The sequence below is a fragment of the Amphiura filiformis genome, chromosome 16, assembly GCF_039555335.1.
Source record: "Amphiura filiformis chromosome 16, Afil_fr2py, whole genome shotgun sequence".
Taxonomy (NCBI): domain Eukaryota; kingdom Metazoa; phylum Echinodermata; class Ophiuroidea; order Amphilepidida; family Amphiuridae; genus Amphiura; species Amphiura filiformis.
Window position 1 is genome coordinate 45,668,266 of NC_092643.1, and position 119,040 is coordinate 45,787,305.

A 119,040-nucleotide genomic window follows, 5' to 3' on the forward strand; every position below is an offset into this window, starting at 1 on the left:
GAGCAAACTGACCTTTCTACGTTGGGCCAACGTTGCTTTTTGGCCAGACGACCAACCCCTATAACGTTGGGCCAATGTTAATAGGCCTAGTAAAAAGAAAATAATTATAAACATGACCATTTCCATGACTTGAACAACAGTTTATACCAACGTTAGTCCAATGTAGGGATTCTAACCGTTTGTGCCATTGGCCCAACCTCCGCGTAACAACCGTCATTTTACGACTGGGTGGCTACTTTGGTGCAACGATAGCATACCGACTATCATTTTAAGGTTGGCACAACAACGTTGGCCCATCCTCGGCGTACCGGCCGTCATTTTGAGGTTGCATGTGGCTTGCTATGTTGGCTCGACTTTGGCATATCGACCATCATTTAAGGTATGCCGACCGTCATTTTAAGGTTGGCTGGCTACGTTGGCTCGACGTTGGCATACCGACCACCATTTAAGGTTGATACAACAACGTTAGCCGAACGTTGTCATGCCGACCTTCATTTTAAAGTTGGCTATGTTGGCTTGACGTTGGCATACCGACCATAATATAAGGTTGGCATAACAACGTTGACCCAACGTTGGCCTGCCGTTCCCATACCAACCATGACTTAAGGTTGACATGTTAATGTTGGTCCAAGGTTGGCTTGGCGTCGGATTAGCGACCGCGACCATGCCGACCATTCTGCTATCTGGGTTATACATACGTGAATGTCTTGCAGGGAAACAACAACACAACAAAAACAAAAGAAAATGAAAAAGAAGAAGAAAGAGGAGGAGGAAGAAGAAGTGGAAGAGAAAAAAGAAGAGGAAGAACAAGGGGATGAAGAAAAAAGCAGAAGATTGAATGGGGCGAATGATGAGGAGAAGAAGAAGTTGAAGAAGAAGAAGAAAAAGAAAACGAACGAAGAGAAGCAGATGGAGGAGGATATTCGACTGAATTATAGCAATGATGTTTAGTGCATGTTTTACATTGTTATAATTACATCTCTTTTAGCGCAGCCATTAACGAGGATTTTTGACACTCGCACTCTCATCGTATCATGCGGTATCCTGTCAAGTGTTGGGTTGCTCGTTACGTCTCTTGCCACAAATATACCCATCTTAATATTCGGCATGGCATTAACAGGTATGATAACTCTCTTTTTCAAAACCTTTCACTTTAAAATAATTTGTATGACTTAAATATCTTCATTTGTTTGCCTCTAGCCTGCGCTTGTTTACCACGTGTATAGTGAATATTTAAAGGCCGACTGTTTTCAGCAGACAGGACTAAACCTGGGCACGATTTAAATTAATACTAAAAAAATGTAGCACCTAGCATTTTGCTAACAACTTGCTTGAAGTAACGCAAATCAACATTCCCTAAACAGACCTGCTTTTGACACTGTCTCGATTAGTAGTATAGGACGTAGGTTTACGTTGGGGCTGGGAGGAAACTATCGGGAGCAGGATGAAAGTATGGCGAAAGTATGACATCACGATCTTACGGTAGTGACGCTAATGAGAGGAAATCGCACCTTTTTGGTCAAAATCCTGCTCTCTGATTGGTTCTGGTCAAACAAGGTGTGAATAAACGGAAGCAGAAGAGTAAGTTAAATGCTTTACCATGTTGACAGCAGTAAAAAAGCTAATCATTTATTAGTTTGTTTGTTTTTGTTTTATTTAATGCTCTTTGGAAAAATTAATCGCCCGAATTACAAATTGCAACAAACGTAATTTATGAATCACCAAAGACTGGTGATCGCTAGTAGGGCAAAATCAAGAATCCTCCCAGAAATGTTGCCCGATTCATTAAAACGTTTTTGTTTTACAAGAATGATGGAAACCATGAAAAGTCGAAGTTGTGAACATCTAGTCCGTCAAGCAAGGACCAATGGGTGCGTTCGCACGTCAAGCCACGTCGTTAGTGTGCGATTGGCGTGGATTGTCGTCCTAATGCACTGGACCCTTCGTGATGGACTAGTGATATCAGGTCCTAAGACGAGAAATGAAACGGTACTACACTGGTAAATTAATAAGCTCAAAATGGCAATTGCATCATTCAGAATATATTTTAACATTATAATAGTCTTATATTTCCTCCCAGGTTTTACATGCGTAGGTGAAACTATTGCAATAGGCTTAATTTCTTCTTATTTCACCGAGTATCATGTTGCAACCAGTGTCATCACCACCGGACTACCACTTGCAATCATGTCTTTTGCACCGATGACGCAGATGTTCATCGATACCTATGGATGGCGAGGTGCAATGTTATTGCTTGGCGGATTAAATCTACACTTTGTAGCTGCTGCAGCACTTCTCAAACCTATAGAACAAATTCGCACTTACTCTAACGGCACGACTTATGAAAGTCTTGAGAAATCAAATAAGAGTGAGGAAAGTATTACATCGTGCTTCAAGGACATTATCAATGTCTCATTGCTTAAGAACCGCTCATTCATTATTGTTCTTATAGTATCAGGGATCTCGAACTACGCTTTCAATGGTTGGGTAGTATACTTAGTGTCTTTTGCTCAAAGTAAGGGATTATCAACCAATGATGCCGCCATTGTAGCTACAACAAGTGGTGTAGGAGCTTTGATGATCAGGCTCCTGATGGCAATTTTACCAGGACAATATAGACAACTTCTCTATGTTGGGTCGGCACTGGTTGCACTCTCCTATGCCGGCTTTTATTTTGCAACATCGTTTCCAACAGTGTGCGCCGTCTCTTTTATTCTTGGTGTTGGTTTGGGTATTCTTGGGACACAGATGTATGTTGCTGCTAATGCTATTATTCGGGAAGATGAAGCAGTTAGTGCAGTAGCGTGGATGCATGTGTTTCTTGGAATTGGCTATATTATTAGTGGATACGTCACAGGTACGTCAAAGACCTAAACTTCCTAGTTTCACCGGCATTTATTAACAAGTCTTCTGAACTGCCAGATGTTGATGGCCTATTTTATCCACAGTATCAATTTGCCTCATATTTCAAACATTGCAGCCTTATGTTTACTTTCTGCTATTTGTCGTTATAAATACCGACTTCCATCCTCAAAATATCAACCATGTTGTCTTTTTTTTGCCGAAGCGGCGGACCGCTGCGCCAATTGAGTTCCAATTCTGAAGTATTAAGTTTTAAATCTGCAAAAGAAGTCAGGTCAGATAGACACCTTTGTTTCAAAGTCCTTTTTATACGCAGTAAAATTTTGCTGTCCCGAATTAGGGACAATTCGTTTTTGATTGTTTATCGACTGCTCAATTCCAGAAGTGGGTAAGTGCAATACCTGGCAAATTTTCATTTTTTTTTCAATCAGACGAATGATTCTCAATCTTTTAGCGATTATAATTAGGGGCAAATCTTTTTCGACTTTCATTGTTTTCAATCTTTTGTCATCCTGAATTAGGGGACAAATCCTTTCCAGTTGAAAAAACTGAAAATATTAACTATAAAAAAGTTTAAAATCTCATTCCAAACATATGTAACACATGCTACGTTGCAATATATTAGAAGCAACACAAATACATAATTGGATAGTGAAATCAGTCTACAGAAAGAATCAGAATCAAACCAAAAAAATCATTTCAATTTATTTTTCAATCTTTTAAATTGATTCCGGTCATCAATCGTTAAAAGATTAAAACATTTTAATCGACCAATTCAAGAGATAGCATGGTGGTCAAAGGGATGGATGTGAAATCTATATTCTTCTTATTCCAGGGGCGTAGCTAGCTTTTTTGGTAGGGGGGGGCAAAATAAAATTTCGTGGGCACAGACGAAAAAATATTACAGTTGCATCATAAAATACATAGAGACTGTTTGTCTTCGAGCTTCCAAAAAAGACTTTACTGGTATGATGTGCGGAAAAATTTGTTATTTTACACTGTTTTCGTCCATTATCAGGATGGAAAGAGCTTTACCTTTATAGTGTATTTTACACTATTTTGCCCCATGATCGGGCTGAATTTTGGTAGAAAAGGGCTCCTTGCCCCTTTTCTTTTCCTTTACCCTCCGGATTTTCTCTTTTATTTTTAGTCAGAGGGGCACTTTTTTCTTTCATTTTTTGTCAGGGGCACTCTGCCCCCTGCTCCCCCCCCCCCCGATGGCTACGCTACTGTCTTTTTCTCTTCGTGAAGTATCCTACAAAATAATTTTGAGTCCAAAATAAATTTCAACTAAGATTTCAGTTATTACTTTTGTGTCAAAGTAACTATCCGCTTAAATTGCCCGATTGAATGATTAGTCATACAGCTTCAAACAGATTCCAGAAGAATGGCACCAACAAGTTCCATTGTAATATCGATAGACAGTATTGTTTTGAACACAAAATGATGGATGATCGATGATATTTGTAATATTTTGTGCAGTCTTACACAAAGGTACCTCTTGTACCTGTCCTGTTTATACTGTTTTGTGTTTATATTGTATTATATTACCAATATGGGTCATAGGGAAAAGGTTCAAAAAGGGCAAAGAATCTATATTCTAAAACCAAGTTGAACTTTTTAGTTTTAATTTGAATGGTGCATTGAAAAGTAGTCCCCTGGAACCTATTTGGATTTGACAACAAATAACAAAGAGAGGTCACTTCTTTTAATTAAATCAGAACAGAATTTATAGTTGTGGCAAAACTTGCTAGCCCAATCCTAAGCCTCTAGTTTTATCTGACTGTAAATAAAAGTTAAATTCCATATTCAATTTTTTAGTAAAAGGTACCTTATGTAAAAGCCCTTATTTTGGAGGTACAATAAATTCCAAAACTTGGGCCAATGTGAATTAAAAAAAAAATGGCTAAAATATCTCACCTAATTTCAGTATTTTCAATAATTGGTTATAATAAAATGAAATTACAATGGAAAAATAATATGCATAGACTGATACGCCAGGGAGAATAAACTCCCAACATACCTGCTTCAATCCCAGCAAACACAAAAATGTTCTTTATACGTTTATTCAAAATGTTTTCACAACATTTAAATGTCGGATTATACAAAGATCATGAATATGTAAAAATTCAGTGTAAAATATTTTGGTCAAACGTTTTGCAAAATATTCTGTTAGAACGTTTTGCATGATTTTTATGTTTTATGAATGTTATTGAAACGTTTTTACAACCTTTATATAACCCGACATTTAAACCTTTTCTGTAAAACGTTGTGTGTTTACTGGGGTGCAAAGACTTGAACCCCAGACCTTCGGATAGTGCCTCCGATGTTCTAACCATTGAGCTACACACTCAGACTGTCCCTGATAAACAGGTGGATAGGTAAACAACCTACAACAAATCAGCGTACAAGATCAATTCATGATACGTATTACTCGACAGCCTATTTTTTAAACGGTATGAACGTGATTCCATTTTTGGTTTTCTTCTCCCCGAGAAATTTGGGTTTTTGAAAATCAAAGATATACTTATGACTACATGCACAACATCATAATTGAAAAAAGAAACCAAAAAGCATAATTTGTGCTTGTGAATAAGAATCCAAAGTCTATTTTGATGAGTTAAAACAAAGTCTTACTGTGATGTACCATAAAAAATCAGTCACCGCATGCAAATCAGAGGCACTTTAAACATTGAAAAGGCCAAACGTTAACAGAGGGTAGCAACGTTATGTATTTAAGTGGTTCTTTTAAACTTCGATCTCTAATGAGTCGAATTAACCATTGAAACCAATGAGGCATTTGTAAAAAAGCATCAAACAAACACTTTAAAATGGTTGTTTATATTTATCCTAACGATCGAATTTCATGAACGTCAAATAGCTCAAAGCATCCAGTAGAATTTTGTACTTTGAATATCAAGCAAAAGCTAACAAACACAAAACAAATATTAACACAAACAACCACACGTTGTAAAACTTTTGCGAATGGGTGAGTGCAATAACATCCGCATTGGAGATATTACCGTTTGCGCCTGTTTAAGAAGTGATGGCTCTGAAAAGAATCTAAATTATAAATACTAGACGTACAGTGCAACAGAGCATCAATGCCCAAAATTTAAAAGCTATATAATTTATGAACAATATACACTACACATAAATACTACTACTCTACTACATGGGATTTTCAACATATAAGAATCATAACAAATAAGTACCAACATGCACAGTTTAGTCCTTATTATATCACTTGGGTATTTAACAAAAATGTTATCAAATCTCTACTATGATTAGCAGCTGCATAATGCACATATTTGATAGCTAATGCCCAGCCATTCGGCACGGTCATCTGCTACAAAACCATCACACTCTAGGACCTGGTCCTCCATAATGCTACAGGGAATATAGTACTTTTACAATAGAATGAAAGACTCATTATTGATTTGGCGTGGATTTTAAAAGTATAAAAGTACAGCTCCTGTGCGTTTATAGCAAAAAAATGGAATAGAATGTTTGGAATTTTGTAACTAAAATACTAAATGAATTGTGCAAATTTATAACAAATTTCATTAGCTTTAATTTGACATGTTGCTTGACATGTTTGGAATTATGGTAAATCATAAAAAAATATTTATTATCGCAAATTAATTAATCAATATCATGTCCATTAATTTTTAAAATTAAAAATTAATACAAATATGCAGATTTTCTCTGACAGAATTGTTGGATTTGACAAGGGTTAATCTTTCTTGTAAGTTTGATTCTTATAACGTATATACTTTTGACGAAAAAAATAAATTCAATTTTTTCATACATTTCTTTTTATTATGCTAATTATATGAAAATGAACGAAAACGTGTCAAATTTTGCAACCTTATTAAAGATCAGAGTTTGGTCAAAACATGTTGTAAGTGACATCTTTCATTTTAATCTAGATTTTTAATTATGCGTCAATCTGTCCAAAATTCAGTTTTGGGCATTTATGCTCTGTTGCACTGTATAATCGTATAAGCCTATCGAGCAACAAACTATGCTACAGTGTGTTTCTTTTTCAATAATTGAAATATTGATAATTATTATCTGCATTCTACTGCATTTATTCTTTGCAGGTTGGCTTTATGATCTCAGTGACAATTTTAACCTATCGTGGATTGAACTCAGCGCGGCATCGTCTCTAATGATCGTGGCTTTAGGAGCAGAAGATTTGTGGAAATTATATAGACGTTGAAGGTGTAAAACAAAACGGACTCAATGCCAACTTGAACTTGAACAACACAGTATCTGTTGCTGATTTGCGAGTCTGAAGTGTTATAAAGTGTACAATATGAGTACGACCCGCTTTAAAAATTGATGAGCGTCACATTTCAAAGCTATGAGGATTTTGGCTTGTTTCAAGCACTGAAATAAATCTACATAACTGTGTGACTCTCCGTTGGTTACTCTGTCATTAGAAGGTATAAGGCGATTAAAATCGGGTTTTCATTACTTGCAAACATGTAAACTGTACAAATGGAACTGATTTGGATACGGAATTGATAACATTGTGAGCTTTATTGGGTTATTCCAGTTCCATACACCCCCTATGAACGGCATGACCTTAATCTCCCACTACTGGGGGGGGGGTGTAGATCTCACGCGAGTCACCCATTTCAGGTAACCCCATTTGAAATTCACACATTCTCTCATGTCTTCCATACGAGGAAGGAATAAATGCTAACCTCATCGTGACATCATCCAAGCAGCAAAGTTCATTTCCCATTGAAAAAGCGTTATCCGACGGATCTGCAGCCGACTACAGTCATAGTGTGTGAATTTCAACCGGAATAGCCCGACTATTTTTAAGATACTATTAAGGATTTTAAGGAACTTTTAAAACTTTTATACAGTTTTAAAGTATTGTTTCAAACCACCATCATCATCATCCTTCGGCTCGGCTGCGGAGCAAAGAGCACAAAATTTCTTCATGTGCAGCGATCTTTGGCAAGTGCGACTATAATAATGTTCTGCTTGAATGCTTACATTAGAGGTACGTGGACGTCCCGGTCATGAAATTTTGCCATGAATTGGTATGAAGAGAACATATCTTCTAGCAGGCTCCTGGAAGACGAAGAATGTGCCCCAGGAATCTCAGTGCTGGCATATGCTGGCATTTGAGATATGATCTCTCCGTTTAATATTTAGCATAATAGATGCCATGTTTTGTTCCAAACTACAATATACGTCATTTCCATGACCATAATAAAGGCTGCACGGAATTTCGACAAAGTGAAAGTATTATTATACATTTAAATTAAATTAGTGAAAATATCAAAACTGTACATATTTATGCTAATGTCTCATGGTAAAGAAATTACTATCAAATTGGATTTCATTTATAATATACCGGCGTGTGCTAATGCATTCCTAAGTGATTTAGATAATGTTAATCGTCATTTTCACGGTTTCGTGGTGGTTCACCCCGACCAGCTGGGCAATGCTGTGCATCAGCCTGTGAAGTTGTGTGGCTAAAATTTGGATTGGGGTACATAAATGCCCGGGCATAAATGGTGGTGTTCTTGGAGCTGACAATGAAAAGGTTTGACGCAATAGATAAAATAACCCAAAATATACTCATTTACGGTTATTTCTATTCAAAATGTCGCCCAATTCTGGAAAATATCCGCAAAAAATCCGCACTCCAATCCGCACAGGATTGAAATCAGGTCCATCTTTCACATATTTACCGGTCCGGGGAACATGTGGTCGCCGGTCTGGTCTGTGGAACATACTCTTGGAAGAAGCCAGAAAATTTATAGTTGATATCCTAGGTTTATGCAAATCATACCGCCTTCTTCTTGCGTGTAAGGTTCATCAAGTAAAAAATAAAATAAATAAATAAGTAAATCGTAGTCCGACGAAAATGTTACCAACCACACTCATGCAGACTCTGATCGCTCAAGAAAGATTGGTGCGGTAACTACACTTTAGCGATTCGTCTTTCTTGCGCCATATGAGATAGTCTGGTAAATCGTAGCTAGACAGGTAGGACCTTTACAGCCAGCTGATGGTGTCTTTGTCAAGCTCTTGAAGTTCGGACTTGTAGATGTGACAGACATTGGCGTACCATAAGTCATCCTATTGAGATGGGGCGCACCGGGTCTGATTGGGGGTGGGCATTTTTCGATAGTTTTCGTATTAAACTTTACTTGTGGAACTTTAAACAGTTGAAGTGAAGATGAAGTTTCCTATATATCAACGGATTCAGATCGTATGGTTCTTTGCATAAATTCCTATCAACTGGATCTGTTCATGATCCACCTCGGGCAGGACGTGGAAGAACATGAAGATCGGCTATACAAACATCGATGTCATACGAAAAGCGGTGGCGAAAAGCCCAAGACGAAAAGTCTTCAAAAGTGGTCATATACGTGATTTAGGAAATAAGTGCCTTCCTCTCTATTCATGGTCTTTGTCCCCCTCTTTCTGATCTCCATCGCTTCTCGTACTTCTCTAGACTTTCTGACATGCTCCTTGCCAAGTATCTTGGAGTCTTCCCAATTCAGTGACAATATGATTTGCCCTTGCGACATGATCAGATATGGCTGACTTTGTTTGTTTTTGCTCGTATGCCCTACGTTTGACCGAGTAAACTTTTCTCTCGTTGGCTTTCTTAACTTCCGCTTGGGGTTCCGCAAGCCTAATCCCGAACAAACGAGAGGTCCCCGGGCGAGAGGTCTCACCAACATAACTGAGATTGCAGTTTTGGCAGCCCGTCGGATCTCATAAATACAATTGCCTGTTTTTAGCTTGCCTCTTTGGGGTGGGACCAGTATTTTTGAGAGAAGAAGAAGAAGAAGAAGAAGAAGAAGAAGAAGAAGAAGAAGAAGAAGAAGAAGAAGAAGAAGAAGAAGAAGAAGAAGAAGAAGAAGAAGAAGAAGAAGAAGAAGAAGAAGAAGAAGAAGAAGAAGAAGAAGAAGAAGAAGAAGAAGAAGAAGAAGAAGAAGAAGAAGAAGAAGAAGAAGAAGAAGAAGAAGAAGAAGAAGAAGAAGAAAAGAAGAAGAAGAAAAGAAGAAGAAGAAAAGAAGAAGAAGAAAAGAAGAAGAAGAAAAGAAGAAGAAGAAAAGAAGAAGAAGAAGAAGAAGAAGAAGAAGAAGAAGAAGAAGAAGAAGAAGAAGAAGAAGAAGAAGAAGAAGAAGAAGAAGAAGAAGAAGAAGAAGAAGAAGAAGAAGAAGAAGAAGAAGAAGAAGAAGATTGCACGGGGAGAAGAGGGAGTAGAAGAAGTTGCAGACGAAGTAAAAGAAAAAGTAAAACGAACGAGAAGAAGGAGGAGGATGAGATTTGAATGAATTATAGCAATGATGTTTAGTGCATGTTTTACATTGTTATAATTACAGCTCTTTTAGCGCAGCCATTAACGAGGATTTTTGACACTCGCACTCTCATCGTTAAGCGGTATCCTGTCAAGTGCTGGGTTGCTCGTTACGTCTCTAGCCACAAATATACCCATCTTAATATTCGGCATGTCATTAACAGGTACGAAATGTATACCACGTATAGTGAATATTTCAAGGCAGACATTGAAATCGATGCACTTCCTTCAGAACCGATCTGGGCACGATTCATATTTTTGGTCAAAATCTTACTCTCTGATTGGTTCTGGTCAAACGAGTTGTGAATAAACAGAAGCAGAAGTGTAAATCAAAATAATGCTTTACCATTTTACAGCAGTACAAAAGCTAATCATTTGTCTTTTTTCAATGCTCTTTTCAAAAAAACAATTAATCGCCCCATTTATAACCGCCACAAACATTAAAATTCACTTTTCCCCAATGCCCCCCCCCCCGAAAAAAGTTCCTGGTGCCGCCACTGGAAATGGCAGCCCAACGCGTCGCGCTTGCGCAACGCAGGGGATGTCAGAGGGGGGATAGCCCCTAAGAATTGGGCAAATGTTTTAAAATGAAGGCCCAATTGAATCCATTTGGTGTGCCTTTTTACACTATAAGTGTGTAAATTTTTGAAAATTGACCATTTTTACTAATATTACTTAAAAAAAAAAAAAAAGAAGGTGTCCACCAGTCAATTATTTTGCCCAGCCAGTTTATTCAAAATGCACACCCTGTAAATTATTTGCTTAAAAAATGGAGCACCATAATATTACCATAAAAATTGATCTTACAGTTCCGTTACAACTTCGAGCAGTAATAAATTTCAAAGAGCATGAAGTTTAGGAAGCTATACATATTTTTGAGCAATTTCCACACAAACCTGAACTTGTGAAAGTTCCCTTGTCTAAACAATGATAGCGGCCCTAACAAAAGGTACTCACCAGGGTTGTTTATCACAATGTGAACCAAAATAGTATTGATATTGTTCGAAAGTTAGGAGATGTTACCTGTTCAGACTTCCTGTGCAGTAGTGGTTTATTAATGTTCAAAGCAGAAATAATTTACAAACTGGAAAGTAGTTTTGTGTAACCTAGAATAAGTGTGAATTGTGGTGACGCCATTTCTTTGATACAATTTCGGTAACTTTTCCTTCAAAAATGGCATTGTTTTGTTATCAGTGGACTTCGTCAAAAGATGAAAACTAATAATTACTAGTATTTCTTTTGGTCTATATTTTTATACTTATTTACAAATAAACAAATAAATTGCTACATGAGTGCTTATCGTACATAAAATGTGCAGAGTGTAAGTTTTTCTTAGCAGATGGCAATAAGAAATAATGTAGAGGCAGCAAAAAGTCCTAATTTGTGGGTAAAATAACAACATTTCCATTTTCTTTAGTGGATATCAAATAAACATATCAAAGGTCCATTCTATGGGAAGAAAAGACCACTTTGAAGGATCTATAAAAGATCTACGTTTCGGATAATCTATTCTAGCTAGCTACGGGTCTGGATACCTTGAAAAATGCAGCTGCTCACCCAGTGAATTATTTTTCGTAATATTTGGACAAGAAAAATGGAAATTGTTGATCCAGTAAATTATTCTACTTTACCTCCCTCATTTATCCCTGGTGCGCGAGTGTCCAAAACTAAAGCAAAAACGGCCTTAGCCATGTTAGGGGGAAGTTTAGAAATGAAGCCCCAGTTGAAGCCATGTTTCTCTAATAGTCTTATATTTGCTCTCAGGTTTTACATGCGTAGGTGAAACTATTGCAATAGGCTTAATTTCTTCTTATTTCACTGATTATCATGTTGCAACAAGCGTCATCACCACAGGACTACCACTTGCAATCATGTCTTTTGCACCGATTACGCAGATGTTCATCGATACCTATGGATGGCGAGGTGCAATGTTATTGATTGGCGCATTAAATCTACACTTTGTAGCTGCTGTCGCACTACTCAATCCTACAGACCAAATTCGAAGTCGAACTTACTCTTACGAAAGTCTTGACAAATCGAATAAGCGTGAGAAAGACAATACTAATAGAATAACATCATGCTTCAAAGACATCATTAATATATCATTGCTTAAGAATAGCTCATTCATCATTGTTCTTATAGTATCAGGAATCTCGAACTACTCCTACAATGGTTGGATAGTATACTTAGTTTCCTTTGCTCAAAGTAAGGGATTATCACCCAATGATGCCGCCATTGTAGCTACAACAAGTGGTGTAGGAGCTTTAATGATCAGGCTACTGATGGCAATCTTACCAGGACAGACATCTCATAGACAACTCCTCTATGTTGGGTCGGCACTGGTTGCACTCTCCTATGCCGGCTTTTATTTTGCAACATCGTTTCCAACAGTGTGCGCCGTCTCTTTTATTCTTGGAGTTGGTTTGGGAATTCTTGGGACACAGCTGTATGTTGCTGCTAATGCTATCATTCTGGAAGATGACGCAGTTAGTGCAGTAGCGTGGATGCATGTGTTTCTTGGAATTGGCTACATTATCAGTGGATACGTCACAGGTACGTCAAAATATTTTAGATTCATAGTTTCACCGGCATTGACAAGTCTTCAGTACTATCTATATTTAGGCTATTTTGATATGTATGGAATCAGTTGAACTGCAGGATATTTTATTCAAATTTAAAAAAATTCAAGTTTCGAAAACACATTCAAGAGCTCACATTTGTGGAAGTGTCAACGTTTCCAAACCCAGTCCCTGTTTGGGTTCTTAATCATGTTATTAATACAGCTCGGACATGTTATCACTTTTATACTATACTGCTTTGGGGCAATTTGGGGAGCTTTGTAACAGTCCAGCTATAAATAGCTCTGACATTATCTCGACCCATTGCTTTATATTAGAAATGGTGGCTCTGAAAAGAGCATTCTAATTCCTTACTATTCAATTTTTTTAAATAAAACCCCTACTCATACATTTTTGATCCCGAAACTATTTTTAGAGAAATATACTATTCATTTCGATTAGGATTATCACTTTGAACCGACAATGCTATCAAAATGTATAGTATCCCTTCTTCATATTGACAAGATTTCCAACTCATTATTTGACAAAATTATCCATTTTATTTTAACAAGATTCTGAATAAGTGCCCCTCTGAGAAGACAAATTACCTAAAACTTGATTCATTTTTGTCAAGAATCTATTCATTCTATTTATATAAAAGAGAGTATCCGTGTACCCAAACTAGACTAACTACAATACTCATACCGGTAGTGTAACATATTCACACCCTCCATTATGTTACAGCATGTCCCCATCTGTATTGTTTTCTCTGTCAAATTTGACAAATTTGATCAAAAAATTAGTAGATCGTTTTGGGAGTGAGTCAAGATTATGTCGTATAACATGTATAAGCCTATCGAGCAACAAGCTATTTCTTTTTTTAATTATCTGTGTTCTGCTGCATTTCTTCTTTGCAGGTTGGCTTTATGATCTCAGTGACAATTTCGACTTATCATTTATTGAACTCAGCGCGGTATCGTCTCTAACGATCGTGGCTTTAGGAGCAGAAGATTTGTGGAATTTATGTAGACGTTGAGGTGTGCTGTATCTGTAGTTTTTCTCGTTTTTACCATTATCCATGTCGGGTTGGGCCTTAGCCTATATAATAAGAAAGCCGTCCATCATTTGAAAATTTTGACCTATCGTATTGAAGATATACAGTTTCCCCAAAAAGTCCTGACATTTTTATGAGGACTGTTAAATGTCAAAAATATAAATTATTAATAACTTTTTCCCATAAAATTAGTATCATATCGCAAATTTTTTTTAAAAAATCAAAATTATTTGATATCAGAAAGACATTCCTCGTATTCAGAATGCAATTTGATGTATCTGATGTGCTCTCATATCCCGCAAAAAGTACTGACGTTGCTATCCGATCCCTTAAACACACTTATTTGACGTGTTTCAGATTCATTATCTGTATAATCTTAATGCTTTATTATGGTGATACATAGAAGATAATATTATATTAACATGTTTATAATCTTGATTTTGGTTAACTTGTCTCAAATAATGAATTTCTTACTGTATATCTTTATGGTGATACAAAGGAGAAAATAAAACTCGGTTTTAAGACTACAGTTATGAAATATTCTATTTGATCACAAATTGTCATAAATGTAAAGACTACAATATAGGGGAAAATACTTGGAACACTTTCATGTAAAGAGCGGAAAACTGCCACCCCTCTTCTTCCCTGTTCAATGTTGAGAAATGCCAATATCTTCAGCAGTTTTCCCAATGTGTTCCAACATTGACTGATGAGGAAAGTGGAAGGTAAATCATTGTCCTGATTGTTGTAGATGCCATGTTCATGATGTTTGTTCCAAACGAAAATACGTCATATCCATGACAAATTCTGCATGGAATTTCGACAAAGTGTGCCACGTGTTCCAGGTACTTTTTTCTAAGATTGTAGGACTGAATTATATGTGTGTGACCAAGCTAAATACGGACATTGTAATTCAAATAGTAAAAATATCAAAAATTTAAGGGATGACATTCCTTGCGCTTTTACTAATTTCTCATGGGAAATATTATTAGGAAGTTGAGTCAAATTGGATTCCATTTATTATGTGTGTGCTAATGCATTCCTGATTTCAAGTGATTTATATAATGATACTATTCATATTAATTAAGTCATTGTTTTCGTGGTGGTTCACCCCGACCAGCTGGGCAATGCCTGGCAAGTTTTGGATTGTGCATTAATGGTAGTGTTCATGTTAGTGAAAATGTTTGACGCAATGGACTACCAAATAATTGTGATTCAAAATATACTAATTTTCGAGTACTTCTTTTTTTTTTCTTTCTTTTTTTGTGTTAATATATACTGGGCAAAAAAAGTATCCTAACACTTGGAAAAATAATCACAATTTCAAAACTGAACCATATTGATATCCCATTGAATCCAATGTGACTTCAAGAAGCAAAGTTACAAGCATTTGATTAGACGAAGGTCCAGTTTTAAAAGTGACAAACTGGCCCATTCAAACCTCCATGGACTAGACATTTCGTTTGAGAGTGGTGAATTGCTAATTAGTGCATGCCTTTAATTCAAAACAAAAGGGGAAAAAATGAAGAAGAAGAAGAAGAAAACTGAAACAAAGGAGCTGACAAATAAAATGAAAGTTATGAAAAGTACAGAGAAGTAAAAACTGAAATAAAAACTACTTTGAATAAAGCTTCATTGAAGAAACTGTGTTGTCTCTTTGTACCCAGCAAACACAAAAACGTTTTAAAAACGTTTTAAAAGTTATATTTTGGCTTTTGGTTTAGGTAAAAACGTTTTAATAACATTAAAATGTCGGGTTATATAAAGGTCATGAAAACGTTTTATACTCTTAATATACCCTTTATTAACCCGACATTTAAACGTTTTCTGACAACCTTTTATAACCTTTTGCGAATGATGTCGAAAACGTTTTGTGTTTGCTGGGTAGCGCTTGTTGGAATCTTTTTGTATAGGCCAGTTTGTCACTTTTTAAAAAAGACCCTCATCTATCCAATTGCTTGTAACTTTACTTCTTGAGGTTATATTGGTTTCAATGTGGTGTCATAATGTGTAGGATTAGATCTATTAAAAACAAATTTACCCCAATATGGTTCAGTTTTTAAATTGTGATTATTTTTCCAAGTGTAAGGATACTTTTTTGGCGCGGAGGACACACAATGCGGAGGACATGCATTGTGTGTCCTCCGTGCGGAGGACACATAATGTCGGCAAAGTTACCGCCCAATTTTGCAAAATGTCCGCAAATTTGAAAACAGCTATGACATTTTATCTCATCTCTAACCCAGTTTTATGACTTTTGCACCCAAAAATATACCAAATAGTCTGTAAATACACCCAAAGCCGTCGCACATCTCTGAAGCAATGGCGTGCACAGGGCGTGGCTTTGGGAGCTGCAGACCCCGGGTTTTCTGAATCATGCATAATTTTCTTTAAAAAACTACAAAATCAGTCTATTTTGATGGTAAGCGATTAATTGAAATATAGGCCTAGTCGTTTCAACAGCTATTATGATCTATTTCGTTTATTATAGTTATCATATTGAATAGCAGTATCGTAGCCAGGATTTTGGTGTGAGGGGGAAAGCCAAATGTTCCCCATTTGTCAATATTTTGTTTGTCCCAGTATTAGTCATTTTAAGGACATGCACTTTACTCTTTGCTGTCCCCATTTTATCTCTGAAAATTTTCTGGGAGACACTCTGTCCCCCTCCCGGACCCCCCCGGCTACGCCACTGTTGATAGTTCTCTGCGGGCTACCCCGAAATCCCAAGTTTCCCGGAATGGATCAGATTGAAACACCTTCAGACGTGTTCTAATGGGCTATTCCATTTAAAATCCACACAACCCCTGTGGAAGATTTAGCTAAAGTCTTTCACAGAGGGAGTGTAAGTTTTGAATAGAATAGACAATTGGGTAACTTCCATTTGAAATACTAACTCCAGTTGTGGAAGATATAGGTAAAGCCATAATACAGGGGGAGTAACCCTGACCGATTACATTTGAAAAACATAAAATATTTCCAAAATCTTCCACAGGGGTAGTGTGGATTTACTGGAATATCCCAATTTCTTTGCTCTTGTGCGTAATCCATGCACACCAGCTGTATAATACCGCTTTTATCAGATGCGTTTTTTCTAAATTAACAATGATTAAGATCATATTAAAAGCGGCAATAGGATTTCGATATCACTTAAATTTTAACATGTTTTGGTTCCAATTCCAATTCAATGAATGCATTTCAATACGAAGCTTAACATAATGGTACAAAACAGTAGCGTAGCCAGCATTTGGTGTTTCTTTGGGTATATTTGAATTCGTGTTAATGGGGTTTTTTTGTGTGTTTTTTTTGGCTATCTACTAAAGATAGCATTAAGCGTCTCATTCCGATCCCTCATCTATATCTCTTTTTGCTACACAAATTTTCATTTCATCACGTAGCGGCTAATTTGTTCTTTCTAGTACGTAAATCCCGTTCAGAAATGTTATCGCTATATTATGTCCTCATTACGATCTCCTACATGTTTCTCCATTTTTTTAATAGCTCAGTATTTAGGCCGAATGCCTTTTTTTAACCCGCGCAGAACGTTAAGAAAGTCTTTGGGTATATTTTGATTTTTTTTCTTGTTTTTTCGGCTATCTACTGAAGATAGCATTAAACATCTTATTCCGATACATCATCTCTTTCTACTGCATCAGCTATGTTTTACAAATTTTTCAGTGTATTTTTATTTCATCACCTAGCGGCTAATTTGTTCTTTCTAGTACATAAAGGCCCATTCAGTGATTTTCCCATCCGGATGATGATCGTAAAAATCTTAAAAATATATATTTTGGTACCTTTGTCATGTTTGTCATTGTCATAGATGTGCTAACGTATGCTAGTGGTTCAGCCAAAACCTACGAATTTAAGACATAATAGGGCATTTTACATGAATCTGTAATTTACTGACAGTATATAATGTATTAGATACGTGTATTTGAATGGGACTTTAACTTCGCTGGGATCACTGAATGGGGACTTTAGCGGCTAATTTGTTCCTTCTAGTAGTATACATAAGTCCCGTTCAGAAATTTGATCTCTATCCTCATCACGTTCTGGACCTACATGTTTCTCTATTTTAGACTTTTTAATAGCTCAGCATTTAGGCCGAATGCCTTGTTTTTAACGCGAGCAAAACGCGTGTCATGAAAGTCTTTGGGTATAATTGGATTTTTGTAAATTTGCTCGGCTATCTACTGAAGATAGCATTTAGCATCTCATCCCAATATATCATCTCTTTCTACTGCATCATCTATGTTTTACAAATTTTTCAGTATATTTTTATTTCATCACGTAGCGGCTAATTTGTTCTTTCTAGTACATTCAGAAATTTGATCTCTATATTATTATTCTCATCATGTTATTTCCTAACTTTCCTAACAATGCGTTCTGCGCGGTTTTTTTTAAAGGCATTCGGCCTAATTCTAAGCTTTAAAAAATTTTTTAGCATTTGGCCTAATGCTGAGCTTGCTATTTAAAAATAAATCTAAAATAGAGAAACATGTAGGTCCAGAACGTGATGAGGATATATTATAGAGATAAAATTTCTGACCGGGACTTATGTACTAGAAGGAACAAATTAACAGCTATACGTGAAAATAAAATATAGGCCTAGTAAAAACTAAGTAAAACATGGCTTATGCAGTAGAAAGTGACGATGAATCGGAATAAGATGCTTAATGCTATCTTCAGTAGATAGTCGAAAACACATGCAAAGTATCAAAATATACCCAAGACTTTCATAACACGCGTTTTATGCGCGGCCTTTTTTGTATTTACAAAAAGTCTAAAATGGAGAAACATGTAATTCTAGAACGTGATGAGGATATAATACAATGTAATATAGAGATAAAATTTTTGAACGGGACTTTATACTAGAAAGAACAAATTAGCCGCTACACGATGAAAGAGATTATGAATCAGGATGAGATGCTTAATGCTATCTTCTGTTGATAGCCGAAAAAAATGAAAAATATACCCAAAGACTTTCCTAACATGCGTTCTGCGGTGGTTAAAAAAAGGCATTCGGCCTGATGCTGAGCTATTAAAAAAGTTTAAAATAAAGAGAGAAGTATGTTCAGAACGTGATGAGAAAATAATATAGAGATAAAATTTCTCGACGGGACTTATGTAATGGAAAGAATGAATTAGCCGCTACATGATGAAAACTAAGTAAAAAATGTAAGCCGGGTATTTTTTTTACAAAGATAATGTCGAAGTTCAATATGGTAAAGAGACTTTTGTGGGGCACCCTGTATCAACCTTTATGCGCGTTGCTTAGTGCACCACGTGTGCGTATGCGTAATTGTAACGCGACATTGCTGTACGCGTGTTTAGGCTCGGGTCATGACAACTCGCGCGCAGCTACATCCATAGTGACACCACAACAAACGCTACACATGCGATTCATATTTGACATTGTCAAAAAGTCGATTGCGAATAAATCAAGTTTTTTCTGCATTTTAGCAGTTTAGATAAAGTTTTATAGTCAGTTGTTAAGTACAACGATGCCTTCTATCTTATCGAAACAAAGGTAAGTTCCAATTGCTAGAAAATCAGTTGAGTTAAACATAATATAGCAACTTCGAAATTTGGATGGACAGTGCCGCCTTGTTAGATACGCTCTTATCATGCCAAAAAGATAATCACGGCGATCCTGACTTTTAGACCACCCGCGCTATATAGGGCTCAAATATTACTATTTCATCAAGGTTTAAAATTCTAACAAGCTTAAACTAAAAGTTTCATCTAAGGAGTCAAGCTTTAAACTATTAAGCAAAAATATCCAACAAGCTAAAAACGATTTGTCGCCAGGAAAGTGAATTAAATGCACAAATTTTGCACAAAATTACCGCATAATGTAGACATTTCGGTATTTTTTTTTACTGGGCAGGCCTTGCCGTTTAGATTTTAAAGGCGAGTGGTTTTAATCACTCGCTAGCATGATTCTAGGCGAGTGGTCGAATTTTCACAAATATCACATATTTAGGAAACAATCAAGTAGAGCTTCTGTCTTTTAAAACAGAAGCTCTACTTGATTGTTTAATAATGGTATTTAAATGTTATTAAAAATGGTATCATTTAAAAATGGTATTTATGTATTTATGTTGAAATATTTCACTTTGCGCTTGGAGCGGGTTACAGAAGCGATTAAATACTGAAATGGTTGATTCAATGGCTGATTTTGGGAGCTTCGCAGCGAGTGATATTTAGTGTCTATGGCGAGTGGAAAATCGCTCACTAAAAATCGAGTTTGGGCGAGCGGTGGCGAGCGAGAGCGATCGCTCGCCTCAAACGGCAAGGCCTGACTGGGGAGGGGGAACTGTGTGTGTTGGGGGGAGGCGGGGGAGGGTGAATTTGAAGAGCTCTAACTGTGGGAGTTTCCTCCTGGCGCCGCTATATAATCCATGTAGGACCAATATACCTACTCGATGATCTAGGATGCGTGTTAATGTTCCGAATCATTTGACGTATTTTGGCGATAAAACAGGTGTCCTATACCACTTTTATTACACAATCTTAGAAGGCAATTGACAACATAAAATGCATTTGCACAGGCTTACACCTAAAGGGTTCATTCAGATCAAATATTTTTAATCTGGTTCATCAAATTTGGGTATATGATTCCGGATAATAGGCCTGTAACCTAAAATTGGATGAGACCAAATTTGATCTGATCCGGATCATTCGGCCCAATCCGGAGGTTCTTCAGCGGGAGCGAGGGGAATTTTTGTGGCTTTTTGCGATTGACACTCATTTTAAAGTTTTTCTTTGTTTAAAAAGGTATTATTACGTTATATGCTGAATGCTGATCACAATATTGTTTTACCGATTTATTTTCTCTAGTTCTAAGCCTCGATCATCTCGATGGCATTGGTTGACATCATGCTTTGGCATGAAATCCAAGAAAAACAAGTCCCGTGCCGAGGCCTACATCGTGGTAGATGTAAGTACAATAATAATACTCCTCCTTTTTAATGTTAACGATATTTTAGTTTGCAATGGGGCAAGAGCAGCCTTCACTGTTTTACGAAGCCGTTTATTTACCAAAGTTGGTTTGGTTTGATTGGAATCACAATGGATTGGAATATTCAGAAAGTTGATTTCTATATTATAATTGCTGCAAATAAAGTCCATGATTAACAAACCAAAGAGTAATGATTAAAGTTAGATGTCGTAAGTGTATTTTAGTTATATCTTTTATTATCCTTGAGTGCAAGACCGTCATTCAAGTACATTTACGATGGTCTTGCACTCAACCAAAATGAGAACAACAATTAATTGCGAGTTTTCAAAATATCTTCAAAATGCACCAACTTTCAAAATTCACCAAAAATGTCACTTACGATGGCCTTGCACTCTGCCTACGATGTGTAAATTTACTATGCAGGCATTTGGTTTCGTTGGCTATGATTGAGGTGGGAAATTTAATCAAATTAACAAGCGAAATAAGAGTGTTCCATAATAATAAAATTGTAACCTGTTTTTATTCTCTACAGGAGACATCTGCTCATCCCCACACGGCCATAGAAACCCAGTCTCAGACATCAGAGACATCACTTCATCCTCAGGAAGTGTCTAAAGCAGCTCACTCAAGTCGTGATATCACCACGGCTAATGCTCATCAGTCAGTGCAAGAGTCTGTTGTTTCCAAGACACCAGAGGAGTCCACAGAGGAAGTTGATATTCCTCAAACGTCAGAGGATCCTGTTCAGCAGACAACAGAGAACACTGATATTCCTCAGATTCCACATGCTCCTGTTCAAGAGACCACAGAGGACTCTGATATTCCTCAGACTTCGGAGGTCCCATTTCAGCAGACAACAGATGACATTGTTGCCGATACTCTCCAGATTTCAGAAGGCCCTGTTCTGGAGACATCAGACAATGCTGATATTCCTCAAACTCCTGAGGTCCCTGTCCCTATCCAGCAAACAATGGACTCTGATATTCCTCAAGCTCCTGTTCAGAAGACAGTAGAGGACACTGGTAACCCAAAGATTCCAGAGGTCCCTGTTCAGCAGACAACTGAGAACTCTGATATTCTTCAGACGCCAGACATCCCTGCTCAGCAAACAAAGGACTCCGGCATTCCTGAGACTCCTGCTCAGCAAACAACAGATGACACTGTTGGTATACACACCTCAGAAGTGCATGCTCAGCAGATAACAAAGGACACTGTTCATTCCCAAACACCAGAAACCACTACTAAGTCTCAGAAAACAGAAGATTCATCGCATCTTCTACTGGCTCAATCCACCATCCCTGTACTTCGTTTGGGGATACATGTGATTCCTGATCTTCAATCAAATGTTGGCAGTGGCGCACAAGGCAGCGTATATATGGCTTCACTTGGTCCATCCGGTGGACTTTGCGTACTAAAACAGTTCAAGAAGCACGCTGACAAGCACTGGCTTAAAGAAGCCGAAATATTGTACAAAATGGAAGGAAGCAAGTACTTTCCAAAGTTGTATGGGATTACAAAGAACGGTTGCATTGCAATGGAATTCCTGGGTCATGACACTTTAATTGATGCGCTGGAAGCAAATAGTTTGCAAGCTGTCGACTGGATTGATGTTGCCATGAGTCTTACCAAAGGACTTCAAGATCTGCACAAGGCAGGATTCATTCATGGTGATCTCAAAGAACAAAACATTATGATAAATCAAAAGAAGGGCAAGTGGCAGGCGACTATCATAGACTTAGGGTTAGCAGAACCAATGAACCCACCTCCTACACCATTTCAAATGACTCCTGCGCAGATAAGCTACTATCAAAAGGTGTGTACTCATATTGCACCAGAAATCTTGGACGGTACCAGTGGTGTAAACGTTAAAGGTGATGTCTTTTCACTTGGTGTTTCCTTGTACATGATTGGAGAAGTCACAGGTATTACACCTCTCATCAACTGGGCTACATATTGCATAGATCCAGATCCAGCTTGCAGACCTGATATGAAGTGGATCATATCAATGCTAACTAAACTAAAAGATAAATGGAGGGCAAAGTAAGGCCTCCTGGAGGGAGGAGGGAGGGTCTTGACAATGAGGGCCTCTGGGAGGGAGGAGGGGGGTATAGCATTAAGGGCCAATTAAGGCCTCCGGGTAGGGGTTGGGGTAAATTGGCATTGAGGGGAAGTAGGGCCTCCAGGAGGGGGAGGGGTCTAATTGGCATTAAGTGAAAGTAGGGCTTCTGGGAGGAGGGAGGGTATTGGCATTGAGCTCTGGTTTCCATGTTCGTACAAAAATGTGAGACAAGCTGCAAACGGGGGACTATCAAAGAGGGTATCAAGAAGGGTGTCCATTAGCTGCAAAACCATTTAAAAAAATACCAATAAAAAGGTATCAAAATTACCTTTTGCACATGAAAAGGTATCAAAATCAAAATGTATAATTGTTGTTTAAAGGGCATTTGTAATTAGGTTTGCCTTTGTCCATCTTTAGGTCCTTTTAATTGACACTTCACTTCCCCTATAATTAAATCATGTTATAGTCTCATAAAAGGTTCAATTTCTGAACCCTTTTGCAGGTGGATGGGAGCCAGCATTACAATGCCAAGAGCTTAGCCAGTGGTGGGTGGGGAAGGGAGAGGCCACTCAAGGAATACATACACTGTACACATGTGTGAAAATGTGTAATAATATTAAGTCCAAAAAGGGTTTATTTTTTGACCAAAACCTTGTTAGGGGACGGGCAAAATTTCTTGCTTGGGGAATATTTTAGGGGACAATTTTGAAAAATCCATGCATGTGTACACAGCATACTTGAGTGCCCCAAAGGGAAAGGGATACACCTGTGGGATAACTTGAAAGGCAATATTGGTACTAGGCCCCTATACTACTATATTGCTATACATGTGGAAGAGCTTCATTATGTTGCTTTTTATCATGTCATTCTTTGTTGGAGTATCATCTCATCTCTGTCCATAAATGCAGCAAGCACAAGATAATTCACTTGTATAACTTGAAACTGCTAAATTTCAAACCTTTTACAGGAATATTGAATATTGAAACAAAAGTATTTCATAGTTTCTCTACTCTGGACTTCATGAACTATGTGCCATATCTGTTTCATGAAAAATATAATGTTGGTGATAATCATCATCATTTGCTTGATTGACCTGCAGTATTCAGGCTTTGCAGGTCACTGCAGATCACTTCAAACCAAGTAGAGTATAGAATTTTGTTGATGGACATGAATGATACTGCTTCAAATGGCAAACGAAGAGTAACTCATAAAATCCACGGTTTCCAAAATCATAGTTGAGATGTGATATACATTGTATACAATGTAGGTATTTTTTTTATGGAAAAGAGGCTCAATTTTTCAGCATGGAAACTGACCTCTACAGTAAGATGATTATAGAAATCATGAGGTAAAAATTTTAAAAGTGCAATATTTAAAAGGTTTCAACTATGGTTAACAACTTATGTGATTGCAAGAAATGTGCAACCTATAATAGCTGTCCCTTTTTTGTAGAATTAAAATAATTATAAGCTATTTTTAACAATTCCTAATTAACGCAAAATATGTTCTAAATTTTCATTTTCCTGTTTTCAGTTTTTTTCTTGGGTGATTCAGTCACCCACGAGAAACCAAATTCCAAATTCCAAAAATTCACATTCTGTTTCTAAAACACTTCCAGAGCAAAAGGCAGCTACTTAGATATGCATCTTCCTTACACTTACATAAATTTGGAAAATGATTCAGGATCTATAAGGCAACAACAAAAAAACACCCTGTTTTATGGGCGAACAGGCTTTTTAAGTATGGTCGGTGGGAATTTTTTTATTTATTTTGTTTATTTTTTTACTCTAAAATATCACCAAACTTGACAAATCTGGAATATATTGAAAACATATTTTGAAAAAAGTGTTCCGAATTTTTTCAAAATCGATCAATATTGGCCAAAAAACAGCTGATTTTACATGATTTTAGCAAAACTAACAAAAAATAATTTTCCCAAAATGGAGAATCTAGGTTGATCAGACCCATAAAACAGGGTATTTTTTTGTTGTTGCCTGAGCAATTTACTGATGACTCATGTATTAAATGTATAATTTGTTGGACTCATTATGTACACTCTTCAATGAATTTAATGTATAAAACAAAACTATTTTTATATAATACATAATACATGTATAACGAAAGATAATAAAATTTGACATATCAAAATGTCAAAAAAATCAAGTCTGTTATACTATAGTATACTTGTTGTGTTTTATGTAATAAACAAGTGTGTCCTCAAAAGTAGGCTACAGCAGACCTTCTCAAATCAACATACTTTGCTTACTAAGTAAGATAAGTATATAAGGCGAAGAAAAAAACCCTGCTTTACGGGCAGACGGCCCTTTCAAGTATGGTTTGCCAAGCGTTTTTTTTTTCTTCTAGTTTTTCCTGGAGGCTAAAATTACCCCAAAATATCACCCAAATCTGAAAAAAATCTTGAAGATTTTTTGCCAATATATTTTCTATGTTCAGCCAAAATTAATCAATTTTGGCCAAAAAAAATGCAGATTTTACATGATTTTAGCAAAAGGCAAATTCTGGGTCAGTCGGGCCCAGTAGAACAGGGGATTTTTTATTTGTCGCCTAATGGAAACTCATTTTCAAAATACAAAATACATAATCCATTTTCAGTACCAAGCATACCTTTATACATTGATTGACTTGATACACAAAATACGTGTTATTACACAAACTAAAATTCAAGGCCCGGACAATTTTGTGTTAACGGAGTTCCACTGTATACGGACTCCTTGGTAATGATTAAGTGGTGATGATAATGTAAACGTTTCAAAATTGCCTCCTTTGGCCTGATTTGATCAGATCTTGTCACAGATATTATACTTATAATGTTACATGTTTATGCAACTGATTGTTGGTATGCCATCATGGTAAACTTTGGTTCACTTTAAGTTTGTATTTTATTGGTCCCAGTATGAAATTGCACACCAAAAGTTTGTTGCGCAGAGGGATAAACGCATTCAATGGCAGTTTGTTACCACGCTTGCAGCCCATGCATCAGTATCAAGACATGCCCAGTTAACAAGTACTGTATGGGCTATTCCAGTTGAAATCCATATATACCCAGGCGCGTAGCAAGCGGGGGGACAGGGTGGACGAAGTCCATGGGCCCCCGAGGGTTCAGGGGCCCCGAGCACAAAAGCGAAAATTAAATAAGGGCTGATAATGGAGAGCAGGGCCGGATTTTTATACCAGGCAGCGTTCGAAATTTTGGTTGTCCGGACGCCCGTGACACCTAAAAAAGTCGCCGGACAACCAAAAATACTGATTCGGTTGTCCGCCGGACAACCATAAATCTAGCCAAAAGTCACATTTGTAGGCCTACGGACAACCAAAAACTTAGACGGACAACCAGAAATTGTAATCTGATTGTCCGTGGGACAACCATTTATTTTTCCTAAATTCGAACTGATACCAGGGCAATTTTGGGGACCCCCAAATTGCCCTATGCATCTTTCTCTTAACCCCAATAACAGCATGTTTTTTGGTTAAAATAGGGCAAAATTGTGAACTTTTGCGCGCGAGGCGCGCATTCAAATACCAAAATTTATGCTGATCTGGGGCCAAAATAGTCTGAAATTGAATTGAACAAAATATGTTAGTCCCCCATTAGTTAAACCAAAACTTGGCCACTGACTTGAGTGCACATACCTTCCTCGGCACGTGAGTTCGGGGCCTCCCAATTTTGGCCTGGCCCAGGGCCCCAATAAGGTAGGCTAAATCCCGCCATGGTTAAAAGGGCCCGTACTGCTCCTTGTCCATGGGCCCTGATGCTCTTGCTACGCCCCTGTATATACCCCCTATGAAAGACATGTCCTTAATCTTCCACACAGGGAGTGTGAATTTCAAATGGGGTTACCTGATACATGTACATGTGTAAAGTGACTTCATTTAAAATCTATACTGTACCCCTTGTGTGGGAGATTTAGGACATATCTTCCATAACGGGTGTACGGATTTCAACTGGAATACACTTGGGTTAAGATAAACTACAGCCATTGTAGTCTTTCCATGCTGAAGCCACCCCAGAAACACAAAATGTTTGACAGAACACATAATTTGGTTATATATAACAGGTTATATAAAACATTTCAATAACATTCAAAAACATTTTGAAAACATGCTGCAAAACATTCTAACATGTTTTTAAAAGAGTTGACAAAACATTTTATTTTGCAAAAATATTTGCCACAGAATAGTTTACACTAACAATTTGACATCTTTAAAATATTGTAGTGAATTCTTATGGGCTAAATGTTTTAAAAACATTTTCATGACCAACATACAAATGTAACCCAACATTTAAATGTGAATTATTAAACATTTTGACTAAAACCAAAACATATTTGTAACATACATTTGTATAGTGAATAAAAATGGAAACACAAAAAAAACACACCATACATTTGTATTTATAAAAACATTTTTACCCATTAATGGCCATCTTGAATGTGCAAGAATGGAAATATTGCCATTAATTTCAAAACAAATTAAAAATATATATTGCATCAATGAATTCATGCCTAATTCACATGCCCAGGCCTGGAAAAATGAGCAATTTGGCAATCTCCTTGCTGGGAAATTTGGTCATTTGGAGGGAAATGTTGCTTTTCTGGATAAAGAAATACATAAGAAATAGTGGGAAATCCTGCAAAGTTAGACGGAAATTTATCTCTCTTGCCGGGAAATAAACATTTTTTCCAGGCCTGCACATGCCTCGAATGATACTCAAAATGAGGGCACATATACCCATTGAGAATCTTCAAGATGGAATTATGCACTTTTATATTATAAACGCCCGATTTACTACAAGCCAAAAAAAATCATCGCTGGCACTATCATTAGGTTTATCTACACAGTTTTAATGATGTGTACTTACTTTATATCTGCAGTTGGTAGCAAATTATCTGCTATACAACTTACTATCTACAGTAGATAGCAAATACAACTTGCTTTCTGCAGAAGATAGCAAATTATATACAACTTACTATCTACAGTAGATAGCAAATACAACTTGCTTTCTGCAGAAGATAGCAAATTATATACAACTTACTATCTACAGTAGATAGCAAATACAACTTGCTTTCTGCAGAAGATAGCAAATTATACAACTTACTATCTACAGTAGATAGCAAATACAACTTGCTTTCTGCAGAAGATAGCAAATTATATACAACTTACTATCTACAGTAGATAGCAAATACAACTTGCTTTCTGCAGAAGATACCTAATTATATACAACTTACTATCTACAGTAGATAGCAAATACAACTTGCTTTCTGCAGAAGATAGCAAATTATATACAACTTACTATCTACAGTAGATAGCAAATACAACTTGCTTTCTGCAGAAGATAGCAAATTATATACAACTTGCTATCTGCAGTTGATAGCAAATACAACTTGCTTTCTGCAGAAGATAGCAAATTATATACAACTTACTATCTACAGTAGATAGCAAATACAACTTGCTTTCTGCAGAAGATAGCAAATTATATACAACTTACTATCTACAGTAGATAGCAAATACAACTTGCTTTCTGCAGAAGATAGCAAATTATATACAACTTACTATCTACAGTAGATAGCAAATACAACTTGCTTTCTGCAGAAGATAGCAAATTATATACAACTTACTATCTACAGTAGATAGCAAATACAACTTGCTTTCTGCAGAATATAGCAAATTATATACAACTTGCTATCTGCAGTTGATAGCAAATACAACTTGCTAACAGCAGTAGATAGCAAATTATATGTACAACTTACCGGTAAGATAAGTAGATAGCAAATTACATATACAACTTACTATCTGCAGTAGATAGCAAATTACATATACAACTTGCTATCTGCAGTAGATAGCAAATACAACTTGCTATCTGCAGTTTTACCAAATTACATACAACTTACTATCTGCAGTAGATAGAAAATTACATATACAACTTGCTATCTACAGTAGATAGCAAATTATACATGTACATATACAACTTGCTAACAGCAGTAGATAGCAAATTACATATACAACTTACTGTAAGTAGATAGCAAATTACATATACAACTTACTATCTGCAGTAGATAGCAAATTACATACACATGTACAACTTGCTATCTGCAGTAGATAGCAAATACAACTTGCTATCCGCAGTAGATAGCAAATTACCTATACAACTTACCATCTGCAGTAGATAGCAAATTACATATACAACTTGCTATCCGCAGTAGATAGCAAATTTTATATCACTCATACATAAATTCTAGACAGTTCATTGGTTGTTTACCATTTATCATTTTTACCATTACCCTCTCCGTGTGATAGTCTTATCATAGTGCTCTGCCATAGTGCGCCTGCGCCAAGCCGTGCGCTGACTATTGGACTCGCCGATTTAATTATGGGGTGGACCCCAAAATGTGAAGTATATCACGGCAAAACATGGTCTTATGTTGATGAAAAAATGTATTTCCTACCTTAAATAGTATTTTAGTAATAGAATTTATGCATGAGTGATATAAAACAAATATCAACTGTCTTAAATTTGTGCAATGGTCTAAATATAATCACTCGGTGAAAAGATGTATTGTTCCATTCCACTCGCCGTTCCGGCTCGTGGAATGGAACAATCCATCTTTCACCTTGTGATTATATTTCGACCATCACACTCATAGACAGTTAATATTTGTATAATATACATGTACAACTTATTATCTGCAGTAGATTCTTGCTACATGTATGTATCTAGAGTAGATAGCAAATTACATATACAACTTACTATCTGCCGTAGATAGCAAATTCTTGCTATCTGCAGTAGATAGCAAATTTGGCATAAATCCATATTTTGTGACTTCATGGTGCAAGGTATTCATAAACTACAGACATTTGTACCCTAGGAATGACATAATACAGTATTTTTATGGTTATTTTTACCCCTATATACTTTTTTGACTTTTGGCAGTGAAAACAGGGTCAGATCTCAAACCCTGTCATATACAACTTGCTATCTACAGTAGATAGCAAATTTGGCATAAATCCATATTTTGTGACTTCATGGTGCAAGGTATTCATAAACTACAGACATTTGTACCCTAGGAATGACATAATACAGTATTTTTATGGTTATTTTACCCCTATATACTTTTTTGACTTTTGGCAGTGAAAACAGGGTCAGATCTCAAACCCTGTCATATACAACTTGCTATCTACAGTAGATAGCAAATATGCAACTTGCTATCTGCAGTAGATAGCAAATTACATACAACTTACTGTCTACAGTAGGTAGTAAATAATAGAACTTGCTATTTGCAGTAGATAGCAAATTACACATAATGCTATTTGCAGTAGATAGCAAATAATACATACAACTTACTATCTGCAGTAGATAGCAAATATACAACTCTATAGATGAGTTGACTTCTGACGTCAATGCCTGTCAGTATGTGCACGCATCATCACAATTTCCATTGTTTTTTGCCTGGCAGTATGCGCGCACATCATATTTTGTTCAGGGCTTGTGTTTTTAAAACTCTCGCCACATCACAATAAGACTATTTAACAGTGTAGTGGTTGCATGGGGTTCATAGCCGTAGTGCAACAATAGTCAAATTGATAATTAAGTAATCTTCGTTAGAAGATCTGCTCTAAACTTAACTTTATTTCGGATATTATAATGTCAAAATATATTTTCTTACAGCCCAGCACTTGTTAAAAAAATCGATTTATTTTAGCTTTTGGGTTCACTCAAGCATAAAGATATACCAGTTCCTTGCTTTTGTTGATAAACATTGAGGTCAACTCATCTATACTATTTGCAGTAGATAGTAAATTATGTGTATATATATACAACTTAATATCTGCAGTAGTAAATTACACAATTTGCTATCAGTAGTAGATACTAAATTATATACAACTTGCTATCTACAGTAGATAGCAAATTACAACTTGACTATCTGCAGTAGATAGCAAATTAAATACAACTTGCTATCTGTAGTAGATAGCAAATTACTTAATTTGATATCTGCAGCAGACAGCAAATTACATAAGAAAAATTGCTATCTGCAGTAGATAGCAAATTATTATATAACACAACTTGCTTTCTATAGAACTAGAATTACAATACATGAATATTTGTATCTTTAGTAGATGGCATGTCACACCAAGAATAGGCCCCCTATTAACATGTTAAATTGTTGTTTTAAATGTTGAAATTTTGTTGCAAGAATTTAATCGCAACTTTGCTTTCTGATTCAGCAGTCACATTTTCTTCCATCGTGTTTGATGAAGTTTAAACAGAACTTGACGACAATTGAAACCTCTCTTTGAGATGAGCACTTGTACCGCCACCACCGCTATCAACACCATGGTACTTCGCCTCATGTGCAACCAACGGAGTCCGATATGCAAAAGCCATATCACAGAGTTTACATTGGTATGGTTTTTCTCCAGTGTGTCTTCTTTTATGTTTGGACAAATAATCCGCCCGAATGCACTGATACTCGCATTGATCACATTTGTATGGTTTCTCTCCAGTATGGTAAAGCATATGTGCATTCAAATCGCTGGTTTCTGCAAATGCTCTTCCACATTTCTCGCAAATATGCGGTCTCAATTTAAGATGTACCCTTTTCATGTGTACAACTCTTTCATATTTTTTGCCGAAAGCTTTTCCACACTCGGAACAAATGTGTGGTTTAATATTTAAATGTACAATATTCTGATGTTCCTTTAAGAAGTTCTTGTCTGATGTACGTAATCCACACCAGCTGCACATGTATCGCTTTTCTCTGTGTCTTACGCTATGACAATACAGAGTAGCTTTGCTTTTGAACATCTTGCCACAACCTGGATGTTCGCATTTGTACGGACGAGTCACAGCATGGGTGAACAGATGCGATTTAACAAGTCTGTTATTTTTGAAGCACTGGTTGCACTCAGTGCATTTAAAAGCGGTCTTCATTATATGATCTATATCGGGATAAAGATCAGCGTGGGCATTTTTGTAGTGCTTTAGAAATACATATGGAGTTCTAAATTCTACTGTTGGACAGTGTTTACATCGGAATGGCGATTTGATATCCCTAGTTTTACCCATCATTTCAATGACTTTACCACTCAGATATTCTGTTGCCTTGGTTACAGCTACATTACCACTAAGATCCGGTTCCTCATCATTTGGCAGTTGTTGTTGTGGTTCTATAAATAGTCTACACTTATTCAACTGAACATGTTTGTGGAAGGCAACTTCGTATTTGAATGTACGCTTGCATCTCTCACATTCTAGATGTTTGTCCAATGTCCGATGTCTAAATGTTTGATGCCGTATGAATTCAGCCTTCCTTCCAGATGTATACGAGCACTTATCGCATTTGAATTTGTCGTTGATGTGGCATACAAGTATATGCTGAGTCAAATACGCATCTCGACTGAATGCTTTCTCACAATGCGGGCAAGAATACTTTTGATCACTTGAGTGTATCAACTTGTGTACTGAGAAAGATTTACTAGTTTTACATCCTACACCACATATTTTACATAGAAACTTTCTCCTGCCCTTGTGTACCTCGATGTGACTTATCAGTGCATCTCTTCTAACAAAAATATAGTTACAATTCTCGCGTGTACATCTGTATCTGACAAACCCATTTTTATGTCGATATTTATGTTGCCAGAGATATTGAAATTTGTTGAATTTGTTGCCACATTCCATACATATGAATGGTTTGTCAATCTTTGCTACTCGACATGGTCACTTGAAACATGCTCCTGAAACGTTCTGGCAAGATAAGCAGTTTGGAAGTCAGTATCACATAATGTACATTTAAATGGTTTATTTGGGTCCTCACCAGGTACGATGAGCTTCTGCAATGCTGGATCCAAAATTTCAATCCCATACTTGCTTGAATTATCACCATCTTTGTCTGTTGGCGTACTTTCAGTGCTGGATACCACAGTTTTATCATTTTTACCGATAATATATTTTGAGATGTCAATGTCATCATCAGCACCATCGCTGTCATCAAAATTGTTATCTGATGCATGCTCCTCCTCCTCCATATCCTCTTCATCCTCCTCCTCCTCTTCTTCATCATCATCCATCTTGTCTCCAGTGAATAAAGACTGATAATTGGCAGCCTTAATGACACCTGCGCTTAATCTTGTATGTCGTTTATTTTGGAGTGAATGTGTTCCTGCATCTTTTGATCTCTTTGATGCTGCAACTTTTGATCTAGTTTTTGCTGCAACTCTTGGCCTTTTAGTTGCACTAACCTTTGACTTAGTAGCTTTTACAACTTTAGATTTAGTAGTTGTTGCCACTTTTGACTTGGCAGTTGTTACAACAGCAGACTTTGCAGCTGTGTTGGTAGCAACCTCGGAAGCACATGTAGTTGTTGCTGAAGTGTTTTTCTCTGGACTAACTTTCTGATTCAGTTCAACAGCACCGTCTTCCTTGCTAGAATTGGCCACATTATTGATACCAGTATCTTTGACCTTGTTGTGATGATCATGGTCAGGATCAGAATCATCATCATCAAAACCACCACCACCATCATCACCATCGTCATCATCATATGAAACCTCTAATTGTAACTGGCAATCTGCTTCTTCTTTAAATTGTTCATCTTTAAAAACTTTGCTCACTTCACCAAAATTACTTTTATCATCCGGAACCTTATATTGCTTACTAGTCTGGCTCCCCTGCAATGAAGAGTCATCTCGGAGTTGAGCGTTTTTTGGCTGCCGCTTTCTACATATCTGTTGCATATACCACACAAATCTGGCTTCATGGACCTCTTGGTGAACAACTCTTGAAGTTGATTTGTAACATCTCGTAGTCGTAGACACCCACAATCATTGCAAAATGTCAGCACGGCTTTGGATTGATGAGTCATGATGCAGATCTGTTTAAAAACAATTATTGTAAACACAAAATCAATGAAGGTACACCCACAGACATGTACTGTTAAAGTAAAGTAGGCCTTATCCTAGGACTGCTAGGGATATACAAATGTGTTATATTTGAGACATAAATCACATATTTTAAGGCGTCATTTATGTGTAATGTGTTGTTTTGACATTTGGGGAAAAATCTAATAAGAAATATTATATATATTTTTTTGTGATTTTACATTTTTTTTTGCGTATATGGAGAGTCTCTTGAGAGTCTTCTAGCCCAAAATCGCTTGCCTCCCCCCTCCTCGGTCCGGCAAAAATTGCTTGCCCGCCCCCCTCTTAGACTGCCAAAACATCTTTGCCCCCCTCCCCATTTGCACATGTATGCCAAATTTTTGGGATCCCAATTTGCAAACCTTGAATGGTCTAGATACATGTTGGGCGCAGCAAGCAGGAAAATTTGCATATTTAAGTGTTTCCGTACTGTTTACCTAAAGCATTTTTAAAGCCTTTTCAAGGCGTCATAATATGAATGTGTGCCAAAAATTGCTACCCCCCCCCCACACACCGACATCGTCTGGCTAATAATTATTTGATGCAGCAGAGATATTCAAATAAACACACGGGATCGATACACATGAATTGCTATGCACGATTTTGATATCAGACGAAAATCTTCGGATACCGGGTTGGAAAATGATGAATATCTCCCGTAAATGATTTTTTCTCAAGAAACCAGATGTGGTCTCTGTGATGTACCCTGTATAATTGTATTTCATGAAATAGGGGAAGTTACCTTTATAATCATGCAATAGTTTATTATTACATCTAGGGGAAACCCCAGATGAATGCAATAACAACATCATTTATGAAGACTATTTATGTCAAGGGGAAATCCCTGAGACTGTAAAGAAAGATGATGACATCATGGGAAAAACCCACAGGAAGTGATGTAAGGTGAAATGTTAATGTCTATGATTAGAACATTGGGAAAATCCCAGACGGGGGATAAAACACAATGTTAATAATAATTCTTGGCAGACCTGTATCGATATGATTGTAATGTGAATGGATGTAGCTACAGCTCTCAAAAAGAGAGTATTTAATGTTAACCAGTTAAAATCAGGATACTCAAGAAGTATTACTGAATGTGGCCATGGAGATCATGAGTTTCCTACAGTGCTATTTAAAACAGCCTCTGAGCGATGGAGATGGATGGTTATTTTCACTACAAGCTGGAAATATGGTTATTTCAAAGCTACGAAAATGGACCAAAGTAAGACATAGGGTCTACTGCGGATTGTGAAGGACTTTATGAAAAATGTTACGATTATTATCATCTGGATACAGATTTGACAGGCGGTCATAGCCTTTATTATGACTGAAAATGTATGACAGAATGCCATGGGAGATTGAGAAACTCCACATGTGTGTGATGGTCTTCGTGCTTCAAAAAAGAAGTACATTTTAACCAGTTTACATAGCCAATAATTGAGCTACAGCAACGAGGGAGATAGCGAGCAAACAATTGTGCTCTTGCTCATCAAAGGCTTAAAGTTCTTCTGTCAAATTGCTGGAGTTCGCTGGGTTTGTGAAGGCCACGCATCTGTCAAAAAACAGCGGAGCTGTGTTTAAGAAACCTGTTCCCTGGGAAAAGAGTGATTGGTGAAAGAAACACCATTTTTGGAGAAAGCAGCGCAAGGAGATATATTTGTGGAGAAAGCAGCGCAAGGAGATATATTTGTGGAGATAGCAGCGCAAAGGAGATTGGAGGAAGCATCATCATTTTCGCATGAGGATTTTATGTGCAAGGATTTATTGTGTACGATGGACTTCGCTGATTTTCGCAGAACAAGTGAATAAGGATATATTACATCAGTCGTCCAGAACATTGCAAGAACTCTAGAATCACCAACAAGAAGACCGCTGGTTAAGTACCGATATAATAAAACTGATTGTGTGATTTTATTGTAATTGTTGTTATATGTACCAAGCATACTCTATTTTCAATTAAAGACTTAGATTTGTTAGCTTAAAATCAAACAGTGTATTTGTGTTGTGCATTCGTGTGAGTTCGGGTAAAAGGTGATTTTGGCCTTGAGTCAAGTACGACTCGTAACATCTCATACACTTGAAAATATGTGTTGAACAGATATGATCGTCGTTAGTTTGCGCTTTGAGAGAGTAGCTTGCGTCTTGAGCTGAAAAAGTGACCAAAATTCAAGATTTTAAATAGCGCAGCGCATACAACCTCGTGGAGGTAGTCTCAGGCCAGACTATATGTGGCTATCACGAACATACAGGATCGACGAGTGTCAGACCGACTGACACAAACTGGCTGTGTAGGAGACTATCGTAGAGACAGTCTATAAGCATATGACAATGGCGAATGTATGCTCGCTGACCGTACAGAGGTCAGTCACAGGCTAATGTCATTAGCCTTATTTCAATTAGTCGGATGTCCTTCAGCCTACTATAAGATGCATTTAAAAACTATTAAACAGGTGGGAATACAATGGCCATCCGTGGCTGTGGATTCAACCTACCATGGCATTTTCTGCCATGAAGATATCGGGCCGATGACACTGTGCCCCCCCTCTCGGTTTGCCAAAATTGCCCCCCTTTCACAGAATCCTTGGCTGTGTACGTACTCTCAGAATGTAAAGCTGTTCTTCTTTGGCAGAAACTTAACTGTTGATGTGTCCAAACTATGCTCAAACTGAAAAGAAAATGGATTTTGAGTATTTTTAATAAATGCCCACACCACAGTAATGACTAGACTGCGGAACTCAGTCCTCAATGATAGTCAGTCATTTATCTTTTGGTCGTTATATGACTATCATTTGAGGGACTGAGTTGTTATAATATATCTTCCGAGGTGCAATTTCAGACAATAGCTGGGGATTAGTGGGGCAGAGGTTATCTATTGAATCCTTTCATGACCACTGAAGCATACTAGTCAAGTCTGCCAAGGACACTCGGCACAAATTGAAAGACCATGTGAACTCTCGACAAAAGAATGCATGCATGTCAGGTCACCGACACCAATTTGGTGTTTGTTATGACACCAATTTGGTGTTTGTTATGCACCTCGAAATATGTACCTTAAAGTCTGTGTCTAAAGTAATGACAGTATTGTGTATTATGTGTATTGTATAGGTAACCCAGGTAAACCTTAGTTAACACATTTGCTAGTCAGTCAAATTCGCCGACAATGTCAATGCATTTTTACATAGAAATTTAAAACAAGTGCCCGAAGAAAGAAACCTACATAAATATGTTTTCTATACTTCACTTGACCCAAATATATGATTTTTATGGTGATAAGTCACCCGCACATGGAATTTTAGAGGGATTTGGATAGCATTTCCATTAAAAAAAGCTGCTATCATAATGAGACTAAGATCTAGAAACCCCCCCGAAATGCCGTTTTGGGGAATTTTGCTAGCTGAAACTTTTTGATGAAAGTCAATCTTTGACAAGATGTAACTTTGCTACGGAAAGTGCTATGAAAAAATGGTTTTCAGTTTTGGCTTTGTTTACTCAAGGGCTTTAATTTGATATATAAAATGATGCAGTTTCATGGCAAATTTAAATTCACCTAGCATACCTATATAATTGTAGGGTCTCAAGACTGGTATGGCGAAAGATCATTCCAATCTTTGTTCATTTGGAAATATTGTACTTACAGAAAATTGCACACACTGCACAACACAGGCGCCAAAATAGTTGCGTAGATGCTAAAATAAGAGGATTTCTGAGAGGAAATGTGTACCAAATTCAGAAATTTGTCACCAATGTGATTCTGCCAGAAAATCGATATATTGAAAATAAATTGGGCGCTCTATCATGTCTATTGGGTGTAACAGCGTGGTATTCACAGTACGTCGTCTTAAAGCAAGATAGCACACCACTCAATCCTTCCGCATTTGGTGTAACTTTGGTAGTTTCAGTAAAAAAAGGTCGATAGTGCAAACAAGTTGGGTGTCCCTTGGGAGCAACATAATAAGTAAGTTGTAATTTGTCAGCGGTTTGCATGTCATTATTCTGAGCTCGTCACCAAATGATTTAGGGGTGCACACCACTAGTTATTATTCTGCAATTCGGGAGGGCCGAGGAGGGAGGTGCGAGGTGCAAGCAATATTTGGCACATTGAAAGGAATGGGTATGGGTGCAACTGAGCAAATTTTCGGGAATGGGGCACCCGGTGGGGGGGGGGGGCTTTTAAATAAAATGTTCAAAAACTAAAAAGGCTTTTACAGCAAAACAGTAAATATGATACATTTTCCTGCTCGCTGCATAAAGCTCATAGGCCTATATTAGGCCTAGCCCCGGGGTCTAGCCCGAGAACAGCTAATCCAATGAGGCATAACTCCGAAAAGGATCAAAGTTTAGGGCATTTTAGGTTAGAATTAGGGTTTAGGAACTTGGGAATAGCTAGGCTAAGTATTCTAGGTTAGTATCCCGGCCCGGCATCCCGGGTTGACATTTGAAATGTTCAAGTAGCATGGTTTTAATACTTCTCGCTAGACATATAGGAGCTTATAGGATTGCTTCAGAATTCAAATTTTGTTTAGGGTTAGGATTTAGGTTATAGGGTATCAGTTCGGGTAAAGTTTAGGATAACGATCACCCGGGGTTATAGGCTATAAAAAACAATCATGTTTCACATCCCCTCCCGCTTCCTTTTTTACGGTTTCTTCAATTTTATTTTCATGATTTCAAGCCTCAGTTACTTGAGTTGCTTTCTATACAACCTTGTTTACAAGAAACAATTTTGGAATGTTTTGAGATCATTATAGGGGCTTACCGTAGGGGGAAGTGGGGCAAATTGGTCCACCTAATGTCCCATTTTGCCCCACCAGATTTTACTCGGCTATAATACTAATACCCGGCAACTTGCGACAAGTGACCACTACAAAACAAAATGTACATCGCCAAGAGTCTAGTAGCCTTACGTTTCACAAAAATTGGTGCCGGTCGGCTTCCGGCTTCATTATTTTATTAAGGTGTCTTTAAGGCGTCCCATTTTACCCCACTGCAAGATTTTTCTGTAACAGAGGCTGGGGTAAAATGGGACAGCTGGGGTAAAATGGGACGCCATTGATTTACTATGGGACTTTTTTGTTGGGGCAAAATGGGACAGTTTGAGTTAGCACACAGTAAATCAATGGCGTCGCATTTTACCCTAATTTGGCATATTTCTAAAAGAAAGCTTTTCTTATAATTTTCGAAGAAAAAAGTTACAATTTTTGTCTTATTTAATTGAAAGGGTAGCTTAGAAGTTATTTTTTAATTTGAGAAACACTAATCCGGACCATTGATTCAGATATTGAGCCACAAGTCGTGACCTCTGCTTAGACATGACAAAAAAATGGAATACTTATTTTGATGTGTTAAGCTTACGGCCCTCAGAAGTTCCTGTTTAATGAAGAATGGTACTTTTAAACGGTTTGAAATATAAATAGACATTATATCAAAGTTATTTTGTAAAAAAATGGGCAAAATGTGACTATTTTAAGGTATAAAAGTATTTCCGAAAGGCACTGTCCCAAATTACCCTGTGTCCCAATTTGCCCCAAGTTACCCTACCTCTCAGAAAAACAAAATAAAAAAGGGCCGCTTCCTTTTTTTTTGGACTGAATGAACCAGTGTTATAGGTCTCGGTCTCGAGACCATCTCAAGACCTGGTTTGGCAGGTCTCGGGTCTCGGATGTCAAGGTCTCGGTCTCGGACCTTAAAAGTCTCGGTCTCGGACCTCAAAAGTCTCGGTCTCGAACGTTTTTTAGTTCGAGACCTGTCGAGACCTGAAGAAAAAGATATGATTTTCTGTTGTTGTTCATTACTTATTCCTTACCCTAAATTTCAATGAATTTTGAAGAATTTGTTAAGAATAAAGATACAGAAATCATTTGTTATGATACTGACATGTATGAGTTTAGGGATTTAACAATAAATGGAGTTATAAATGACTCATAAGTGAGATGTTCGGATGTGAGCTTCCAATTTCAGTTCATGATTAAACATATATAGGCCTATATATAGGTGGGCAGGTGGCGGAAACAGGGGACACATTCCCACTAAACAGGGGAACGTCCTCCAAAAAAAGCATAATAGAAGAACAAATAAAGCGATAGTTGCCCTGTGCAGTGTGCATCTTCTTTTCAGCACGAAAAACGCTATGTTTTGGGCCCAAATATGGTAAAATTGCTCAATTTTGCGCGTTGTGCGAACTGGCCCATTGTGTAAAATATACACTTTCATTTGGGTTCAAAAAAGTCCAAAATTGCTTCGTGTGCGCAAAAAACATCCCAGTAAAACCGGAACAAAATATCCTGTCTTCTGTGAAATTGTTCGCAGATGACTGCGTGGTTTTTAGGAAAATAACCGGATCTGAAGATGCCGACATGTTACAAAATGATTTGAATGCGCTATCTGCATGGCAGTCAAAATGGCAAATGAGATTTAATGCCAAAAAGTGCTTCGTCCTCAAAATTACTCATGCTAGAAAACAATTAGATTATAAATACACCTTAAATAACACCCCATTAGAGGAAGTTAGTGAGTACCCATATCTGGGGGTAACACTGAACTCAAAACTAACTTGGAACTCGCACATTAATAATAAACATGATTTTTTTCTCAAAGCGGACCAGAAAAAGTTCATTTTTTAAGTTAAAAGTTTAAAAAAAAAAAAAAAAGAAAATAGGAATCAGTGCACACATGCTATATGCATGGGTGCTGTATAATATGATACCATGGAACAGTGCACTGCATCTAAGTATATGCTGTATTGCGTATAATATTATACCATGGATGCTGTATAATATTATACCAGCATCAGTGCACACATGCTATGCATGGGTGCTGTATAATATTTGTGTTGGGGTTCGGACATAGAGTTAGAGTTTATCGACGACGACAACGTCGTCGTGTACCGACGCGCGCACGGCGGCGCTGAAGCGGAACGATGGGAGTTATACGCGTTTCGTGATTTTTGCTGGACGCGTCTCGGTCGTCTCGCTTTCGACGCTATTCTAGACGTACGCGGTTGTCATTTCGCGACGTCGGGCGTCGACTTCAAAATTAGGTTAGGGTTTAGAATTAGGGACGGCTATACGTTAGAAGTACATGTATATAGGGTTTAGGGTTATTGCGATGGTTAGATTAGGGGTATGATTGTGGGTGTAATTTTAGGCACCCCCCATTATAAAACATTCTTCCATTTAGACAACATGGGATATTTTTAGCATGCAATAACAAGATCCATTGTGCAAAATCACAGGTCCATTGCAATGCAAACAGACAATGTAAACAGCTAGCCCTCATTTTATATTCATAACCTTGGATTAAGGTTTCAACTACTTTCAACTCTGCTGCGAGGAAATGGCGTCCTCGACATTGATATAATTATGACAGTTTAAGACATGATGACAATAATGTTTGATTTGGATTTTAGCAACATACACTTCATTATGATATTTTGATAGAGTCAGTCTTTGAATGATATCATTCAGATGACAAAAATATGCAAATTGCACAATAATTTGAAGTTTAAATGATAATGTCTCAAGCAAATAATTTCATTTGAAGTGTTTTTCAAAAGTCAGTTTACTATTGTTGCTCTGCTGCTCGCTGATAATATATCTTCCATCTTCGATAACAGTTGTATAACGTAGTGGCGATGAGTTCCTGCTCTTTGCTGATATAGAAGAGATGACATAATTTATCAAGCAAATGTCCGTATTGTTCCATGTTAGTATGTTGATGATTGCAAAAGATCTTAGTTGCGTTGGTGCTTGTTGCATTGGCAATTTCAGAGTCCGAATAAAGGATGGCAGAATCATCAGAATATAAACTGCGATGTGAGGGGTGCGTGTTAATAACCTCATACCCAGATGGGCGAAAACAATGATACTTCCTAAGTACAGTCACAAAAGGAGGTATGATATCAGCAAGATGTCCATGGTGGTCAATGTCCAGAAGGTGTTGACATAAACATAATAATACTTCCAAGATATCTTGGGATGGAACACGACGGGAAATATCTTCCAGTTGACACAATATGAGGAAATCAAATTTTCTATCAAGTAATTCATCGCAGCAATCATCAGTTTGTAAATTACTCAATTTCTCCCAAGCTTGAGACATACAATGTTTTTCATGTTCGCTAACCAGGTGATTATCAAGAGTTTGTGCATGGTTGATAGCTGTTGGTGTGGATATCAGCTCGGAGTCACTAGCAGAATCGGATTCAGATGGTTCAGAGGATGGATCTTCAGGAGGAATGTCAACTTGGGGAGCAATGTCATCAGGGATAGAGTGTTCAGATGTTTGATCACTAGTGTCACACGGGAAGTCATCAGAATTGTATTCAAACATATCATCATGACTAACAACAAGATCAGGTTCAGAGTCAGAGTTACTATCTTCACATTCAGGCTCAATTGCATGACTTTCATCAGTTGGATCAGTTTGCATAATACATGTAGATTGATGCTGGGCACTATGGTTGAAGCAGGGTCTGTCCATGGCATAGCTACTTCCAATAACGCATGTGCCTCCAGGGCCGGTGACATGAATGGCTTCAGGAGTGCGTCCTGGAATAAGCACGGTGTCAAACACAACCGCTTCACCGTCGCCTACACTTGATTGGACTTTTGCTGGATTGTTCCTGGTGATTCCTCGCCAATGCACAAACACATCTTCTCTGGTGTCATCGCGGGTGATGAACCCATACCCATTCTTCACGTTGAACCATTTAACATGTCCGGATATTTGATGTGCAAGATATGATGGAGATGAATGCTGTCTAAGGTGATGGAGATGACGAAGATGATTCACTTCAGCTTCCAGGGCTTCCAGCCGCGAGATAATATCAGTTATCATGATGTATATAGTCCAAGGGTCGTGGGTGCCCTGATCCAATTTGTTGAAGAAAAGTTATCGCCAATTTTTAGCCCCACGTTGAAGACGCCAATGTAACGGGGGAGATTTTTAGGGTGATTTTCTTTTTGTTCAACTTTGGATCCAGGGGCTTACTCGGGCGATAATAAATGTCAATACCGTTACACAAAATAAATAGACACACGATGGAAGACTTGCAAATATACACTGTTGTTAAGCTCCGGCTTTAATATATGATGATAGAACCAATGAAGATGGATGCAATATAAATATATTTAATGAATATGATGACCACTGATGTTGACAAGTTGGAGGCCTGGATGGAAGATTTAATGTTTATCAGTTGAACGCTTGGATGGAAGTGAGGTAAAATTATCTAAGACAAGTCCAGATGGGGAAAACACTTGAAAACCAACTTAAGGACCATCTCTACAACAGCATAAATAATAACCTTAACTAAGCATTTACTTAATGATAGATCTTAACAATACACAACCCGTTAAAGAGATAAAACTTTCTCATGAATAATTCATAAGTAGGTCACCTACGCTCAATCTCAAGCTAAAAGATAAGTGGCAATAATTTACACCACACTTAAGTTTTTAGGATAACAATACACACTCAATCAATTGCTAAGTGCTCTTAAAACTTCTATGAATGGAAGACAATAAACAATGAAGACATAAACATTTGAAGAACTCATAAACTTGAGAATCAAAGGATGCAGCGTGTTCATGATCAATGCATGAGGTGAATGACCTTTTCAAATTAAAGATAAACCATGATCTATTAAAAACAGTTTTAAAGACAATAATGATTATGATGGAAAATAACTTAACTTGATGATGATTATGATTGATTCATTACACAACAGATAGAAATATAATTTGATATGAAACCAAAAACCTATATTAATTAAGAATGACACAATCAAAATAAACAAAATAATAAACATGGTAAATAATGATATTACCTTAATTCCTAACATTTCAAAACACACCCTTATTATTAAGACCAACCATTCTGATGCCGGTTACATTATAATAAGAAAATATACTTCTCGGAGTTTAGTTATTATAAGCATGCATATTATTTTTATATAATAAGAAAATATTAGTTATTATACGCATGCATATTGCATTTTATTAATAAAATAAGAAAATAATTCACTTCCGAGCGCAGTTACTCCGACAGTGGATGTTCTGCGCCCCCCCCCCCACCCCCCGAGCGCAGAAATGATCCACCAGTATTAATTATGTAAATTATGTAATATTGATCGTGAGGATGTAAAACACTTCCTTTTCACATGTCACTCACTTAACACAATCAGGGCTGATGAATACAGTAAACTCGAGAAAGAGCTAATTCATTTAAATGGTATAGATATTTGGGAATTATTCATCTCTGGTAACTTAGACGTAAAATATAATATGACCCTTGGAAGTGTAAAATTGTTTGATAATTTAAGTAAGGCAGAAGATTTCTATCACACATTTGATAAATTCTGCAAATCCTTCGTGAAAAGAGCATGGAAGGCAAGATCCGAATTGAGTTTGAACGCTACTGATATTTAATGTATTTATTTATATGTGATGAATTCTGCGTTGCTAGCTAAACTGTATAATTGAATATTTTTATATTTTGTTTTATTTTCATGCTTACAACCCATTTCAAGTCAACTTGGGTTGAGACAGGCAATTTCTTTCTTTTGTTATTATATATCTTATAATTTTGCATGTATATTCAGTTGTGTTTAAAATTCGTTTTTATATGTATATTGTTTCTGAACGCACCGCTGGTTAGGCGTGTGCCACTGATATAAAAGTGTATGTTCCAATAAATAAATAAATAAATAAATATAATAAGAAAATGTATTATTTTACTTCCGAGCGCAGTTACTCCAACAGTGGATGTTCTGCGCCCGAGCGCAGCAATGATCCACCGTTATTATAATACGAAAATCTGTTATTATAATAGGCCTAATACTAGTTATTATACGCATGTATATTTATTAATAAGAAATTTTACTTCCGAGCGCAGTTACTCCAACAGTGGATGTTCTGCGCCCGAGCGCAGAAATGATCCACCGTTATTATAATAAGAAAATATACTTCTCGGAGTTTAGTTATTATAAGCATGCATATTATTTTTATATAATAAGAAAATATTAGTTATTATACGCATGCATATTGCATTTTATTAATAAAATAAGAAAATAATTCACTTCCGAGCGCATCAACTCCGACAGTGGATGAGCGCAGAAATGATCCACCGTTATTATAATAAGAAAATGTATTATATTGCTTCCGAGCGCAGCAACTCCAACAGTGGATGTTCTGCGCCCGAGCGCAGCAATGATCCACCGTTACATATAAGGGACTGCGCCCGGGCGCATGAACTCCGACAGTGGATGTTCTGCGCCCGAGCGCAGAAATGATCCACCGTTATTATAATAAGAAAATATACTTCTCGGAGTTTAGTTATTATAAGCATGCATATTATTTTTATATAATAAGAAAATATTAGTTATTATACGCATGCATATTGCATTTTATTAATAAAATAAGAAAATAATTCACTTTCGAGCGCAGTTACTCCGACAGTGGATGAGCGCAGAAATGATCCACCGTTATTATAATAAGAAAATGTATTATATTGCTTCTGAGCGCAGAACATCCACTACCGGAAGTTCTGCGGAGGGGCGCAGGAGCTCCACTGGTGGATGACGTACATACATGGAACTACAAATGAAATTTGGTATCAAAATAAAGCTATTCATAAGTGATAATGTTATTATATTATCTGTATACCATGCTAATCATCAACTTCTTTTAACCATCAACCTTACAACCCCTCCCACCCCACCCCCATTTTTTTTTTACATTAAATCAACCTGGTGTGGTTCTCAGAATAAAACACTGAGTTTGGAGTTTGATTCAAACCCGATTTGGTGGTGTGTAAAATCAAGATTTGTTCAAGTCTACTCACCACATACTCACAACAAGTATGCATTTCTCAATGGGCTAACTTTTTAGCCTGATTACAAGTCTGTCCTTTTTAAACAACAATTTCTCATTCAATTAAGCATCAAAATAAATTGCAAATTTCTAGATTTTTTAATTTTTTTATTTTTATGAAACAATATGGACTTTTCATGGTCCATTTCGAAAAAAAATCCTCTTAATACTGCTGCAAAGGCAAACAGAACTCTGGGATTTATTAAAAGAAACCTGTATTCATGTTCAAGACACATAAAAAGCCTGGCTTATAAATCTCTCATTCGCCCAGGTATGGAGTATTGTGGATCTGTGTGGGATCCACAGAATTAAAACCAGAGAACCGGGACTCGACCGCCATCTTGATACAGGCATGGAGCAAAAATTGGGGGTATTCGGTTTCCCTCGGAATGCCCTCGAGGCATTCGTTGTCATGCAAGCGCGACGTGGATGATGGGCGCATTTGAGAGACGCACTTGATGCGACCTGCACGCGAGTACCAAGACGCTTCAGATGAGACGCAGAATTGTTTTCGTTCGTCTCCGCGCACCGTCGGCAAGGACCCGAATACCCCCAATTTTCTCCCCATAGCTGACGGCGCGATTGTACGTGGCGGTATAAGGAGTCCCGGTTCTCCTTCTCTAATTCTGTGGTGGGATCCGAATACAAAGGAACTCATACAGAAACTTGAAGCGGTGCAAAATCGGGCCGCAAGATTTGCAATGGCCGATTATGAAAGATTCAGCAGTGTGACAACCGGGGTGACAACCATGAAAGACAAACTTGATTGGGAGCCCCTCGAAGAACGTAGGATGACAACAAGAATCTCAGTCTTCCACCAAGCTCTAATGGGTCACCTCGCCATTCCAATGCATAATATCCTTCGCCCGGTCCAACGCTCCTCTCGACACAGTAAATTCACTCAACTACCAGCAACGAAAAACTGTTTGAAATATTCATTTATCAATCGTACTATTATTGACTGGAATAAGTTACCACATTACATCACAGACATAGAAGATAAGGACAAGTTTAAGACAACAGTGAAACAGTACTTCAAAGAAAGCAAAGAATAAGCAAGATTAGCACCACCCTGCTCGCGTGACTCCTCTTTAGGGGCGTTGGGCAGTAAATAATCCAGATCCAGATCCAGAACCCCCTCCCCTAAATGGATGGGTCCTTTTTTCAAATTTTTTGCGGAAAATAGCCCAATTTTGCCGTCACTACATGTAAAACAACATTTTGACATTTTCACACAATTTCGAGGAAAAATTGTAAAAATTAAGACAAATTGTGTTAAATTTAGTCAAAATTTCTTGAAAAATTGGTACATTGATGAGTCCCCTTTCAAATTCTCAGCGGCACACCCCTACCCAAACCAAACTTGAGTATCCCCCAGGATTAAACCGAGTCTCGGTCTCGGTCTTGGTCTCGGAACTTAGAGGTCTCGGTCTCGGAAGGGGTGGTCTTGGTCTCTGAAGGTTTGGTCTCGGTCTCGATCTCGGATGGGCAGGTCTTGGTCTCGGTCTCGGACATAGAGGTCTTGACTACAACACTGGAATGAACTATCGACACATCGGTGTAATTTATAGCGGCTGTGCAATAATTATGACCCCCACCCAGAGATAAATTTTTTGAATGGCCTGCTAAAAATTGCCCCCGAATTGGCTTGGGTTTTTTGGGGGTTTTTTTCCACCCGAAATTAAAAGGATAATATCTCCACAGTGAAAAGCTACTAAGGTTGATTTGTGCAAACGCCCGTGCAAACGAAATAAATTTTTTTATTGTAATCTTAGATTGATTTGGTGGTATTCGCCCCTATTTAGTCCGAGCTGAGGGCGCACATCTTCAAATCACTCCGCTCGCCTGGCTCGCAATTAGTCCTGTAAAAACGAAATCTTTTTTCATGTATTTTACTATTTTAGGCCTTTCTGTGGACTTGTAATTAAAAAGTTATAGATTTTAAAATAAATAAGACCTACACATGAAATTGGATCCCAAAAAAGTTACATAACCCAATTTTTGGAGAAAAAAAAGTAGGCCCTCGTATTGAAAAAATGGCCAGGGTGCTGTTTTAAATAAAAATAAACGCACATATCTCCAAATTTAATCACAAGACAACCCGTATATTGAAACATTTATTAAATTTTCATCGATTTGCAATAGATTTTTGGTATTTTTATATTCAATTCGTTGCCAGAAAGGTATAAAACCGCGAAAAGAAAAGACGCGTAATCTTAGATTGATTTGGTGGTATTCGCCCCTATTTAGTCCGAGCTGAGGGCGCACACCTTCAAATCACTCCGCTCGCCTGGCTCGCAATTAGTCCTGTAAAAACGAAATCTTTTTTCATGTATTTTACTATTTTAGGCCTTTCTGTGGACTTGTAATTAAAAAGTTATAGATTTTAAAATAAATAAGACCTACACATGAAATTGGATCCCAAAAAAGTTACATAACCCAATTTTTGGAGAAAAAAAAGTAGGCCCTCGTATTGAAAAAATGGCCAGGGTGCTGTTTTAAATAAAAATAAACGCACATATCTCCAAATTTAATCACAAGACAACCCGTATATTGAAACATTTATTAAATTTTCATCGATTTGCAATAGATTTTTGGTATTTTTATATTCAATTCGTTGCCAGAAAGGTATAAAACCGCGAAAAGAAAAGACGCGTTTCACGTGTGTTTTAATGGGACGCCCTATTGGTGGTGTGCGCCCAGAATAAGAAAGAAATGGAACGCAACAATCTGAATTTGGTATTGAATTTCCTCTTTTTCCTTATTCCATATTTTTAGTTCCAGGCTCCAGCATATTTGGACACAGCAGTTTCGTAATTTTCTGTAAGTATATACAATAATAATAATACCAAAATGAAGAATAGAATGATTGCATTTGCAATGCATATTTAAGTAAAAAAAAAGTAAGCTTACCACGCATGCCAGACAGGGTCTAAGTAATTCTGCATAAAACCGGGCAAAGTTATTTCTATAGATCTGCTGCGCATTCAAATTGCATTGTATTGCATCGTAATTTCATTTGTGTCTATGCTAATTATGTTTACACAACATGAACTCACGTGTTTTCAAGCAAATTCGCCGATAATAGGTGATCAAAAGCGATCGGAATGTTACAAAAGTACAGATCATATTCAGCTTACTTCATGTGAGATGATCTTTGGAAAAATACGGCATAATTTGTCTTGGTGTTTGCGGAATGCCATGCAGTAAAATATTAATACGTTATGCAATTCATGATTGACAACTAACAATCGGCGTGTCCTTCAGTATCCTCCACTGTCAATTTCTTATCCACTCACTAATCCTCACAAAAGCTTTGTGTTGATTACGTAATGTGTGGAGGCAAATTGCAATAAGTACAATGAAATAATGAGTAGGGCGGGCTCCGAGGCGGGTTTCTTCTTCATCTTACGTAACAGTATTGTTCTCCAAAAAACCCGGAAGCTTGTCGTTTGGAGCTCTAGCTGAAATACAGCAAGATAATGTAAGATAGTAAATGTAAACCTGTATTTTAGCTAGAGTATCTCGAGCTAACGCATGCCATCAATGGCCTAGTTCCAGTAACTGTAACTCGTCATACCTAGTCAGGTCCGTAGATATCATTATGTTTATGATAAAGACTGAAGTCTTGCTGGCAGGACTAATCAATGGCCATGCTACATGTATACATGTAGACCTTTTCAATCACATGGACGCGAAGCGTCTTTACACGCTTCAGCGTAAATAAACATAAGCGCTCCTCAACTGCGTGCATTGGCGCTTAACGCACAACTGGCGACGTCACGTGCATGCCCAAGTCACTGCGTATAGGACAGGTTCATTCATATGTGACATGATCAAGGGGAATGTCATGAGTCACATTTTGGCAATTTTTCAAATTTCAATTTTCTGGCAGTTTACAAATTTATGCTACATTTGATGCAAACCCCATCAAAATCGGACATCTGGTTACCGAGTTATGAGCAATTTATCAATAGCTGAAAACAAAATAAAACAAAAGAATTTGAACACTGTCACTGTTTTTACCAATATCTCAGTCAGAAACAATTAGCGACATCCGACTCATTCCCCTTGATCATGTTACATATATTTTCATGACTAAATGGTTGTTTATGCCTGAGGGGGCGCTTGCTGCCCATGGGCATAAACAACCGTTTCATGAAAATATATGAATGAGCCCCGTTTGTACATACATGTACCAAAACATTTTGTGACTCTTATTTCATCGAAATAACGAAAAAAAAAATTACAAGTAACATTGTTAAAAAACTTGATTTTCCTTGCATTTTCCGTACCCGGTGATCGCACATCTGGGACACAGGGTATTAACGTTATTTATATACGATGAGGTAAAGATTCTCGCCATCTGATTGGTTAAAAGCGCGAGCATAGTTTTGACTATGCCATAAAAGTAACTATGCCCCAGGCATAGTTCTGCGTGTGTTTTGTTCTCAATGTAAAATGATATTACGCACACGTTAATGATTTCGCGCACTATAATTACGCGGAAATCGCAGATGTGCTGTTCGCATTGAAACTATTAATTTCTCTTCCCAAAATTGATGCTTTTAACCAAACAGATGACAGATTAAGATCTTAAGATTTGGTATATAATTTTACTATAAATAGGGGAATGTTGTATCTATCTATCTATCTATCTATGTATGCCTATAAAGGCTCCGTCAGTTTCAATCCAAATGTCGCCAAATTCATACCGGAGATCGATGAATATACGGGAACGTGTTTAAACTTTATTTGGTTGAAAACGGTCAAGAATTGGCTGCAAAAACAGTGAAAATATGGGTAATAACAGGTTTTTTTGTTATGAAAATCGGTTGTTAGCCTCACGCGTCACTGCAGCTGGCGGCAGCGGCGTCGGCGCCTCGTGCGTAACGCGCACTACGCCAATGGGCGCGTAAGCGGCGACTCTTGAGAGCCAGAGACCAGTGGACATGATAATACGGAAAGAAGGAAAAATAAAGGACAAAAAGGTACATGGACGGGTCACAGGATTATGATAACGGGTGAACACGTCTGCAGACACGCTATGAGAGGACGTAATAAATACGGGAAAAATATGTTTGTTAAACAACATGAAGCGGTCCTATAAAGAAAAAGAAAATTAAAATGAGTACAAAAAAGTACGAGTGATAGGCCAACGGGTTAAAGTAACTAAATGGAACGGGAACGAAACAAAGAAGGAAAGAAACTAATCAGGAAATGTAAGAAAAAGAAGCTAAAATAATGAGAACAGAATTAAATAAAAAAACATGGAAACGGGAAATCACAAGCAGCAAATAAACAAAGAAGCTAAAGGAAATGTAAGAAAGAACAGATTTAGAAAATAATGGGAGCGAGGTTAAATAAATAAATAACATGGAAACGGAAAATCACAAGCTAAGCAAAAGAAACTAAAAAAAGAAAGTGTAAGAAGAGACAGGTTTAAAAAAATAAACCTGTTCAGTAATTATTCCTGTTATGGTGAACGCTCCCATCTAGTAATAAAACAAATATTGACTGCTTTTTATTCTGGGCATGGTTAAAATTGCAGGCCTGCTGTGATCTCAAAACCATGACCATATAGACGAATCCGACGAGCCACATTCCTACACCTCACTGGCGGCCATAGCGGGGGCCATCCATCCATTTTTCGTGACGCCAGTATCATAGTAGTGCAGCGTTTAGGGGTGGTGCAATAATTATAGAAATGTGTACCCCCTGGGTGGTGAATTATAGGGGGCAAAGATTTTTTGCAGGCCAAAGGGGGGGGCAAGTATTTTGGCAGGTCAAAAGGGGGGTCAAGCAATTTTGGCAGGTCGAAAGGAGGGGCAAGCAATTTTTGGCACAGATATTTTGGGCCCGATTCTATATTACGCCTAAAAGGTGTAGGAAAGCGTTACAAACACGTTTTCCAAAATTTCCTGCTTTCGCTGCGCTTGCATTATATGATAAGACAAGTTACGGTTTTAAATTCAGGTTCCCAAAAATCTTGCATGTGTCCTTACACACTTGGCTCGTCGGATTCGTCTATAGAACTTGCAACATGTGGTGTAGTTACCTGATTTATCTCATTTATGAACACAGCTGCCAAGCATGTGATGATTGCTGAACAGCTGCTTGTGCGTAACATGAATTATAGTCATGAAGCATGTAGCGGAAGATCGCAGTGGTCCTTAGAAAGTATTAAATCCGCACAACAAGCTAGTGAGCCAATTAGACACGGCGAACCTGCATGTTTTGTTCGCAGGCATTACTTAATTTGGCTATTCCAGTTGAAATCCACACTACCTTTGGAAATATCTCCCACAGGGGGACTATGTATTTCAAATGTAATTGGTCAGAGTTAATCATTTTGAAACCCATACTCCCCCTGTATTGTGGCTTTACCTATCTTCCACAACTGAAGTAAGGAAGTTACCCAATTGTCCGGGGGGGGGGGGGGCGCTTGTATTTTAAGGTGGACACCATGCTCTGGTACAAAAACAAGTAAAAAGGGTTGTTTTTCAGCATTGGGCAAGTCTGTTTAGGGTGTAATAAATGCCAAATATCAGGAAAAAGGGTGTACTTTTCCAAGCAAAATACTTGCTCAGGGTACCAAAGTTTAATGGCAAAATATCAAAATGGCAAAATATTGCGCCAGCATCCACTACTCAAAATATTGGACATGCCTGTCATCTATCACATGGTAGAGGATAGTCATATTAAAATTCCTTTTATCTTTTATTCTCTAAATGAGTACAAACTACAAAACAAAGTAATCCTCTTTCGACCAATTGATCATCTTAGCCAAACAATTTTCATATCATAGTCCAATAGGTAGAAAATAGTTTTAGAAATTATTTTTGTGGAAGTTTTCTCGATAAAAAACAATTTAGTGCACCAATTTTGGCATAAAATTAAGATAAAAAACTGTGATCTGGACTGGTATAGTGCCAGGTGCCCCCCCCCCCCCCATGGCTATTTGGAGGATGAAAGTCTGGCTATCTTTCTCCTTGTTGAAAGCATTTCCCATCAAGTCTGTCATCATTTGCAACACACTAGCCTTCAAATCATAGTTGTTATAAACTAATCTGGCAGCTCTGCACTGAATCTTTCCTGCCTGAAGTATCGATCTGCTCTTTAGTGTGGGGGTCCCGTACCCCTGAACAGTACTCCAAGGTAGGCCTGTTGAGGGCTTTATATGCAGTGGTTTTTATGTCTGTGCTACGTGATGCAAGGTTTCTGCAAATGAATTCAAGAGTCTTCCTAACTTGGTTTGTTATTTTATTTATATGGGCATTCCACTTGAGATTTTGGGTAACCTCAACACCCAAGTATGAGTGAGATGCTCTTTCTAGAAGGACACAGCCCCAAAAAAGTATAATTAACAGTCTTGGGTGATTTGGAAGCAGGAATTCTTAAAACATAACACTTCGGGTATTAAAGGTCATCTGCCATTTTTGTTTCCATTTGGAAAGTGGGTCTAGATCTTCCTGTAGAAGTTTTAAGTCCTTGGGTTTTTATCTGGGAGGTGGATAGGTCTATGTACCTTTATAACCCCATATCTCTTTCAATGACTGTCAAGTGCATTTTTGAAGGAGTTCACCTTGAAGATTTTCATGTTCTGCCCTCTTGTGTAGCTCTCTTCTATTACCTGAAAGAATCTTTTCTTGTCTAGACCTGTGAGGATTTTGAAGGTCTTGTTTTAACAGTACTTCTTTGTTCCAGACTGTATAAATTCAACGCCTTCAGTCTTTCAGCATAGCTCATCAGGTCTCTTAGTTCTGGTACTAGTTTTGTGGCACGTCTTTGCACTTTCTCCAGGGTGATGATGTCTTTCTTCAGGGTTGGGCTTCAAGCTTTATTGATAACTTCCCAGCTTTGATTTCTCATAGTGTAGACATTCTTAGGATTGTTGCCTCCCATGGATTGTCTCAAGACATCAGGAAAACACAACACCAAAGCAATGATTAGACTCCGCATTGCCCCACGATCATGAGGACCGTTTTATTAAACTATTTATGACCATTCAACAATTTTATATTCATTTCAACAATATTTTACATTCATATATACATAAATATAATTGAGATAAATAATGATAGATTTCATAGCACTTTCATAGCAATTAAGACATAATATAAATACAGATAACCATACTAAATTATTTATCTTCCAGTAAATATTATTTTAATAACACAATACAAGAATTATTGGAAAAATTTGTACAACAAGCCAACCATACAGGCTGGACATGCAAGAATTGACTTCTGTATCACATTTATTACCAAATTTCATCTTTATACAGATAACTCTTTGGATCAAACAGAGGATTGAATTGGAAAACAATATTTATAACATAATTATTAATTAAACAGAAATCTCCAAAAGAAGAAACAATGCCAACTCTATTAATGAATTAAATCTTTAAATCCCTATATAAGCTGGTAATTATTGAAAAGTCAGCCACAATTTACTATAAAATAATATTAATAAATGAAATAATCCACTGACAAATACAATCAAGCTAAAAAGATACTTCAAATAAGCATAAATTACTCTACATAAAGCATAGTAGAAAGTGGAGACAATCTACTGACGAGATTCTTCAGGATTTGAAGAAACTCCAGACAAAGCAGCGTAGTAGAAAGTGGAGACAATCTACTGACGAGATTCCTCAGGATTTGAAGAAACTCCATACAAAGCATTTATTAAGCCAACACAAAGCGTAGTAGAAAGTGGAGACAATCTACAGACGAGATTCTTCAGGATTTGAAGAACTCCTTACAAAGCATTCGTTAAGCCATCACAAAGCGTAGTAGAAAGTGGAGACAATCTATAGACGAGATTCTTCAGGATTTGAAGAAACTCCAGACAAAGCAGCATAGTAGAAAGTGGAGACAATCTACTGACGAGATTCTTCAGGATTTGAAGGAACTCCAGACAAAGCATTTATTAAGCCAACACAAAGCGTAGTAGAAAGTGGAGACAATCTACAGACGAGATTCTTCAGGATTTGAAGAACTCCATACAAAGCATTCATTAAGCCATCACAAAGCGTAGTAGAAAGTGGAGACAATCTACAGACGAGATTCTTCAGGATTTGAAGAAACTCCAGACAAGGCAGCATAGTAGAAAGTGGAGACAATCTACTGACAAGATTCTGCAGGATTTGAAGAAACTCCAGACAAAGCATTTATTAAGCCAACACAAAGCGTAGTAGAAAGTGGAGACAATCTACAGACGAGATTCTTCAGGATTTGAAGAAACTCCATACAAAGCATTTATTAAGCCAACACAAAGCGTAGTAGAAAGTGGAGACAATCTACAGACGAGATTCTTCAGGATTTGAAGAATTCCATACAAAGCATTCATTAAGCCATCACAAAGCGTAGTAGAAAGTGGAGACAATCTACTGACAAGATTCTTCAGGATTTGAAGAAACTCCAGACAAACCAGAGAGTAGCATAATTTGACATACTTTTATTGAAGCATCTTTGACAAATGAGATAACTGATTTACCCTTCCGCTACTGGGAGGGTGGGTGGGATTTTTTGGTCCAGCATGATCGGAGGAGCAAATGCAAGTGGCTTACTAAGAAAGGTATGAGCACAACAAAGGAAATGGAATTAAAGCAGAAACCTGATTGACTGCACCCCACTAAAGTGCCATCTGAATGGCCAGGAATCTGGGATTGTTGCTATAACAACACAACAACTCCTACATCATTCCAATACCATGACCCAAATCAATAGCATAAACTTTCAAGAGGACTTGATATGGCTCAAGTGGAAATGATAGGATAATTGTCCAGACTTGGCTGCACATGAATGCCCAGCTCCCCTGATGCTGAGACAATCGGGTTTTTAAAAGATTTTCAACTTTGAAAACGTAATTACTTTACATTTGCTAGCGTTGAATTTAAGCAGCTAAATTTCTGATTATTTCTGCAACTTTGTAACTTAGCTGCATTGTGTGGTGAGTTGACAGACGTGAACATCTTTGTATCATCTGCAAGCAGCTGGATACTGGACTCAACATGTTGGGGAAGGAGGGGGCAAGCTATTTATATACAGAATAAACTGGAGCAACCCCATCACCAATCCTGGCCCCAGTATGCAGTATAAGCCCCTGTGAAACTACTAAAGTTAAACAGTGTGTGTACATGTACTAGTACATGTACTTGGTCCTGTTATTCATACATGTAAATCTAAAGCAACCAGATTCAAACTAACATTGAGAACTGAGTTCAACTTTTTTTTCAAAATTTCCTGTGTTAGCCACCCAGAGAGGCCTTATGTAGCTCCAGTACCATGGTGACCAGAGCATAAAATTAAAATTAGCCATCATGTGACATTTGACTACAATGTTTTAAATAAGACGTATTGGCTGATATTTGGTGAAGTTGTGAAAAATGTCCATACACATTTAAAGCAAAACAATATCAAAACATAATATGATAATGTGTCATTCAGTAAATCATGCCTTTGGTAGGAGGAAAGGTAAAGGTTTCTTTTGTTGCATGAATGATTTTGTGCCAGTAACTTTTTTCTTGACAATCTTACAACACAGTTTCATGTTCATTATTCTTTTTTAAAAACAGATCTGCACCATGACTAGTCAGTCACTTTCCACACAACTGACATTTTGCAATGATTGTGGGTGTCTACGACTACGGGATGTTACAAATCAACTTCAAGAGTTGTTCACCAAGAGGTCTATGAAGCCAGATTTGTGTGGTATATGCAACAGATATGTAGAAAGTAGCAGCCAAAAAAAAATTGACATAAGTAACTCTGCCCTTCAGGAGAATCAGACTAGTAAGCAAGATGAGGGTCGGGATGTTGAATGTAATTCTGGTGAAGTGAGAAAAATTGTGAAAGATGAACAAGTTCAAGAAGATAAATCTGTTGAAGCAGGTTGCCAATTACAGCCTAATGTTTCAAATGAAGGTGATGATGATGATGATGATGATGATGATGATGATGGTGGTTTTGACTATGATGATGATGCTGATCTTGACAATGATGTCAAAGATACATGTACCATTGTTTTCAATAATGGGGCTAATTCTAGAAAGGAAGATGGTGATGTTGAATTGAATCAGACAGCCCAGAAAAGTCCAAATAAAAACTCTTCAGCAACAACTACATTTACATCAGATGTTGTTACTAAGGCTTATAGTCCTCTGTTATCGATTACAAACACTTCAAAATCAAAGGTTGTGGGAGCCACTAGATCTAAGGTTGGCAAACGTACCACATCAAAAGTTACAGCAACTAGAAGGGTTGCAGCAACATCTAAATCAAAATTTGCAGCATCAACTAGATCAGCGGCCAACAAAAAAAGGCAATGATGAAGGTACAGGTTCCGTCAGAAACAAACGACATACAAGATTAAGCACAGGTGTAATTAAGGCTGCAAATTATCAGTCTTTATTAAAGACTGAAGATGGCGATAATGATGATGATGATAATGATGATGATGATAATGATGATGATGATGCTGTGAAGGAGGAAGAGTATCATGCATCAGATAACAATTTTGATCCAGATGACAGTGATGGTGCTGATGATGACATTGACATCTCAAAATACATAGTCAGTAAGAATGACAAATCTGCTGTATCAGGCATGGAAAGTAAACTGACAGACAAAAATGTTGATAATCTAAATCAGCATGGAATTGAAATTTTGGATCCAGCATTGCAGGAGCTCACTGTGCCTGGATATGATCAAAAGAAGCCATTTATTAAATGTAAATTGTGTGGTGATGATTTCAGACTTGCCAGCCAGTTTCAAAAGCATGTTGCAAGTACCCATGGTGACGTAGTGAAGATTGATAAACCATACGTTTGCCTGGAATGTGGCAAAAAGTTTCCTGAATCCAAATATCTCACAAAACATAGATATCGTCATAGAAATGAGTTTGTCACCTACAGATGTACACACAAGAACTGTGACTTTACTTTTAATAGAAAAGACAGGTTGATAAGTCACATTCAAGTTCACAAAGGGAAGAAAAAATTTCAGTGTAATGTATGTGGAGTCGGTTTTGACACTGTCAAATTTTTATCGGTCCACAAGACACTGCACTCAAGTGACAAGACTCATTCTTGCCCGCATTGTGAGAAAACATTCACTCATGTAGTGTATTTCAGAGAGCATCTACGATGGCACAAGAACGCCAACAAATTCAAATGTGACTTGTGTCCGTATACCTGTGGTGGAAAGCACTATTTGAAAAGTCATCATATGAGAGTGCACGAGAAAGCAGACGAATATCTGGAATGCGAGCGATGCAAGCGTACATTCAAGCACAAAAGTTCATACGACAACCATGTTCAGTTGAATAAGTGTAAACTATTTATAAAGCCACAACTGCCATGTGATCCTGATTCGGATCTTAGTGGCAATGTTGCCAAGGCAACGAAATATCTGAATAGTAATGTCATTGAAATGATGGGGAAAACTGGGAGTATAGGTTCAAAGTTCAAATGTAAACACTGTCCAATGGCAGAATTCCGAACTGCACTCAAATTTCTTCAGCACCACAAAAGTGATCACGCTGAACTCCATCCTGATATAGATTTTATAATGAAGACAGCGTTTAAATGCACTGAGTGCAACCAGTGCTTCAAGAGTCGCAGACTTGTCAAAGCACATCTGTTCACCCATTCTTTGGATCGTCCTCACAAATGCAATCACCCAGGTTGTGACAAGACATTTAAGAACAAGGAAGGCCTCAAGGGTCATGGTATAACACACAAAGAAAAGCAATACATGTGCAGTTGGTGTGGATGGCGCGCCTCAACAAAGGCCCACTTGAACAGGCATCAGAATTCTGTACACCTTAAGCTAAAACCACATCAATGTGCCCATTGTGGAAAAGCTTTCGGGAAGAAAGGTCACCTTGACATGCATGAGAGACGAATACACCTAAAACTGAAGAAGCATATGTGTGAGAAATGCGGCAGATCTTTTGTAGATGTCTCAACTTTAAAGGCCCATATGCTTTACCATACTGGAGAGAAACCTTACAAATGTGATCAATGCGATTATCGGTGTGTCAGGGTGGATTATTTGGGGAAACATAAAAGAACTCACTCAAAAGAAAAACCATACCAATGTAAACTCTGTGATATGACTTTTGCATATCGGACTCCATTGGTTGCACACGAAAAGAGGCATCATGGCATTGATCGTGGTGGTGCGAGTGCAGAGCCGCGAGACATGTTTGCAGTTTCATCAAATAATGTCCAGTCATCATCACAAACGATGGATGGGATGGCTCAAAATGTGACTGCTGAATCAGAAAGCAAATTTGCGGTTCATTTCTTACAGCAAATGTGAATATTGAACAATTATGCAATGACATTATAAAGTACTGTACAATTAGTGAGAAACACCCCCGCTGTTGCGTCCTTCATCATATGGGTGTCTATCACGCTATGGTGTGAACATATTGTGTACATTTTACCAGTGCTGGCCACATAATTTCAACGGGATCCCCAACAAAACATATGGGTTCGCTGTGTCAAGTTGGCTCCTAAACCAAAAATGTATCTACTGCTAATAGCAAAGTGTCATACCGTAAACGTTTGCCTAATGGTACTATGGGCTCCCTTGACATAACTGGAATTTTAAACACAAACTAAAAGTGCCCTCCCATAAAAATGATGGCACATACCCTGAATTCTTGTTGGGATTTTTAGAGGAGGGAGCTCTCTATTTGTACATGAAATTTACCCTAAGGCAAAGGAGCCTTGGTGCGCCATTAGGCGAACATTTACGGTATTGTAACATGCTATTACTACTGATAGCAAGATGAAATATGTATAACATGCTATCTACTGCAGTACTGCTGATAGCAAGGCCAACATGATATTGTACATGTAATGCTATCTGCTGTTCAGTTTATTTTGTAAAGTGTTCACCATTCACTCTTTTCAAAATCAGTTTTTACTGTGGATCATAGTAGATTTCTCTACTTGTTCAGGTGTGTGCCTTGAATACATAAGTCCATTCTGTTATAGGGAATAGATTGTTGTTTTGACTAATTAATTATAGTTTGTTTTTATATACATATAAATTCAGGTGAAATTTGATAAAAATCATACTCATAACACTATTTTTCTAGAAATAGATTATATGATTTTGATTGATGTGATACAGAAAAAAAAAAGTTAATAAAAGTGTGCGGGGAATTCAATACGCAGAGTAACGGTTATCTTTGAACATAACAAGTGCAAGCCTTACAATAGGCTTTTACAGAAAGCAAAAATAATTGGATATATTCAGAGTTTTGAGAAAAATGTATTCACAGATCTAAGCATCAATATCAAAAGGATATGACACCATCATATGAATGATATGATAGCAGCATCTTGAAGGGCTTTGTTTCAAAACCCCTTACATCCACTTGAGCAATTTTAAGAAAACATCAAAAAATCATCAAAAAAATCACTGATATAAGGGGGTTTGCAACAAAACTACTTTTGTTGTAGATCCCCTTAAGTGATTTTTTTAATGATTTTGTGATGTTTTCTCAAAATTACTCAAGTGGATGTAAGGGGGTTTGAAACAAAGCCCTTCATATGCTGATAGCATTGGCCTCTATAAATAGCTATAGAATATATTTAAATCACAAGGTTAACAATGGAGCATATAGTAAAACACTATACAAACTTTTATATTGTCTGTGTGATTGCGTCAACAATATAGAGTATTGATTCTGTTTTAATGGAATTTAATATATCTCCACAACTAAGTTTGTTCTACATCACTGAGCGATAGCTATCGGTTTCTAGCCAATCAGATAGGACTCCTTTTCTTGCGTTCGGAAAAGCGAGCTACCTTATTGGTGAAATACCAATCACCCTTCGCTCACCAATAGTGTATATCCTATAGTTCAGTATATTTTGTCAAGTGGCACTTGATGGTGTTATTACAATGTTGCGTGATTCATGCTGGGAAAAAAGAATTATTTACCTGCTGTTGTCGCTGTGAACGGGGGCAAATTTCTTGGCAAGCTAAGAAAGGATCATGTAACGATGTAAATATTACATATCGAAGCTTAAATGGTCAAATATGGTTTAAAATGGGGGGGGGGGGGTGCCTGTTTAAAACGGGCTGTACATGCTGTGTATGCATAACAATTGTACATTAACAGTACCTTTATTGATAATGTGTTCACCATTCCTTTTAAAAACAGATATGCACCATGACTCATCCATCCAGATCCATACAATTCCTGATGTTTTGCAATGATTGTGGGTATCTACAACTACGAGATGTTATACATCAACTTCAAGAGTTGTTCATCAGTAAGTCTATGACGCCAAATGTATGCGGTATATGCAACAGATACATAGAAAATTACAGCCCGATAAAGCTGGACTCCAGTTACTCTACAGTGCAGGCGATACAAAAGCAGAAAATCAACAAATTCAAATGTGATTTGTGCCCGTTTACCTGCGGCAAGAAATATCACTTGAAAAGTCATCATATGCGAGTGCATGAGAATGCGGACGAATATATGGAATGCGAGCGATGTAAGCGTACATTCAAGCGCAAAAGTTTCTTCAACAAGCATGTACAGTCAAATAAGTGTAAACCATTTACAGAGCCACAGATTCAGGATGTCAGTGTTGCTGCTGTAGACGTACACGAGGTCACTGTTGATTTAGATGCAAACGAGGTCGATGTAACAAAATATCTGAAGAGTGAAGTTCTTGAAATGATGGGTAATGTTACAAATATTAACACACCGTTTAGGTGCAGACACTGTCCAATGGCTGTGTTTAAAACCGCAGGGGTGTTTCTAAAGCACCACAAGACAAAACATACAGAACTCTACCCTGATATAGATTTTCTGATGAAAACAGCTTTCCAATGCAGTGTGTGTAACTATTGCTTCAGAAAAAATGCACACGTCAAGAGGCATCTGGCCACCCATGGTATGGATCGCCCACACAAATGCAAGCACCCTGGTTGTGACAAGGCATTTAAAACAAAGGAAGGTCTACATTCGCATAGTAAAAGTCACAAAGGAAACCAATATCCTTGTAGTTTGTGTGGATCACGCTATGTAACCAAGGCCATCCTAAAGAGACATCAGAATATTGTACACCATAAGATAAAACCATATAAATGTTCTTATTGCGATAAAGCTTTCGGCAAGAAAGATAACCTCGATGTACACATGAATAGAATACATCTTAAGGTGACGCCACACATGTGCGAGAAATGCAGGCGTAGGCTTTGTAGAAATTGGGGATTTTAAGGCCCATATGTTTCATCACACTGGAGAGAAACCATACAAATGTGAACAATGCGAGTATCGATGTGTCAGGGCGAAGTTATTTAACAAAACACAAAAAGACGCATACTCACCGAAAAGTAAAATTCCACTGTGACCTCTGTGACATGGATTTTACACAGCGTAATCATTTTTGCACACCAGCAGAAACATGGTGCTGATGATAGTATAAGTAGTGGTACAAATGCAGACATCAAAGATAGGATTCAAGTTTAAGTCAAGTACTGTTTCATCAAACGAGATGGGAAAAAATGTGACTGATGAATCTGAAAATCAACATGCAGTTGTGACTGATGAATCTGAAAATCAAGATGCAATTCATTTCTTACAACAAAATTTCAATATTTAGAAAATAATGTGATGAGATCAATCATAATATGTGACATGATCTGCTCCATGGAGGCATAAGGAGGCATTTTTTTAAATTTTGAGTTACTGTAATTATTAACTTTATACAAACATTAGGCTATCATAATACTGAAAACACCTAAGGTTTAGCTTCCTTGGTTCTAAAGTTCTGAAGTTTTGTGATGTGTATTTTCTTATTATTTTATTGTTTTTTCCTCCATATTTTTACCTTTATATCAAATTCAAATTTGCTGCCTTTGGCCCCCATGGACCAGATTGTGTCACATATGTGACATGATCAAGGGGAATGAGTCACATGTCGACCCAGGTCAAAAATGAGTTTTACATTTGTTTCTAAAGAGGACATTTAGAGCTTTCAGAAACCAAAAACCCCATGTTAATACGACTTTTCTTTGCTAAGTTATGTCAATTTATCAATCGCTAAAAACAATACAAAACAAAAGAATTTTAACACTTTCTTTGCCAATATCTCAAAATCAATATTAGCGACATCCGACTCATTTCCCTTGATCGTGTCACATATGTGAAGTGTCAGAAAAATTGGTATCTAGACCAAAAAAGATCATATCACAAGTCGTAGTTGTAGTAAATTTTGTGTTACATTTTGGAGTCATCTGTACTTGCAGTATGTCATCTATACTTGCAGTATACAAATGAACTGTCTACAGGGCTGGACCATAACCATAACATTTTCTAGCTTTACATCAGGGCTGTCAACTCACACATTTGGTGTGAGCATCCGCGAAAATATGACATGTTGCCCGTGGGGATCAACGCTAAGTCAGGTACCGTGTGAGCAAACTCAAAAATAGCGCAAATACCGTGAGGCGTACACAAAAGAAACTTCGCGCGTAAGATAAGCTATGTCGCCAGGTCTGAACGCTGTACCAGCGTCAGCTGAATTCTAATACGCCTAGGGGGCACAGGCATAAAAAATTCCAATCTGTTTATTTTATTCATCTATTGGTGTGAGTCTCCCACATTTGGTTACTTTCTCATGGTCTCCAAAATGGTCCACCAAATCACTTCAATTAGGTCTTCATTTGCAAAATCATATCAGTCATAAGCCTTGTTGAATGTTCGTAAATATCATAAAACCATTGTAAAAAAAGGGTATTGACCTTCACAGTGAAGGTATGAACAAATTACCAAAATCAAAAGTAAAAATGCATGAAACACACTTTATCAAAGATCCACTGTCATTGGTCCATTGCCTCATGAATATTACCGTTTATGAACATAATTTCTGCAGCTGATAGCAAGGCTAAGATGTTATATTGTAATATGCTATCTGCTGCTGATAGCAAGATGTCATATTGTAATATGCTATCTACTGCTGATAGCAAGATGTCATATTGTAATATGCTATCTACTGCTGATAGCAAGATGTCATATTGTATGCTATCTACTGCTGATAGCAAGATGTCATATTGTAATATGCTATCTGCTGCTGATAGCAAGATGTCATATTGTAATATGCTATCTACTGCTGATACTAGCAAGATGCCATATTGTAATATGCTATCTACTGCTGATAACAAGATGTCATATTGTAATATGCTATGTACTGCTGATAGCAAGATGTCATACCGTTAAAATTTGCCTTATGGTGCATAAGGGCTCCCTTGACATAACTGGAATTTTAGGCACAAACTAAAAGTGCCCTCCCATAAAATTTCCATTTGCAAATAAAGACAAGGCCGCTTAATTCTTGTTGGGATTTACAAAGAAGAGAGCTCTCTTTTTGCATGTAAAATTAACCCTGATGAGGCAGAGGAGCCCATGTGCACCATTAGGTGAATCTTTACCACTAGCGTGTCCAGGGGGGAGCTTTGGGAGCTTCAGCCCCCCGCACGCACGGACCCCGAAAAAAAGAAGAGGAGAAAGAAAGGAAGAAAGAAAAGAAAGAAAGGAAGAAAAAAAGGAAAGAAAGGAAGAAGTAAAGGAAAAGGAAACAAAGAAAGCCAATGATAGCCAACGATATTTGAGCCCCCCCCCCCTTCCCCGCTTAATGGATTTAGAGTACCCGGTATGCCGCCATATTACAGGCCTATGATACGTCAGAATACGTAGATAATCCAGGGGAATGGAGGAGATATGCCCCAACATTTTAAGTGGGGGTGGCGGGGGGCTGGAGTATCCTTTTGCCCTGAACCTCCCCCAAAATGATCATTCACCGTGCACCTACAATTTACATGAAACTCATGGGGTCAAAGGTCACGCACAGAGGTCATAAGGGGTCAAAAACGTGATTTCAACTAAAAATGCATCTTCTCCCACAACTTATGTAGGACAGTGACGCCACTAGCACACATGCATTGATATTACCCAGTGTCTATGTGGTGTACACAGATTTGGGGTCAAAGGTCATTAAAGGGTCACTTCCGAATAAAAGCGAAATACCTTCAAAAAAAATTTATTAGCTAAACAAACTATAGGGCAGTAACGGTATGTTCACATCTGAGTTGCAGTTACCTAGTGTATATGTGATATTTTTTTTATATGGGTCAAAGGTCATTAAGGGGTCACTTCCGGTATAAGACGAAATAACCTTTAAAATGCATCTTCTCCCACGAATTACGTAGGACAGTGACGCCACTTGCACACATGTATTGTAATTACCTAGTGTCTATAGGGTGTACACAGATTTGGGGTCAAAGGTCATTAAGGGGTCACTTCCGGTATAAAACGAAATATCTTCAAAAAATGTTATTAGCTAAGAAAAACGTAGGACAGTAACGGTATATGCACACATAAATTGTGGTTGCCTAGTGTATATGTGGTATTTTTTAATTTGGGGTCAAAGGTCATTAAGGGGTCACTTCCGGTATAAAACGAAATACTTATAAAATGCATCTTCTTCCACAAATTACGTAGGACAGTGACGCCACTTGCACACATGCATTGGTGTTACCCAGTGTATATGGGGTATACACAGATTTGGGGTCAAAGGTCATTAAGGGGTCACTTCCGGTATAAAACGAAATATCTTCAAAAATTTTTATTAGCTAAGAAAAACGGAGGACAGTAACGGTATATGCACACATAAATTGTGGTTACCCAGTGTATATGTGGTATTTTTTAATTTGGGGTCAAAGGTCATTAAGGGGTCACTTCCGGTATAAAGCGAAATACTTATAAAATGCATCTTCTTCCACAAATTACGTAGGACAGTGATACCACTTGCACACATGCATTGGTGTTACCAGTGTATATGGGGTGTACACAGATTTGAGGTCAAAGGTCATTAAGGAGTAACTTCCGGTAAAAAACGTAATTACATCAAAAAAAATTTATTAGCTAAGAAAAACAAAGGTCAGTAACGGTATGTTCATATATGAATTGTGGTTACCCAGTGTTATATGTGGTATTTTTTTATTTTGTTTCAAAGTTCATCAAGGTGTCACTTCCGGTCTTAGACGAAAAACCTTCAAAATGCCCCTACTGCCACAAGTAACATGGCATAGTGATGCCACATGCAAATGTACATTGACACTAGCCAATGTCTATGGGACTTTCATATATTTTGGGGTCAAAGGTCAATAAGGGGTCACAGCACGGCTGTGTTCGTGGTCTTAGACCACAGCTAAGTCTAGTTGGACTTTCATTTTGCAAATTTTTCCAACTCCCTCCCCTGTGTTAATACACAGTGTGTATGGATAAACAAATTCCCCTTTTCGCTTCACTTAACACTAAAAGCAATAATTTATACAAAAGTGAAAATTTGTCCACGAATGGCTTCAATTTGGGCCTTCATTTAACCCATTTTCAGATTTTTCAACTAATATTGTACACAATAATAGTGCCAGAATGGTCCACCAAATGGCTTCAATTGGGCCTTCAGTTTGCAAAAGTTTCTCACTTTCAGACACCCCCCTGCTTTCGCCTTTTTTGTTTCTACTTTGGACACCCGACACTTAATGTTTACAGTAATAATTTATACAGTTAATAACAGTGAGAACTTGTCTACGAATGGCTTTTTAATATCTTCTTTTCACCAATTTTCGGCTTTTTCAAACTCAAATTGTGCACAATAATAATACCAAAATAGTCCACCAAATGAGCTCAAATGGTTTCAATTTGTCCTTCATTTTGCAAAAGTTTCTCACTTCTGAGGGGGGCACATCCCCCACAGACACCCCCCTAGAGGCACTTAATTTAATGCCCACGTGGTCGCTGACATTACAGCGTCTGGACAGGATGTCTGGAAAAGTCACCTTTGGCACAGCGGGTGGTCTTCCTGTGTATTTCAATTGGAAATGTGGCATGCATGTCCAAATTTTTTGGCAAATTTGTCATTTTTTGCAACTTCGTAGTATTATTGCAAGAGTTTTCATTGATAACTCTTTTTTTTTTTTTTTTTAAACTTTCAAAATTTAGTTCTTGAAAAAGAAAAGAATCCCCCAATGTATAATAAAGTTGCCTTTTAAATTTTCAGCAATGTTGATGATATTTGTCTGAAAAATTCAGTGCCTTTTATTTGATACCCTATGGGTAACTGTCTATGATAGCATGATGTTTATAGTGTCTTGTGTCAAGTAACGCCATATTGGATTTCACAGTGGCATATTCAAATCGTGTGTGCTAACCTAATCACGTGGGGCATATACACAGAAGAGCGATTTTTTCCCAGGGGGATTTTTCCGTACACATGTGACACAACTGCATAAATGCTCCGATTCGAATCTGTCACTGCAAATCCTACATGGTATTACTCTCAAGTTGATACTGTGGCAGACGTTAAGATGCTATATGCTGATAGCAAGTCATACTATTGATATTTTTACACATTAATTTGTATATAAAGTTGAAATGTTCTTATTTTGTAAGATTTTGAACAATAAACAAACTGTTACATGCTTTCAAGAACTATTCCTTTATGCCTTTTTACTGGAGCCAACCGTTGTTAGTCGATGATGAATCCACACTTTTACAGTCATGTTGATCTTCTTGTAATGTTAATTGGCAACGACTAACTGACATTCCTTATAAATAATTAATGTAAATTAGACAATTTACAGAGATGATATTTCTCCTTGGATCCTCCTATTTCAAATTGTCACCTCTGTACAAAGGTATAGGAGATCATTTATTTTTCCTCCTTTTTGGCAAAACTCCTGTCTCATGCCTGAATTTAGCTTGTTTGTGTTATTGAAAAGGATTCCATCATGATTCACCACCATTTTAAGGAAGCCTCTGGCAATCACAACATTATGCATTTACTCAAATTCACACGAATGCACAACACAAATACACTGTTTATTTAGGCTAACAAAATCTAAGTCTTTAATTGAAAACAACTGGTTGGGGAGTTGGTTGGTGGTGGGTATGGGTCCAAAAGTTACCAAGGTCAGTTTTAAAGATGGACTTTCATTTTGCAAACTTTTCCAACTTCTCAGGGGGAACATCTCCTCTGACACCCCTGCATATATGGATAAGCAAGTGACTGTTTTTGATCATTTTATGTTTAAAGCAATAATTTCCCTAATTGTGGAAGATGGTCCTTAGCTTTAAATGGTCCTTCATTTTCACACATTCACCAAATGGTTTCAATTGGGCCTTCATTTGCACAATTTTCCAGCCCCCCCCTGTCTGAATAAACAAGTCCCCCTTTCACCGTGCTTTGGAGGCCTGACACATTAAAAGCAGTAAAAACTTGTGCACAAATGGCTTCAATTGGGCCTTCATTTCACCAATTTTTGACTTCTGAAAAGTCACACAATTTGTACTGCCAAAGTGGTCCATCAAATGGCTTCAATTGGCCCTTTATTTTACATGTTTGTCATCCTGGATTTTGGGGCACATACCACTACATTATGGCAGACATTTTTTCTCAAGTTGTGGTCGACGAGCAAAAAAAGAAAAAAATAGGGATAGGGCGAGTGATAGGAGATGTTAAAAGGGCCCACACTGCTCCTTGTCCATGATTTTTGGTGGGTATGTTCCCCCGGAATTTTGAGGAGGTGGGTCTTTGGGAACTGACAGTGAACTGAAAGGGAGTCTGTTAGAGGTGTGAGCAAGTAAAAGGGGTCTTTTGGAGCTGCGAACAATGAAAATCAAGGCGCTTTCTAGTTGAAAATCGCCTGAGAAATAAAAAACAGGAATGTGAGGAATGAGTAATTTAGGGGTCTTTTTGAGCTGAAATTATCAAAATCAGGGGTCTTTTGCAGCTCTATTTTGGTCAAATTTAGGGGTCTTTTGGAGCTGCAACATCCAGAAAGGGGGTCTTTCCCAGGGAACATACCCATATGGTCATTTGAGTGCCCCGCTCACCCTGTGTGCCCCCACTTTTTGGACTGGATTGCCTTAATAAATCCCATGCGAAAACAGAATGGGGTAGAAAATAGAAGATAGCAGTCATATGGCACCGTTTATGTGCTCATTTTCAAAAATTAAACAATAAAAATAAATGCAATTTTCATCAGAATTAGGAAATTCAATAAAAATTACAATATTTATTTATATCGAACTTTGTACAAAATGTACACACAAAAAATCATTTCACGTGTATTTCCGTGAGAGGCTTATTTAGTGGTGTGCTCCCCTGTGCTTGGATGACGAGCTGAGAATAATAATTAAAAAAATTATTTTATGATTTGGCAAGATAAACCACTACGAATTTCTCTCAGAAATCATATTTTGCGCAAAAATTTCGAGTTGCAGCAGAAACTGAAAAAAATTAGTGCAATATACGTCATTTTCTGTAAGTACTCATTTGTTTAATTTCATCAGTCACTCAACTTCGAGTTCGATCTTGCATGTTATGCTCATACATGCATTGCAATGCATGTTATGCAATGCATTGCATACAGACAATAAGCTTACAATAATTCTGAGCCCAGGGTTGAGAGTAAAATTAGGGGGCAAGAAATTTTTGGCTTGCCAAAAAAAGGGGAGGGGGCAAGCAGTTTTTGGGAAGCCGAGACGGGGGGGTGGCTAATAAGGCACTATCTATGACTATGATGGAGTCTATTAAAAAGCTAGTTAGAAAATCAGTACAGAAATACTTAAATATGTACAAATTTTGAGGGCTGGGATTATGAGCTTTCAGTTTCCCAACTTCCTCGTTTCCAAAGCACAATGTCCATGATGATGTTAAGAGTATATTTCACATAGCCTCAAAAATACATGAAAGGCAAACCTGAAACCTCAGTTACCGGTATAACACATTTGTTGGTCAGCCAAATTGGCCTAAACCGGGACCCACACAATACATTTTTACATAGAAAATTAAAAGAACAGATTTTTCAAGGAAATCTACATAATGTTGTCTATACTTCACTTGACCCAAATAAATTGATTTATTGGGGGCAGCATGTATTAAGACCATTTAACATACATGTATTAAGACCATTTAAAGCCATAACATTTTCATACAAAATAGATTAGCATTTCTTTGCCATATACTGTAAAAGTAGAAATTTTACTTAAGGTTTTTATTTTCGCAATTTCATGAGTGGACGTAAAATCGCGAAAATAAAAACTCATGAAAATAACCTTTTGCATTAGGTTTCTATTGTATCAATATCAAAACCGCGAAATTTAATTCTTGCGCAATTGACAAAATCTTCAAAATCGCGAAAATATCTTCTCGCGAAAATACTGACTTTTACAGTAATACGAACAACTACGGCAAAGCAAAGAAAATTGGAATTTACTACCAGCGCATATGTCGCCAATATGTACCACTCCTTCGGTCATGGTACGACCCTTTGTTGTGTAGATCACCGCGTCGCACGCCATGTAAGTATCAGGGGTTCATACATACACGCTATGTAACGGCGCCGTGATTGGTCGAGAGCGGCCATAAACAGCGTTTATGCCCGGTGTCCCGGATAAACGGTATTTATGACCAGCAAAGGTAAAAAAAGGTAAAGGACATGATCCTGTACAAACAGTGATCGGAGTGCCCATCTCTCTTTCATTGGCGATTGGGCCAGACTCCTCCATGTAGTGTTGCTATAGGGGGGTCGCTACATTGTACACCTCCTCTACAGCGAGTCTGTTACCTTCCCAGCATTTAAGAATGCGGTACCCATTTAAACACCTGGGTGGAGAGGAGTAGGCCTAATCGAGATAAAGTACCTTACTCAAGGGCACAACACGATGGCGTCGCCGGGGCTCGAACCCGCAACCTTCCGATTATGAGTCAGTGCCCGTTCCGCTCGGCCACCGTGCTCCAAACGATCATGCCCGAAAAAGCAAAAACCAGCAAAAATGACCAGCAAAAAGGCGCAAATCCAATCAGAAAGCGTCGTAATATCGTGAGTATGTATGAACTGTGTGTTATGAACATCGTATGCGTTCGACTAATAATTCCATCGTTATAATAAAGCGAGGTTCGGCGTTTTATTCAAAATCTCGGATTTTGACAAAATTACAGCACCTAGAGTCTTGATTGTTGCAGGGTATATTGGTTTAATAAAGTACAATATAATCGTGTAAAAAATGAATTTTAAAAAGTCAGTGAGGGCGTCCTCCTCAGCAAATGTTATACAATGTAATATGGCTTTAAGGTTTGTTAATTGGGATCCCAAAATTTGGCATGTGCAAGGGGGGGGGCAAAGAATTTTTGGCAGGCCGAGAGGGGCAAGCGATTTTTGGTGTGGTTATAGGGGGGCAAGCTATTTTTGGCGAGCCGTTTGGAAATTTTACCCCCCACCCCCGGGCTCATAATTATTGCACAGCCCCTTATACATTTTAATATTTACTCGAAAACTCTAGCTTCAATAGTTACGCATTGGATGCTAGAATCCATGCATTATCGTTTTTCGGTAGGTCAGCATTGACATTTTGCAACAGATGTCTTATTCTGTTTTCTGTTGAAGTTTAAATTTTGGATGAAAGTTATTTCGATGAGTTACTGTATCTTTTGAATATATTGCTTATTTTGAACCATGTAAAATTTACTTGAAGTGCAATTTTAGCAAGTGCATCGTTCTTGATGTATATGCGCTACATGTATATAAATGCTTGTAATGTTATAATACACAAGAATTGGGTTCAATGTTTTTGTACAACTTTTACCTAAGACAAATGACACACTTGACTGTCACAGTACCATTTGTATTCGTTATTCTTTCAAAAACAGATCTGCACCATGACCAGTCAGTCCAGTTCCACACAACTGACATTTTGCAATGATTGTGGGTGTCTACGACTACGAGATGTTACAAATCAACTTCAAGAGTTGTTCACCAAGAAGTCTATTATTAAGCCAGACTTGTGCGGTATATGCAACCGAGTAGTTGAAAATCCGAGATCAAAAAACCTTAACTCAAGAGACTTTACAGTACAGGAGAAACAGACTAGTATTATCTTACATCAAAATGAGGATATTCCTCCCGATGAAGTGAGCAAAATTGTGAAATATGAACAAGTTGAAGAAGATAAATCTGAAGCAGATCGCCAGTCTTATTGTGATGATGATGATGATGGTGGTGGTGGTTTTGATGATGATGATTACAATCCCGATGTTGAAGATACATTTGATAATGTGGCTAAGTCTAGTAAGGAAGACCATGGTGGTATTGAATTGAATCAGACGGTGGTGAAAAGTCCACAAAAAAATACTCAAACTACATTTACATCAGAGGTCACTATTAAGGGTAGCGCTAAGTCAACTGCTGCAAATACTTGTACTAAGTCAAAGGTGACAACCACTGCTAAATTTAATGTTGACAAAACAACTAAATCAAAAGTGAAAGTGACTAAAAGGTCAAAGGTTACAGCAATAGCTAGATCAAAACGTGCAGTATCAACAAAATCAAAGGTGAACAAAGAAATATGTGTAGATGCTACAGGTACAGAGTCACGCCATACAAAACGACATACAAGATTAAGTGCAGGTGTCATTAAGGCTGCCAATTATCAGTCTTTATTGACAGGAGACAAGATAGATGAGGAGGAGGAGGAGGATAATGATGAAGAGGAGGAGCATGCATCAGATAACAGTTTTGACCCGGATGACAGCGATGGTGCTGGTAATGCAAATGATGACATTGAAAGTAAGGCTACAGATGGTGATAATCTGAGGAAGTATGGGGTCATTGGGGTAGACATTTTGGATCCGTCATTGCAGGAGCTCGCTGTGCCTGTAAACGATCAAAAGACATCATTTAAATGTAAACTATGTGGTTATGATTTCAAACGTGCCAGCCCATTTCATAAGCATCTTGTAAGACGCCATGATGAAGTGGTGAAGATCGACAAACCATTCGTTTGCTTGGAATGTGGCAAGAAGTTTCCTAATTACAAGTCTCTCGCAAGTCATGCACATTGTCATCAAAGTAAGCCGGTTGGTAATGTATTACGTACATACAAATGTGATCATCCCGGTTGTGGCATGACATTTAAAACGAGGGAGCGCCTAAATTATCATGGTATAAATCACACAGGAAGGCAACACATGTGCAGCTGGTGTGGATTGCGCTTTATGACACAGGGAAACTTATCCATCCACATAAATGCTGTACATCTTAAAATCAAACCGTATCAATGTTCCCATTGTGAAAAAACTTTCAACAACAAAGCAAAACGTGATATACATGAGAATAGAATTCACTTGAAACTGAAACAACACATTTGTGAGAAATGCGGTAGGGCGTTTACAACTACAACAGAGTTGACGCGCCATATGAAGTACCATACTGGAGAGAAACGGCACGTATGCGATCAATGCGAGTATCGATGCGTCAATGCAAGTGGCATGGCCAGACATAAAATGAGGCACACTGGAGAAAGACCAAACAAATGTAAACTCTGTGATGTGGCGTTTATACAACGTACATCATTGCGTGCACACGAGAAGAAGCACCATGGTGTTGATAGCCTTGGTAGTGTTAGTAAAGACCCCAGAGACAACTTCCCGGGCTCATCATCAAGTAATGCTCCATCTTCATCAAACATAAAGGAAGAAAGTATGATTGCTGAATCAGAGAGCAAAGTTGCGATTCAATTCTTGCAACAAAACTATTATTATTAAGCATCGTATTTGATGAGATCTAGCATGATGTGCCATGCTGATATCAACAGTTATGCTTCAAACACTGTATCATGCAATTATTGCGATAATTCTAATGCTGAAAGCAAAAGTTATTTTACATGCAGCTTGTGATGATAAAAAGTCATTTTCAAAATTTAACATACAATCTACTGTTGATGAAATCAGCTAAATATAATGAACACCATCAGCAGATAGCATGTTTTTATGTGGTGTGATCACTGATCAAGCAAAATCAGTCTGAAGTCAGACATATACAATTTTCAGTTTCTTATAGGATTGTAAACAGCACATTTTGCAGAAAATCCCATTGAATTTGGACAACCAATTTGGAAGATACAAACAGTTTTCAAGCCAATAGGAAACAAAAGGAAATTTTGTTTTTGTTTTGCTACATCTCAAAATTAATATTTCCGACATCCGACTGATTTTGCTTGATCACATCACATATATTAGTATGTGGTACCTACCTACTGATAGCTTCATATCAAGTAACTCAAGGTCATATTGTAAAGAAGGTTAAACAAATAAATGTTATTTCTTGAAGCCCTCGCATGCATTCATTTTCTTAGCGCAGATGAAATAGCAAATTCATTTTTTGTTTCCTTTTTTTAAAAGTTTTTTGCTGCAAAATCTTGAAATTCTGAGAAATGTTTTGAAGAAAATTTGTTTAGGTACCGTAAATAAAGCAATTGACATTTGTACTTTGACATTATGTAAATGAATCACAATTTTATTCTCTGTACTTTTAAACACTCACAAATGACATCTTGCATGTAATTCAAAAATTTTTAAAAACTTGGCAATTATAAGTGTGGCTGTTACTTCTACATGTAAATTAAATAGACTTGTATATTATGTATATAAATTTTGTAATTTGTTTTCCTGGTGATTTATAAAATAGTGGAAGAAACAGAATTTATATGCAAAATATAAAAATGTGTTTACTTGTTCAGTGGAAAGAATATTGTTATATACTGTTCCATCCAACTTGGCAAAGCTTCGTTGAATGGAACAGTCCATATATAACCTCAGGAATATACAATGGTACTCATAAATATTCAATATTTGTGTACTATAGATGTCATATTTTAACATGCTGTCTACATGCTATCCACTGTATATAGCAAGATGTCATATTGTAACATGCTATCTTCTGCTGATAGCAAGATGTCATATTGTAATATGCTATCTACTGCTGATAGCAAGATATCATATTGCAATATGCTATCTACTGCTGATAGCAAGATGTCATATTGTAATATGCTATCTACTGCTGATAGCAAGATATCATATTGCAATATGCTATCTACTGCTGATAGCAAGATGTCATATTGTAATATGCTATCTACTGCTGATAGCAAGATATCATATTGCAATATGCTATCTACTGCTGATAACAAGATGTCATATTGTAATATGGTCATTTTCACAGTAAAGGGTGTAACTTTGGATTTTTAACATTTTAATCCGTAGTGTTCTAATAAAGCCACATAATTCCATGATTTTTGGCCACATAAGTCATCTAGTTAACAGCTACCTTGGGTAGCATAATCAGCTTTGGGAGTTACTGCGTTCAGTTTTAGCAGGCTTAAATGTACTTAATATTGCCACTTTGAAAAACTATAAAAACAGTAACATTTTTGTAAAACCCTGTGTTTTCTTCAGTTAGTTCATGGATAATTTTTCTTATCCTGAAAGTACAGTCATATGTTCAGTAAACACTGCCACATTAGATTTAATTGTGAACAGCCCTGTATTTTTGAGAACCGGACTTCGATATTTGTTGTTTCGGAGGCTTCATTTTCCGTTAACAATTGTTAACAAACTTTGTGGGTGTAGTTTTGGTTCATAATTCTTGGTTATTTCTTCACTTCTTCTTGATTCATAACAGTTGTTATCTTAACTTGAAATGGGTAACAAAAATTAGTCGATTTGCAAGCTTGTAAAATTTTTATAAAATCTTGACTTCAAAGAGCTGTTTTTCCGTTAACTTTTTTGAAGCCTCCAAACAAACTGTTCAGCAAGCTTGTGCAAATATAAATAAAAGAGCTCATCCAATCTATTTATCAAAATGTAGCAAAGTAGATCCTCAAGTCACATGTTTTTAAATCGTGGAGATATATATCACCGTTTGAAAATGGGACCCAATACAAACTTTCCGTTAACAATTGAAGCCTCCGAAACAAATGAAGCCTCCGAAACAACAATAAGATTAATTATCATCTATGCATATCTAAATTGGTGTGTTTCATACTAATATCTGCATTGTAATTATTACTTGATATGTGCAGAATGTCAAAAATAAAAAAAAAAAATTGACATTATGGTTAATGTTTGAAAAATAAACTGATACCCAAACAAGCCTGTTTCGGAGGCTTCACATGCAAAAAAACACCATACTTAACAAATGGGTGAAAAAATTAACATGTGATAAATCTACAATATCTGCCGCATAGAATCATTGATTCAATACACACAAGAAAATAACAGCTTAGATGATCCCACTGTTGTTTTCAAAAAAACTACTTCTGCAATGTTTAACAATTGTTAACATGAAGCATCCGAAACAAAAAAATGACTTGCTGTGATAATTTAATTTTTGTCACAACTGAAATTCAATACTTAGAAGCAAAGCATGAAAATTGGTAATTGTGATATTTTTTACCTATTTTTTATGTCCACTTGTAGTAGTTAGTCAAATATTTTACTTTTATGATCACCTGTGTTGTTAACTGAAGCCTCCGAAACACAAATCGCTTGAATTGCCAATTCTAAAAAATAACTCCAATTTCTGTGAAACTTGGCTGGGAGGTTCCTTTCATCAAGTAGTATTTGTACATGAAGTTAGAAATTCAAATTATTTTAGGAACCCAATTAAAACTTAAAAAATATGTGTAAGGTTTGGAAATTTCCATTGTAAATGACACTTGATGTTAAAAATTTTCAAAACTGCAATTACAAACATAGCAAAACATGGTATAAAATTTAACTTATATCTGTTGACTTACTTTGGAATGGGATTTCACATGTATTCCAGCTTTCATGTCATAATTTTCTGAGGTTATGTAAAATACATTTTTCTTAGATTTTAACCAAAATGTTATGGAAATGTCAAATTTTTTATTAGAAATCAAAAGGTTTAAGCCTTGAAACATTATTTTACTGGAATTTAAGTTGCTTCTATGCATGATTTCAGTAAACAGAAACATATTTAAGTGGTTTGAAATTTTGACCCAAAAAATCAAAAGTTACACCCTTTACTGTGAAAATGACCATATGCTATCTACTGCTGATAGCAAGATGTCGTATTGTAATATGCTATCTACTGCTGATAGCAAGATGTCATATTGTAATATGCTATCTACTGCTGATAGCAAGATGTCATATTGTAATATGCTATTTACTGCTGATAACAAGATGTCATATTGTAATATGCTATTTACTGCTGATAGCAAGATGTCATATTGTAACATGCTATCTACTGCTGATAGCAAGAAGTCATATTGTAATTAGAGTCACGCGGTAGCCGTGACCAGCAAGTTTTAAAAAAAAAGAATGATAAAGAAGACTAATAACAGATGCTCCCGCGAGACTATATTTACACCTAACATTAAAACACTTGACTTCTATTGTTCGATGTTATTTTTCGCTGGGTACAAAATGTATCTAAAACCATGCTAAATGTTATTTACAGTCCCAGGTGTAATTTCTTGACAACTCATTAATTCAAAAAGGGCCACCAATCCTACAGTAAATCATTGTTCGTAATAAACAAAAATTTTTGCTTCCATTTCAAGCGGTATTTCATAGCGAAAATTAGTGGCAAATCATGCTGATCCAGAATTTTTGGACACTGCTACAGGTCTACCTGGTTATCACCTTCACACTACTTTTTCAGATTCACTTCCAAATATACCCTAGCAGTTTCTGAGATACCCTACATACAAATTCTGAGCCCCATTAAGCCAAAAAATCAGGTTTTTCACAATTTTTTTGTTCTTATCGGACGACGCATCCATTTATATAATAAATGCTGTATTTCGACACAGTATTTTACAGCAGAGGCCCGTGGCCTAATGGTTAGGGCGCTTGACTCCAGATACGCTATCCCGAGTTCGAAACCCGTGACCAACTGAATTTTTTTTCAATGTTTTATTAAACAATTTATTGTCATTAATCAAGGATAACATAATTTTAAACATCCAGTGCTATTGTGATATTATTTTTTTATTAAAGCACTTGTTGTTTGATTCTCAGGGAAATTGTTTATTGTGTTAAGGGCCTATTTAAAAACGCAACATAGTGTGATACAACACCGTCAAGGATCAAAACAAATCTGAATAACACAAGAAATAGATAAGGTATTATAGGGTATGCAATATGACGTTACTCATTGTTATTCTCATTTAAATATATTTGGTCCTACCACAGGGAAATTCGCATGATGATAGGACAATAAAAAATGATTGTGATATGTATTGGTTGTTGAATCGATGAGAGGCCTGACTCTTTACCATCTTCAGCTATCGTAGAACATGACAATTGTCATACCGTCCCGGTGGGTTGATTACAAACACTCTGCAGGTGTGGAAACTTGTTCCGCTAGTATGGAAGAAAAAACAAAAAAAAAAATATCCAAATAACATTTATCAAGCATATATAGTAACGGAAGCGCCTATGTGACACAACTTGACAAGATAATTATCTTGCCATGTCGACTTATTATCAGCATTATGTCAACATGACGATATAAAATATCTCGCCAAGACAACTGAACAAACAAGTCAACATGGCAAGATAAATAATCATGCTAAGTCGACATACCAAAAATGGATGTCGTCTTCGCGAAATAAATTATTATGCCAAGTCAATTTAGCGACAAATTAATGTCTACATAGCAGGATATTTTGTCACGTCAAGTTGACTTTACAAACAATATAAGTCAACATGGTAAGATAAATTATCATACCAAGGAATAGTAATTTTGGACACCGTATAATTTAAATTATTGAAAAGCATCCTCGGGATGTAGAGCAGGGGGCGGCCCGAAATTAAAGGGAAAATTTAATTTCAAAAGACCGCCGTCAACCGCCGCTCAATAGGGATATCCGCAGGGATACAAAGAACCACAAACCGCGAACTTTGGATATCCAGCTAGATTGCCCCGCAGGACACAGGAACCACAAATCTTGAATAGGTGCTACAAAATAAAAGCACAAACCGCGAAAAACCGCCAACAACTGCCGCTTAATAGAAATATTCAAATATATTGCCCCGCAGGGCTACAAAGAACCACAAACCGCGAAATTTGGATATCCAACTAGATTGCCCTTGAGGGCTATAAAGAACCACACACTGCGTAAATTACTGCTGATTGCAAGATGTCATATTGTAATATGGTTTCTACTGCTGATAGCAAGATGTCATAATATGCTATCTACTGCTGATACCAAGATGTCATATTGTAACATGCTATCTACTGCTGATAGAAAGATGTCATATTGTAATATGTTATCTACTGCTGTTAGCAAGATGTCATATTGTAATATGCTATCTACTGCTGATAGCAAGATGTCATATTGTAATATGCTATCTACTGCTGATAGCAAGATGTCATATTGTAATATGCTATCTACTGCTGATAGCAAGATGTCATATTGTAATATGCTATCTACTGCTGGTAGCAAGATGTCATATTGTAATCTGCTATCTACTGCTGATAGCAAGATGTCATATTGTAATATGCTATCTACTGCTGATTGCAAGATGTCATATTGTAATCTGGTTGCTACTGCTGATAGCAAGATGTCATAATATGCTATCTACTGCTGATACCAAGATGTCATATTGTAACATGCTATCTACTGCTGATAGAAAGATGTCATATTGTAATATGTTATCTACTGCTGTTAGCAAGATGTCATATTGTAATATGCTATCTACTGCTGATAGCAAGATGTCATATTGTAATATGCTATCTACTGCTGATAGCAAGATGTCATATTGTAATATGCTATCTACTGCTGATAGCAAGATGTCATATTGTAATATGCTATCTACTGCTGGTAGCAAGATGTCATATTGTAATCTGCTATCTACTGCTGATAGCAAGATGTCATATTGTAATATGCTATCTACTGCTGATTGCAAGATGTCATATTGTAATATGGTTTCTACTGCTGATAGCAAGATGTCGTAATATGCTATCTACTGCTGATACCAAGATGTCATATTGTAACATGCTATCTACTGCTGATAGAAAGATGTCATATTGTAATATGTTATCTACTGCTGTTAGCAAGATGTCATATTGTAATATGCTATCTACTGCTGATAGCAAGATGTCATATTGTAATATATGCTATCTACTGCTGGTAGCAAGATGTCACATTGTATGCTATCTACTACTGATCAGTGATAGCAAGATGTTATATTGTAATATGCTATCTACTGCTGATTGCAAGATGTCATAATGTACTTATAAATATTTAATTTTACAACTAACAGGTATGGAACTGGACTGACTGATCAATGGTGCAGAATGCAGACCTTACAAAAGTGACTTCCTGCATCATGTTTATACAAGGAGAAGTACTGTACATTACCCTTTTGCCTGTTTAGCACTTGCACAGTATAAACACGGAAGTGGGGTTCTTTTTAACAGCCTATCTGTCGGCCAGTGCAGAACTTCACAAGTAGCAACTAGTACTTTTAACAACATAGCACCAAAATGTCCCTGCACTCTGTGCTTGTGTATTTTTTTCTGAAATAATTGTAGGGGCTGATTTCTGATGCAGGTCTCAGTCATTGTGTACCTTACTCAGTATTTGGTACTTGTTACACATGTTTCTTAGCATGTTACCAAAGAAATGAATGTGAATGGACGACTTACACTTAGATGAATGGCATTTTCTTGACACGCTTGACTTTGACAATACAGTTTGTGTTCGTTATTCTTTTATATACAGATCTGCACCATGACTAGTCTGTCCAGTTCCATACAACTGACATTTTGCAATGATTGTGGGTGTCTACGACTACGAGATGTTACAAATCAACTTCAAGAGTTGTTCACCAAGAGGTCCATGAAGCCAGACTTGTGTGGTATATGCAACAAATTTGTAGAAAATGGGAGCTCAAAAATCCACTCAAGTGACTTTACAGTGCAGGAGAAACAGACTAGTATTAAGCAAGATGAGGGTCAGAAAGTTGAAACTAATTCGAAGATTATTCCTCCTGACGAAGTGAGTAAAATTGTGAAAGATGAACAAGTTGAAGAAGAAAATAAATCTGAAGTAGTTTGCCAGTTACAGTTGGAAGTTTCAAATGATGATGGCGATGGTGATGATGGCGGCGGCGGTTTTGACGATTCTGATACCGACTATGATGATTGTCACAATGAGGTCAAAGATACATGTACCAATAATGTGGGCAACTCTAGCAAGGAAGGTGGTGATGTTGAATTGAATCGGACAGCCCTGAAAAGTCCAGAGAAAAACACTTATGCTACAACTACATGTGCATATGAGGTTACAACCAAGGCAGCTGCAAAGTCTGCTGTTACAACAACTGTTAAGTCAAAGGTGGCAGCAACTACTAAATCTAAGGTTGTAAAAACTAAGTCAAAGATTAGTGCAACTAAACGGTTAAAAGTTGTGACAGAATCTGGATCAAAAGTTGCAGTATCAAAGAATGAAATCAGTGATGCAGGAACACATTCACTCCAAAATAAACGACATACAAGATTAAGCGCAGGTGTCATTAAGGCTGCCAATTATCAGTCTTTATTGACAGGAGACAAGATGGATGGTGATGATGATGATGAAGAGGATATGGAGGAGGAGGAGCATGCATCGGATAACAGTTTTGATCCAGAAGATAGCGATGGTGCTGCTGCTGCTGGTAATGATGATGATGATGACATTGACATTTCGGAATATATTATCAGTGAGAATGATGAAACTGCAGTATCCAGCACTGAAAGTAAGCCTACAGACAAAAATGGTGATAATTCAAGCAAGTATGGGATTGAAATTTTGGATCCAGCATTGCAGGAGCTCACTGTGCTGGGAGATAATCCAAAGAAGCCATTTAAATGTAAACTGTGTGGTGATGACTTCAAACATGTCAGCCAATTTCAAAAGCATGCTGCAATTTACCATGTCGAGGCAGCAAATGTTGACGAACCATTTGTTTGCCTGGAATGTGGCAAGAAATTTCAAACTGTCAAATTTCTCTCAAGACATAAATATCGTCATGCACATAAATACGAGTCAGTCACCTACAGATGTATACACAAGAACTGTGACTTTACTTTTAAGAGAAAAGACCGGTTGGTAAGTCATATTCAAGTTCACAAAGGGAAGAACAAATTTCAGTGTCGTGTATGTGGTGTAGGTTTTAACAATGTCAAAGCTTTTTCAATTCATAAGTCGCTGCACTCAAGTGATAAAACGTATTCTTGCCCGCATTGTGAGAAAAGATTCACACATAATACATATTTTAGGCATCATCTACGACTGCACAGGGATGCCAACAAATTCAAATGTGATTTGTGTCCCTATACATCCGGAAGGAAGGTCGATTGGAAAAGGCATAAATTAGTGCATCAGAAAACCCCGCAGAAAACGGACATACATCTAGAATGTGAGCAATGCAAGCGTACATTTAAGCGCAAAGGTGCGCTCAGTAACCATGTCCGCCGGTCAAAGAAGTGTAAACCATCTGCACATCCAGATATCACAGATACAAAATGTCTAGCTGTGGATCGCCCATACAAATGCGATCACCCAGGTTGTGACAAGACATTTAAAAATCAGGACGGCCTCAATAGTCATGGTATAACACACAAAGAAAAGCAATACATGTGTAGTTGGTGTGGATTGCGCTCCAGGACACAGAGACGTTTAACTGTGCATCAGAATGCTGTACATCTTAAAATAAAACCATATCCATGTTCCCATTGTGGAAAAGCTTTTGGCATGAAAGCAAAACGCGATATACACGAGAAACGGATTCACCTGAAACAGAAATCGCACATGTGTGAGAAATGCGGTAAAGAGTTTGTAGTTAAAACAGAGTTGACTGCACATATGCTTTACCATACTGGAGAGAAACCATACAAATGTGATCAGTGCGAGTATCGGTGTGTCAGGGCGGATTATTTGGCCAAACATAAAAGAACCCACTCTAAAGAGAAACCATACCAATGTAAACTCTGCGGAATGGCATTTACACATCGTACTCCATTGGTTGCACATGAGAAGAAGAATCATGGTGTTGATAGCCATGGTAGTACATGCAGCAGTGCAGACCCTCTAAATCCGCTGTCTGGGCTTAGCCGTAATATTCCATCTACATCAAACAAGGAACAGATTGTGACTGCTGAATTAGAGAGCGAATATGCAATTCAATTCTTGCAACAAAATTTCAACATTTAAAAACAAGCTGTGAGATCAAGTGTGGTGTGCCAGAGGTCGGGCAGGAATATTTTCAGATAAAAATGTGTCCTTTTTACAACCCATTTTAAATGGGTGCCCCCCCCCCCCGGTATAAAAAAAGAGAAGAGAAATTATGAGGGTTGGCCCGATTTAAATCGAGATGCAAATCAAATGATTTTTTTTTACCATTTTTGATAAATGTAAGTTAATTTCTTTCTTAAATTGACTGTTTTACTTCATTCCTAATTCTTCTACAACTTTTGGATGTAATTAAATACCTCTATGTTGTCATTATATCTATTGCTAAAAATTCATCTTCAAGGTGCAGAATTCAACAGATTTTTCCCAATTTTTTCTTTTGAAATTTTCATATGTTAAAACATGTTTGGAGTTTTTGTAAATACCTGATAGGATTGTGCATAGGTCTAGCATTACACTGAACTCTTTTGGCTTTATCAATGGGTATAGCAGTTCTTGGAATTAAAAATTTTTTTTAAAATTGTTACAAAAAAATCCTATTTAAATCAAATAAATCTTTTTTTTTTTTTTTTTTAATCAAAAAAGTTGCCAACCCTATTTAGAGAAAAACTTTAATTTTCACTTTTACAAAATTATTCACTTTTATAGCATTTTTAAAACTTTTTCGGATATAAAATACATATATTAATGACAAAGTTGGTGGCGCTATTTAGTAACTGGAAATTACTCTTTTAAGCATTTAAAAGCTTATGGTCGCATGTCATAAGTTGGGTACAATTTCCATTACATGGTAAAAAATGACAAAAAATGTATTCTTTGATATGTTGTATATATTGACAATCTCTAATAAATAACACCATTTTTATCCTTAACACCTGCTCAATTTTTGAGATAATGCTTAATTACTAATTAATTAATACACAGGCGTCTATGTAAATCTCAATTTTCAAATGCGTTTTTTCTCAAATCGGACCTCAATTACAAAAATGACTGTAAAATTTTATTTTATGCAAGAATGTCATCAGATTTGGAGGATATGTTCTCAAAACATTAATGCTTCAAATGAACTATTTAAAATAATTGTATGTATGTTAATTACATTGTAAAGGTCAATGACCTTTTATGAGTAATTAGCGAGATGGTTATTCTATTATTGAGGAAATGAATATCAAGAAGAGAATTGTACATTAGCATATTGCTAAAAATACTGAAATTCAACTAGGATTTCATTAAAAATGAAAAAAATGGAACATATAACCCTTTAAGGTGGTACTACACACCTTGATAAATTTGTGAAGTATTTTTGCATTTTTCTCAAAAAATAATATCACACTGGTAACAAAAGTCATGTATATTATAGGGGTAAGGAATCCAGTTACTACACTGGAATTTCAGTGACTCAATCCAAGCGGTACGTTATTTATGATAAGAAAAGAGGTACCGCTAGAAGGTACCTCACTTCTTAACATATATAATGAATCCCTTGTCTTGAATCACTGAAATTTCAGTGAAGTAATTGGATTCCTTGCCCCTATAATATACATATAACTTTTGTTACCAGTGTGTTGTTACTTTTTGAGAAAAATACAAAATTTGTCACAAAATTTATTAGAGGGTGTAGCGCCACCTTAAGTAGTCAGTAATTGTTTTAGTTGTACAAATTCAACATTCAAAGCTGTCAATACATCATACCCTCCCTAGATTTGAAAAAGTAACCAGTAGTTCCGCCTGCTCCACATCCGCCTGCTCCTCCACCCCTGGCATTTTTTATTTCAACTGATGTGATTTTTTTACTGAATAATTTATAATTATATGCTTCAGTATACTGAAAGAGTATAATATTAGGCTTTAAATGAGGTATCAACCACTGCTGTAGGATATGGGGTTACGGAAAGCCAATCAAATTTGTATCGCAATTTTCAGAAAAGTGTAATCCCTCCACCCTTTTAGCATACCCAACTTATGACATGCGACCTTATACAAATAATTCCTTTTATTGTATGATAAAATATGTTTATAAAATTTCCTTGTTACTTATTCACCTATATTTCAGCTGTTTAAATGGCAGTATTAATCACCTACGCCTTGCAAATAAAGAAATATGATTTAGGATAAATAGCGCATTTAGTTTGCATAGTTTGAATTTAGTTAATAATGAAGCCAAGTTTACATACATCAAACAACTGTTGTGATTGGAAGATGTCATTGTAATATGCTGTCTACTGCATATAGCAAGATGTCATGTTGTAATATGCTATCTACTGCTGATAGCAAGATGTCATATTGTAATATATTGTAATATGCTATCTACTACTGATAATAAGATGTCATATTGTAATATGCTATCTACTGCTGATAGCAAGATATCATATTGTAATATGCTATCTACTGCTGATAGCAAGATGTCATATTGTAATATGTGTACATCCATATCAAAACGATGCACTTGTCGGCTGCTACATGTGTCTCATTTCACATAATAGCTAGGAATAAATACCAGACTCATCTCAAGCGGAGGTCACTTCAAATCATCCCAAGTCACATGGTTTAGGAATACAGAGAACATTCCTTAACCCTATGACTTGGGGATGATTGGAAGCGACCTCCACCTGAGATGAATCTGGTATTTATTTCTAGTTATTAGGCGAAATGAGACACATGTAGCAGCCGACAAGTGCATCGTTTTGACATGGATGTACACATATGCTATCTACTGCTGATAGCAAGATGTCATATTGTAATATGCTATCTACTACTGATAACAAGATGTCATATTGTAATATGCTATCTACTACTGATAGCAAGATGTCATATTGTAATATGCTATCTACTACTGATAACAAGATGTCATATTGTAATATGCTATCTACTACTGATAACAAGATGTCATATTGTAATATGCTATCTACTGCTGATAGCAAGATGTCATATTGTAATATGTTATCTACTGCTGATAACAAGATGTCATATTGTAATATGCTATCTACTGCTGATAGCAAGATGTCATATTGTAACATGCTATCTACTACTGATAACAAGATGTCATATTGTAATATGCTATCTACTGCTGATCATATTGTAATATGTTATCTACTGCTGATAACAAGATGTCATATTGTAATACCGTAAACGTTCGTCTAATGGCGCTATGGGCTCCCTTGACATAACTGGAATTTTAGGCACAAACTAAAAAATCCCTCCCATAAAAATCCCATCAGCAGGGCACATACCCTTAATTCTTGTTGGGATTTTCAGAGGAGGGGGCTCTCTATTTGCACATGAAATTTACCCCAAGACAAAGGAGCCCAGGTGCGTCATTAGGCGAACGTTTACGGTATGCTATCTACTGCTGATAACAAGATGTCATATTGTAACATGCTATCTACTGCTGATAGCAAGATGTCATATTGTAATATGTGTACATCCATATCAAAACGATGCACTTGTCGGCTGCTACATGTGTCTCATTTCACATAATAGCTAGGAATAAATACCAGACTCATCTCAAGTAGAGGTCACTTCAAATCATCCCAAGTCACATGGTTTAGGAATACAGAGAACATTCCTTAACCCTATGACTTGGGGATGATTGGAAGCGACCTCCACTTGAGATGAGTCTGGTATTTATTTCTAGTTATTAGGCGAAATGAGACACATGTAGCAGCCGACAAGTGCATCGTTTTGACATGGATGTACACATATGCTATCTTCTGCTGATAGCAAGATGTCATATTGTAATATGCTATCTGGTTGCATGTCATAAGTTGGGTACAATTTCCATTACATGGTCAAAAATGACAAAAAATGTATTTTTTGATATGTTGTATATATTGACAATCTCTATTAATTAACACCATTTTTAACTTTCACACATGCTTAAGTTTTGAGATAATGCTAAATTACTAATTAATTAATACACAGGTGTCAATGTAAATCTCAATTTTCAAATGTGTTTTTCTCAAATCGGACCTCAATTACAAAAATGACTGTAAAATTTTTATTTTATGCAAGAATGTCATCAGATTTAGAGGATATGTTCTTAATACATTAATACTTCAAATGAACTATTTAAAATAAGTGTATGTATGTTAATTACATTGTGAAGGTCAATGACCTTTTTACGAGTAATTAACGAGATGGTTATTCTATTATTGAGGAAATGAATATCAAGAAGAGAAATGTACATTAGCATATTGCTAAAAATACTGAAATTCAACTAGGATTTCATTAAAAATGAAAAAATGGAACATATAACCCTTTAAGGTGGTACTACAGTAACTACACACCTTGATAAATTTGTGACTATTTTTGCATTTTTCTAAAAAAAATAATATCACACTGGTAAAAAAAAAGTTATGTATATTAAAGGGGTAAGGAATCCAGTTACTTCACTGGAATTTCAGTGACTCAAGACAAGCGGTACGTTATTTATGATAAGAAAAGAGGTACCGCTAGAATGTACCTCATTTCTTAACATATGTAATGAACCCCTTGTCTTGAATCACTGAAATTTCAGTGAAGTAATGGGATTCCTTTCCCCTATAATATACATATAACTTTTGTTACCAGTGTGCAGTTACTTTTTGAGAAAAATGCAAAATTAGTCACAAAATTTATCAGGGGGTGTAGTACCACCTTAAGTAGTCAGTAATTGTTTTAGTTGTACAAATTCAACATTCAAAGCTGTCAATACATCATAGGCTCCCTAGATTTGAAAAAGTAACCAGTAGTTTTGACATGCTGATGTGTGAATTTTCACATAAGCCATATTGCACACTCCCGCATCCGCCTGCTCCACATCCGCCTGCTCCTCCACCCCTGGCATTTTTCATTTCAACAGATGTGATTTTTTTACTGAATAATGTATAATTATATGCTTCAGTAGACTGAAAGAGTATAATATTATTAGGCTTAAAATGAGGTATCAACCACTGCTGTAGGATATGGGGTTACGGAAAGCCAATCAAATTTGTATCCCAATTTTCAGAAAAGTGTAAACTGATAACAAGATGTCATATTGTAATATGCTATCTACTGCTGATAGCAAGATGTCATATTGTAACATGCTATCTACTGCTTTTAGCAAGATGTCATATTGTACTCTCTAAATTCCTAAGATTTAAAAATAAGTCTAAGAGACTTGTTAAAATGACAAAACCTTTCAGAGACTTAAAATTCAAATCTTTATTAGAGTAAAATTTAAATCCATTAGATTTGAATTTTAAGTCTTTTCAAAGTTTTGTCCTTCTAATAAGTCCCTGGAATTTAGAGAGTAATATGCTATCTACTGCTGATAGCAAGATGTCATATTGTAACATGCTATCTACTGCTGATAGCAAGATGTCATATTGTAATATGCTATCTACTGCTGATAGCAAGATGTCATATTGTAATATGCTATCTACTGCTGATAGCAAGATGTCATATTGTAATATGCTATCTACTGCTGATAGCAAGATGTCATATTGTAATATGCTCAAGTGACTCTACAGTGCAGGAGAAACAGACTAGTATTAAGCAAGATGAGGGTCAGAAAGTTGAAACAAATTCAGGGAATATTCCTCCAGGTGATGTGAGTAAAATTGTGAAAGATGAACAAGTTGAAGAAGAAGATAAATCTGAAGCAGTTTGCCAGTTACAGTTGGAAGTTTCAAATGATGACGACGATGGTGATGATGGTGGTGGCATTTTTGACGATGATGATTCTGATACTGACTATGATGATTGTCACAATGAGCTTGAAGATACATGTACCAATAATGTGGCCAACTCTGGCAAGGAAGGTGGTGATTTTGAATTGAATCGGACAGCCCTGAAAAGTCCAGAGAAAAACACTTCTACTACAACTACATGTGCATATGAGGTTACAACCAAGGCAGCTGCAAAGTCTGCTGTTACAACAACTGTTAAGTCGAAGGTGGCAGCAACTACTAAATCTAAGGTTGTAAAAACTAATTCAAAGATTAGTGCAACTAAAAGGTTAAAAGTTGTAGCAACATCTGGATCAAAAGTTGCAGTATCAAAGAATGAAATCAATTGTGAAGGAACACATGCACTCCAAAATAAACAACATACAAGATTAAGTGCAGGTGTCATTGAGGCAGCGAATTATCAGTCTTTATTGACAGGAGACAAGATAGATGATGATGATGATGAAGAGGATATGGAGGAGGAGGAGCATGCATCAGATAACAGTTTTGATCCAGGAGATAGTGATGGTGCTGCTGCTGCTGCTCCTGATGATGATGATGACATTGACATTTCGGAATATATTATCAGTGAGAATGATGAAACTGCAGTATCCAGCACTGAAAGTAAGCCAACAGATAAAGATGGTGATAATTCAAGCAAGTATGGGATTGAAATTTTGGATCCAGCATTGCAGGATCTCACGGTGCTGGGAGATAATCTAAAGAAGCCATTTAAATGTAAACTGTGTGGTGATGATTTCAAACATGTCAGCCAGTTTCAAAAGCATGCTGCAATTTACCATGTCGACGCAGCAAATATTGACGAACCATTTGTTTGCCTGGAATGTGGCAAGAAATTTCAAACTGTCAAATTTCTCTCAAGACATAAATATCGTCATGCACATAAATACGAGTCAGTCACCTACAGATGTATACACAAGAACTGTGACTTTACTTTTAAGAGAAAAGACAGGTTGATAAGTCACATTCAAGTTCACAAAGGGAAGAACAAATTTCAGTGTCGTGTATGTGGTGTAGGTTTTAACAATGTCAAAGCTTTTTCAATTCATAAGTCGCTGCACTCAAGTGATAAAACGTATTCTTGCCCGCATTGTGAGAAAACATTCACACATAATACATATTTTAGGCATCATCTACGACTGCACAGGGATGCCAACAAATTCAAATGTGATTTGTGTCCCTATACATCCGGAAGGAAGGTCGATTGGAAAAGGCATAAATTAGTGCATCAGAAAACCCCGCAGAAAACGGACATACATCTAGAATGTGAGCAATGCAAGCGTACATTTAAGCGCAAAGGTGCGCTCAGTAACCATGTCCGCCGGTCAAAGAAGTGTAAACCATCTGCACATCCAGATATCACAGATACAAAATGTCTAGCTGTGGATCGCCCATACAAATGCGATCACCCAGGTTGTGACAAGACATTTAAAAATCAGGACGGCCTCAATAGTCATGTTATAACACACAAAGAAAAGCAATACATGTGTAGTTGGTGTGGATTGCGCTCCAGGACACAGAGACGTTTAACTGTGCATCAGAATGCTGTACATCTTAAAATAAAACCATATCCATGTTCCCATTGTGGAAAAGCTTTTGGCATGAAAGCAAAACGCGATATACACGTGAAACGGATTCACCTGAAACAGAAATCGCACATGTGTGAGAAATGTGGTAAAGCGTTTGTAGTTAAAACAGAGTTGAATGCACATATGCGAAACCATACTGGAGAGAAACCATACAATTGTGATCAGTGCGAGTATCGATGTGTCAGGGCGGATTATTTGGCCAAACATAAAAGAACTCATACCAAAGAGAAACCATACCAATGCAAACTCTGCGGAATGGCATTTACACATCGTACTCCATTGGTTGCACATGAGAAGAAGAATCATGGTGTTGATAGCCATGGTAGTACATGCAGCAGTGCAGACCCTCTAAATCCGCTGTCTGGGCTTAGCCGTAATATTCCATCTACATCAAACAAGGAACAGATTGTGACTGCTGAATTAGAGAGCGAATATGCAATTCAATTCTTGCAACAAAATTTCAACATTTAAAAACAAGCTGTGCTATGAGATCAAGTGTGGTGATGCCGGGCAGGAATATTTTCAGATGAAAATTGGTCCTTTTTTAAAACCCTTTTTAAATGGGTGCACGCCCCCGGTATTAAAAAAAGAGAAGAGAAATGAGGGTTGACGTGATTTAAATCCCGATATAAATCAAATGATTTTTTTTACCATTTTTTACCATCTTAAATTGACTGTTTTACTTCATTCCTAATGCTTCTACAACTTTTGGATGTAATTAAGTATCTCTATGTTGTCATTATATATCTATTGCTAAAAATGCATCTTCAAGGTGCAGAATTCAACTGATTTTTCCCATGATTTTACCCAATTTTTTCTTTTGAAATTTTCATTATGTTAAAACATGTTTGGAGTTTTTGTAAATACCTGATAGGATTGTGCATAGGTCTAGCATTCCACTGAACTCTTTTGGCTTTATCAATGGGTATAGCAGAATTTAAAAAATTGTTACAAAAAATCAAATAAATCTTTTTTTTTTTTTAAATCGAAAAAGTCGCCAACCCTATTTAGAGAAAAACTTTAATTTTAACTCTTTTACAAAAAACTTTTATAGCATTTTTAAAGCTTTTTCGGATATAAAATACATATATTAATGACAAAATTGGTGGCGGTATTTAGTAACTGGAAATTACTCTTTTAAAAGGGCATTTCGTGATCCACAGCCTCACCCCCCTACTTTTCTCAAAAAAAGTTGAGATTTTTACATCACTGGAAACCTCTGGCTACATGTTTATGTACAAAATATTTCTTGCAGATTAATTCGTTTAGCAAAGATATTGTGAAATTTGAATTTCGTTCTGGTGCACCAGAACGAAATTACAACGCATTGTCTATGGAGCAGTGTTATACACATAATCATGCATAATTCGCGAACGCAAAATCGGAATCAACTGAAATTTTGGGAATAGGTTTTTTTTTCGTGGATATCTAATGAAAAATGACATAAATAGAGGATGCTATAGGATCACGAAATACTCCATTAAGCTTTTAATACAAATAATTCCTTTTATTGTATGATAAAATATGTTTATAAAATTTCCTTGTTGCTTATTTCACCTATATTTCAGCTGTTTAAATGGCAGTATTAATCACCTACGCCTTGCAAATAAAGAAATATGATTTAGGATAAATAGGGCCATCTATAGTTTGCATTTAGTAAATTATGAAGCCAAGTTTACATACATCAAACAACCGTGTGATTGCAAGATGTCATTGTAATATGCTATCTACTGCATATAGCAAGATGTCATATTGTATTATATCACTCATACATAAATTCTAGACAGTTCATTGGTTGATTACCATTTATCATTTTTACCATCACCCTCTCCGTGTGATAGTCTTTACTATCATAGTGCTCTGCCGTGTGCTGACTCTTGGACTTGCCGATTTAATTATGGGGTGGACCCCAAAATGTGAAGTATATCACGGCAAAACATGGTGTTATGTTGATGCAAAAATGTATTTCCTACCTTAAATAATATTTTAGTAATAGAATTTATGCATGAGTCTTAAATTCGTGTAATGGTCGAAATATAATCACTCGGTGAAAGATGTATTGTTCCATTCCACTCGGCGTTCCAGCTTGTGGAATGGAACAATCCATCTTTCACCTTGTGATTATATTTCAACCATCACACTCATAGACAGTTAATATTTGTATAATATGCTATCTACTGCTGATAGCAAGATGTCATATTGTAATATGCTATCTACTGCTGATAGCAAGATGTCATATTGTAATATGCTATCTACTGCTGTCGATAGCAAGATGTCATATTGTAATAATATAAAACCTCGTCTACAAGTATATAGTGTTTTTGATGAAAGCTAAATTAATCCAGGCGCCCTCCATAAGCAAATTTATAACATTCTAGAGTTTGAGCAAATAAAACACAGATACAAGAGTATACAAACAAGTATTATAGTAAAATCAATCAATTGTATTGGCATATTTACGGCTGTGTCGTATTAATTAAGCAATCTATATGCTTCTAGACAAGGTTTTACGGTATGCTATCTACTGCAGATAGCAACATATCATATTGTTACATGCTATCTACTGCAGACAGCAAAATGTCATGTTACAACATGTTATTGTTATCTACTGCTGATAGCAAGATGTCATATGCATGCAACATAATATCTATTGCTGATAGCAGGGTGTTATTATGCACTATTATAAGATGATTGAAATAACTTTAAATATTAAAAAGTAATTAAAAGATAAGTAAAATGTTATCAAAATATTATTGTAAAATTTTATTTTGCAAACATTTGTCAAGGCTAAACATTTTTATAGTGAAAGTAGTTTGTAGTCTGCAACTGCAGTTTGTGGCAATATTCAAAAATGTGAGTAAAACATTTGCAACCCTTAATCATGCCCTTTTAAAAGATTAGAAGATTGTTTTCGAAATGTTATCAACATGTTATTGTACATGTATGTAAATATTATTTTGCAAATATTTACACAAATCTTTTGTCAAGACTAAACATTTTTAAAGTGATAGTAGATTGAAGTAAAGGGGTTGTGTATTGTTTAAAACTGAAAGTAAGTTTAAAACTAGATTTCATTTTGAAACATGCAATCTATCATGTCTATTGCTGATAGCAAGATGTCATGTTGCATCATGCTATCTACTACTGATAACAAGATGTCATATTGTAATATGCTATCTACTGCTGATAGCAAGATGTCATATTATGACATGCTATCTACTGCTGATAGCAAGATGTCATATTGTAACATGCTATCTATATGTACTGCTGATAGCAAGATGTCATATTGTAATATGCTATCTATATGCTGATAGCAAGATGTCATATTAATATTATAACATGCTACAAGCTGTATCAAAATGATTGGTACCCGTCGGTTTAATTAATGGATGAGTATGACACATTAAAGTTCAACATACAAGATCCAAATAATTTGTTAATTGTATATAACAAGTCATAAACTATACATTCTGGACATTTCAGGAATATCCAATGTTGCATTTGGAAGAGGCAGGCTTTTTAATAAACATCAAAATTGATGGGTACCAATCATTCTGATCAGTTAGGAAGATGTCATTAAGACATGTATGCTATCTACTGCTGATAGCAAGATGTCATATTGTTATAGCTGTTTGCTACTGATAGCAAGATGCCATTGCTATCTACTGCTGATAGTGAGATGTCGTATAAAAACACACTATCTACTGCTGACAGTAAGGTCATAGAACGGTCAAGGTTCGATCCTCTTCTCAAGACAATTGGATCCTGTGCCTAAAGGAGTCCAAGATGTAAAAATATGCGATAAGATGTAATTTGAATATTTTGTTTTTATTTCATGCACATGTTCAATGGAAAGTGTATTTAGTGAGTTCTAAACAATAAATACATTTCATACATTATGTTATCTGTGAGTTTAAAAGTCGTCAAATTATTTTGTGTCCATTGTATATGCAATAATTATAAAAGCTATGACAATAATTTTAAACTATAAACACATTTGGAATTAAATCTAATATTGGAACTTTCCAAACTTCTTATATTCCACCAGATTTCATCAGGCAACTGACCCATTGGACTGGTCAGGTGATAGGTGCAGCTTAGCAAATTTCCAAAACACACCAAAATGTATTAAAGTTTGAACCATTATTAGATGTAATTCAAACATTTTTGTTTTCAAGCACTGGATGACTGTGAACATTCATTTATTATTATTAGCTTCAAAGTATCCAAGTGTATTGACTTGCCTCAGGTAAACCATGCACTGTCTACCTCAGGCCCGTATGCAGGATTTTTTTGGGGGGTGCTGATCTTGAAAAAGTGGACTTTTTTCCAAAGGGGGGGAGGCGATTTTGTGAAAAGTGGACTTTTCCCCCAAATTTGGACCCTTTTTGACCAAAAAACCGTAAAAACCCTGATTTTTTGGCTCGCTTCGCTCACAAATTCTTAAATTTTGGGACTTTTTGTATACTTTTGCAAATTTGGGGAGGTGCGGTCGCACCCCCACCCCCACCCCCACCCCCCCCCCCCTATTTATTCACATTTACGCTGAAAATGCTCTCGTTTTCTCACAAAGCAGCATAAAGGGGACGATATTTGATATTATTATGTAATTTTAAAGACAATCCATATCCAAAACCAATAGGGTTACCCCCCATTAATAAGGTCTATTGACGTTTTTGGTTGACCATATTTGCAAAACAAGGCCATAGTAAGGGGCTGTGCAATAATTATGAGCCCTGGGGGAGGGTAAAATTGGGGGGAAGCAATTTTTGGCAAGCCTAGAGGGGGGGGCAAGCGATTTTTGGCACGCATTCTCGGGCGCCTTTTTAATTAAACGCTCTAAAATGGCTTAGGAAAACATTCAGGGGGGCAAAGAATTTTTGGTGGGCCGAGAAGGGGGGGGGGCAAGCGATTTTTGGCGGGCCGAGAGGGCGGGCAAGCGATTTTGGCGAGTCATTCGGAAATTTTACCCCCCCCCCCACGGGACTCATAATTATTGCACAGCCCCTTAAATACATTCTGAATTCTTTGAAAATGGAAATAAGTATTCGTGCAGGCTGAAAATACTAGAGAATGGCACTGTTCATGTGTTGTTAGGTTTTTTTTCCAAGTTAGTGCAATGTGTAGCAAAACTTCAATTTAATCAAATTACACAAGAAATTCAAACAAAATAGTGTTAACGGGCGGATACAAGAACCACAAAAACGAACCTTTCCTAAGTTTTTATGTTTATTTCAATGACGTGTTTTTAGTGGTGTGCGCCCTTATGTTTGGTGACGAGCTGAGAATACGAAGATAAAAAAATTGCAAAGCAATACGAATTTGTCTCAGAAATTGTGTTTTTTATTCACCAAAATATCTTTAGTTGTAGCAGAATTGGAAACAAATTCAGTATACGTCATTTTCTGTAAGTATTGTGCTCAACTTGAAGAATACCCAGTATGTACGTACATGCTCATTGAGTCATTATTTGCGGGATTTTGTTGACTCTTGAGTGGACAAATTATTTCTCATCGTGATTCATTGTAATGTATGTTTTGTGCCTCAAGGACAAGGAGTCGTCTTGGAATCCTGTTTCATAGTCAGTACAATTAATAAGCTTTTAATAGGCCTACATGATGTACAAAGTACCAAGTACCAAGTAACTTACTTCTACCATTGCCAAGCAACCAAGGAGTGTTGGACACCCGGGGGCCACTATAGTGTCAAGAGGGGGTATCAGGCGCGTCCGAGGACTCTCAAAAAGCACCCTAAACAAGTATTTCCGAGACTGCAATTTTCCCCCTAAACAAGTATAAGTTGCACGATTTGCTACCCTAAACAAGTAGTTGTATTTTCCCCAACCCTAAACAAGTAATTGATGCAATTATTACCCCTAAACAAGTAAACACACAGAACCCAGGCGGCGAGTGGCATGATAGGGCTAGCAATTTGTGGCAAGCCGTCTGAATTTTGAGCCATACAAGTTTACGTGGTGCTAAAGCTTACCTCAAAGTTCATGCAGTATGTCCAATATTTTCAAGATTTTTGGGCCAATAATTTCCCTTTTTGGATCACAGGTCCAACCCTTTTTATTGAAATATTGTAGAATTTATTCTTTGGGATTGGGATGTACCCATTTCTCCACATATCCAAGAGAATTTTGAACTGCAAGTCCAACGCAAATTACGACTATGGCGATTGCAAACCACACATTGAAGTTGGAAGAAGACGGCAAACACGGCCAGTTTAGCTTGGTTTATTTCCTAATTTCATCTCGATTTAAAAAGTTACAAAAACTCTATTCCTGGTCAACAGTCAATACATTAAATGTCATCTGTCTATCCCCAGGCAGTGCAAAATTGTCTGAAATAGGGGTTGATTTCTGATGAAGAAACGTGATTCACAAACACAAAATGCCTCTACTTAATAATTAACACAGTTTGTAGCCTGGTGCCTCGTTTATTCAACTTATATAACTGGCGAAAATTATTTGTTTTTTTACTTTGTGCATCAGGGTCTTAGCTAAATGAAAGACAGAGATAAAAAGACTAGTTTGCGTCTGATGTCATCTTTCAATCAAACTCGAACACCGTTTGTTTACAAGTGTCGTGATGATATGAGTTGCTGAACACGGCGGTAAAAGCGGCGCCTTATTGTTAATTTTGCACCTTCAAACATACAAAGCATCTCAAAAGTTAGGTCTTAATAGTAGGAAACTTTCTTTCACTAAGGCACCATGTCAAAAATGCTTAGAAAAGTTGCTTCTTGCCTTGTAAAAGTATGCAATTTTACGCCATTTACTGCTATTCCTTTTCTCCGATCAGCACCAGATAAATCGACCTTCCTTTTACGCGCTAATTAACCAATCAAGGATCGTAGAGAATTTGATTGACAGGGACATCAGACGCAAACTAATTTTTTTTATCTATGTCTTCAATTATAGTTAAAGCTGCATTATGGGAGCTACATGTTTGTGTTCAGTTCAAGGTCAATGGCCATTTCAGGTCAAATTGGCTGAAAATGAAAAAGAGGTGCAAAAAAATGCAAAAAAAATGTTTCACATGAATATTTACAATGGGTACATGTAGTCTTCGCTATCCATATATTTGGACGACCTATCTGGGACCGCAGACCCTTTTTTTTGCTTGAAAGTATCAGAATTTTTTTTGTATTTCTCAAATAAAAAAATAAAAAAATGTGGTAAAATTGAGTTGATGAAATTATTTCATTTTTAAAGCTAATGCTAACCCTAATTCTAATCCTAAAATTGCTCTCAAATTCGGAATGTGCTCAGCCTACAGGAAAGAATTCTTTTTAGCCTTTATCTTAGATTAATTGTAGTTTTGTCACAGATTCTCTGCATTTTCTTGACACACTTGACTGTCACAGTACCATTTGTATTCATTATTCTTTCAAAACAGATCTGCACCATGACCAGTCAGTCCATTTCCACACAACTGACATTTTGCAATGATTGTGGGTGTCTACGACTACGGGATGTTACAAATCAACTTCAGGAGCTGTTCACCAAGAAGTCTATAAAGCCAGATTGGTGCGGTATATGCAACAAATTTGTAGAAAATGGCAGGCCAAAAATCCACATTTCAAGTGACTTTACAGTGCAGGAGAAACAGACTAGTATTAAGCAAGATGAGGGTCAGAAAGTTGAAACTAATTCAGGGAATATTCCTCCTGATGAAGTGAGTAAAATTGTGAAAGATGAACAAGTTGAAGAAGAAGATAAATCTGAAGTAGTTTGCCAGTTACAGTTGGAAGTTTCAAATGATGATGACGATGGTGGTGGCGGTTTTGATGATGATGATTCTGATACTGACTATGATAATCGTCCCAATGAGGTCAAAGATACATGTACCAATAATGTGGCCAATTCTAGCAAGGAAGGTGGTGATGTTGAATTGAATCGGAAAGTTGCAAAAAGTCTACAGAAAAACACTTCAGCAACAACTACATGTGCATATGAGGTTACAACCAAGGCAGCTGCAAAGTCTGCTGTTACAACAACGGCTAAATCAAAGGTGGCAGCGACTACTAAATCCAAGGTTGAAAAAACTAAAAGGTCAAAGGTTGCAGCTAAGTCAAAATCCACAGTTGCGATATCAAAGATATCAAAAGTCAAGAAAGAAATCAATTATGAAGGAACACATTCACTCCAAAATAAACGACATACAAGATTAAGCGTAGGTGCCATTGAGGCTGCCAATTATCAGTCTTTATTCGCAGGAGACAAGATGGATGATGATGATGAGGAGGAGGAAAATGATGAAGAGGATATGGAGGAGGAGTATCATGCATCAGATAACAATTTTGATCCAAGCGATAGTGATGGTGCTGGTAATGATGATGATGATGACATTATTGACATTTCAAAGTATATCATCTGTAAGAATGATAAAAATGCGATATCCAGCACTGAAAGTAAGCCTACGGACAAAGATGGTGACAAATTGAGCAAGTATGGGGTTGAAATTTTGGATCCAGCATTGCAGGATCTCAATGTGCCAGGAGATAATCCAAGCAAGCCATTTAAATGTAAGCTGTGTGGTGATGACTTTAGACATGTAAGCCAGTTTCATACGCATGTTGCAAGTTACCATGTCGATGCAGCAAATATCGACAAACCATTCATTTGCCTGGAATGTGGCAAGAAGTTTCCTTCTTTCAAAATTCTCACAAAACATATATATCGTCATAAAAATGATTTTGTCACCTACAGATGTATACACAAGAACTGTGACTTTACTTTTAAGAGAAAAGACAGGTTGATAAGTCACATTCAAGTTCACAAAGGCAAGAAAAAATTTCAGTGCAATGTATGCGGTGTAGGTGTTAACAGTGTCAAATCTTTGACAATTCACAAGTCGCTACACTCTAGTGATAAAACATATTCTTGCCCGCATTGTGGGAAAACATTCACCCATGAAGTGTATTTTAAGAATCATCTACATTGGCACAAGAATGCCAACAAATACAAATGTGATTTGTGCCCGTATACTTCTGGAAGCAAGGCCGATTGTAAAAGGCATACATTATTAGTGCATCAGAAAACGAACAGAAATCTGGAATGTGAGAAATGCAAGCGCACATTCAAGTACAGTGGTTCGCTCAGTAACCACATCCGTCGGTGCAAACCATCAGCACAGCTGCACGATCAGACTTCAAGTGATTCAGCTATAAGTATTATAGATACAACTCATATTGTGGATCGCCCATACAAATGCGATCACCCAGGTTGTGACAAGACATTTGAAAAAATGGGAGGCCTGAATAATCATGGTTTATCACACAAAGAAAAGAAGGAATACATGTGCAGTTTGCGCGGATTGCAGTACAAATCAAAGGGCTGCCTAACCAAGCATCAGAAGGTCGTACATCTTAACATAAAACCATATCCATGTTCCCATTGTGGAAAAGCTTTTGGCGCTAAACAAAAACGTGATATACACGAGAAAAGAGTTCACCTGAAACTGAAATCGCACATGTGTGAGAAATGCGGTAAAGCGTTTGTAGTTAAAACAGAGTTGACTGCGCATATGCTTTACCATACTGGAGAGAAACCATACAAATGTGATCAGTGCGAGTATCGATGTGTCAGGGCGGATTATTTGGCCAAACATAAAAGAACTCATACCAAAGAGAAACCATACCAATGTAAACTCTGCGGTATAGAATTTACACATCGTACTCCATTGGTTGCACATGAGAAGAAGAATCATGGTGTTGATAGCGGTGGTGTTAGTATTAGAACAGATCCCAAATACAACTTCTTGGGTTCATCATCAAGTAATACTCCATCTTCATCAAACATAAAGGAAGAAATCATGACTGCTGGATCAGAGAGCAAACTTACAATTCAATTCTTGCAACAAAATTTCAACTTTAATCATTAAATATCTGATGAGATATAGCATGGTGTGTCAGATTTTGAGGGGAACTATCTCTGATAAAAATATTTTGGGTGAAATTCTGAAATCAACCATTGTTTACCCTCTTTCCTGTTAATAGTGATGCACCTGTCAGCAGTTAATGCTTGCAACATACAAAATGCATCATGATCATGCAATGATTGCTCTCTACAGTTGAAAGCAAATGGCATGTGAAGATTCTACATACTACTGGTGATAACAAGAAGTCACTGTCAAAATGTAACATGGTACATTGCTTGCTATTGGCATCATAGAGAGTCATAAGCAACCAACAGCAGATAGTAAGTTCTGAAAATTTCAGTGATGGCAAATTTAAACGTAAAAAATTGTAAGAACTGTAGAAAATGATGCAAATTTCACTTTAAAATTTTGCTATAGCATTCTCTTTAGTCTATTGTGATAAATTTTGACCTGCAAAGCATCCCTTGAATTCTGAAGTATCACACACCTCAACTCTTTGAATTTCTTGGTACCTGGTTTGTGTTCATGTACAAGGTTTTGGCCTCAATGTTCCTCTTTCTGAGTTTGGTATGTTGGCAGGTGTGTTAAAGATATGCTATCTACTGCTGATGTTCTGATTGCAACATGCTATCTACTACTGATATAGTAATATGTCGTATTCTGATGTGCTATCTACTGCTGCTAGCAGATGTCATATTGTAATATGCTATCTACTGCTCCTAGCAGATGTCATATTGTAATATGCTATCTAATGCATATAGCAAGATGTCATATTGTAATATGCTATCTACTGCTGATAGGAAGATGTCATATTGTAATATGCTATCTACTGCTGCTAGCAGATGTCATATTGTAATATGCTATCTACTGCTGATAGCAAGATGTCATATTGTAATATGCTATCTACTGCTGATAGGAAGATGTCATATTGTAATATGCTATCTACTGCTGATAGGAAGATGTCATATTGTAATATGCTATCTATTGCTAATAGCAAGATGTCATATTGTAATATGCTATCTACTGCTGATAGCAAGATGTCATATTGTAATATGCTATCTACTGCTGATAGCAAGATGTCATATTGTAATATGCCATCTACTGCTGATAGCAAGATGTCATATTGTAATATGCTATCTACTGCTGATAGGAAGATGTCATATTGTAACATGCTATCTAATGCATATAGCAAGATGTCATATTGTAATGCTATATACTGCTGATAACAAGATGTCATACTGTAATATGCTATCTACTGCTGATAGCAAGATGTCATATTGTAATATGCTATCTACTGCTGATAGCAAGATGTCATATTGTAATATGCTATCTACTGCTGATAGCAAGATGTCATATTGTAATATGCCATCTACTGCTGATAGCAAGATGTCATATTGTAATATGCTATCTACTGCTGATAGGAAGATGTCATACTGTAACATGCTATCTAATGCATATAGCAAGATGTCATATTGTAATGCTATATACTGCTGATAACAAGATGTCATACTGTAATATGCTATCTACTGCTGATAGCAAGATGTCATATTGTAATATGCTATCTACTGCTGATAGCAAGATGTCATATTGTAAAATGCTATCTACTGCTGATAGCAAGATGTCATATTGTAACATGCTATCTAATGCATATAGCAAGATGTCATATTGTAATATGCTATCTACTGCTGATAGGAAGATGTCATATTGTAATATGCTATCTACTGCTGCTAGCAGATGTCATATTGTAATATGCTATCTACTGCTGATAGCAAGACGCCATATTGTAATATGCTATCTACTGCTCCTAGCAGATGTCATATTGTAATATGCTATCTAATGCATATAGCAAGATGTCATATTGTAATATGCTATCTACTGCTGATAGGAAGATGTCATATTGTAATATGCTATCTACTGCTGCTAGCAGATGTCATATTGTAATATGCTATCTACTGCTGATAGCAAGATGTCATATTGTAATATGCTATCTACTGTTGATAGCAAGATGTCATATTGTAACATGCTATCTACTGCTGATAGCAAGATGTCATATTGTAACATGCTATCTACTGCTGATAGCAAGATGTCATATTGTAATATACTATCTACTGCTGATAGCAAGATGTCATATTGTAATCTGCTATCTACTGCTGATAGGAAGATGTCATATTGTAATATGCTATCTACTGCTGATAGCAAGATGTCATATTGTAATCTGCTATCTACTGCTGATAGGAAGATGTCATATTGTAATATGCTATCTACTGCTGATAGCAAGATGTCATATTGCAATATACTATCTACTGCTAATAGCAAGATGTCATATTGTAATATGCTATCTACTGCTGATAGGAAGATGTCATATTGTAATATGCTATCTATTGCTAATAGCAAGATGTCATATTGTAATATGCTATCTACTGCTGATAGCAAGATGTCATATTGTAATATGCTATCTACTGCTGATAGCAAGATGTCATATTGTAATATGCCATCTACTGCTGATAGCAAGATGTCATATTGTAATATGCTATCTACTGCTGATAGGAAGATGTCATATTGTAACATGCTATCTAATGCATATAGCAAGATGTCATATTGTAATGCTATATACTGCTGATAACAAGATGTCATACTGTAATATGCTATCTACTGCTGATAGCAAGATGTCATATTGTAATATGCTATCTACTGCTGATAGGAAGATGTCATATTGTAAAATGCTATCTACTGCTGATAGCAAGATGTCATATTGTAACATGCTATCTAATGCATATAGCAAGATGTCATATTGTAATATGCTATCTACTGCTGATAGCAAGATGCCATATTGTAATATGCTATCTACTGCCCCTAGCAGATGTCATACTCTTTGAATTTCTTGGTACCTGGTTTGTGTTCATGTACAAGGTTTTGGCCTCAATGTTCCTCTTTCTGAGTTTGGTATGTTGGCAGGTGTGTTAAAGATATGCTATCTACTGCTGATGTTCTGATTGCAACATGCTATCTACTACTGATATAGTAATATGTCGTATTCTGATGTGCTATCTACTGCTGCTAGCAGATGTCATATTGTAATATGCTATCTACTGCTCCTAGCAGATGTCATATTGTAATATGCTATCTAATGCATATAGCAAGATGTCATATTGTAATATGCTATCTACTGCTGATAGGAAGATGTCATATTGTAATATGCTATCTACTGCTGCTAGCAGATGTCATATTGTAATATGCTATCTACTGCTGATAGCAAGATGTCATATTGTAATATGCCATCTACTGTTGATAGCAAGATGTCATATTGTAACATGCTATCTACTGCTGATAGCAAGATGTCATATTGTACCATGCTATCTACTGCTGATAGCAAGATGTCATATTGTAATATGCTATCTACTGCTGATAGCAAGATGTCATATTGTAATCTGCTATCTACTGCTGATAGGAAGATGTCATATTGTAATATGCTATCTACTGCTGATAGGAAGATGTCATATTGTAATATGCTATCTATTGCTAATAGCAAGATGTCATATTGTAATATGCTATCTACTGCTGATAGCAAGATGTCATATTGTAATATGCTATCTACTGCTGATAGCAAGATGTCATATTGTAATATGCCATCTACTGCTGATAGCAAGATGTCATATTGTAATATGCTATCTACTGCTGATAGGAAGATGTCATATTGTAACATGCTATCTAATGCATATAGCAAGATGTCATATTGTAATGCTATATACTGCTGATAACAAGATGTCATACTGTAATATGCTATCTACTGCTGATAGCAAGATGTCATATTGTAATATGCTATCTACTGCTGATAGCAAGATGTCATATTGTAAAATGCTATCTACTGCTGATAGCAAGATGTCATATTGTAACATGCTATCTAATGCATATAGCAAGATGTCATATTGTAATATGCTATCTACTGCTGATAGGAAGATGTCATATTGTAATATGCTATCTACTGCTGCTAGCAGATGTCATATTGTAATATGCTATCTACTGCTGATAGCAAGATGCCATATTGTAATATGCTATCTACTGCTCCTAGCAGATGTCATATTGTAATATGCTATCTAATGCATATAGCAAGATGTCATATTGTAATATGCTATCTACTGCTGATAGGAAGATGTCATATTGTAATATGCTATCTACTGCTGCTAGCAGATGTCATATTGTAATATGCTATCTACTGCTGATAGCAAGATGTCATATTGTAATATGCTATCTACTGTTGATAGCAAGATGTCATATTGTAACATGCTATCTACTGCTGATAGCAAGATGTCATATTGTAACATGCTATCTACTGCTGATAGCAAGATGTCATATTGTAATATACTATCTACTGCTGATAGCAAGATGTCATATTGTAATCTGCTATCTACTGCTGATAGGAAGATGTCATATTGTAATATGCTATCTACTGCTGATAGCAAGATGTCATATTGTAATCTGCTATCTACTGCTGATAGGAAGATGTCATATTGTAATATGCTATCTACTGCTGATAGCAAGATGTCATATTGCAATATACTATCTACTGCTAATAGCAAGATGTCATATTGTAATATGCTATCTACTGCTGATAGGAAGATGTCATATTGTAATATGCTATCTATTGCTAATAGCAAGATGTCATATTGTAATATGCTATCTACTGCTGATAGCAAGATGTCATATTGTAATATGCTATCTACTGCTGATAGCAAGATGTCATATTGTAATATGCCATCTACTGCTGATAGCAAGATGTCATATTGTAATATGCTATCTACTGCTGATAGGAAGATGTCATATTGTAACATGCTATCTAATGCATATAGCAAGATGTCATATTGTAATGCTATATACTGCTGATAACAAGATGTCATACTGTAATATGCTATCTACTGCTGATAGCAAGATGTCATATTGTAATATGCTATCTACTGCTGATAGGAAGATGTCATATTGTAAAATGCTATCTACTGCTGATAGCAAGATGTCATATTGTAACATGCTATCTAATGCATATAGCAAGATGTCATATTGTAATATGCTATCTACTGCTGATAGCAAGATGCCATATTGTAATATGCTATCTACTGCCCCTAGCAGATGTCATACTCTTTGAATTTCTTGGTACCTGGTTTGTGTTCATGTACAAGGTTTTGGCCTCAATGTTCCTCTTTCTGAGTTTGGTATGTTGGCAGGTGTGTTAAAGATATGCTATCTACTGCTGATGTTCTGATTGCAACATGCTATCTACTACTAATATAGTAATATGTCGTATTTTGATGTGCTATCTACTGCTGCTAGCAGATGTCATATTGTAATATGCTATCTACTGCTCCTAGCAGATGTCATATTGTAATATGCTATCTAATGCATATAGCAAGATGTCATATTGTAATATGCTATCTACTGCTGATAGGAAGATGTCATATTGTAATATGCTATCTACTTCTGCTAGCAGATGTCATATTGTAACATGCTATCTAATGCATATAACAAGATGTCATATTGTAATATGCTATCTACTGCTGATAGCAAGGTGTCATATTGTAACATGCTATCTACTGCTGATAGCAAGATATCATATTGCAATATGCTATTTACTGCTGATAACAAGATGTTATATTGCAATATGCTATCTACTGCTGATAGCAAGATGTCATATTGTAATATGCTATCTACTGCTGATAGCAAGATGTCATATTGTAATATATGCTATCTACTGCTGATAACAAGATGTCATATAATATGTTATATACTTCATTAATATATTCTTGTTCATTGATTGGTTAAAAGTGGATCACATGACCAAAAATAGTTCTACCATCAGTACTCCTATCCGTAAATAGTACCTCTAAGCCGTAAATAGTATCTGCAATGTCCCGGATGAGCCGTAAATAGTACCTCCAAGCCGTAAATAGTACTTTTGACCATGCCTTCGCGGCGCCTGCATTTGATGCGACGGAACAGTTCACGCACGCTGAAACTGCCATTGCGTGATTTCGCTGCTGTAATTGGTTAGCCCGATTTTAGCCTATTCGATTTTTTTTTTGAAGGGCAAAATATAGGTTGTGCTTAAATTGGTCGTGCTGTTCACTCAGGATAGAAGCTGGAGAGTCAAAACGTAAAATATTTTTCTTTTAACCAATCAATGAACAAAGAACATATTAATGAAGTATATAAAACAAATATATACTGCCTTTATTCGAAGTTCTGGTTAAAACTATGGTCCCTCGTTGAGATCAATTAGTACTATTTTCCTGAGGGGCGCAGTACTATTGATCTCACCTCGGGGCCCATAGTTTTAACCAGAACCTCTCATGGCAGTATATATTTGTATACTATCTACTGCTGATAGCAAGATGTCATATTGTAATATGCTATCTACTGCTGCTAGCAGATGTCATATTGTAATATGCTATCTACTGTTGATAGCAAGATGTCATATTGTAACATGCTATCTACTGCCCCTAGCAGATGTCATATTGTAATATGCTATCTACTGCTGATAGCAAGATGTCATATTGTAATACATTGTATGCTATCTACTGCTGATAGCAAGATGTCATATTGCAATATACTATCTACTGCTAATAGCAAGATGTCATATTGTAATATGCTAATTTACAAAAGGAAATATTCCCTTTGTTTGGCTATATCTCAAAATCACTATTTCCGAGTTCCGACTGATTTTGCTTGATCGCATCACATATGAAAATTATTTTAAAAAATTATTGTACAATATGCTAATGTTGAAAATGGGTGAATATATGAAGTTTTATCAAATTAAGTGTTTATTTCAATCTATAAAATACTCAGTTGTCAACTTTTGCCATTATTTGAGCCTTTTTATTTATAATAATATGTCCCATTCAACTTCTGCCCTTTCAGTTAATCCAATCTGCTCGTTCCCTGGCCCTGTCTTCTACCAACCGAATCCCCTTGATGACGTCGACAATTATAGATACTTTTATAATAGTAAACGTTTTTTGTATGCCTACAGTCCTGGAAAAAAGTTACCTTACTTCCTATTCACTATTTTTTTGAGATAAAAAAATATTATCCTGTTTTGTTAAATAAAACAGCTAAATCCTAATCCTTTAGTTCTAAGTGGCAATAAAAGTAAAATTTTCATATTAAACAAATTTTTGGAAGGGCCAAAAACATGTGTGTTTTGGGTGTTTTTCGTATGCTGTGAAATCCCATCCTTGTAGTGTACTAGGACTAATTTCAGTTTTTGCATTGTAATTTTTAAAACCAATAAATATAGTAACACAAAAAAGTGAGAATATGAGCAAAATGTTAGCATATAGGGGCCTATTCAATACTCGGTTCCATGTGACTCGATTGCCTGAAAACATGCCAAAAACGTATGTTTTGTGTCTTTAAATTTTAAATTTTTTCTATTATCTCCAGTTAGTACTAAATTAATGATTAGGATTGTGCTATGTTTCATATTGCAGAACTTGGTAATATTTTTTAATCCCAAAAAATAAGTGCTGTATTTTTCTGAATGCCCCATATAGCGCCTCCCACCCCCCTCTCGTTTTCCCCAGGATTGTTGGTTAAAATACTACAAAAAAAATCCTGAGAATAGTATCAGCTTTTGGGATGCACTATGATTCGTAGGCTTACGAATATTTATTTCCTGAAAAAAATAAATCGTTGATGAAGCTTATGAAGCCTTCATTGAAGGTCGACTATCCCTTCATTTTCAGGGCAGAGTTTTACATTCCATAGACTAAAGCCTCCAGCATACTTTCCTGCCGCTGCGGCAAGCGGCAGGGCGTTTCAACCAATGACAAGCCTTTATTGTGTCCGTTTGTCTGCAATGCGCGTGCGCCACGCCGCTCAGCGGCAAGCGGCATGGTAGTATGAAACCAGCATAACTTGCTTTGGGTAATAAAATAAGGATGGGCAAAGCATGAAACTTGCCTGTCGAATTCCGGTACGTACTAAACTAAAACTGCGACAAAACATTGGGATTGGTTGGTGTTTTATCCATATAGGGTATAATCTTCTTCCACGGTAAACCAAACAGCTTCCGTCGTAAACCTTATAGCGCCATCACTTGATGAAAGTACGTTATTAGTAGGCGTGACTTAAAAGCTATCTGGGCTAGAACTATTGCGACTGTAGGGGTGAGCTTGCCTACCATGCCTACAGGTAAATACTCGTGGCGGTTACATTATACACGTATAGTTTAGGGCAACGGGGGGGTGGGGGGTGGAAAGGAGGGTATACCTACAACGGGGATGTGCGACAGATTCGGGGTTCATTTTTGTTTATTGATGGCCCTCAATTTCATGAAAATTTGGTTTAAGAAAGATTGTTTTTATTTATTTATTTTAAATTAATTTGTTTCCCAAATTTTTATCGGAAAGTTCGCCATTTTTTTTATTGTTTCCATGGGGTGCGATCGCTGTCATAAATAGAGAAACTGACATGTACATTTCTTAACAGAAATTAAATATAGGCCTATTACCGACATTATACGTTTTCACTGCAGGAACTTGACATAGACCTATGTTAATTTTTTTAAAGGATGTGTCAAATTTATGAATTTTCATTTGCGGTTGAATATTATTCTTACGCATGGACGTACTAAATAAGATTTTATTTAGTACGTCCAATCCATGTTCTTAGTGATTGATTGGTTCGAATACCCTTTAATTCATATGAAATCAACTAATATGCCATGTTAAAGCCTATAGCCTATATATAGATCTATATTGACATAATCTTTATGCTAAGTAAAACGCACCATATAGGCCTATGCCTATAAAATCTAAATAGTATGGTATAGGCCTACTATGATGATTAGTAATGTCAGAATTCAGCTGTATTGTGTAGTTTTTAGTAATTACGGCCGTATAAATAAATGTTCATGACTCATTAGGCAGGGATTTTATTTTTTCAATTTAAAATGTTTATAGGCCTATGTATAAGGTTTTCATATATCATTCCAAAGTTTACAAAAAAAGTAGAAATATCTTCTTTTTTTTTAATCTTACAAATCTCAGAAATGCGGAGGGGACGAGAACCAAAACATTAATTTTATGCGGCCTTAAATTAGAGATATTTGTAATAATGCAGGGTATACACACTTATAAAAAAAGGAAACATTAACATTAACAGCTATTAAAAGATCTGTTTCAACTTAAATACAGACATAAAAAGTGAAATTAATCACATTTAATCAGTGCAAATAATATTTTTTCCGTTCATCATGTTCATAAGAAATATTTATTTATTACACCTTAATGTAATCCTTCACACATAAGTATGTATGCCTATAAGTTGATCTTCGGTCATAGGCCTACATATACAAGGGTACATATAAGGCTTTGTTAGTTGATTTTTCAGCTCAAATGTTTTGACAACTACCGTACTGGTACGTAAGACCATCATTGCTGATGATAAGTTCAGTTAACATTCATTTTAAATAAGCTGCGCGTAGCCATCTCCACGTAATGAGCCGCTTAGCTTGCCATACACGTGCTTTCCCTGTGTTAACTTACGCATTAAAAAAAAATAGACTTGACACAAGCTCTCAGACACAAGATATAGAAAGTTGTACATCATTTCTTATCACATTTTAAAACCGTAATGCACGATTTTATAACTTGATTTTGTGTTAAAGCTTGTTAAAGCTTGTTAAGTTGTTAAAAGTCCGACTTTTCCCTAAACAGTCCAACGTGTAATGTTTACACATTTCCCAACAGTCAATTTTGTCGGGTAGGGCCGGCCGGGCAATGGGAACTTCTGGTATGAGCGTTTGGACAGGATTTTTTTGTAGGTCATGAGAACACATCAGATATCCAATAAACTGTTTAAATCTAATGATACCAACCCATATCATGGACTATATGTGTTGAAATGTATGTAAATCTAATGTCATGATATGTATACCGGTACTTAAAGGAGTATTTCGTGATCCTAGCATCCTCTATTTATGTCATTCTTCATTAGATATCCACGAAAAAAAACTATTCATTAAATGAAAAGGGGGTGGATGATTTTTCTTTGGTGTTTTCACACCTTAATATTTTTAAACCAGGTGGAAAATTCTAGCCATCTACAGAGAAAAATGGAAGCTAAAACTTCAAAAGGGGGGAGGGGTGATCCGGAAAGTTTACTTTGGTGTTTTCATACCTTTTATTGGGGGTGGGGGGGGGGTGGGGGGATGGGGGGGGCTTGTGTTTGTGTGTTGTTTTTAACGGTATTTTAATACCTTTTAGAGGCTTGCTATCTACTCGAGATAGCAAAAGGAAAAATGAAAGAAAATATAAAATGTTACAAATCTTTCAAATCTAAATAGGTTTTTTTTTTTGTGGCATTTTGACACATTTTATAAAACCAATTAGACAAAATCATTTGCTGTCTACCGGAAGGTAGCAGACAAGTCAACATTTAAAAAACCAGTTTCCTCCCATTTCTTATATAGAAAAACCGGTAATATGGTATTGATGTCCATCAAGGCCGGGCCGTCGAATCCCGTCCCATATGACGACTAAACACTCCAAGTCATTTCCAATATGGAAGAGCTTGTTGCATCAGATTCTTGGAATTGTCGAAATTCTGACATTTCTGGAAGACGTTTTATTTATGAAGATTATACCATTTATCGATGACACAAATTAAATAAAGAAAATGCATTATAAAGATAGTTAAAATGATACTCTTTATGATAACTTTAAATCTTTGTTACCGAATGAATGGTTGCTCGTGGAAGACGTTTTCTTTATGAAGATTTTACCAGTTATCATTGACAAAAATTATCAAAAGGTATGTTAAAGATAGTACAAATGGTACACTTTAAGAATTGTGCAATATATGTGACCAAAATAATGGTGACCTATGGAAGACGTTTTGTTTATGCAGATTATACCAATTTACCATTTACCAATGACACAAATAAAAGAAAAGGCATTCTAAAGATAGTAAAAATGGTACTGTTTATGAAAACTTTAAATTTTTGAATGGTTGCCCATGGAAGACGTTTTCTTTATGAAGATTTTACCAGTTATCATTGACAAAAATTAATCAAAAGCTATGTTAAAGATAATATAAATGGTACTCTTTAAGAATATAGTGCAATATATGTGACCAAATAAATGGTGACCTATGGAAGATGTTTTGTTTATGAAGATTATACCATTTATCAATGACACAAATTAAAGAAAATGCATTCTAAAGATAGTAAAAATGGTACTCTTTATGAAAACTTTAAATTTTTGGTACTAAATGAATGGTTGCCCATGGAAGACGTTTTCTTTATGAAGATTATACCAGTTATCATTGACAAAAATTAGTCAAAAGGTATGTTAAAGATAATATAAATGGTACTCTTTAAGAATATAGTGCAATATATGTGACCAAATAAATGGTGACCTATGGAAGATGTTTTGTTTATGAAGATTATACCATTTATCAATGACACAAATAAACACTAAAGATAGTGCAAATGGTACTCTTTAAGAATAGTGCAATATATGTGAACAAAATAATGGTGACCTATGGAAGACGTTTTGTTTATACAAGATTATACCATTTAACAATGACACAAATTAAAGAAAATGCATTCTAAAGATAATAAAAATGGTACTCTTTATGAAAACTTTACATTTTTGTTACCAAATGAATGGTTGCCCATGGCAGACGTTTTCTTTATGAAGATTATACCAGTTATCATTGACAAAAATTAATCACAAGGTATGTTAAAGATAGTACAAATAGTACTCATTAAGAATAATGCAATATATGTGAACAAATAAACGGTGACCTATGGAAGACGTTTTGTTTATGAAGATTATACCATTTATCAATAACACAAATCAAAGGAAAGGCATTCTAAAGATAGTAAAAATGGATTAATGTTTTTGAAAGATACTACAAATAGTACCGTAAAATGGGGTAACTTTGGGCACTTTTCAGAGTTTTTAAACCACTGCTTAATTCCAAACAAAACCAATTATATTTCTAATTAACTCTTTTTTGTGACATTAGGGTTCCCTTCTACACCTTGAAGTTGAAAGATTTTTTAATAATTTTGTAAGGGTGCCCTATGGGTTCAAAATGACCTGACCAAAGACAACACGCACCCCTCCCCCAACACACACACCTACACACCCCTACACCAAGAACCACATGCCAAGTCTTGGCGAAAGTCTACCTTGTACATCGTGCAACGGCGCGTGCACAATTCAGCATTGCCCCGCTAAAATAGACTACCCTATTACGAGCAATGGAATAGCCCGTCAATCATTCACAGCGGTTGCTCCTGGAAGGAAGATTATACCCGATATGACGCGGTTGCTCATGGAAGACAAGAAGGATTATACCCCTTTTCGTTTTATCAGTGTCTTTATGCGTGAGTTGGTTTGCTAGCTCACCCCACCCCCTGAAAATTTAAACCACAAGAAAATTTCAGGCCCCAAATAGTGTTTTTGGAAATTGTCCCGGTGACACAAAAGTTTAATTAAGTCTACGTAGCCTACCTTTATTTTGGACAAATAATTTTAGCTCCCATCGAATCGGGTCCTCTGTGTCTTCAAAACGATCTCAATTTTAACATGCATAAAATTGCCAGCTGGTTTTTTTTTTTTTTTTTTTGGTTGATTTGTATGGCGCTTTCAACTACTGCGGTTATTTGCGCCAGTACTCACTCCTTTGTCAAGTTGCACCTGTATAACTCCATTCAGTCACAATACATAATTATCTGCTTCACTGCACCTTTGTTATTTCTATCTTCTTCATGCCTAGCTCGTTGTAAATCTCTTGCTGTATGCTCGTACGATGAATCCGAATTTGTTTCCTTGTCGACGTGGTAAAAAACCAAACGGTGTCTCTTCAGAGCCACCCCAGGCTGAGTCAGCCGAGGAAGGGCTAAAACGTGGTCAAATTACTTTGCATGAACCTACGCTAGCTTGACTTCCTCGCATCCAAGCCTGGTCCCCAGAGCCCAAGTTAGCGTTATCCATCCGACACCACGTGGAGGTTTGGGTTGAGTTGCCCGCGAGCAAATACTTTGCCAGCTCTACGGGCCTTGTCGGACATTGCCAGCTGGTTCAGGCTTGTGCTTTTTTATAGTATGAGCTTGGAACGGTCCATGAATTCCCATGGATTAGCATGTGTCCCTCACGAACCAACCTGGGTAAACAAAAAAGAACCACCTCACCTCACTCTGAATATCGGCAAAACTAAATTGATGCTTTTTGCCCGGCATTTTGGTACTCCATATTTCTTTATAAATTTATGATGACTGACAACTTCAAATATCTTGGAATTATTTTTGATAGTCACATGACTTTGTCACATCATATACGGTATATCACATTGCTTCCAATGCGTCTAAACATATTATTTGGTGTTATTCGTCGTGTTTTACGTTTTATTATCTTCCGGCTAAACTATAGTTTAAGCCCTGCTACATACGTAGCTAGGGTGGGCAGGGTGAGCGGCTCGCCCACCCTGGAAAAATCTCGGGGGGGTTTTGGAGGGACAAGGGGAAAAAGAGAAAGGAAAGGGGAAAGGAAAAAAGAAAAGAAGGGAAAAGAAAAAAGAAAAGAAGGGGAAAGGAAAGGAAAAAAGAAAGAAAGGGGAAGGAAAGAAGAGAAAAGGAAGAGGGAATGGGCAAAAGAAAGGGTAAAGACGGAAGGAAAAGCAACAGAGAGGAAACGAGAATAATAAAAGAGGTAAATGAACTACAAAAGTGAAGCCTAAGAGGGGGGAAGGAATAGGGAAAGAGGGGAAAAAAGGTAAAGAAAACAACTTTCATGTTTATTGTGGGAAGCAATTCATGCACAAGGGGAAGGAGTGTAAGAAAAGGGAAGAGTTTGAAGAAGGGAAGGAAATTTAAGGAAGGCGGGAAGTGATTTGAGGGGGAAGTAATTTAAGTGAGTGTAATGGAAGGGGGAAGGAATGAGAGAAAGGGAAAGAAATTGAAGAATATGAAGAAGAGAAGGAAGGGGAACTTAAAGGAGGATTTCGTGATCGCTGTCACATGAAACCTGTGTTGCGCCAACTCCACTGGCTGCCTGTCAAGAAGAGAATCATATTCAAAATTCTTCTCATTACCTTCAAGGCTATTCATGGGTTAGCACCTGATTACATCAAGGAAATCATTGTCATTCGAAAGCCAATTCGCCTTCTTCGCTCATCATCTGAATTGCTTCTGCAGCCTCCGCCAACTATCGCGCTCAAGACTGCTTCATACGGTTATCGCTCATTCTCTTCAGCCGCACCATCTCTTTGGAATCAACTACCATCATTCATTCGCAGTTCGCAATCTGTCGACCAATTCAAGACCAGCTTGAAAACCCATCTGTTCACGCTTCCTGATTAATGTATATTGTTCCACCATGATATTGTTTATTTTGTTATTATATTGTGTTGAATTGACCCTGCCCATTTTTCCATCATAGGGAGTAAATTGCTGTTGCATTTACTGAGAGTGATTGTGCTGGTAACCTCTCCTCTCCAGGGTATTTCTACGTCTCACCGGTGCCGGTCACTTACTTTTGTTCCGTCGTGCAATTTTAACCCAGCCCAAATTGTTGGGAGTAGGTTGCTGTTGCGCCTACTAACCATTTCCATCCTAGGGAGCAAGTTGCTGTTGCACTTGCTGAGAGTGAATGTGCTGGTAACCTCTCCTCTCCTGGGTCGCCAATTTTTAATTCTTGTTATTATTGTGCCGGTCACAGATCACTTTGTTTTTGCTCTTTTATATTGTATAATCTGCATTTACTGTATGTTGTTTGCTGATATATTATAAAATTATTTTATAAGAAAATGTGCCTTGTTATGACTTGGTTGGGTTATGCAGATCTCCGTTTCTTTTGTTTTGTTCTGAGCCTGAGTCCGTTTAGGGCCGGTTGCGGAGCGCTGCATGATCTGATTCTTGGAATCATTTTTGCTTATGAATGTCATTTTTAGCATGTTTAAAATAATTTTTTCTGTTGCTTTAGTTCACTGTGTTTGACATGCCTCTTCTTGTACCAGTACTTGATTGGACTTGCATAGTAGCTCAGGGTGGTGGAGTGTTCTGCGTTTTGCCGGTACCTTGCGTCCGCTCTGTTTCCTCCCGGCTTGGTTCCCCACTTTGAGTTGCTGTGTGATTCCAATCTTGTACAACCATGTAATCGTTTACCTTGCAATATACGTCTAGCCCTTTTCTATTCACAGATTATCCATTGTATTTCTTTTGTTTAAGGTTCGCTGCCCACACCATTACCTAGAGTAATGGAGGTGGCTAGCTGCCCAGAGACCATTATCAACACAATAGCTCAAGATAACGGTCTCGGGCTGCGAGCTAAACAAAAGGAATACCATGGACATTCTAGAAACACTATGGAAAGGATCACAACATACATGTAGAATCTGAGTTCGTTACTAGTCTCAGGTAGACTTAGAAAACAAATGCATTTACAGCTCAATTTAAATGCAAATGTTACATGGCAAGAGAAAATTATAGAGGGCTACTGCAGTCCGTATAACATTAACAATACTATTTTATAGAACACCACTGGTGCTCAATTAATAAAGATAGTTAAATTTATGCAAATTAAAATTTAATTAGCATAACGAGGTAATACTCATAAATGAAAAGTAACCGTTTCGTTGAATGTATACTCAGTACATGTATATAAACTTGCCATTAGTTTCTAGAAGGGAATCTGTCTTTATCCTTGCCCAACCCAAAAACGCTCAACGGTCCATGCTAATTAGCTACTATACTAGCCGACCAGGGGAGCTTCGCAACTAACCTGCGGTACTCATTACAAGTCAAGAGGCTGGGAGTGCAAAGCCTTACTATGACCTACCCATAATGGGGAGCACCATTGGACACACGTTACTAGGTGTTTCAAATATCTGGTTACTCACATTTTTCTAAAATATAAATTTCATGGTGTTGAAACCCTAGAACAAACGTTGACAACTCTTTGCATTATTCACTAATCATTTGAATAACAACGGTCACGGGGTGAATACACTCCAGCGGATTAATAACCTACCAAACCACTTCAAATACAAATGTAAATTGAGATCAATAACTATTATTGATTTGATAATGCTGGCGTCTGAGGTGTTAGTGTTTTTAATTCAAGAAAGTACAGTTTGGCATTAAACTTATTTTTAAACAATTATATATACATATTTTGATGCAAACAATTTAATTTTGCCTATCGGGGTCTCAACCTCAAACCAACTAACATCTCACCAGTCATGAACAACACGCCCATTATTTCTGATAATGGTCTGTTTCTCACCCTTTATCTACTACATAGTGTGTATGTGTAATAGTATGTTAAGTTATTATGCTTTTAGATCTGTATTATAATATTTATTGTACTTGTTAGCTGATATAATATTTATATTTTTAATTATTGTGCCTGGGATCAAACTCGTATAAAATCTGATGGTTTTGCCATTATGCCGCTCTGTATTTTTCTCATGGTTGGATTATGCAGTTCTCCGTTTCCTTTTGTTGAGTTCTCTTCTGTGCCTCCGGCTGCGGAGCACTGCATGATCTGACTCTTGGAATCATTTTGCTTTTGATTTGATTCTTGTTTTTAACTTATTTAATTTTGTTAATGCATTGTTGTTGTTGCCATTATTATTTGTACTTGATTGGAGTTGCAGAGTGACTCAGGGTGGTGGACTGGTCTGCGTTTTGCCGGCTCCTTGTTTTTGCTCTGTTTTCTTCTCCCGGCTCGGCTCCCCACCTAAGAGTTGCTGTGTGCTTCCAATCTTGTGCAATGTACCCGGTCATTTTCTTGCAATATTGTGTATGTGTAATAGTATGTTTAAGTTAGGCTATATTTTGTTTTTAAATTTTTTTGTTCCCTAGGTTTTATGTTTTGTAAAGCGCCCAGAGGCTATTTGCGTTGGGCTCTATATTAAATCTCTCATTATTATTATTATTATTATTATTAATATCCTAGCATCCTCTTTTTATGACATTTTCCAGTAGATATCCACGAAAAAAGATAATTCCCAAAATTTCAGTTGATTTAGATTTTGCGTTTGCGAGTTATTACACTGCCCCATAGGCCACTGTTGTAATTGCGTTCTGGTATACCAGAACGAAATTCAAATTTGGCAATATTTTTGCTGAACGAATTAATCTGCAAGAAATAATTATATTTGGTACATAATAGAGCCCAGACAATTTATTCAGCTCATCAGACACAAAAGGTTTGATGGCCCGGTTATGTTAGTATAGGGCCAAGATTCAAAATTCCATATTGCTGCCGGGTCACAGCCTGTACGTTTAGCCTGGGGGTCACAAAATAGGGGGGCCAAAAAATGCATTTATTCAGCTCAAGAGACACATGGACAAAACTTGTTGGATATCACTCCCAGGAGGATACTTTTCATGCCTATAGCAAATGACAGCAATTTGGGCCTGTATGGGGGCCCAGACAGTAGCCCCAAAGGGGCCCGCCCATATGGTGTTATTCAGCTGAAGAGACACATGGATAAAACTTTTTGCATTGGAACTATCACCCATTGGGGTGCTCAAAAATACCAATGACAGCAACTTTGTCCTGCACGGGGCCCAGACAGTAGCCTTAAAGGGCCTGATGTCCAACAACTGATTTATTCAGCTGAAGAGACACATGGATGAATCTTTTGCATTGGAACTATTACCCATTGGGGTTTACAAAAAAGCCAATGACAGCAACTTGGTCCTGTACGGGGGCCCAGACAGCAGCCTCAAAGGGCCCATGTCCCATAACTGATTTATTCAGCTGAAGAGACACATGGATGAAACTTTTTGCAGTGGAACTATTACCCATTGGGGTTTACAAAAATACCAATAACAGCAACTTTTTCCTGTACGGGGGCCCAGACAGTAGCCTCAAAAGGCCCGATGTCCTATCACTGGTTATTCAGCCAAACAGACACATCGATGGATCTTTTGGAACTATTGCATATAGGGGTTTACAAAAATACCAATGACAGCAACTTTTTCCTGTACGGGGGCCCAGACAGTAGCCTCAAAGGGCCCATGTCCCATAACTGATTTATTCAGCTGAAGAGACACATGGATGAATCTTTTTGCAGTTGAACTATTACCCATTGGGGTTTACAAAAATACCAATGACAGCAACTTTTTCCTGTACCGGGGCCCAGACAGTAGCCTCAATGGGCCCATGTCCCATAACTAATTTATTCAGCTGAAGAGACACATGGATGAAACTTTTTGCAGTGGAACTATTACCCATTGGGGTTTACAAAAATACCAATGACAGCAACTTTTTCCTGTACCGGGGCCCAGACAGTAGCCTCAAAGGGCCCGATGTCCCATAACTTGTTATTCAGCCAGCTGTAGTTAAAAATGCAGTGGGAATGGCCCTGAAGGAAAAAAATATCCCGAATGTGTCAATTCAGCTGAAGAGACACATGGATAAAACTTTTTGCATTGGAACTATCACCCATTGGGGTGCTCAAAAATACCAATGACAGCAACTTTGTCCTGTACGGGGGCCCAGACAGTAGCCTTAAAGGGCCTGATGTCCAACAACCGATTTATTCAGCTGAAGAGACACATGGATGAATCTTTTTGCATTGGAACTATTACCCATTGGGTTTACAAAAATACCAATGACAGCAACTTTTTCCTGTACGGGGGCCCAGACAGCAGCCTCAAAGGGCCCATGTCCCATAACTGATTTATTCAGCTGAAGAGACACATGGATGAATCTTTTTGCAGTTGAACTATTACCCATTGGGGTTTACAAAAATACCAATGACAGCAACTTTTTCCTGTACGGGGGCCCAGACAGTAGCCTCAATGGGCCCATGTCCCATAACTAATTTATTCAGCTGAAGAGACACATGGATGAAACTTTTGCAGTGGAACTATTACCTATTGGGGTTTACAAAAATACCAATGACAGCAACTTTTTCCTGTACCGGGGCCCAGACAGTAGCCTCAAAGGGCCCGATGTCCCATAACTTGTTATTCAGCCAGCTGTAGTTAAAAATGCAGTGGGAATGGCCCTGAAGGAAAAAAAATATCCCGAATGTGTCAATTTTGAAATGGTCTCTTTTTGCGTTCAAATTGGTATAACATGCGGGAATA

General features: G+C 36.9%; 5 protein-coding genes across 5 annotated transcripts; 4 read left to right on the forward strand and 1 right to left on the reverse strand.

Moving 5' to 3' along the window:
• The first annotated feature begins 12,078 nt into the window (after nucleotides 1-12,078).
• Nucleotides 12,079-13,801, forward strand: LOC140172688 (monocarboxylate transporter 12-like). Its single transcript, XM_072195820.1, has 2 exons — nucleotides 12,079-12,760; nucleotides 13,683-13,801. The coding sequence occupies exons 1-2, from the start codon at nucleotides 12,079-12,081 to the stop codon at nucleotides 13,799-13,801; spliced, it is 801 nt and encodes a 266-aa protein (XP_072051921.1).
• A 16,470-nt stretch (nucleotides 13,802-30,271) lies between these two features.
• Nucleotides 30,272-37,513, reverse strand: LOC140136083 (uncharacterized). The gene is made up of 2 exons (XM_072157790.1): nucleotides 37,416-37,513; nucleotides 30,272-33,734 (listed from the first exon to the last, which is right to left on the reverse strand). Exon 2 carries the CDS (start codon nucleotides 33,595-33,597, stop codon nucleotides 32,569-32,571), a length of 1,029 nt encoding a protein of 342 aa, XP_072013891.1. The 5' UTR covers nucleotides 33,598-33,734; nucleotides 37,416-37,513; the 3' UTR covers nucleotides 30,272-32,568.
• Nucleotides 37,514-48,355: 10,842 nt separating this feature from the next.
• Nucleotides 48,356-59,500, forward strand: LOC140136078 (uncharacterized). Its single transcript, XM_072157785.1, has 2 exons — nucleotides 48,356-48,473; nucleotides 56,233-59,500. The coding sequence occupies exon 2, from the start codon at nucleotides 56,792-56,794 to the stop codon at nucleotides 58,979-58,981; it is 2,190 nt and encodes a 729-aa protein (XP_072013886.1). The 5' UTR covers nucleotides 48,356-48,473; nucleotides 56,233-56,791; the 3' UTR covers nucleotides 58,982-59,500.
• Nucleotides 59,501-68,901: 9,401 nt separating this feature from the next.
• Nucleotides 68,902-73,534, forward strand: LOC140136079 (uncharacterized). The gene is made up of 2 exons (XM_072157786.1): nucleotides 68,902-69,021; nucleotides 71,410-73,534. Exon 2 carries the CDS (start codon nucleotides 71,419-71,421, stop codon nucleotides 73,300-73,302), a length of 1,884 nt encoding a protein of 627 aa, XP_072013887.1. The 5' UTR covers nucleotides 68,902-69,021; nucleotides 71,410-71,418; the 3' UTR covers nucleotides 73,303-73,534.
• A 21,805-nt stretch (nucleotides 73,535-95,339) lies between these two features.
• On the forward strand, nucleotides 95,340-100,863 carry LOC140136077 (uncharacterized). Its single transcript, XM_072157784.1, has 2 exons — nucleotides 95,340-95,449; nucleotides 97,446-100,863. Exon 2 carries the CDS (start codon nucleotides 97,455-97,457, stop codon nucleotides 99,930-99,932), a length of 2,478 nt encoding a protein of 825 aa, XP_072013885.1. The 5' UTR covers nucleotides 95,340-95,449; nucleotides 97,446-97,454; the 3' UTR covers nucleotides 99,933-100,863.
• The last annotated feature ends 18,177 nt before the right edge of the window (nucleotides 100,864-119,040 follow it).

What these genes read in the sequence shown, in the direction of transcription:
- LOC140172688 (XM_072195820.1), top strand. Translation starts at nt 12,079, where the DNA reads ATGTCTTTTGCACCGATTACGCAGATGTTCATCGATACCTATGGATGG. An exon ending in TATCAGTGGATACGTCACAG is followed by an intron (nt 12,761 to 13,682) that starts GTACGTCAAAAT and finishes TCTTCTTTGCAG; the next exon opens with GTTGGCTTTATGATCTCAGT.
- LOC140136083 (XM_072157790.1), bottom strand. Translation starts at nt 33,597, where the DNA reads ATGCAACAGATATGTAGAAAGCGGCAGCCAAAAAACGCTCAACTCCGA.
- LOC140136078 (XM_072157785.1), top strand. Translation starts at nt 56,792, where the DNA reads ATGTTGTTACTAAGGCTTATAGTCCTCTGTTATCGATTACAAACACTT.
- LOC140136079 (XM_072157786.1), top strand. Translation starts at nt 71,419, where the DNA reads ATGACCAGTCAGTCCAGTTCCACACAACTGACATTTTGCAATGATTGT.
- LOC140136077 (XM_072157784.1), top strand. Translation starts at nt 97,455, where the DNA reads ATGACCAGTCAGTCCATTTCCACACAACTGACATTTTGCAATGATTGT.